General features: G+C 40.5%; 2 protein-coding genes across 2 annotated transcripts; both read left to right on the top strand.

The window, feature by feature from the left end:
• Window positions 1-10,285: 10,285 nt before the first annotated feature.
• Window positions 10,286-63,292, top strand: FRMPD2 (FERM and PDZ domain containing 2). Its single transcript, XM_050711973.1, has 40 exons — window positions 10,286-10,409; window positions 12,822-12,979; window positions 13,162-13,227; window positions 14,270-14,455; window positions 15,292-15,418; window positions 17,204-17,335; window positions 18,586-18,643; window positions 24,618-24,675; window positions 26,146-26,217; window positions 26,959-27,133; window positions 27,922-28,072; window positions 28,169-28,307; window positions 29,177-29,329; window positions 31,458-31,643; window positions 32,707-32,863; window positions 34,611-34,821; window positions 35,744-35,847; window positions 36,895-36,993; window positions 38,038-38,145; window positions 38,264-38,380; window positions 38,896-39,131; window positions 39,710-39,814; window positions 41,147-41,240; window positions 41,741-41,826; window positions 42,097-42,244; window positions 43,314-43,528; window positions 44,871-44,969; window positions 46,129-46,493; window positions 49,298-49,592; window positions 50,528-50,686; window positions 51,329-51,503; window positions 52,403-52,613; window positions 53,701-53,738; window positions 55,405-55,491; window positions 55,935-56,038; window positions 57,500-57,661; window positions 58,460-58,631; window positions 60,669-60,751; window positions 62,499-62,584; window positions 63,280-63,292. The coding sequence occupies exons 1-40, from the start codon at window positions 10,286-10,288 to the stop codon at window positions 63,290-63,292; spliced, it is 5,514 nt and encodes a 1,837-aa protein (XP_050567930.1).
• Window positions 63,293-64,321: 1,029 nt separating this feature from the next.
• On the top strand, window positions 64,322-73,043 carry PTPN20 (protein tyrosine phosphatase non-receptor type 20). Its single transcript, XM_035538443.1, has 7 exons — window positions 64,322-64,435; window positions 66,933-67,081; window positions 68,728-68,818; window positions 69,904-70,238; window positions 71,510-71,725; window positions 72,013-72,075; window positions 72,929-73,043. Exons 1-7 carry the CDS (start codon window positions 64,405-64,407, stop codon window positions 72,998-73,000), a joined length of 957 nt encoding a protein of 318 aa, XP_035394336.1. The 5' UTR covers window positions 64,322-64,404; the 3' UTR covers window positions 73,001-73,043.
• Window positions 73,044-144,179: the final 71,136 nt, after the last annotated feature.

Below are 144,179 nucleotides of genomic sequence, written 5' to 3' on the forward strand. Positions count from 1 at the left end.
AAATTTTGCTAAGGTATTTTTTCCACTTTCTTATGCCCAGTTCACAGTTCACAGTTGCCTTGCAGCACCCCACAAGCTCCCTTTGCTCTGCTCTGGACAGAGCTACACTTTGCCATAATTAACCATTTTTTTTTCAGATCGGTCAATATAAAACAAACAAACAAAAAGGCTTCTTTCAGTTTCTTTTTCCTTCTTTTTTTTTCTCTTTTTTTTTTTTTTTTCTGCCAGGCAAACCCATCAAAATCGTATCTACATTGTTGATTCGGTCTGAAGGATTTTGCTGCTCACAAAAGACACACTCACCCCCTTAGCTCATCGGTCTGTGCTTTGGTGTATTCCTTCTGTCTGGATTGGCAGGGGGCTGAAAGTGACATCAGTCTACAGGGCTTTAGATGTAAGGCTCCCGTGTGCGTCAGGTAATCCAATTGAGTTCTTACATGTCGATGGACCCAGAGATTTATACTGAGCCACTTCCTAAAAGCTGACTCTATTACCTGGTGGGTGAACTATCGGGGAGGAAAAAAAAGAAAAAAAAAAAAAGAAAGAAGAAAGAGTGTAAACAGCTTCAGCAGCCATGACGTTGCCTTCAACTTCAGACCAAGAGCTGCTAGGCTGGGCTTGCAAGCAAAAGAAGGAACCTTATTGCTTTCTGGCTTAGCCACCACTTGCCACGCCACACGGTGCTTAGTTACAAGGTATAAACAAAGCAGTAGAAGGAGAAGAAAGAAAGAGAGAGAGAGGAAGAGCAAAAGACAGAAAGAGAAAGAAAGAGCAAGACAGAAGCCAAGAAACAGAAGTCCCAAATATGATTACTGTGAAGTTTACAACTATGAAGATCTAAACCATCAGTATTGGACAAAAATACAGAAGATTTCAGACCATTCTGGATGCAGCATCTGTCCAACTTGTACAGGTAGGTTCTTACGTATTTCACTTCATTTCATTATCAATTTAATAAGTATTAAAGCATTCATCTTCTTCCTTTGTGGAGCAGTATCTAATATTTGCCCTGTTTTTTTCATTGTTGTTTTTTTAATGATAAAGTTTATTGCTTATTTCATTTCCCTCAAGCCATGAGCTAATTCCAATTAGGAGGATGCTTGCCTATATTAAAAGCAGTAGTACAGGGTTGGTCAGATTTTGCTCTAGCATACCCCTCCTGCCTTCTCCTGGGATTAGAGACATTGACCTGTGGCAGAATTTCATTCATAAAAGTACAGAGTTCCTCAGCCTGTTTTTTTATTTTCTATTGAATGTAAAGGAATAGAAGAGGCTAAATCATTACTGCTTTTCTGGCAGGGATGAGTCTTCTTTTGTATAACACAGCTTATGTTATTCTGGAAAAAAATCATTTTAATATGTTTTTTATTCGTGGATTTATACTGATTACTATTTTTAAAAAACAGCACTCAACCCTCTACCCCAGAAAGATATGTTTCTGGTGATTACAACCTAGGAGTAAAGAATCTCAGTTAGGAAACTGGTTTCCTCATTTCTTCTCTACTATTCTCTAATGTGTTTTTAGGCAAACACCTGTGTAACAGTTTGCAGCTTCTAAAATAGTAGCAACCTTATTTTATGGAAATTTTGGCACATACCTTGTAAAGATAACTGATTTAGAAATGTTTAGATCGAAATTCCAGAGGAGTAAAAATACTGTTTACATCTGAAATGTAGATAGAAAACCGCATCATCCACGGTGATGTGGTAAAAGAAGGCTCTGAGACTTTCTCTGGTGAGAGCGCCAGTCAGCAGTAACATCAAGATCAGAAGGTTTGGCTCTCTCTCTACTGCAAACAAACATTCAAATGTGACACTTTAAGGACCCCAAAACCAGCTTTAGATTACCTATCGAGAATTACATAATGCCTAAAAAAGGGCATAAGGCAATACACATAGAAATACTACTATGATGTTGAGTTCTGCTGTCCTGCTATTTCTGGCACTGCAGCAGTAGACAGCTTATCTTTGGAGCTTTAATAATTAGAGCATTACAATGTAGACAGAATTGGATTCAGTTCCAGGCCACCGGTGAATTATGCTTTCTTGTAAAATGAACTTTTTATGGAAGGTGCATGGAAAAAATAAATGGCAGCACTTCTCTATGACAGATATTCTGTGAGGTCCTTGGGGTTTGACGTCAGCCAGGGTGGAGGCGATAGATTGTATAAACTTAGCTAGAACAAACATTAGCACCACTTTCCTTTGAATGCAGGTATCCAGTGAGATGTTTCTATGCATTTCTATTGAAAGAATATCTATTTACATACTGACTGCAAACAGTATAACATTCTCTGAAATGTATAGTTAGGCTCCCTTTGAAATAAAGAAGAAATTGGAATTTGGGCCTGTAAGCCTGATTCAGTAGGATGGCAATTTTTTCTACATCTTCCTTTGGCATCAATAACATTGGGGTGGCACTATGTCTATGAGGAACAATGTCCATAGATCTTGTAACAAAGCCACATCTTTTTAACACCCTGGTCCATGAGAAGTTTGTGATTTCCTAGCAATGAAATCTGGCTCTTTTCAGAAATGAATTTTTATCCCCCTTGAGTGCTGAATACTTTCTAATAGTCTGGTTAATTTTCCTGTTGATTAAAATGCATGCTTCCAGAAAGGAATGGAAATAAACTAATTTTACATAAGAGGGTGAAAATATATCATATAATGAATGCTGTATCAATACAACTATAACTTCTGTGGCATAATATAACTAACAAAGTTGTGCTTTGGCAACAAGGCAACTCCCTTACTGACTTGTCAGTGTTTACAGATTTGACTCCGCCTATCTATTTGAACAGAAACTTTTAATATTAAGTGTTTATTCAAATTACAAACCCATAAATTTCAACCATGCATTTCAGAGAGTTGAATTTCATACTGAATGGAATTCATCTCTCTGGTATGAAGAACTCAGTATATTCTCTCCACAATAATAATTGAACAGTGAGTCAGAGGATAGAATTTGCATATGGAACATATGTGAATAAATCAGTTTATGATTGAAATTAATTTTAAACTCGATCTTTCAAAAATATACTCGTTTCAGTCTCTTCCAACTTTTCTTGTAGCTAAAATGTATTCATACTTTATGGACAAACAGCATACAGTAGGCTGTACTTAAGCAAAGTAATTAGCACTTATCCAGCTTTTGTCATGGTCATATTCCCATGTAAAACCTACGTTAACTTGTTGTGGATGATAGCATGAATCAAGAATTGATTTTAAATATATTGGAGGGTTACTGCAGTGGTCCTACCATGCACTCTGTACACAAGAAACTCAGTGTTTAAATTAGACGGTAAAAACATCGTAGTACACAGTAAGAGCATCTAGTCTCCCTAGACTCTTTTCTGTTTTGTTTCTCTAAAATATTCATGTATTTGTGATTAAGATATTACATTTATTTTCAATGCAGTTTTTCTGTATTTCCCCTGTGATTATCAGTAATAGTCATTAGTTTGGTGATAGCAAAAACATTCCCTTAATTCAATTTTAACTGTATTTTAATATATTTTCTGTTTGTTGATTTACATGGGTTTTCAATTTTAAATATTATAGATGAATAGTACCTATAAAAACAATATATTTAGTTGTCATTTCTTAGTAAATCATTTCTATACTATGTTTTTGATAAGCATATATTTGTCTCTCATAAGAGTGCTGTTCTTCAAGCACAAAACGTAGCCTGGAGTATTAAACCAGAGCTGTCATTGACGCAACAGATGGAGTCAGGCGTGATCAAAAGCTCACAGCACTTTTGACGTGGTCAGTGTAAGACAGCTACAGACTGAAGTGATCTTCTTTCCTCTGTAGCCAATTGCACATTACAGCATTATGGATTGTTATGTATCAGATGCAAAATAAAACCAGGTTAGGGTTCTCATTGGTAGACAGCTTGGTACCAGCTTTTAGTGTCTCTTCAGTACCTCCTAGTTACCTGGTCTTAGGTGTCCTGGAGGTTGACACCTCTCAAACTGCCTATATAGCACAGCAAATTACAGGATTTGGACTTTTTTTTTTTTTTTTTATTAAGAAGCAGAAACCTTGGTGCCATGAGGAACAAAAGACTGAGATCCTCATGAAAACCGTTCATTTAACAATACTTAAGTTTTGTACTCTTGAGTGGGGCAGAATTATTTTACTTATCCCAAACTTGTCTCCATGAGCCCTATGCAGACCCAGAACCAGTTTAATACATATGTGCTATGCAATTATCTTGTGCCACTATAAAAGGCAAGCCCTACTTTCCCATCTTGATCCAGAAATTATTCTGTACACCGAACATTTAATCTGTATGCACACTAGGATAATTTTCTCATTTCAAAAACATTTCTACACTCACATTTATAACTATATATTTAAGTGCATAAAGGACTGTGAAGAAAGATCAGCTAAGAATATTCCTATCTTATGAAATTCAGAGCGGTGATTCTGGCCTTGGTTCAGGTCCCTGCCACCGTGGCAGTGAAGTGACTTGGGGGAGGCAGAGGTAGCAGGATGGATGCTTGCTGCATCTGTTCCTTCTGCAGCTGTGGCTACAGAAGTGGTTCTGCCTTCATCATGCCACATCACCACACTGCTAGGCTCAGGACACAACATTCATGAATTCTGCAAACTTACTGTGGAACTATCACTGATGTTTTCAAAACTATAGCTCTACCCAAATGTTAACGTAGGGCCTATTTTTAATCCCCCTAATTCTGTATTCCAGGTTTGATTTATTGCACAGCAAGTCCTGAGATAGGCTGCAAGAACCTTCCTCTGGGTAGTTGGAACACCTGACATTTACAAAGCTTGCCCTTAGTCAAATATTATTTGTCTTTTAATTTGCTTCTAGTCTTCACTTAATTTTCAGTCCCTCTCGAAGTTTCTGAACTCTTCTGTCATAGAGATGTAAAGATAGGAATTTATCACTGGATTTATCTTAAACATAAGGCACTTCAAAAAGTGTTACCAGAAGGTATTAGTCTTTGAGGAATGGAACCCCAGAGGAAAATGAAGAGCCAGGATAGACGCACTGCTTTTATCTTGCTCAAAGTCCTCACCTGGGTGTGTCAGAGAATTTGTCGTATTTGCATAACAGAAATGGGAGAGATTCTTAAAAATCAAGCTGTTTATTTCAAGTAGCAAATATAGAAACAATTTAGTTTTGAGAAATATGGACTTCATAGGTACATTTAAAAGTGCTTATGCTTACCATTGTGCACAAAGAATACTGAACAGAACCTTAGGCTTGCTGATGCTGATAGGAGTTTGCCATAGAATTGAATGGATTGGGATTTCATCTTAGCGCAGTTGTGCCCAAGGTCTTTACAGCAAGCTCTGTGAAGCCTCTGACAATATCATCGAAGACAGTACTTCATGCTCCCCTTATTACCACCTGAGTTGCTTTAAGAGAGGTATGAGCCTCAACCCCACAGGGGTTGAATCAGTGTTCCAGAGCTGAGGTTTGGACATAAGACACACAATTGCCAAACCTTTTCAGCCTTTAAAAACAGTCTACTTGCCCTCTAAAACCCAAGGAAAATGTTACTTCAAGTTGCTGTCTTTCCTGGCATTTGATCAGCTTTGATTTGAGAGCAGACTGCACATTATATTGCAGAATAGCACCCGAGATCCTCTGGTTTAAGTCCTGGCTTCCAAAAAGTTTTTTTTCCCCAATTCTTGCTGCCACTGACACAAGTTTTGCCAGGGGCTATACTGAAGCAGGGTTGGGTCCTCTTGGTTTTGCTCATTTATTTACAGGACGTGTTTTTAGACAGTCAGGCAGGGACTGCTAGACATAGCAAAGGAATTGGTGTACAGCAGCTGAAAGGGACAGACGACTAAGAAAAACACTGTAGCTAGAAAAAGATGGCTAAAGACCAGCTAGTTATAGACTTGTGTGTAGTCTTCTTGGTGTGTTCTTCAATGCAGCACAAGAAGAAACAATTCCTGGCCTCTAAGGCTGCCCTTGAAAGTAGCCAATGAAGATTTAGATACTCCCAGACAGTGTAACGCTTAAACAAAGCAAAATCAGTACTAGCCAACTTAGTGTGTCTTCATGTGCAGTGGGTTTGCACCAGCTTACAAGGACCGTTGTGTGCAGACAACTTTTTCTGGATATAGTGGTACAAATAGAAGAGGTTAGGCTGCAAGCCCTCTCCCACTTGCCTGTCACTGCGAGTCTCCCCTCACATTCTCTCAGGGAGCTTAGGGGCTGAGGGTAGGAAACTCTCAGGCCAGTCAGAGGACTTCCTCATGGGGCCTCTCTCTGGCTCACTCACATCAGAATCAGTTAGTCGCCTCTAGGAGGTATCCTGTGATGGGCATTTATGTCCAAAACATAAAGAGGCAATAACCCTTTCTGACGCACAGCTCTTTACAAAATCTACATCTGTTCACACACTTAAGCAATTAAAAAGCTGATTAAGTTTCCACCCAGGTATTTTGCAATATACAGGACAGAGTAATGAAGCAGAACTGGATGTTCAGTCAGAAGAAAGGCAAGAACTCTACAAGAACATCTTCCAGGCAGTAAAAATTGAAATTCATTTCTGCCGTGGCAGAAAACTTTCCAGTCCACAGAATGCTTGGTTCCTACCCAAGCTTAATTACAGAGAATCACAGAATCACAGAATTGTAGGGGTTGGAAGGGACCTCAAGAGATCATCAGGTCCAACCCCCCTGCCAAAGCAGGTTCCCTAGAGGAGGTTGCCCAGGTAGGCGTCCAGACGGACTTACTCATGTTACCTTTTGCCTTTGTTTTGGTTTCATTTCCTGTTGTTCTTTAAGATGCCCAAATGGGGCAAATATGTTCTTGCTTCATGCCTTTGAAAGTATACCAGAAACAACCTGACCCAGTATTTTCAAAATCTAAACTCAATTCCTCCTTCCTCACCATCTTATTCACTGCTGTGTCCTGTGATCTCCCTTTTTCATCTGATTTTCCACTGGCATCCTGGTAATGGATTAAGACTTTCATTCTACAGAAACTCATTTCACAGCTGAAGCAACACCCCAGTAAAGTCCCTCTGATAGGCTGGAAAAGGGCTGTCCTTCAGTTAGGAATCCAGATGTGCCACTCCTCTTGACAATGTTTAATTCATGTAACTGTGTTTGATAAGGGAAAGTCAGTTTCCCTACACAAAATAATACTTTTAGCTCTTTTGTCATTTTTATACAGTCAATAAAGCAGCAACGGGAGAGATAAATGTTGACAAGAGCTAAGTTGCTCCTTACACTTTTACTAAATAAGATTGCCAAATCTAATAACTTCAAATTGCACATAAAGTGACCCTCACATATAAAATTACTCATGTGTGATTACTATTAAGTGTTAAATTGAGATGCAAAGCAGTACTTCATCATCTTTCATCATGTTTCATCATCAATTCTGTTTCTTTCATTGACCCTAGATTTCAGAGACTGCTTGGAGGAAAGCAGGACAAAAAAGACCATACCAAAACAGAATAAAACAATTCAAAAAGAAGTGAGATAAACAGCTGGGTGTTTGTGGCAAAATGATGGGTTAGCCTCACCTCAGTGTACCTTTCATATCTATGCAAGAGTAGATTAAAAATCTATTGACTTGAGAGGAAATCTATTGACTTGAGCCAATCCATGTAATGAATGACCGTGTTGTAAAATGGAGAATGGGAAGGGTATTTCAGGTTAATTTGCCTATTTGAATGGCACCAAAGATGCCATTACTTATCACAAATGCTTATCACTTTTAGCTTCTTTGAAGCTCAGAATTGTTTAGTTCTGGATCACAGCTTTTATTAAATTGAAGGACCATGAATATGTACAGTGCTACAATGATAATCATACCTTTATATCACTTTACTCTCATATCACATACATACTGTAGGCTGGCTATAAAAATAAATGAAATTTCTTTTTTTCCCCAACCATTCACACAGTCACATTTTCGTGAAACATCATGTCGTGCTGGTCATGAAAACCAAATATTAAAAATACAGCCCACAGTCACAGGGCATTCCAAGCCTGTTTAAAAATCAGTTGCCAATTTGCTTTTAAAATAACACACCGCTTAACTCTATATCATGCTAAAGCAATAATTTATTACACTTTAAAGAGATTCTTAGTTTCATGGCCATATAAGTTAATCATTATATTTGGAAGAAATTTGCACATCGTTGCTAGCAAAATTAATTTAATTCACACTGTGAATATCAGTGATCTGAGACACTTTTACTCTTAGAAAAAACATTCACTACAAAAATTAAGCAGCTCTGCTGTAACTGCTGATTTCACTTTGGCTCTATAAAGATGTAATATCTAGACTCCAGTTAATCACTTATTTGAGTAACTTATGCTAGTTAGAAATACCAGCACTGAAATCACTTGGTATAAGCACTTCCATCTAAAACAGTGCAGTGCTCCTTCCCCCAGTACGGTCTTGAATAAAACTGCACTAAGTATAGCCTGGTGGATTACCCATATGGAGAAGCCATACAGATTCTAGCTCTGGGGACATGAATTGATCGCTTAGTCCCAGTACCACAGGGTTGGGTGAAATGCTATCACAGTAATTTATCATTAAGAGATATGGTGACGGCTTAGATTAAGAAGATTTGTCTGTCTCTTCTAATTAAGGTTAGGTCCTTAAGAAGCTTTACTATCTCTTGAAGGCACAGAGACTAAAATTAGGACTCTGGTTCTGTTTAAAATGTCACTAGGTTGGTCCATAATCCCAGAGTGACTGCAGCAAGGGATCATTCTTCTAGTGTTGTGATTCCTTGCTTGGAAGCTAGTGAGCCAGGGCAAGACTCTACAAAGCAAAGCCTAAGCAGTCTATTAATCAGCAACAAGTTGGTCCTGCAGAACACTGTATTGCTCTTGCAGTGACTCCTTGGAGACTGCATAATAAATGGTAAGCTGACAAAAAGATCAGCAGTAAACTCTACTGAGGCAGGTAGCAAATGGTAGCAGTAAGTGGGCTGTGTACTGAGGGGGACGAAATGGTTGGGGGAAGATCTGTTTTCAGGCTGTGAGTGAAATCATTTCATGGTGGCACTTTCAAACCTATACATAACAGTAATATCCTAGGCTCTAGTGTCCTCACTTGGTGGCCTACAGACAATGTCAAAGCAATAGATGGACCGCTTCCAATTTTTTTCATTAGGCCCCTAAATGTACAGCACACAAAAAGCCTACACAACTCACTGTTACAGGATAGTAATAGCAAAAGTACAAATTAATTACAAAAACTTTCAGCAAATTTTAAGCATGGATAAGGCTTTCCTTCCAGATGTGTAGACCTAGAGCAGCTCTGCCTAGATTGGTACACTACAGAAACGTAAAACTGGTGACATGGGAAAATCAGACCCATTTATGCAGAACAAAACCTTCTTTTACAATATTTAGTAGGGTAAAACAGTCTGAGGAAAAGAAGCCTTAAGTCACATGGCAGTTTCTAGTTGCCCAGAATTAGAAAAATGTTCTTCCAATGGGTAAGACATTAAATTATGATTCACTGCAGGATGCCTTCCTCTAAATGATCTGATGCTGCATTGCAGCTGGCACAAAACAGGGAGAGTGCGTGGACCAACATTTTTCTGCAGCATTCCAGGTCTCAACAGGACAGTGTTCTGGGCGCCACTGGACTGCTATCAGCAGCATGCAGAGGGAATTACCTTTTAATTTGGTTCACTGAAACAAAGCCAGTTTTTATGTACACTGGTATGGATGAACTGAAAGTTCAAAGTCTTAAGTATCTGACCAAGAAAATCTCTCATCAATTAATTCAGTAAGAGCCTACAAGCTATTACTGATCAACCTGCTGAATAAAGAACAAAACACAATTGCTCTGTTGGACTGTGTTTATAAATCCTTTATATTATATTGCATCTCTTTTGCTTTGCCGTGCTTTTCCTCTCAGATTATCCCCGTTGTGTATTTATAGAGAAGAGCATCCAATTAAGCAGCAAAATCAATGCCCTTCTTTCCAGATAACCACTCACAAACTCTGAACAGCATGTATTTATAAAGGATCTCCTGAGTAAATACAATTTGCCCCATACAATGTTGTAAATGGTTTTAATTGAGTAAAAAGGCTGAAAAAGATGACAGGAGGTCACTTAGTTCAGTCTCCTTTATTCACTCTTACTTAAATTAAGACATGGATAAACTATTCCTGCCTTTTGGCAACAAAGAAGCAGGGTGGTTCACAAAGGATTTCTTATTATGAGAGAAGGGTACAGCTGTAATCAGTATGGCTTGCTGTGAGCAGTCTACTCCAGCACATCCAAATCTGCTTTCTACTGCAGCAGCCATGAGCAGTTCCTGTGTGACACTGGCCGAGGTCCTGTGGGCAAAAGGAAGCCCTTTGGAAGAAGAAGATATATGGGCACTCTTGTACCTTGCCACAGTGCAGCTTCTGGAAGACCTTCACAAAGGTGAGGTGAAAAAGTGTCTTACCATTAGAAATGCCTTCCAGACTATTTTGGGGTTTTGAGGATTGGTTTGTGGGGTTGGTTTTTTGGTTTTGTGTTTGGTTGGTTGGTTGGTTGGTTTGATTTGGCTTGTTTGCTTGTTTGAGACAAAAAGCACTAGCAGGAGTAATAGCATACTTCTAATAACAATGAGAAGCCTTTCAGTGCTGCTGGGTTTGCATGCAAACTTCTGTGCCAACATGCAGGCTTTCACACAGTTATTTTTTTTCCTAAATTACACAGCAATTAATTAATCTAAGTAGAACTATAGATGGTGGAACAGGACAGAGGTGCCCTTCCTAACGTCTGAATAACATACACACACAGAAAGGGCAGTGCCAGCTAGGATCACACCCTGCAAGTACTGAGAGAGAGAGAGGAGAACAGGCAAGTTCACATGGCTCCTCAGTCAGACTGTAAGAGACTTTTAGACAAGTGATGTGTAACTTCTGCTGTAGCTGGAGGGATGAACATTTATTAACAACCAAGTTTTAATGGACTGAACCACTCTAACAGGCTGACTGTATGATCAGTTCTCCATTATCTAGAGTAATCTAGCCAGACAATACAGGCACTAGGAACATGCAAAGGACTGCGGCACGGAGATACCTACCTGGATAAATTCAGCTCAGGTCCATCACTGCTTATTAACTCTGTGTCAAGACACTAAGCTGACCCTATGCTCTCCTGATCTCATTTCAAACAAAGTCTGCTGAATTGAGATAATCAGCATGTGTTCCCTGAGCTGCACTTGATAAATTTATGGTATTATGATCAGAAGATGAAAACAAGAAGTCGGGATGCAGAACCAAGCTGGTTTATAGGTCAGGTGTGAGGCCACTCAATCACGTCTTTAGAGCTCAAGTCCAGAAGTGATGCCAAGTTTGACTCACTCTGAAGCTGAATCACCAGTGCTCCAGTTTCTTGGAGGGCAGCAAAGGTGAACAGTCCCTGCACAGCGTCAGCCCAGTTAACTCAGGCAGAGCTCTGGCTCTGCTTCTCCTAAGTGCAGCTATACTGCAACTTCTGGAGTCAGCCTCTTCCGAGGGCTAGTACTGCCGCATCTGTGTGGCACTGTGCTTGGTATAATGAATCCTGATAGACCTGGTGTTGGCCAGTACCAACTTGCTATAGCAACATTTCAGTGTGTTTGGGCACTGTGGTTAGTCAGGTAAGCTGACTGGTGGGCTGGCCAACATTACAGAAGGCCAGGTAATCTTCATTAAGACTAAAGTACAAGCTGGCTGTTTCTAAAACAGACACATTTCCCAGCATGTGCTGGTTGCATTTGAATACAATACTACAGAAATGGAGAAGGAACAAAGAAAAAAAACTAGCTGATGATTTTAAGACCTTCCTAGCTTAACGTTTTTACCCTTTGTTCCTTTTTTTCACAGTGTAAAGATCACCATGCACAAGAATTAAGTTGCCATTTTAAATATGTAACTTTTTAATTGCAAAAATACCAAAACATTTACTGCATGTTTTCAAAATCTTCTCCTATGGAGATCTGAATAGTTCCTATTCTCACTGGCTAGACTGAAGAGACTGGACCAATATAGCTAACTTTAAAAAAATTATTCAGTTACCTATATTTCCAGGAACAGTCTATCTAAATATTGCCATAGTTAATGCAGCTTTTCCTCTTTCTAAGTAAACAGATTGATCTTAGACTTTTTATCATGCGTTTTTAATGAATAGTTTAACCAAATCACTTGGATTCAGTTAACATATCCATGCAAGTGCAGAGTGTTTGCAGAAGACTGCACATCATCCTGCTTCCTTCTGCTTCAGACCACCGGGACTGTGGTCTCTGCAGTGGTTATTTTAAGGAGAACTCAGCACTTTACAAGAAGGAACCAGTCCATTGCTGAGACACCTTCACATAGATTTTTTAGGGAGCAGCAAGGGACAGGGAGCTCAGAGCCAAGCCTGGTTACAGGGGTGGCAGGGCAGGGGCCGTCCCATCCCACAGCCCCCACGTAGGGTAGGCAGGGCAGGCCTGGCAGTGTCCCCTGAGAATGCAGACCAACACACAGCTCAGTGGTGACAAGGCAGGTCTATAAAATATGACAAGATCTTAACCAGAATCTGTGCATGGGATGTGATCCTGCCTTTCCTTAGGCTTCAGAAATCCATGAAAGTCAATACTGTTTTTATGTGTGAAATTCTGAGATGGAAATTAAGCCCTTAGCCATCACTAAAATCCAGATCACAAAATCAGCCAGGCATAAATGAACTTGACTCCACTGACTTCTCAGTATATCTCCAGGAAGCCTCAGTGACGGATTTTGCTATGGGGCTGAGGCCCCAGCGACATGACTTTCTGAGCTCACTGAATTCTGCAAGAACTCCACTGTCTTTAACGTTTTTCAGACCTTGCCATCTGTGTGCTTTGTCCATGGTCAGTACTACTGTCTGCTGAAGGAAATTTGTCCTTCCAAAACAATGCATCTCAGACAGAAGCTACCCCTTTCAGCGCACCAGAATTACTTCACAGGCAGAACAAAAACCAGCGCATCGGACTACCAAAGGTGAGGTATACTATAAAATAAATCTTGAGAGTACCTTTTAAAGAAAAGGCTGGGGCTTTAATGAAGCATACCAGGAATCTACTGTCAAAATCCATTTCTAATTACATTAAACAAATCAGGCTACAGTTAGAAAGACTTACATATAAAGACTTCAAAAAGGATTTCCTTTTCTGTTTTGACAGATGTTGGTGTATTCCCTAGGAATGACCCTCTACTGGTCAGCAGAGTATCAGGTTCCACCAAACCAGGCCAGTAACACAGACATTTTTGTTTTCTTGTATTCTGTCTCATCTTGGTAGGTTTACAGATCGAGAGGCATAACATGAAGTCTCAGTAAGAGGGGGCTTCTTGTTTTGGACCACTAAGAAGAACATGGCTAATTGGAATGCTTGTGTCAAGGTCTAGACCTCACCAAAAATACAGGTTCATCCAAATCAGGAATTCAGTTAGGCCTCTCATCTTTCCTTTCCTCTTTGAAAAGCAGAATTGTTCCTATTAAGATTAATTTTCCTTTTCTTTTAAGAGTAAAGATTAGTTATTCAAAGACCATAATAAGAAATTTCCTGACAAGACAGGCAGGGCTAGAAGAAAAGCATCATGTCTGCATGATTCTGGTGCTCTGCTTTTTCAAAGAATGGGATGATGGAATACAAGCTAAAGAACTTTGCCCTTATTTCTGGACAAATTCTACCTGTATCTCTGCTAATCAAAACTTTGAATCTCTTGCTGCCCATAATCCTTTCAAAGATTTGTAGCACACATTTTACTTAATTTCTATATCCATGCTTTGATTACATGCTTTTGACTTGGAAAAACGCTAGCTTTTAGTGGGTATACATGATATAAGCGAAAAGACTCTTTAAGTTAAATAACTCCTTAAAATTTAAGTATCTGGTCTCTATGGTAACAGCTTTGACTGGAATAACTCCTCAACTTTTTGAAGCTAATACTACCATATGTCTAGCTTGCATGAATCTTTAAGATGCACAGTCTAATTAGCAAAGCCATGGAGCAGACTTTGCTGCTGGCTGTCACCAAGAAGCACCTATGCAGACTGATGATCCTCCTTGTACATGCCTGTTCCCTTCAAGGCTACCCCATATCTCATTAGAGGCTCTATTTAGTCCAGAATCATAGCTCTATTAGTCCAGAATCATCCCAAAGTCTAAAGGAAGTCAGTGCCCATTTCTCACCCAGGGTGAAAGGCTTACAGAAGTTCCCAGTCCCAGTTTAGATGGGGCTTCAGACCCCTGTGCGATGTCATTTAACTGTGCCTCCGTGTCAAATCAGTCCCTCCAGCTCAGTGACCAACTACACAGTCTCTTGCTGACGCTATGTGAAGATCTGCCACATAAAAGACTTTCTCCTGAATCAATTCTGGAAGCGTGTGAGGCACATCAGAAGGAATCTTCTTCCTTACCAGTAAATGTCTACATAAAGAAAATGGTCCAGTTTGTGGTGGGAAGTGTCAGTGAGGTAGGTACTACTCTCATACCTAAACATCTCCTTTTCTATGTATGCTTGTATGAGTTAAAGAAGTGAGATTTGGCTGTAGGCTTCTATGCAGGAAATTGAGTGGGTCTGTGTACTAGCAAATGAGGCAATGAAACCATCCCTCACACCACTCTTACACTCCTGGGAAATGATACAAATCCACCTTTTGCACTTGCAGTATCTTCTTTCCTTAGGTTAATAAATGAAACAACAATAATCTCTACAGAGACTTCATGTCGGCCAAACGAATAGACTTAGCACAAGAGAAAAGATTTTCTCATTGCCACGGCGGCTTCAGACTTTCTTTGTGAAATTCTGAGGAATCACATTCACATCACATTGAGAATTTCATTCATCTTCCCTAGGTGGAGCTGTACATTTACAGTGCAATCCAGCCAGACCATCTGAAGCCTTTAATAAGTGAGCACCTGTGTCTTTTTCAAGATCTGAAGTATCAACAAACAATTTTTGTTGACAAGCTGAATGAAACTGAAAGGAAACAGCTTGCAAATATTTTTTTTTTCTGTTTTCAACCAGTATTCATTAACATTCTGAGGTGACCTTTCCCTTGTGCTCTCTGTTACTCTGTTCCCCACTGCAGCAGAGCGCGTCCCTTCCTAAACACAGCTAGCATGGAAGTGTGGGACCATCAAAAGTCAGTCCTGCTTTGCAAAGGCTGCCTGAGAAGATGAAGCTGCTTACATCACACAAATCAGCAGCCTCTGACAAGCAGAGGGCAAGGATCGCTTCAGTACGAGTACGAGGGGCCGAAGTCCACTTATCACCTGACATTGACTTGCCATGCCGTTGTCTTCTAGGTAGAACGAGTAGCCGCTGAAGACAGCACAGCCTCTCAGCTTAACAGAAGTCATGTCATAAGGAGAAGACTACATGAGAAAATCCCGGACGCTTCACCACTGTCCTCCCAGATGAATCTTCACCGAGGTAAAGTACAACTTCTAATCTGAACTGCACAATAAGGGCACGCACAGCCTTTTCTGAGTCTTCCCCACGCTAGGTGAACTGTTTAATTTCATGTTGTAATGATTATATGTTCTGTTGAAGAAGATATTTATTGCTTTACATATAAATGACTTCATAATGGAAAGACTCTGAGGCAAGTCAGCAAGATTTCTGCTCCTTATTTCCTCAAAGGACAATAGTCTGAAGGCTGTGAAACAAGGATAACAAATCAGCTTGCACATGTTTGACTCTTAAAGCAGTTTGCATAAGAACTGTGCATATAGAACAAAACTGCTTTTCGCACTGCTGTTATACTCTGTACACTCCAGTGGATTTTCAAAGGTAAAGAGTGGGGTTCTGTGAAGTGGCCATTGAAGACTATATATTCATCCTTCCCATTTGATTACTCAAGCAACGATTTGTTGTTTCTTTTTGACATTTAGTCCCATTTCTCTATTCAAAATATATTTTACAAATGTGCACATGGATTGCTGGAGTGATTTCAAGACACAAGGCCAAATCCTGCTTACTGTATAAATAAACCTGCATACACTGATTTCACATTTCATTTGATTAAAATCAAGGTTTTGTCAACCCTCAGAGTAATTCTCTAACTGTAACTAAATATGGACTTCAAGTCCAGATAAATTCTTCTTTTCTAGATCTCTAGATTGTGTTGTTCATTTCAACTCATTTTTCTGGGGTTTGGGTAAGGGATGGGTTGGCTTTTGGCTCAAGTTAGGTAGACTTTTTTTGGAGTCTCAGCATTAGGCATATGAACAATCCAATCCCTGTTCAGCAAATCAAATGTATGTTCCACTAACTTTAGCTAGAATTACACACTTGCTTAAATATTTTTGGAACTTTTCTATCACGTATTGGTCATAAAAAAAGGAGATTCTTCTGAAAACATACAAAGCACCCCTCAAATCATAGTGGCTCAGTCACTGATTCAGAAGCAGAGTTTATAGGTTCACACTTGCATAAGCAGCTGAAAACTCTACTGCTGCCAAAAGGGTTGGTCCCATCTTCAACTGCCTATTAACCTCAAATTCCTGCCATTCCCCTTCTACTGTGACTGTTTCAGTAATTGTGTATTTGCGGTGAGATCTGTTTGTTGGGTCACATGTCTTACATTTGCTTAAGGGTTTGAATGAATTGGTATATCAGTTGCATTGAGAATATGTGAGCCACACGTTTCAAGTCAGCATAACATCTTTACCCTTGCCTTGCCTTACCTTGCCTTGCCTTGCCTTGCCTTTCCCTAAAAATGACTATTTTCAGAGTAGTCATATGTACTTCCTCATTATGTAGGATTACCCCTTAATGGAATTTCTGCAGACAACTCTGGAAGTGAGTAGTGCCTGGGCACTGTCCATCTAGCCCACAGAAGAAGTAGCTTATAGCTGAAGGTTTTGGGCCTCCAAATATAAGGAAGGAGAACGTCTTTCCAGGCTATCTGCACTTTGCAACCTTTCAGTTAAGCATGCAGCATACAATTAATATATTAGATTTGTTTTATTTGGAATGGTCGAGGAGAACTATGAGAACTATTTTGGGACAGAATAAAATTATCGAAGGCCAGAGGTAGAAGAATGAAGTTACCAAGCTCCCTTCAGTCCTTAAGGAACCAAAGTCAGGATTAGAAGACAGACAGACATGAGCTATATGAAAGTTAGTCGAGCCAAATGTTATTTAAGCTATCACGCAGATACAATGATTTATAATTGAAGCCTGTGATCCATCATATTTTCTTTCTGTTTCTAGACAATGGATCCAGATTAATGAATTATAGCCAGTCAGCAGAAGATTACAGACAACTGTCTGTGGACTACAGTGACTCTAACAGTATTTCAGAAAGTACATCTTTGATACTATCTAACCGAGGACACAGGAAAGGTAAGATTTTCCTGAAAGATTATGGTTATAAATTATGTAATCTGCTTTTTTTGTTCCCTGAAATGTGAACTACCCGTGCACAGCCAGATGATAGGTACTCCCACGCACTCGTGGTTACGTGACTAGGGAGGTACGTTTGACCAAGCTGCAGAGAGAGATCCTGTTACGCTGGCTTCCTTTTTCCCTGTGCCCTACTGTAAGGCCTACCAGGCAGCACCATCGTGTATTTCTTCATGCCCCCTTTGCCAGATGAAGCTGTTCAGCAGATCACAGAGCCTGACAGCATGTTTCTGCCACATGGTGTCCTGAAATAGATGAGAAGCCATGCAGCTACCCCACATATACAGCAATGTCAAGATGGCAGCACCGAAATCAGCTGAATCTGTGAACAATACCTGACACTAATGGTGGGGATTAATGTTTCTTTGAGCACATTTAGAAACAAAGGGACTAATGCTGAAATCTAAAGAAGAAAGAAAGAAAGAAAGAAAGAAAGAAAGAGAAAGAAAGAAAGAGAAAGAAAGAAAGAAAGAAACCACTCCTTGTTTTGTTTTCATTTTGTCCTAAAGCCATTGTGTATTTCCTGCTCTGTGTGTTTTCATCGTGCTAAGTGCCAGGTTGCTACGCTGCACTTTTCCTGCCTTACTTTGCCTGGAGATATCAGGATTGGAAATTTAGCTCCATTTTCAATCCATTTGTGGCAGGAACAGCATGAATGAAGCTGCTAGGCAAAGGATCCATTCAGTGAAGACACTGTGGTAGACGTCAGTCAGGATCCTTCCCAAATGGCTTAAATCACAGTGTAGGGAGAAAGTCTAACACAAGGAAAGGTATTCAGCAGGAAGGGGAGGACTCCTGTGCATGTGTACCTTCATATTTAAATTGGAATCTGAGCTGGGGATGCCTAGACAGGATGTTTACACTGCCCAAAAGCAAAAAGCTCCTGTTGCCCAAATGTCCTCAACATCTCCTAAAAGCAAGCTTATCATGCCAGCTCCTCATTCTCAATCTCCTGCCCATTGCTGTTCTCCCATTCCATGTCCCATCTCCTTTTGACCTTTTTTCCCATCCTAGGGTCCCTTCTGAGCTTCCAGACCTGGAGCTGAAAGCTTGCTTCCTTAATTTGGAGTTTACTTCCTCCCTCTATGAGCCTCCATGAGAAACAAAGTCCTTTCTCCTGCTGTGGCAGGGATTCAGATGTGCTCTGTAAGCGCATGTGTTTCTTTTATCCCAGAAATTTCTTTCCTTAGGCAATAAACCTAACATCCACCACATCAGTTATCTGCAACAAGGTATGCACACCAAGTGGTTAGTTCACTGATGCCATAAGTAACAGATAACTGCTGAGTTTTGCTTGCTTTTTCTCACTAGGGAGCATTAATTTTGGTTTCTGATATCCAGCTGCTAGTTATCATGAAATCCGTAGGATCACATTACCCACTGTCTTTCAAATTTGACAGGTTTAAAATATACTAGGCAAAAAGGAAAGGCATAGAGTATGATCTCAAAGGACCAATTTCCTTAGGAAACATGGCAAAAAAAAAATGGGTGCATACTGCTTCATCAAAAGTCTGCCAAGAGATATTTCACAGAGAAAAAGAGAATATATCATGGGGAAAAAAAAAAAGAGAGAAAAACACACACACACACACACACAAAAGCAAACAAACAAACAAACAAACAGAAAGCACACCACATGTAGAGTAGCCTCTCACCCCTCAGTCCTAAGGATGAGTAAGGTGGGGGTACTCATACAGCTGTTGTTGATATTGTCTTCCTGTGGAAGGTGCCACTTTGTTGAAGCTCCAGCATTACAATCAATATTGCAGCAATAAAAACCTGTAAGATTCTGCAGCTGCTCCTTATGTAACTCATGTGTCAGCCACATACCAAGTGGCACATAGTAAAGGCAGACTTGGAAGACTGTTTTGAAAGTCCAGCTGTTGGTACTCAAGATGTTATAAGACAAAACTCTAAAAATACAGGAATAAAAACAGAATGTGAGAGCTTGTTTGCCACAGATGCTCTTGCATGAGATAATGTATAACAAAAATGCATTTTTCCCCTAAAAGAAACATTATCATACAGCAGAGCACCATTATCAAGAGAGATCACTATCTCTATCCAAATTGGACTTTAGAAGCTCACTTTATATATAACAAATTAATCATCTACAAGATCAGCTTCTTTGAGGGCCACATGTTAACCCTAAACAGCAGGAATGTGTTGGATTTGTGATCAAAGCATGGCAGTCTGGCCACTGAAACCAGCCAACTTGCCCCACTGCCATAACAGCTGAGACTGTTACTAAGAGGAATTTTATGCACTTGTCCAAATATATATATGCAAACGTGAAAACTACAGTGTGAGCAGAGAATTTTGTAGATCCTTCTCATGAAAAAGCATGTAGCTTCAGAACATAGGACTGTATCTTAGTTTTTGTAACTAGATCGAAGTATTTGGTTTATCTCACATCTCACATTATGTCACTATAATCTGCAGCCTGAAAAATCATGTTTATGCATATTTTAGCAATGTGATTGGATTTTGTCGGTTTTTACTTGAAATTGGTGGTTGGTACACTGGAATTTAATACCATGTTTTTGTGTTAGAATTCCAACTGAGTTTTCATGCTGCAGTTCATGAATATTTTATCTGGAAGAAAAGCTGACATCACAGCTCAACTTATCACCTCTATCATTCTGTGTATGTAATAGTTTGATAAGCAATTCTTTAAATCAGATCAATGAAATGATCCAAGTGGAGACGAATTTAACATTACCACTCTTCTTTGGAGGATTTAAAACAGCTTTGATTTTAGAAAAAATGTTCATAGAACTACCACTTGTATAACCATTTCTGGACCTACCTCTAAATTTCAGTTTTCATATATTTGGACATAGCAATGCTGATCCTTTCTCTAGCAGCAGAGCTGACTGAAGGTGAAATTTTTTTTGTCTCCAAACTGAAATTTTATTTGACTCCAAAACTATCCTATCCCCACCAGATATTTGTGATGTAAAAGCATTCACAATATACTTACTGTAGGAAATAACCAGTGGAATATTTACAAATAGTTTTAATTTTAGTGTTTTTATATCCTGCTCTGATTAAACCAGATAAGTTTCATGGCTTATTTCCCCTGATTTTATACCTGGAAACAGAAGAACAAGGAATAATAAGGATAATTTCTGAAGAGCAAAAACTGTTTCACAAGTTACCCACAAACACATGGAAATAACAGACACTCTATGTACTCAGCTGTTTTCCAAATGACATTCATATGGAGGGTTACAAAGAAGAAGTAATAACAACTACAGAACTGGAAATACTGCTGGTGTAGTATTCACTTAGCCTCATCAAACAGTCATTTATAATGCCCAAGCAAGGACACGAGGGGAAGTGGCCAGTCTGAATTTCCTCCTTGTTCTAATTGTCCCATGTGTGCTACTACAATTGCTTCAACTGTGAAATTTCCTTCATTCATTCCAGGGAGAGGTACGCAGACACACAGGTCATGGGACCCCACCCTTAGTGAATCAAGGACACAAAGCAGCTACAAGCTCTTCATAAACAGGTAATCAAAACTCCTATTCTGAAATGATAGAGGCTGTTTTATTACCAAGTGAAGCAGAGAGCTAGTGTGGCAACATCATTACTGGAAAATGCCTGGATTAGCATCTGAACCTGCTACGATAATAAATACTGTTTATGTAGAATTAAAGTGCACCTAGACTGAGTTGTCTCGGAGCAAAACTGTCCAAATGCTTTAGTGAAATGCAGCTTGGGCCCTGAATGATCCATACAAAACAAGCACACTGAAGTTTTCCACCTTCCCTCTTCACTGCTGTGTCCTGCCAGATGTTACTGGCCTCTCCGAACAGCTGTCACAGCTACTACACAGCTGCCCTACTGTGTTTCAGTCCAACTCAGCATGGAAAGGAGAAACCTGACACAATTTCCACAGATGAGCAGTGATAAGAAGGTATGAACAGTCACTGCTTTCACTAGCAAGGCATTTTGTGAAGTCCTATTTGCCCACATTCAGATTTGGGGTCGGGGTCTTGCCTTGCTCTCACATTGGCAGAGGCCTGATATGTTCTGGAGTGGTTATGATAGACCATGTATGTACATGACCCATAGTTTTCAGTAGAATATCTGCTTTTCCATCTCAGTTCTTGGATTTGCCTTACTTGTCTGAATCACCCCCAGCCCTGCACCAGCACTTTATTGAAGAGTTACAGGTAACCCAGGGACACAAGAAGTAAAGACCTCTGCTCTGTCTTGAGGATTAGCCTAATTTCAGCCTTGGAAATATAACAGTAGCCTTGTTATTGGCAAGCTTAACATAGCTTGCCTTAACACAGGCAAACTCAGCTGAGAACTGTACAACTGATTCTACCCTCTTTTCAAAGCCAGCTAAATACCACTGCTGTTAAACAAGAGTTTTCTAGACTAGGTGTTAGCATAGTGCAGCTGCAATCATGACTTGCCAAATGAAGAAGTGATGCAGGTACTGTTAGCCTCTAGGCATCACAAAGACCAGAATCCCATAGTTAAGCACCATGTAATCCCTACAGATGTCCCATTTAAATTGAGTTCTTGACCCAGTTAAGCAGGAGTTTCTTCTTTTAACCATGACACGAGTAATTCAGGCCCACAGGAAATGCTCCATCTAGATCAATTCCCAATTAAATGTATCCCAAATAAACAAATTGAACTTCCTGATAAACCAGCCACGATAATCTGATCTATGTGAAATAACCCACTATACCTCTAAACCTGCAGTAAGAAAGAACTGCAGCAGGTTGCAGGGTAGTAGCAGCTTTTGTGAAGAAAAAACTGTCTAGCTACACACACACATATATGTTTGTATACAGACGTCTATATATGCATCACACACCTGGCAATGGTATCAGTAACAGCAGGTTTATTTACTGAGTCTTTTTGGAGCAACTGTCATGCCTCTGACTACCAACCTGGGTGTCAGCTTGACATCCTTGAGATAAAATTGTGCTGCCAAGAAAATGTTCCCCTCCTCTGCTGAAAGATGAACTCTCTTCTCCAAATTTCCAGCTAGATGTTTCCCATAAAACTTCAGAGACTGTAAGCCCCACTTTTAGTTGTAAGGATCTGCAATTGAATTTCTACCAAGGTCACCACTCTAAGTACTAGGACAACAGTGGAGTTGAAGTAACTAGTTTGGAAACCACCAGCTTCCCACAAAGGAGGCCAGACTTAGTGATGGGTTTACTACCTGTAAAGCTTACTCATATCATCATGCTCAGTTCTGTAAGCAGCCCAATTGACATAATTCACATCTCTTAGTTCTAGAGTTAAGCTTGCAAGTGTATGCAGGGCTATGGCCTTTACACAAAGAAGCCTCAGCTGCCAAGTGTGGCACCCTGCAGGAAGAGTAACAGGAAGTGTTTGCCACAGCGAAAGAAGTCTTCTTAATATATCTCTTGGGTTTTGAGCTAATAGCATTTTTATACCCACAAAAATCACTTCAGGTCCTTTTTAGTCATATTTTGTAGTCAAATGTTGATCTTTCCAAGGCTGCATAGATCGAAACAATAATACCTACATATCTTTATAGGCTGAGGAATACAAACTACTACGGTCACTTTGTTAAAAAGCTTTTGAAACTCTCTGAACAGTTCTCTGAAGCAACTCCACAACATGCACAACAAAAGGATAAAATTCCCATTCTGGAAAAATTCTGAATAATGTAACAACAAATGTTATGGTTTTCTGAATCTTTTTTGTTTGTTTGTTTCAGAAAATAATAAATGAGAAATTGATTTCATCCTGTAGATTTCTCAGAAAGGCACGGGGCTAAATGCTTCTGCCTGCTGGCTTCATCAGACCTAAGCCAGCTAGATCTGGCTCGCCAAATGAAAAAAAAAAAAGAAAAAAAAAAAGAAAAAAAAGAAAAAAGGAATGTTACTGAATTAAAGCATAATTTTGATTTATTTATAAAGGGCATCAGTAATATTACCTCTGTTAATTTCTTTTTCTGTAAAGATAAAACCATGTGACAGCTTGTAACTGACATCGTCCTGGATTTCATATGATTCTGCCAGTCAATGTACCTTAAGCTCTTTCTCCTCAGTCTGTGTAGTTTTGTTGTATGCTGGATATCTTGCTTACTATGACATCTCCTTTGAAGGTCGGTCAGTGCTGTAGAAGAAATCCCTGGTGGAGCTCACAAGAACAGCAGGCACAATCTGCTGAGTTTAGGTTCCACCTTCTCCGTGTCTACAAAGGATTACACAGCAGCTGCTGCATCACAGAAATGTTTTTTCCAAAGGAAGGAAAAGGTGACTAATGAAAAATGTATACGCTGATCTGAAAATATAAATATCACTAAAGAGAAACCTCTCATCCAATTGTCATTTGCTAATGATTTGCATATTAACTACTGCGTCACCTCATTAGATGAGTCTCCTAAACTGAGAGTGCAAATTAGCATGATCCAGTTGTGGTAACTCAGAACTGAAGACAGTGAAAGGTCTTGTACGTAAAGACTAAGCACAAGCTTATAAATGAACCCTCTCTGACCTACATGTGTGATTTCTGCAAGCATTAAACACCATATGGAGTGTTTTCATCAACCACCTTGACAGGAGCTTCAGCACAGCAAAAAAAAGATTTTTAGAGAACTCAAAAGGACTCAGATGTGTTCTACAGGGTATGCCTGGAAAGAAAGCACAGGCTAACAGTGAGTGTGCCAAACATATAGTTCACCTAAGGGCCTGCTTCTGTTTGCTGTCTGGTTATAGGGCATTTTTGTGATTTTGTTCTCTGTTAAATGGGAAGAAAAATGCTTCTTTGGCTCTGGCTTGGGTAAGCTTACAGTTGATTCACTTTAGTTCCAGTCTGTGCCACAAAGTTTTATTGTCATACTCATCCATCCATTTATATTTTCTACCTTCTCTGACAAGAAAGCCTACTCCTTTTAGGCTAAGTGACTGCTCTCATAATGATGAGAAAAATTAAAAAACGAAGTAAAGGTCTTCATGAGTGCATGCATTCCTCTCCCCAACTCCCTCCCTCATAATCAGGCTGATGTAACCCAGAAGATATGTCTGAAAACAGCGTAGAGTAGAGTCATTCAAAAAAATGAAAGACATACACAATACAAACATAAGTATTGATGCAGAAGATACACAAGGAGCACTTAGAATGCAGGCTCTGGTCTGGAACAGGCTAAAATTAAGAAGTTATTGTAAAAGAGACATATGGTCTAAAGGACTTTTACATATTGGGTTTTTTTCAGGTTCATCTATGCTTTCAGATCCTTGAAGCAGAAAAAAATGACTAAATGTCTGCAAGTGGTAAAATGTGAATCCTTCCAACCACTCTCCATGATGTAGTTCTTTTACCCATTTAGATCTTTCTTTTTTTTTTTTTTAATAGAAAATTTATGGTTTGTTTCATAATACAAGTATTGTCTTGTCAAGAGACAATGCAGTTTTCTACCATAAATACAGAGAGACTGTCAGTAAGGAGTTAAAGTCACAACGGTCAGATGATATGGGGGAGTAAAGGTTTGCAGAGGGAAGGGCTATGGCCTTTGAGCCTTTTTATCATTCCCTGTTTTTATTACATAGAAAACATCTGATTTGTTGTACTCTGTTTGCAACTGTCAGAGCCTGGTGTTTAAATTATTACTGCTCAAAATAGTAAGCTCTTTGTATTGTGTCCTCCTGACATTTCTAGCTCATGCTTCTTTGAGAAGGTCTAGCTAAGATAGCCTTAAATCATTTTGTACTCACTGACATTTAGCAACTCTCGTACTTGACAAAATACCAGCAATTGGCCACAAAATCAGTGTTCATCATGTTGGTGAATTTGAAAATGTTTCCTCTCCTTAATGTCTACGCCTAATAATTGGCTGATGCCTTGAGGCTGATGCCTTGTAATCTGAAAAGGAAGCCAGTGTAGTTTAGCATTTAGACCCCAGGATGCTTCTCTGTTCACAGCTCTGTCACTGATTCACTGTGGTATACCCAGGTGGGAGAGCTGCACAATGTGCACATCAAACTATCCCTCGGCTGGGCAGCTATACATTACACAGCGTAGAACCAAAGCCAGCAAGTAACGGTGAAAGGCATACTAGGTCTTCTCCAAAATATCAGGGAAGCTGTGAAATATCAACACTTTTAAAAGCAAATCAGTGGTATTCCCTTAAATGGTTCTTAAAACTTGTCAAACTGTTTGTGCTCAAAGTTACAAAAAATTTAAGCTTGAAAAGGATCATTCTGTGCTTTTGTTGAAGTCACAATGCAAAAGCAAATGTCACAAAGCAAAAGAATGCAAGTTCTGCTAATAAGAAATATATTACGTGGAACAAAGCAGCTCTGCATTTTAGACTGGTTCCCCATGGCAGTTAGGCTTATGAAATCCCATTGGTGTGTATGTTTGTGCGTACATGTCTGTGACTGCCAGAGTAACTCTGGAATCAAATGTTTTTTTCAGCCACATTTGACACAGGAAACAAGAAGAAACTATGTTTCTGTGAATATCATGAAAATAGGTTCTTTGCAAAGGAAATGGATCTCGGTTAACCGCCTATACAGAAGAAAAGACTTCACCATGAGCTCACCCCTAATTAGACCCGAAAGAGTCCACACAGGACAGTCCCCAAAGAGAAGTCTTTAATTAGCATTTGCACCTTATTAGATACTGAAGTCAGTTAGCTACAGCACACAGATCAACAGAACTGGGTTCCATTGGTACCAGTGTTAGGGATCTTTGCTACATTAAGGAGACATTTACTAAATTTCTAAATTGCCTCCTTACAGTTTTCAGGTCCAGAATTTATTATTCTGTCTAGTGAACCACCAGTGACCTTACAGCTGCCTGGATCAATTGTGGTAAGCATGAACATTAAGAATTTAGAACTAATCTAGTCACCTTTGAGGTGGGGCTTTTTCTAAGTTGCATCTGAGTCCCAGCCCAGTACTGTTGTCATGTCCTCTCCCCAGACCAAGTTAGAGTTCCTGCAGACGTACTGGGACTTGGAAGGAGGCCATTTAATTCTCAGTGCAACACAGATATCTCTGTTGCTGAGACTGTTGCAAAATTAGCTGAATTAATCTTTCTCAGCTAAGAAGGCTAATTTTAGTGCAAGACTTTTGAGACTAAAAGTATACAGCAAATAAGGAATGTGACATCCAGTGCCAATATACTGGACTTCTCCAGTTTGCAGGCACACCCTTTATATTTCATTAAGATAAGGTAAAAGGCTGATAGCATACAGCAGTAAATACTAGGGTAAAAAAATATCTGGAATTACCCTCAAATCTAGAATAGCCCTGGTGACTGTAGAATCTGTGTATGCTCAGCTGTTTTGTGAGGATTCCCTCTTTGTTTTTTTCCCTTTTGTTGTTATTTTGATTTGGATTTGTTTGTTTGTTTGTTTGTTTGTTTGTTTGTTTTTAACTGGATATGTTTGGGATATTGTTTAATGTCAAAGAAGGCAGGGAGGATGCGTTGTGACCAATTCCATCAAATCGTGTAGTGACAGGAGACTAGTCAAAAAGTACAAAAGTGCAGTGGATCTTGTATTGCTTGTACTTGGCACTCATTCTTCACTCTTTGTTACATGTTCTTAGACTAAAAAAGGAAAATCCTATTTGTCCCAAAGGGATCTCAACGTGATTCTACTCAACGGGCAGTGCCTTGAGGTGCAATGTGACATCAAGTCCAAGGCAAGAGATGTTTTCAATACTGTGGTGGCATACGCAAACTTGGTGGAACATTTCTACTTTGGCTTGGCTTACCTGAAAGGTACTGAGACACAGCTAACTACGGTACCAGTTCCCTCCTGACAGTGCCTTTGTAGTCCCTTCATTAATGAATTGCAGCAAGATCCTTTAAGATCCTCAGACAAAAGCAGATCCAAAGCTTAAGTAAAAGTAAGGAATGTTGGTTTAAACTGTACTGCACTGATGTAAAGCATGTCTACCCCAGGACTGTGCATCAGCACAGCCATACAGATACTGGCCGGTATTCCCATGCTGAAAAGGCCCTGGCCCAGCTTTGCACTGGAACGATGCTGAGCCACGTTCCCCCAGCAGAATTCCAGGAAGCACTGTACTGCGTAAGGCTGACTGTCACTGCTCCTAGGTGTCCGTTGGGGTACAGGCTCAGATATTTCACGTATAAAATCCACATCTTCCTAGCCCACTTATGCTGGGAAACACTGCTGAGGTACTAGGAAGAAGAATACATTGTATGAAGGGTACAGGGATTACAATGGGGCGCAGAACCTGAATACCGAGCAAGATGCAAGTCCCATAAATTCTTGAACGATTCCAAAGATACCACACCAATCCAGCATCTAACAGTTGTAATCCTAAATTACATACTAAATGTTATCCTAACTTCTCTGACAAAGCAGCAATAAGGTAACCATGACACAGAGAAGTAGATCTCGACTGACATCCATGATCCTTTTTCTTTTTCTTTTTTAATCGCTAGTGATGCACTGAACAATCTGCACTGAGCAGAATTTTGGGCTACTGAAGCTATTTTGGGCTCCAGACTTACCACAGAACCCCAAATTCTCATTTCAGGTAAAGAGTTTTTCTTTTTGGATGACGATACCAAGCTCTACAAAGTGGCTCCAGAAGGCTGGAATGACCAACCCAAGAAGAAAACTTCCATCATTAACTTCACCCTCTTTTTGAGGATAAAATTCTTTGTCAACCACTTTAATATCATCCAGTAAGTGCATGGTTCTGCTGACTGCTGGTAAAACAGTAGCATTTAGGCTGAGTGTTCAAAGCTCATTCTGTGTTCCTATTCCCCTCTGTGTTCCAGGCACGGCTTGACAAGACATCAGTTTTACCTGCAGCTTCGTAAAGATATTTTGGAGGAGCGATTATACTGCAGTGATGAGACTGCCCTGAAGCTCGGTGCTTTGGCCTTACAGGCAGAGCTTGGCAATTATGCTTCTGAGGTGTGGATAAATAGTATAATATTTCTCAGAGGTTTCTGTCAACAGCTTTTACAGCTTTTGCTTGTCACGTACTTAAAAGATGAAATGTGAATAGCATGTAATTTCAGCTAAGCCCTTCAGTAATCACATTTCAGATTTAGTTTAAACAATTATAAAATTTGTCTGATTAAGCAACGGTAGTGAGCCAGATGAATTTGGCAGGAAACATGGCAGAATGATGAAAGACTCTTGGTTCTTCATAATTAGCAACATAGCCAAGAAACTCCAGAAAATCTGTAGAAAATTTCCAGCATGGGCACAGCTTGGATGTACAGAGGGGCTTAAAGAGATTAGAAAGCAAGGAAGAGAAAAATAAATAAACACTCCAGATTTCACAGAGATTTTGTGTGTAGGCTCAGATCCACAAGCTGCAAAGACAGGAAAGTTGCTGATCGAATATCTGAACTAGTTCTTGTAGTTTCAAAGCATACAGAAAATATCCATTTAAGTTCTCTGCCATATCTTCAATTATATAAATCGGTGTAGCTCTGTTAATTAACTCTGAGTGGTCTGATCCATCTGGTCTGATCCAGCTTTGCATTGGTTCTTGCTGATGCAGCTGTGGCTGTCAGCTCTAAGTGCACGACTGCAGCATGCCCATAGGCCCACCTCTGCACGGTGCAGTGTGTGCTTTGAGCACCTTGCTGAGCACAGGTGCAGGAGGCACAGCTGTCAGGATGTTATCTGCTGTTCCCTATCTCCTTATAGGAAATGGCAGCAGGATGACTTCAGTGTATGGGTCACTGAAAATGGAAATGCACCAAATAAGAAAAGTGAAGACAGAACAAAAGGCTCCTCTCTCTTTGTCTTTTCATTTTTTCCCCCCAAAGGTACACGGAAAGAGCTATTTTCGTGTTGAAGACTACATTCCAGCAAGCCGAATAGAGAAAATGACCCTGGCCTATGTACAGCGAGAGCTTGCTAAACTACACCGTATGAATCGCTCCCTATTTGAGGACGAAGCTGAACTAGAATTTTTGAAGGTAACTTGCCACACGCCAAACAGTATTTATCTGTTTAGTTTATGGTAGCAAATCCTTTTCTGTTTACCATTGTCTATCATTTCGTTCTTGTCTGATACTGAGGATTTGAGATGTGGTGAACAAATCTGAATATTCAAAACAAAACTCACATTTTCATTCTGACGTAGATACTGTCACCATAAATAAAGGCTTCTTTCATTGACAGTTTATAAAGGGTTAATGTACATTTCAGAATATTTTCAACATCCTAAGGGTTGATGCAAGTTTCCAGCATGTTATGACCATGTTGTCTGGGTTCTACGTGATTATAAATACACCTATTGACTGTATTACAGATGACTGTAAAGCATGGGAATAAGCACTTTCTTGACTTCTGGAACTACAGCAGATGTTCAGACATTTTCTAAACAAGCAGTGAATGGTTGTTTAAAAGTATCTATGAGCCCTGGAAGTGAGGAAGGAGTTAGATGAAGTATTTTCTCACATGACTATTTCTCTAGGGTGTTAGGATGATGTGGGATTTAATTTTTTTCTTAATGTCCCCTTCTCTCCAAACTTCTCTGCTTTCCATCAAATGAAAAATATCAGGAATTAGATAATGAATAAATAACAGCCATTTTGCTGCAGTGCCTTATGCTTTTATTTATAGCATCGTTTTAGTTCAGTTGCTGTTTAATTATGTTAGTTTATCATCTAATACTGTCAGCGGAATTGAAGAAATAGATTGAAGCTTAGCCTTAATGACAGTCCCATCATGTGTGGCAAATCCAATGAAGAAAAGCAGCTTTGTTAGTATCTGTTTCAATGAATAAGTCTGTAGAAGGAGCCAACACATCATACACATTGAGAAAGATAGCCCCCATGGCACGAACAAGCAAATTCCAAATATAAAAGGGATTAAAAATTAAAATAAAGATTCAGCTAGTGATTATGGACGTCCCAATTTTCAAGCCCTGAACATTTGTGCTCTGGATTCTTTCTGAAAAATAGATCTTTTTAAAGTGTTTTATTTTGGCTACTGAAAAATTCTATTCATGGTTGAATAGATACTTGGAAATTCTACATGAGCTTTGCAGAAAAAAGTGTATTACAATAAACTCACATTGATCTACACACTGCAAAAGAGGCCAGAAAGTCATCCTCATACGCTGTAGTTCTGCAAAGGGTCTCAGTCCCATTTTAACATTATGTGGCCAAGTGTAGGAGGTAGAAAGACAAGCAACAACATCTAGAAGTGCTGGGTGTGATTCCTCAGAGTGTCCTCTGCACACTGACCAGAAGCTGGCTCCTCAGTCCCTTGAAGCATAATCCTACTTAACTTTTCTGCCAGCCAGGAGCACCATGCAAGAAAGAAGCCATGCTGAAGGTCTGTTATAAAGTCTGTCATTGAAGGAAATTGTGGGGCAGTAAAATTCCCTCAGAAGTCACCACCATATCTGTATGAGTTACCTTAAGGTACAACTTAGCAAACCCTGTAACTTAAGATTCTTGGCAATGGAAGGTTATAACGTCTGGTTCCAAAATATGACAGCAATGAAGGAATGAACATATGTATTTGAGTGACTTTGCTGAAGGCTGGGAGCTGTGGTATCGCTGCAGTTAAGATTTCAAGTTGTTCATCACTGTTGCAGAAAGGAAACTGCACAAACCTGTAACAATGCCAGAGCAGCCCTGGCACCAAAGTATGAGCAGTTTTACTAAGATCAGCATATCTGCTGTACTTCATGGTTTCTGGGTTTGCTCAGGGAAACAAAGGCATAGTAAAGAGAATGGAAAGAATCTATGTTTAACAGCAGTTGAACAACATTCATCTTGCATGGATTTCTATTCAGGAGTCCGCAGAAGTGCTAAGTAGCTGTAATACTGAGCACCTCAACACCACTGTAATGTTTAGATTATTGTACAGGAAGCTAAATAATCTTCTTACCTTTTCAAATGAGGTGTGTGGTAAAGTGATGATTCTGTGATGCAGTAGGTATGAAAATTTGGTAAGGGTTTCCAAGGGTTTCTTAACTAAGTGAAAGAATATTCTGTAAAGGCACTCTAAACCATTTTCCCTCCCACCTACCTACCTTTTTTCCCCATGCCTCTTTTTGAAAAATGCATAAGTGCTTTTTTTTTTTTTTAGGTGACTCAGCAGCTTCCTGAATATGGAGTGCTATTCTATCGTGTGTCCCAAGAGAAGAAAGGAGCAGGAGGGGATATCATCCTGGGAATCTGTGCCAAAGGCATCATTGTATATGAGGTCAAAAATCACACAAGAATTGCCAGTTTAAGATTCCAGTGGCGTGAAACAGAAAGAATTTCAGCTCATGTGAGTTGCAACTGAGTGAGCCTCTTCTCCACTCTACTATTTTACTCCCCTTCTGCCTGTCACTCTGATAAACTTCTTGCATTCAGAGGCAGGATTAGACTCATTCTGTACAGACGTGCCCTTTTTGAAACCAGTTGAAATCAAAGCAGGATCTGGATGTGGATCTCAGGATAGCCAACTCTCAGTGAGGTTTTGTTCTGGCTTTTTTTGTTTTTGCCAAGACTGAAGTCAATTACTACAAAACTGAGTAAGCTGGTGTTGACTACTATAGGAATGACGTCAAACCTCTTTATAGCATATTCCTTATTCATTCCTCTATCATCTTTATTTCTCTCTCTCTTTTCTTTGATTTTCCTTTCTACATCAGGTCACAGGATCATGCCTTCCTCTTTCCACACCTCACTTTTGCATCCTCATTTCTTACAGAATCACAGAATCGTCTAGGTTGGAAGAGACCTCCAAGATCACCTAGTCCAACCTCTGACCTAAAAGTAGTATATTAGTATATTGTAAAAGTATATTACTATATTTTATTAGTATATTAGTATATTTAAAAATTAGTATCTTAGTATATTTATGTCTGTTAAACCAGTATTGGTGACAAGATTATGACCCCTTTCTAAATTGCGTTCTGCCACCAAAGGTGTATCAACGTATCACTATACACTGTAGGTGTCAATCTTCATCACACATCTCCCAGCCTGTTTGCTCTCCCAAAATGGCCTTTCTGATTCTTGAAGATTTTTTGATTTTCACATTCAAATGTTTTAAAGACTTTAACATCTGTAGGGCCAAATTTTGCCAAGCCTATCAACCTGCTCCCGATGCAGTCAACGTCCAAAGGCTTTTGACATTCAGCACAGGGCAGTTATGATCCAAATGATGAACACCTCACTCACAACTGTTGAATTTACAGTGGGCATTTACTGCAACCACAAGGGATGCAGCAAGGCATAAATACATCTAGACAAACCAACAAGATTATAAAAATGAACTTTCAGTGGCTCAGTATAATGACTGATGTGTTATATGAAGCAAGCTGTGCTCTTTTTTTTTCCTTTAGAGAAAAAAATTCATGATTGAAAGTAGCTTCAGTGGCAAGAAACACACATTCATTACTGATACAGCAAAGACATGTAAATATCTACTGGACCTCTGCTCAGCCCAACACAAATTCAATGCACAGATGAACTCTAGGCAACTTCATCAAACTTCATCAGGTGAGCAATAAATGTAATTTCATTGTACAAGCCACAGGACAAAGTTAAGTTTTATAAGGGAGAAAACAACTCAAAGAAAGGGAAAGGTGCTTTAGTTAAGCTGAGAATCAGAACCTCCACAGCAGCTTTGCTGTGCTTCAGTTTGTCATTTGCAGAGCTGAAAATAATATCTTCTACTTCACTGGAAGCTAGAGGTATGTCAGTCTCATTTAGTGAGCACTTGTGAGTGGAGAGGGGTACTCTGCTGAGAATAACTACATAGCTAAACTCAGTTTAAAGAAAAGCATGACTACACTTCCCTTCAGGAAACCACAAGACTTTTGTTTGTTTGTTTGCTTGCAGTAATACTTCTTAATGAAAATTACTATATAGTTCCAAATAGAACAAAATGATTGAGAGCTAAGGAAATTATAACCGAGGTCCCAGTTACAAGCTCCTCACATCCCTGAAACCATCCAGACTTACACGAGCTGTGTGACTCTGGTTCTGAGGTTGTGTGTGCTGCTGTCCCAGAAAAGCAGGGTCCGTGGAGGCAGTGACAGACAGCAGCTCAAAATGCCGCTTCTGCCACTGCAGGGAGTCTGCAGGAGATTATAAGGCTGCTTCTGCGTGAGGGAAGCTCTTCCTCCTGCCCTGCTCAGATGCATACGCCGCAGTCTCTTGGAGCCCTGCTAGCCATCATCCCCGCTCTGGAGTCACCATGGCAACGCTCAGGCCTTGCTAACGGCAAGGCAGCGGCAGCGAGGCCCTGACAGGGAGGCCCTGACAGTGAGGCCCTGACACCTCCACAAATGCCCCTGATCAAAGTCACTGAGGGATGAGGGAGCCTGGGTTTAATGCTGCAGAGTAGCATTGCAGAAAATTGCATTCAGGGTAGTATTTGTTAGGAAAAGGCATGGGAGGTCAGCTGGCACGTACAAGCAGAATGAAAGCCTGTATTTGTGCTAGCCTGCACCACACTGGGTTCTTGTTTTATTTTCAGACATGCCTCCAATTGCCTGCTATCCCTCTCTTCTTCAAGTCCCCTCCTAGGGGTACTCCTGCCCATCAATTGAGAACCTAAGTAAATCATCAGTGCCTTCTCCAGCATTATGTTGTTTCAGAGAAATAAAATCTTTTATTTCCCTGAAAATAGATTCATAAATTGCAGAGCCCAGACATCATTAAGAAGCAGATTTCACACAGAGGTGGAAAATTGGATACCATGCATTACCACAAAGATCATCTCCCACTCAACTTCACTTGTGTAAATCCCTCAGGGCAGAGAGGGATTGATTCTTGGCTCGTTTCTGATCTCAGGAGAGCAGTGTTAGTAGTGCTCCTCTCTTCTCAGACACACAATGGTGGGCCTGTGGAGGATGGAAAACTACAAGCCTGGTGATTCAGTCTCTGACAGACAGCTTTCTCCATACCCTGAACTTTTACAACATGCAATTTATAGAGATACTCAGGTTTAAATTATACAGGGCTGTACATTTTATCTGTCTTTGTGGAAGGTGAATTTGCAGTATGATTCACAGAAATGACATCTACATACAGTGTATACTACCTATGAAAGAAATTGATTGAAAACTCTTTTCACACACTCCTAGGCCTGGATATCCTCAAGGATACCAGAACAAATATATCTGTGATGTCAATCTTTTTTTCTGGCATGTTCAAAAGGTTAGACAGAAACAGCTTAAAAAGATGGGATAATGTCAGCGGACTTACCTTTCTCTCCTCCCCCATCTGCCTTCTTATTCAGAGGAAAGTAAATTTATGGAAATAGACAAATCAAACTCTGCATATGCAGCTCAGCATGAACACCTTGCCCTGATTCAGAGACTGTCTCGTTCAGAGAATGTGCTTTATGGGGCAAACCTGGAAAACCTTTCTGCTGGGATGATGAGCAAGTCTTGTGATAACCTCAGCGTGGAAACCAGGAACAGGACTAGAGACAAAAGCAATCTTGCCAGGTAGGTTTGCTTTTTCCTCTAAACCTGTGGAAGAACACTCAGTCATACACAACATCATTGCAAACCTCTACAGTAGCTGTAAGGCAGACTTTTATTTTGCAGTATTTATTGTGGTCACACCAGAGGTCCCCATCAGGACCAGGGCTCTTTTGTGTCAGCAATAGTGTAAACACAGGCAGGAAGCTAACAACCTCACAGATAAGACCTTGAAAAAGATTGGCATTTAAATTTGTACCAGGCTCAGGAATTAACCACTTACTGGGATATGGAGAAAGATAAAAATAAGGGAGAATGAAAGTAAAATCTTTAATATGTGTGTCTTCTCTCGAAGTTGCAGTAGGTGAACTGAATGCACAGTGGAAGTTGTTTTTGAGCAGGTCTCATCTAAAGAATTCCTCCATGACTAAAGGTGCAAATCACAGAGAAGAGCATAAGCGCATCTCCCTTTTCACTTACATTGGTACACCAGTGTAGGCAGTTACTACAGCTGCACACCATTTCAAGGCTTTTGATGAATTCTAGTGCCTTTTGGAATACTAAGAATTAGAACAGAGCCAGGAAGAACGGGAACTACCAGGAAAACTTTCAGACACGGTTTTGTCTGAATGAACAGCAGAGCTAATGAATCATGCTGAGGCTATGCTGTGTTTCCCTGCTGCCTGCACTCAGCTCAGAAAAAAACACAGGGGAAAATCATTTCTGATGTGAGTGGTCTAATGGCAGCTGTTATTTGGAAGCAAAAGCTGGCAAGGATAAACTACCTCTCCCCTACAGTGAAATGTGGCCCAGCAATCAGAATACTGGTTGAAAGGCTAAAGATGTGTATTCCCAACTTGGCTCTGACAGACTAACGACAGTGAAGAGTGCTAAATACCACTGTTGATTTGTTACTGTAACGCAGTATTCATTTTCTGCCATGCAGATCCACATCAGGGCTATCCCAGTCAGAAATGCACATCAATTTGAATGGAAAACAAAGGAGTTATGACTACCTCTCTATCCACTCAACTCAGAACACAATCAGTGGTGAGTATGATAATCATAAAGAGAGACAGTACTCTTACATATGTATGGTTTCAATAGCAGGAGACCGAAACATATTCTATTTATAGATTAAAGAATAACCTTTTGCACTTCTTGCCCTGCAAATTAACCCAGGACTTTGCATGGCAAGCTGTTTTCTTCCCTTTCACTCCTCCTTTCCATCAGGATGAGTGTTAAGGGACTTGATTATCAAATTATTCTGTCAGTGGTGCCAAATAAAATAAAATTAATTTCTTTTTTACTGAAATAGTTCAGTACACCCAGGACTTTCACATGGGGCAATGTGCCTATGCTTGGAGGTCATCATTTGGTTTGCAACTGAGATGTACTAAACAATAAATAGTGCACAAGACAAAATAGGCTCCAGGTCCTTCCTCTGTTCTTGTGTTTGCATGACAAAACTAACTGAAGAAAGAAGCACAAGGCACCTAATTTTCTTACAGAAGCCAGCTGTCTGTATCACATGCACAAAGGGAGCAGACGTATGGAACACAAAGTTATGATTTTTCGGCTAGTCCATTTATAAGTTAGAACTGTATTTTAAGCAATTCCACAATGTTAAGTACTGTTAACGCTACAGAAGCCATCATCACACTTCGTGCTGACTGAATTGCACCTACAGAGCCAAAAGGGCTCTGTTGAGCCCACAGGGCCTAAGGCTAGAGTTTCCAAAGGAATCCATAATACTTTTCATGTTCAAATCTCCCTCATGTTCAATGGGTGCTACATGCCTGATTTTTTAGTTATCTTAATCAAAATGCTGCAGATACATGCGTACTCGCCCAGAAAGGAGCATTATAGGAAGAGCTCACAGTTACTGTGCTTCCCTGTTCTACACGTATTCTGTTCTAAAGAATGCAAATTTTGAAACACTTGTTTGAGCTTCCTTCCTGACTTATATTGATTCAGATATAATGAAAACAAGGACAGAAACATATTTAATTTTTGAAGCCCCATTTTTGCATGCTACTTGAGTCGCCCATCTCCTTGCACTCATCTGCATTTATTCTAGCTGTTTTGTTTCTGCAGCACCTGGATCACCAGCCATCCAAAAAGAAGTTTTACTAAGCAGTCTAGAAAGAGAAATCATTTGTGTCAGCCTAAAACGTGACCCTAAGAATGGCTTTGGTAAGTAAGGAACATGAGTGTTATATTTGTTACTGGGACTGTCAGGTCCTGGTGCTAACACTGATGCTTGCTGACTCAAGCTGAGCAAGACTGTAAACTTCTTCACCTCACTTATTCTCCTTATAGAATAACACTGCCAGTCTTGGCAAAGGTGTTAACATTTCAGAGACTTAAAAGGACTAAGTGCATAAATTAAGGCCACAGTTTTTTCAGAGGATTAACTAGTGTCAGAGATCAAGGGGACCAAATGTTAAAAGTAGAATGAAAGGAACAGGAAGAGATGATATTCTGCAAACCCTTCACATATTGCCTGTGTGGGTGCAAAATGTGTGCACAAGCCTAACATGAATGTTTTCTGACTTCTGGATTCTTATTTGGATAACATTTTTGTTACATAATACACTATCACAGTGTATCCTCTTCTAGTGGATGAGTTCAGAGGACCATCAGGTCCCATAGCTGACCATTAATGCTATTTATTATCAGATTTCTAAATGGTGCAGGTTTGTGTGGCATGTTTGATTCCCAACCCAACTGTTCTACCAGTGAGAAGTCAGCCTGTTGCAGAATATTCTAAGCCAGGATAATGAAATTAAATTAATTGACAATAGATTTAATTTTCTTACATGCCTCTTATATATCCATTAGAAGTTTACATCGCCCTTCACAGGGGTCCTAGACCACATGATGTAAAACAATGTTCTAATTTATCTAATGAGCTTTTATACCATATTCCTCCTGTGGGTGTTAAATACTAAGGTCCACATAGTGACTTTTATAAGAAAGCAGTTGGAATCTTTTAAAGTCCCAAGCCAGAAAAATACTCTTATTGAGAAATGGTATTAAAATAACAGCCATTGGAGTCACCAGCATGCTTAAATTACAGTATGAGTTTAAAGCTCTCTCAAATCAGGATCTTGATGCACCATTGTCCAGAATTTGCAAAAAACTTATGCCATTGGAGTAAGAGCCTTTTGTGCTCCTAAGGTTCATCTTTTCTAATACTGCCAGTGTCTGCATTCTCATGCTATCTCATTTTTGCAGGTTTTGTAATTATTGGAGGAGAAAATGTAGGAAAATTAGACCTCGGTATCTTTATCGCTTCAATTATCCCTGGGGGACCTGCAGACAGAGCTGGAAATATCAAACCAGGTCACTGTCCTTAGTTTTTAATTAGAATCAAAATACTCTTATGGATTAAAGTTAACTACTTAACTTATTTCCCTATCCTGATGTGCATTGTCTTGTTTTTATCCTTATTTTTTTTAAGGGGGACGACTCATCTCTGTGAATAATATTAGTCTTGAAGGTGTTTCATTCAATACTGCAGTTAAAATTATACAGAATTCTCCTGATGAAGTGGAGCTGATCATCTCTCAACCCAAAGGTATAAAGGCAAACATCTTTGCTGGCTATGGAGTGCTAGCAATTAACTCAGGACACTGGTATTTATTAGGCTCTGGGATGTTGCAGCACCTTCTTGCCACTCAGTGCCAGTTATAATAACCATAGGTTAGCAGTGAAAATCATTCTAGCGGCTGTCATGAGATCTCTGTTCTATAGTCAGTATGAAAAAATCCAATCCATTATGGGTTTTATTCTTCACTGCTAAATACCAAGGGAATTTCAGCATTTCTTTCTATGACAGAATTAGTTCTACATCCCAACCTTGAATCAGAATCATTGTCATAGTTCTCTGCAGTGATGAAGCAAATACTTTTCTCCATACTTATAGTAGCAGTGCTCCATTTTGCAATGGCTAACTCATTTTACAGACCTGATTGCACAACCAGTTGATTTAGTAAGCTGTTTGTCCTCCTGTGGTGATATACAATAATACCAGCTTTCGAGTTTACTTACTGTTTGCATTCATCAGTGTTTGATTTTGGTATGGTTTTGCAGACATATATGAAGAAGGATTAAATGAAGAAAAGAGTCTATCAAGGGGAAACAGCACTAGTGGATCTGAGATCTCTTGTGTAGACAGTGGGAGAAAAAAGATTCAAGATTGTCATACAGCTCTCCCCAAAGAAAAGGACCCAAATATAGATGAACTTGAGAAGGCTCTTTCCTGGAGTTTAGCACCAAAATTGGGCCCCAGGATTCCAGTTCTTTCATCTGATAGCCTGGATGTGGAGGTAACTGAGATTGTGATGTTGTACAGTAGCACGATGCCCAGCATGTGTCTTAACAGCATGCCAGCTATAATAAGAATGGAAAGTAACTGATAAATCAAAGAATGAGGAAAGAAGGAAGAAAACCTTGAAAGATGTTGCTTGTTAAATTACATTGGAAATGTCAAAATGATACACGTCTAGAATGAGTGAAAAAATGGAGAAACTGTTCTACAAAATGTTATTAAAAGTCGTCCTCCTTTTTCCAGTGAACTACAAAATTTTGATTATTTTCTTGCAATCTCTTAAAGTTTTCAACCACCCACAGAGGAGTAACATTTTGTGTCTAATTTTCTTCTGTTAAGCAGCCTCCCTATCTACACTCAGTTTATGCACATTTAGATGGATTATTTTTTGAGTAACAGTGTATGCCTGAAATAATGTCAGGGATATAAATGCTACCACTCCAGGCTTACAGTGACAGCATGATCAAAACCTTTATATCTTCTGGAAACCCATTCTCTTTTTATTTTATTTATTTATTTATTTATTTATTTTCCTGAGATGCAGTAATCTCATTAGTGTTTATTTTTTTGAGACAGGAAGCTGATTCTTCACACTTACCACATCCAGCTGAAACCATCTCCAATGAAATCTATACCGTGGAGCTTGTTAAAGAAGATGGGACTTTTGGAATCAGTGTGACTGCAAGTGTTACTGTTAATCTTTCAGTGTGTCCTTCAAACTGTCACTTAACCAAGAAACATGTAGGGAAGTGTATTCATGTGCAGCAAAGGTAGAAGATAGGTCGATAAAGAAAAACTGGTAGCATGGCACATTTCAAACCTAAGTATCCAACTGAGTGACAGAGAAAGGATATAGTACTGGCTCGGATCATTCCCCTGTTCTTGCCCACAGAATCTGTGAAAGACATGTCCTGGCATAAAGCATGTGGTGGTACAAGTCCTCTTCATCCTTGTTCAATTTGCGAACGAGACCTACCTCTGAAAGCAGAGTTCCGTCAGGGAGGGATACAGCTAAAGCCTCTAGAAAATGCAGCGATGCCAAGCATTCCCCAGATCATGACTGGTTTTCCTCTGGGGCTCCTGGAACTTGAAGTCTGTGTCTATGCAAGCAGGTCACACAGGACCATGGTACAGGCTCAAGCAGTGCCCACTGCTTAATTGTTGACACATTCCCAATAGGGCTTTGGCCTGTGCAGGGGATAGGACCAGCCAAAAGCAGTCATCCAATGCTGCGGGGATGAAAATTGAGTTGCATGCACTCAAGACAAGCCATGCTTCTTACTCTAAAGGCCAGAGAAAGGACCCTGGTCAATTTTATTTCCAAATGTACAAAAATACAGTTCTCCATATATTCAGAAGAGCAGAGAAGGCAACAGGGAAAACTTTATGCTCCACATTTGAAAAACTTATTCTTTGTTCTGGCTATCAAGATTGAATTTACTCCTCCAGGCTGAGGTGTGTTGATAATCCTCACTGAAATGGAGCGGGAAGCAACAGCCATTTCATTGCTTGTAGTAGAAATGGAGAGCTGCTTCGTCATCTGAAATTAGCCAAAGGATGTAGCTGGACACAATATGATTCTTAGCTTAATATGGAATTCCTCTGGCTGCACAATGTCAGGTCCAAGCTTTATATATTGTCTGAAAGGCCAATAGCTGCTGAATATATATTGCAAAGTTTGGAAGCTGCGCTAGAGACTGACTGAAAGATGCAACCAGATCTTTACATTAGCACAGGAAAAAGAAATCTGAACATTTAATAAATGTTTTTATATAGCCATATAGAAACGCATTGCACTTTCCTGAGAAAATAAGGCACAATTACTGCCTAGAGAAGTACATTACAACTAAAGGGAACATCGGAGTAACATACTCTTTCTCTTTTCCTATATATTTTAAAGTGAAATTTCTGAAGCAGTTTCTTTGCAATGCATACATAAGTTGCTTAAGTTGCTTTGATTTTTATCAAGTGAAGAACATGTGAAGACTCAATCTGTGCATGTATGTTTTGCAGGGTGGAATTAACACTAGTGTACCTCTTGGTGGGATATATGTGAAGTCAATCATTCCCAGGGGACCGGCAGATAAGGACGGACAAATAAAGATAGGTAACAAGTCTGGCAATAAAAGTCTGGGCTGCAGAATTTGACATTTGTGTGGAATACTTGCTACATGATAATGAAACATGTTTGGGATTGAAGGTCATACAGCTACAAAACATATGCAGTCCCTCATTCCTCAGCTTTCCACTGTAGTTTATATGTCGATATTCCACTGAAAAAACAGGATTCTCATACCAACACAGCTTCCCTCTGTAGCTGCACACCAGGGCACTGACTCTCAGACACCTACTTTCTGTGTTGCTGTGATAAACAGATGCTATCACTGCATTAGTTTCCAGAATACCCTGGAAACTGGTGTGTTTTAAGCATTAGTTATAGAATACTATGAAACAAACAGTATTGCTTTCAAGCAAAGTAACATGATTTGAAACATGTAAGTATGAAGAAATAATGCAACATGGGTAGCCTCAAGTTTTATGTCCAATTTGTATCATCAAAGCAATCTGACATCCCTCCCCCCCTTATTTTATATTTTATTTCCTCAGGTGATCGTCTGCTGGAAGTAGATGGAATCAGCCTCTGTGGCCTCACGCACAAGCAGGCTGTGGAAAACCTTAAGAAATCTGGCCAGGTTTGTGTAACAGCAGAGCAAAATGAGTTGACCAGTCATACAACCTAGTCTAGTGGGAGGTGTCCCTGCCCACGGCAGAGGGTTTGGAATTAGGTGGGCTTTAAGGTCCCTTTCAACCCAAACCATTCTGCGATTCTATGATTCTGTAAACTGTACTTACTATGAAACACAGCAGCAAAGCGGGGCCAAAAGAAACTTTTTCTTTCCCTGCCCTGAGACTGTGGGTTCACTGCATACTGTGTAAATGGGAACTGTCCATCATTTTTTCAGATTGCCAAGCTGGTTCTAGAAAGGGGACACCACCCACCGGCAGAGCCATGCCTGAGTGCTAATGACAGAAAGGAAGACCAATGTGCAGTTGTTTCTGTAGCAACATCCTTCACAGACGGTACCAAGGACTACTGCTTTTTGACAGATGGTGAGAGAGAACAAAGGAACTCAGGGTGACTTTCTCTGGCTACTTATGATGCGCAAGAAAGGAACGAACAAAAATAATTCTATGAAATTTCTGTGGGTTGGGAGAAAAACTGCACACCAAGCAAAAAAATGTGTAGCATTAAAAACACTATCAAAAATGTTTCTGAAAAAAAAAATCTGATATGCTTAGAGCTACAGTTGCTACATATAGTTGAATTTATCCTAGGCATAGGTACTGTATCTCTCAGCCTTCATGAGGTGGGGCTGGCAGGGGGCATCCCCGTCTTTACTCACAGCACTCTTGGGCAGGAAGGAGCTGTGCCGATGTCACTAGTCTGCTACTCAAAGGCAGCTCGGCTGGCACTCCTGCTGACGCTGTGTCAGTGACGAAGCTAGGGTGAGCTGCTGCCCCACAGCCAGGACTGGAGACTGCCATCACTTCTTTTCTTGAAAGCAGAAGATTCAGAGATCATTTTCATCGAGTTTATCCAACAAATAGATTCCCCCTCTTGCTGTGAAGCTGTCCCATAACCACCAAGTCTGCACTGTACTCTCCCATGGGACAGTTGTTTCTCTACACTGTCCCAAGGAGAATGGGGTTCAACTGCAAGTATGGTATTTGGGAGATGGCTGGTCTCTTGATCTTGTCTCGAAAGGACAGTAGCTCTGATTCTAGATTATGCTGGTTTGTGCAGCACCTGAATTAACATCAGACAGCTACAGAATAGTAAGACCTACCCAACATTTACAGAAGAATGTCAGAAAAGGATAATATTTGAAACTTTTGGTCTTGGTACAAATGGCTTCTTCCTTTGTAGGCTTGTACCACATGGCATAAAGCCTGTGAACACACGGTAGAACAGTGACCAGTTTTTACCAGTCTGCCCATCTGAATTCTAGGGATCATGCAAATTAAAGGAACACTAAAATCATCTTCTGTCATTAGTATCAGTAGATCTATCTCTGCAGAACACAGGGAAAAGGTCTGTAGAGAACATAATAGATACCAGTTCCTTACGGGGTACATATGCCACTAAGCCTACTCTTTGTTCAATCCCTCCTTTGAACAGACAATATATTTGAAGTCAATTTGACAAAGAATTCTGGAGGCCTTGGCTTTAGTGTTCTGCAAATGGCAGGAGATGGTTGTGAACACCTCGGAGGAGCTATTGTCAGGATCAAAAGACTGTTTCCAGGGCAGCCAGCTGAAGAGAATGGAGAAATTGAAGTTGGAGACATCATTTTAGCTGTGAATGGGACACCTACTCAAGGACTCTTGTATCAGGTACCAGGCACTACTAGCATGTTACCCACTGGGCCTCCTGGCGGGTAACATACTAATAAAGACAATGGGATGAAACTGCATTTAAACTTAATTATCACCAGAGGGGGTCAGTACTTGCATATAATGACTTTGATTTATATGCAGGAGTCTTCTCTAGAATTCTTATGGAGAATTCCCTTCGTAACAGAATTGTTACAAATAACTTTCCACTCCTGACACCCAAAATGTATTGTTAGATGAACAACAGTTGTTAATTAGTTGGAATCTTTGTTGCTTCCATGCATAATTGAAACATTTTTCCCCATGGTCATTTGTGTTTCATAACATGCTAAATACCATGCCCCAGATTCTAATCTCCACCAGGTGAGGTAAGTCTAGGGCAAGTTTGTTGTTGTTGTTGTTTTAATTTTATTTTTTATTTTTTGGGGGGCCTGGAATGAGCAATTATATAGTGTTATGAAATTAAATAGTAATAAAGGACTACATGCAAATTTATTTTTTTCCCTTGTAATCTTTTCACCTTATGAAAATTCCTGATAGCGAGTGCTCTATATAAATATACATTGAATAGGCATGATTGGTTATGAACAGAAATTATGAGAATATCACACAATTTTCCTACTGATGTCATTTGTATTATGAAATGGCTAAGGCAGAAGACAAGGTGTGGTAAATCCTCAGGGAGGTTGTAATTGTACTTCATATTTTTCTTTTGGCTTGGAGAAGTCTGTCCTTTGTCAGTACCATCTTGCTCGCTGGTGTACAGTCTTTTTACTCAGTTTCTGCAGAGGAGCAGGACTCCCTCTCCCCTGCCCCCCCTCCCTTCCCCCCATTCTCCCCCGATGAAGTATTTCAAATCCCATTATAGTTGAAAGCCAGATGCTACTGGACAGATGTTATTCTGAGGAAGGGCTTTGGGAAAATCTTCCATTGGTTACTCAGTGTGGCAGTCTATGGAGCTATACTGATAAAATTGACAGATCTGTCACATGTGTCCCTGTCACACGCAGTTTGAATGCATTTGTCTGAAAATCCTGATTTTCTTCAAGAACAGGGGAAGGTTAATTTAAACCTATGTGTCTGTTGGTGGAACAACAATTTGTAAACAGAAGAGACTTGAATTTAGATACACATTCACATAAATAATATGGCCCACTTACACATGATAATCATAGAGTAGAAAAATAACTGGCCTCCAGACACTTCTGAGAGGCACAAATACTAGGAATTTGGCAGTCACAATAAAAATTATCCCCCATCCCAGTTGGTAAAAACACATGTACTATAGACTGGGAAAAAAACGTATTTCATAAGAAATCTAATATTCCTTCTTCCTGCTTAGGATGTCCTGCACTTGTTGAGAGGAGCTCCACCAGAAGTCACACTACTTCTCTGCAGACCACCAAAAGGTGTTCTTCCAGAAATAGAGCAGAGTGTCCTGGTAAGACAAAGACTCTGTCTGTGAACTTGCTTCTGTAAACCTGGAAAAACACTACTACATTTTCTATCTAGCCTCGAATAAAGCAACCTTCCCTTTTCTCCAAGGCACTCTTTTCCATTCCTTTCCCTTCCCCTATGCAACATACCCTCTACAGTTTATCTGCAACCAAAATAGAAATCTGACAGATCTGAAACATGTTTATCCCAGTGCAACAACTTTTGAGTTGCAGTACTGTCAATGAAGTGAAATATCACATACCCAAGGAGATCTTCTAGCTAGTGTTGCTTCTAAAAATGTTCTACTAGATGTTCAGCCAGAAACTGCAGATATTCCCAACTGCAGCTGTTATAATCTGTGGGTTTCAATTATATTACTCCCCAAAGTGGGAGGAAACTAAAGAGCTTTTCCTCTTAACAAACTTAACTAAGTGAAATCACATTTCCAACCAGTTATTCAGTTTCTTATTAATGGTTAGCAGAATCAGCAGAAAAAAAACCAACCAAACAAACAAAAAAAAAAAACAGTCGAGGCTGCAGTAGAGGGTAAGGCTAGTATTCATGCCTTTTGAATACAATTCATGGACAGATGCACAAGTACTCCTATCATGAGCATGCATTTGCATTATTCTTGCTCCATGCAGAATGGCCTCATGGTTACTGTAATGCTAGAAGGATTTGTAAGTGATGTCCATGGACAGACAGAAATGACTGTCAGAACTGTCTCAGAAAACAAACCTGCTCCTCTTACTCTCCTACAAGATGCTATTTAGTTGGTCTGACCAATTACTTTAGTCCCTTGCATACGAGTCAAATCTGGAAGCCACTTCTACATACTGAAGAGAATGCAGACTAAAGTTCAGGCATGATATGAAAAGAAATAAAGTGAGGTCTCCGCTAGCAAATGATTCATTGGGAAAAGGAACTTGTGTAGTAGCTCCCTGACTGGAATTCCTCAACAATGTAGAAGACAGGCATAAAGACAAAACAGTTATTTAGTGAATAAGTACCTCCCTCCATTTTTTACCCCCTTCCAGTCATCATCCGGTATTTCCACATTAAGATGCTTATCAATAATTCCTCTTTAAATTCTTCTTTGGTTCTTAAAGGAAAGACGATGGGAGAAAAAAAGAGTTATAATAACCTTTTTGTTATTTTGATAGACTCCAGCACCATCTCCAGTTAAGGAGTTTGTGGCAGAGATGCCTGGCAGTCCAGAGGTAGGAAATAGTTTGGACCGGTCTACCAGTGATGGAGGTAGCACCTCTCCAGACCTCGAAGATTGTTTGGATTCTCCAGTGGCAGCAGATTTCAGTGAGCCTCCAGAAGAAGACAGCTCAACTTACGAAGAGCAAGAAGCAGAATCTCAAGATAAGCCCATACAGAGACTTATGCCTCCTAGGGAAAGTTCTTATAAGGACCTTTGGAAATATCATCAAGAAGCTGCCAATTCTGAAGTGTTCCACTCCCTGGAGGAAGAAGTGAAGCAGAACTGCTACTCACCATGTGAACTTGGATGTGCTGAAAGGTAAGGAATACTGAAATCTCCTCTGCAGCCTTTCCTTTGGCTCTTAAGATTTCCGAAGTGAATTGCTTAGCATTAAATATGGGGGGCGCTCTACTTCTAGTCACTGCTGATTACTGAAAATTTTGTTTTACCATCTTATTCTGACAATCCTAATCTGCTGTCTGATTACTCTCAATTTACTAGAATTCTGCATAAATCCTCATTGCAAGACAGTTGAGTGCTGCACTACTGTAATCATTTATGCTGTTCAGCTAAAGCTGGCTGCATTTGGAAATGAGTAAAAAGACCCTTATTGACTTAAATAGGAACGAAAGACTTTCTTATTTATTGTATGATCTTTCAACTTCAATTTTCTCAGAGCTGACTTAAGTAGGCACCAAACATTTCTTACTGTGTAATCTTTTAATTTCAAATTTTTCCAGAGGAAACTAAACAAACAAACAAACAAAAAAACACTCAGAAGACAAACTGTGATCAAGGAGCAAAACATTATTTTCCAGTCTTCGGGAGCCAATAGAAGCCCTGACAAGTTATACAATAAAATACAGTCCAAACAGACTCAAGCCTCCTTTTACACTCTTTTGGATATACCCGACACTGGCACACGGCACACAGAAGATTATCCATTCCATTTTAAACATCTTTCCCAGTGCAAAATAACATAAATTAGCAGAACAGAAAAGATTGGTGGAAAGATAAGTTAAATGTCTATCAGAGACCTTTAACTTACAGATTTGTTAATTTTCTCTAGAAACTCATTTCCAGTTTTCAGGCAGTCACTCGAATCTTTTCATTACTTTTGACATTCATCAAGCACAGAACCAGGTAATCACAGATTCCAGTCACTGGGGAGCCACAAGTCTAGGTGACTGCAAGTCTGGTGGGACCATAACTGCAATTCATACTTTTAGCTCTTCTCTCACGAGAGAAGAAACTTCATTCACACTTATGAGTGAAGCTCCTGCTTGCATATATGCTTCTCTACTTCCAAGATTAAAACCAGCTGAAATGTGTCTGTAGCAAACATGCTTGCCAAGAGATACAGTATCATCAAAACTAAAGTTCTTGGGGGAAAATATCAATTGCAAGAAAAATCATGGATTCTTCCCAAGAAGGAAGTTCTGAAATAAATGTTTTTGTTTGGTATATTCTCAGTATCGTTTAGTTTCAGCTTGTGCATTTTCAAAAGACAGCTAGAGCAGCTTAAGAAGATATGCAACTGAAATAGTATTTTACATGTAATCTCAGTTTAAATGATCCTTCCAGCTAACTATTTATATGTACATATACATACATATATGTACATACATACAATAACATAAAAGGCATTAATGAAAGGATTCCCCTTTCTTTTCTTTAGATTAAAACATTTCATTGCTTAAAACATTTCATGCTAATGTAGAAGTCTTCTGATACAAATTCTAAGAAGTTTACTGCTCAGAATTACATATCGGAAATTCCTGTGACTCTTCTCATTGCCAACAAAAATAACCTTTGAAAAAATTACTTTGAAAAACTTCACCCCATAGTTTTCCCCTAGGCAGTCCATGTGGAGGGGTCCCCCAGACACCAAAGGCTAAGTCTAGCATGTCAGTGGACCTTGTATATGGGCCTGCAGGACCAAGTCTCATGTATTTCCCATGGTGACACAGAGAGGGGCTAGAAGCTGTGCTGTGACTAGGCCACTGCTGGCTCATTGCCTTTAGCCTGCGTAGCTCTGCCAAACACCTTTTGTACCCGTGAAGGTCAATCAGCACTTCACTGGCAGGCGTCAGTTTCTGTGACACTCTCACTGAGCAAGGTCCATTGGACTTAATCTTTTATTTCCTTTAACCTAAAGAAAGGACCAGACCACATTTGTTGTTACCCTTAAATATTTATTTTAATTATCCCTATCTTCTTTCACAGTATTGTAGCGCCTGTTTTTCAGCTATTATAGCACACAGACTGCCAGCTTCATTCTCAGCTTTGCTGTGCTACTGGAGATGCCCAACTCCTCATTTCCTCCCTATAGAGATATAAGTTAACAGGCTAGATTGCTTCCTTGACTAAGTGCATACAGCATGAGCCTGCAGCTCTTCCTTATTTCAGCCAATGTTTCAGAAATACCATTGGAGGTTATTAGCTATATCCATCCAAAAAGTGTCTTTCACTACTGCTTTATATTTTCCTTCTGACTATAGACAACTTTTGAAACAAGAACTTAACATTGAGGATATTCTGTCATTTCATGCAAGATGTGCACCATAAGAATAAACGTAAACTTCAAAAGAGAACTCAGGACTTCTATTTTTAGGAAGAGACAGGAATCATTTATGTTTCATTTTCATGATCTGGGCTTCAATTACCAAGGAAAGAACTGCAGCAGCCATGAATGTGGCTGACAGTTACTTTTCAAGAAGGAAAAATGCACATATGAAAATTGTAATAGCTTTGCAATGGGCACACCACTTACTAGATAAGTTAATTAAATTGTTTATGGCAGATGAAAGAATTAATGGTCTAGGAACTGTCCAACTATTCTTTTCAAGAAACAACAAAAGTACTAACTAATGCTTTAGAGAAGAAAGTGTGTAAGATTTTTCAGACTTTAAGGTATTTAATCTTTTAACTAGCTTCGTAAAATGACTGATTACTTTCTCTTTATATTAATACTAGGAGGACCCAGACAGCAATTTAATACTATAACAAATACGCCAGTTAAAATTAAAATAGGGTAGAGTATAAGCAGTAGACTTTTCAGTGGCCAAGTAATAAAGTATATGGAGGAAAATCCCAGCACTGCAATCTTTTTTATTTTCCAGCCCTGTATTTAATAAGGGTGATGATGACCTGTCGAACAGAATCTGTATGCCTGAAATTCTCTCTCTAACCCCTATTGATGAAGAGCATCTCGCCATCAGCTCAACATCTGTGACCTCACTTTCACGTGGAGGAAGCTCTGAGACACTCTCCGCAGCCTTGGCGACACCACAACCACGTGTTTGTGGCCCTTTCTCCTCATCCCTGCCTGCTAGAGAGACACATGGCAGTGACAATGAATGGGAAGACATGGAGGAACCAGAGGAAGAGAAGGACAAAAAGGAGGATTGCACTAGGGTACGTGATAGGCACTGGAGTATTAAGAGGCAGGCCATGGCTAGGGAAAGGACAGCTTTAACAATTTACCATTCTTAAAAACATTATTTTTAACACATTACCTATGCTATTTCTACATGGCTTTGCTCACTTTCCACCAATGTCCAAAATCTTCAAATAAAGCAGACCTCCCTGTATACCCAGCTCTTTACCATTTCCTTAAAGGCGATTTCCTTCCCCTTGCCATATTACTGTTTCTTTAACTTACCATCACTGTGCAGTATTATTCCCAGTATACAAAGGCCTAAGACCCCTCCTGTTCTCTTGTAACACCTAAAATTAATTGGAATCAGCTACTTCGCTGTTTTTTGTGTGTGTGTGTTTCAAACCCATGAGCAAAATCACGTTGTTACAATGCTAGTACTGCAATGTCCTGATAAGAAACTATGATCCCTGTACTAATTACTATTCAAAATACAGGGCTCAGTCCTGCCAAAAGCTGAACATCTTGCATTCCTGCTGACACTAATGAGCTCTGAATTGCTACTAATTTGAGAGCAGTGAGGACAAAATTTAGGTCCAGCCATTTCCTTCAGTGGGAAAGCAATAGCAGTAACAGCAGCCACCTCTGAAACCTACTATTGTAATGCTTGTCAGTTCAGAGGCCTCCATGCCTTTCTTTATACATTTTAAATGCCCAGAATCCAGTCCCGGATCGCCTTCTGTGCCTTATTGGGCCTTATCAATCAGTCACCATGAAGCTCCACTAGATAGATATAAAGAAGTAAAATTAATTCTGGAACACTGCAGTGACAGATCAGAGTAATCTTTATGTATGCTGCTTATTTATATCACCTGAGCATCTGATTCCTATTTGCATATAAAACATAAATGCAAGATGTTAATGAAGCAACTAAAAAGCCTGCATCAAACATATCTCCTGCTTGTTTTAATAGGAAATGGAGGTCTTTGTGACTTTGACAAGGTCGGAGAACAACGGTTATGGATTCTCAGTGGTTCTTAACAAAGTGGACAACTGTCTGTATGTTGATGAAATCTTGCATGAACCTGCCCTGTCTGATGGAAGGCTGAGAAGGGGAGACAGAATCATTATGGTACAGTAACCCTTTGAATTTAAACAGAGGAGAAAGTATTTGCAGATCAATGTCATTTAACTTCAGCATTTCTCATTTTGTAGGGTCTAGCTAATCACATATTTATGCATGCAAGTGCAAATGAATCATATAATAAATATAATTCTGCTGACTTCAGTAGGATAAACTTCAGACTGAATAGATTGTACGACCAGGCAAAAAACAACAATCATCTAGCAGTAATGCAATACAACTGAGACGCTAAATGACTTCCTAAGTGATATAAACTGCATTAATGTAGTAAGAAAGGTGGCATGCAAAGGATACAGGAATTATATCCTTTGTAGTGTTTGAACAAAATGTGTTTTAAGGTTCATCTTCAATTTGTTTCATTAGACTTGTCTTCCTTGCTTTTTGCTACAAGACCTCAAGTTTCAGAAAAAGAAGCTATTTTTACGAAAACTGTACATTCAGAAAAACAAAAGTTAAAAAAAATCTTACTGCAATTTTAACTGTTACATTCACAGGCATTAAGTGACACAGCAAAGCAACAATATGAGAGTGAACTCTAATTTAAGTTCATACGCAATATTTGGGGTGGAGGGAGAAGTATAATGATGGTCAGTGAGATCTTTGACATCACTATAATGGTTTGTCATTTAGGTGAATGGAATCAATGTCACATCTTTACCATGCAATGAAGCTCTGACTTTACTGCACAACTCTCCTCCTGATCTGCACCTTGTGGTTGGCCGTGCTGGCAGCGATCCGTGTCCTGCTCTTAGGCCAGATGACATTCCTGAAATTACTCTCACAAAAGGTGCCAACGGACAGCTAGGTGTGTAGTAAATACTACGAATGCTATTTTAGACAGGAATTACAGCAGTGGTATGATAATCATAAGCAATGGTGGTATTGGATCAATATGATCCTGGGTGACCTTGACACCTTTATGCTCTCCTCCATCAACATGACTGTGGGATGGAGAACTTTATTTTGGGCAGGGCCTTAAAGGGAAGATAAATATCTGTTATTAGACCAACTAAGCTGTTGGAAGAATTATCTTTGTGTTATCACCTTATCAGCTGAAGTTTCTGCCAGATCTGCAGTCACATATTTTTATGTTATTGATACACAGAGAAACACTAGAAGCTGTTTGTAGTAATGCAGTAATGATAAATATCTATTGCTGGGTAGACCCAGGAAATAGTATAGCTATATTTGCTCAGATACAGCATCCTGTTCCCAGTTCAGAAACTAGCTTGTTTGGAAATTGCTTGAATATCATTGCACAACACTGTTCTGTACCACATAGGTATCTCCTCAGTTGTCCTGTGTCTCCATTCCCTGTTTGAAAAAGAGGATTGATATCACACCCTCCATCACTCTAAAGATTGCAAGGCAGTTACACAGACTGGTAATGACGGAGTTACTGCTATGCCACACAGTCTTATTCAAATGGATATTCAACATCAGGTGAAATAAAGCACTATGGAATAGCTGAAGTGTACAGATGGACAATAGCATTTCATTTTTTTCAATGCTTTTTATTTTTTTGTTTAGCACCAAATTGCATTTCATCCTCCCTCTCTCACTGGGGCAAGACTGCTGTTTATAATGTTGGTGCTTTGTTCAGCCTATTTTTCAATACCACATCTATTCCTTCAGGCTTCACCTCACTGACAGTGAAATTGAAAACATGCTGTCACAAAAGATGTTTTGTCTGCATTGTTCTAGGCTTGAAGCTGACAGGAGGAGCTGGAAGCAAGTTACAAGGTATTTATGTGCTAGAGATAGTGCCTGGCTCCCCTGCCAGTGTGGAAGGCAGTCTGCAGCCACAAGATCAGATTCTGTACATCTGTGGGCTGTGGACTGAGGGCATCAGCCTGGATGATGCAGTGAGAGTGTGTGAAGCTGCCACCCAGAATGTCCAAATCAAAGCGACAAGGTAAATCTGAGCCGACATGCAAAATCTGAACGTACTCAATCTCGGTCCTAATGTTAAAGGAGGTTTCTAAATTTTATATCAACAAGTCAAACAATAAAACCAAGACAAACAACAGGAAGAATGCTGTAGCTCAGAGGTCTGAAGTTGTAACCTGATGCACAACATCAGTAAGATATCTTAACTCCTTCTAATTATAGTTAACATAGAATGATGTGAGCATAGGTAAACTCACACAACACGAATTGTAACTCTTCAGACTTGATCATTCAAACACCAGTGTGAATCCTTTAACTACCTCTGATGGGAAACTCTGAGTTATTTCCAACAGCCAAACATTTTAGAAAGGTATTAAAAATCCAGCGTTTAGTCTGCAGCATGTAAAAAAAAAAAAATCATCCCAGGGTTGATGAATAACCTGCAGTAAAGAATTTCCCTCAATGGGTCTTGACTGCGCTTTAGATGCTTTGCGTTCTGCAGTCTGACAGAGGCACAGGATACAGAAATAGCCTCTGAAGATCTTACAGTCAAATAGTCATTCACATACTTCGGGGTTACTAAGTTAGATAACTAGATTCAGCAATAGTGTCTGTCACAGCAATCTTAAAGTAGTTCAAACATTTATCAGGGTTTTATTAACTGGCACTGTGCTAGCAGGTAAAGAAACTCCAGCCACATTATATTTATTGCTGTATAAGCAGCTAGTAGGCAACACACACTGATCTTAAGAATCTGCAGTCTAAGGAAATAAACAGAAAAAGGGGAAAGGAAATTACAAGTGATCACTCCCACTTCAGAGGGGAACTGAAGCTGATTCAAAATATACCACAAAGCAGTTTTGTACTGGGACAGATGGTGTAACGTGTTCTTTCTTTTCTAAACCCATTTAATTAAAATGTTTTGTTGTTGTTAAAGGCTGTCTAATATTTCATATATTGATATAAATGCTCTTTAGGAAAACACCATTAAGAATAACAAATCATAGAACTGTAATTTAGACAACTTACTTTTTCAGAAATAGTTTTCATATGTGCTTTTACAAAGCATGCAGCTCTTAATGGCTCACATATTTCACTTTTTCTGCCTCCAGAAATGGCAAGCCAGTGGTTCCTATAGAGCAAGAAAATAGTAAGTAAGGCTAATATTTGGGGGGTTGAATTTAACATTTGCTTCTGATTTTGGAAATAAACATAAGGCATTGACTCATTGCATTAAACATTTATTAATAGATTGTAACTTGGCATTCAGCATTTTCATTAACGTATTAAGGGTCTGAAGAAAAACTGACAGCTCTTTACAGACAGAAATAAAACACAGAGTTCTCTGTAAAAAATATTCTTCTATTTTCATCCCTGTTTGCATAGTCAGTTTCTATTTTTTTAATTTGTTATTATTTAGTGGGAATTTTGTGTTCATATTTCAACATCTGTTTTGATGAAAACTATTCTCCATGTGGTTTTCCAGTGGTTTTGAGCTACTCTTTAATATGATGCCATGACTTAATTTTCTTAGACCAACTTTTTAAACCGGTATCTATAATAATAAATGCTCCTTTAATATAGGAGCATTCCTATCAGGGAACTATGTTTATTACCATAACTGACACACTACTTCAGTGACCATCTGCACTACAGAGGCTTGACCAGAACTGCTCTAGCAGTAGAAGGAATCTTAGCAAGCAGAGGCTGCAGCAGCACAGTCAGGGGGAGGGACACCTACCACGCCTATGTTGTGTCTGTTCCAAGGCAAGCTAGCTACAGATCTACTACTCTAAGACAACTATCCATGTGTATGTTTTTACAACATGAAGTAGCTAATTTTACTTCCTAAAGAACAAGCTTCTTTGAATTTACTGCAAGCGATGGGAAAAGCTAAGTGTACTCTCAGTTTCTGCAGTACAACTAAAGTAAGGTAAACACACATCGTGGTAGGGCCTTGGTTACACATCTGTGCTCAGTAAGTTTTGCAGGCTCCATGGGATTTCTCAAGACACTTTCAAAAATAAGTTACCAGCTATGATCCCTCTCTCATGAAGATAATATTTACCGTACAGTGGTACAGTTCTCTGCCTCTATTATAAAATAAGGTTCTTCCCTTTTGTAAAGGGCTTTAGGAATCTATAATAATTTGTTGTTTGGTGTTCCGTTTGCTATCATCTCTGATAGATTTAATCTATAAATCTGTAATAGTTTGCTAACAAGGAAGCAAGCCTTCATTTTATATATTCTCTTACAAAAATACATATTAAAATTTCAAATGAAACAGGGAACATTTTTTAAGAAACAAAACAACAACCAACAACAAAACGCATACTTTTCTATAATTTATACCTTCAGAGCACTTTGTGGAAGACAAGTAAGATTACCAATATATGGTGAAGTGAAACTCAAAGGGTGGGGGGTGGTGGCGGTGAGGGCAGGGTGGAAGTCAAGAAACGCACGCTGGCTTCTTGCATTGCCAGCTCTGTGGACACAAAGATGCCCTGCTTCTTCTTCTGCCTGATCACTGCCACAGGTCTGGAATGACTCATTCGGATCTCCAGTTTTTGTTACAATTTTAAATATAGCAATAAATGAGATGTAATATTCCTGCAGTTCATGAAAGAATTATTTACATCACTGCACAACTTGGCAGACTTAATCATGCAATAATAAGTGTCTCATGCTGCCTCATACAGCATCAATACTGGATATTGATGCTTTGTTTCACAATCTAAGCACAGAGTTTACATTCCCTTGGATATATGAAGCTGAGCGGGAGGTCTGTCTGAACAAACCTACATGTATGTTTTTAGGGCCACCTGCTGAGACAGAAAAAGCCAATATTTCTCTCTCAAATGAAAACCTGAGCTCTCAAGAACAGCAACTACCACATCAACACGGTAAGGAACTTGATTTTTCAGGGTTTGTAAAATTTCGAGTCCTCTCTTAAAAATAAATAAATAAATAAATAAATAAATTGGTAGATGGTATTGGAAGTACCTGGGAATGATTAATTCATAGTAAACACAACTGCATCCCTCAGAGTATCAGCAAATGTGTATACATTGCCTGTTGTCCAGCTGGTGTCTCTGACCCTGTAATGTGCAGCTTTTAAAGCTTGTTTTGGAAACTACTCTCTGGGAGGCCAAGGGTCTACAGGGATGACATGCAGAAGGCTCGCTTCAGGAGCATAACAGACCAAGCAACACGCATAAGCCCACAGGAATTTTTTTTATTTCACACATCGAATATGAAATGCTTTATTATGTCTCTAACTATTATGATTTTGAGTGCTATACTACAGAACATTTCACCAGTAAAAACTGTTGCTGGTTTTTCACAGAGGAACATCTGAAGGAAACAAACTGTGGTACTCAGCAAAGCACTCCCGACCCTCCAGAATGCAAGGCAAGTGACAATTTTATCAAGTGCAAGGTGGTCCATCAAGTAAAGTGAGCTATATTGAGATTTTTTTTCAATAGTGGTATTTAATGTATTTACTTCATCTCCGGTTTCTTTGAAAATGTGAACAGACTGCATTTGGAGAATGTACTGTGAAGTGGTGAATTGCCTCAGCATGCACCGACCAGCGTGCGCTCAGCACTGTCTGGGGTCAGACCCTTCTCTTGCTGTTTTTCCAGAGTATAACATCACTACTTTAACAGCTTGGCAATAAAAGCAAGACTCATACGATGTAGCCCCTCTATTAGGTCTTCATAATACTCTTACTAGCTTACAGGATTAATCCCTAACTTAGAAAGAAAGTACCACAGGAAAGAGAGATGCCACAGCATGGGATTCTGGGCAAAACAAGTGTAATTGTAATCGGGAAGTGTTTTCCACAGCAATGTCAAAACAATCCTTGAAACCTGAGATTAATGTTTCAGTCTGAAATTCTAAACTTGAAAAGAGAGTAAAATTACTCCAAACCTTTAGAGTATTATGCACTATTGACGAAAAACAGACTGGTTTGAATTTACAACTAGTAAGAGTAATGGTATTTCTGAAATGATAAATCCCTAAACTACACGGGAGCAGGAGGAGGATGAATTTCCATGCAAAGCATACAATACTTCAAAAGACTTACAAGTGCAAACATTGCTCAAGTTTGTGCAATGTGGAAAATAATATTACTTGGAATTGAAATTGCCCACTTTGGGACTGATATTTCATGGGACTAGATTTACTCTTTTTCTCTTGGCTGTGGTTTGCAAGAAAGGGCTGCCTCTTGTTAAAGTTAGACCTCCAACCTGGCAGAAAAATTAGAACAATTTTCTTACTTTTGATTAAGTCCTCATTATTACTGCTTCTTCCACACCATTTAATCCACGATAGTTTGTCTGTTCAACTCACTACAATAATTTCTGAGGTTGATATGTTCACCATTGGAACCAGTCATGATGCAAGTCATAAACATTTCTAGGTTGCTGCTCTTTCTGACATAATGCTTGACCCTAAAAAGGCAGCTGATTGTAAAAGTGAATGAAGTGCTAAAGCCAAACAGACAGGTATGTTGGGGCTGCAAGGTTAAGATTTTCATTATGGAACAATAAAGGAATGGAGTACATACTGAGTTACTGTCATGCTGGAGATAAAAGGGACTGGTCTGTCAATGAAGGCAACGTATTTGATATATTACAGAAGGATTACGTAAGTGCACACCACCTTGCTCTTGTACTCTCCAGCTATTATTAAAAATACTTGTGGAAATAAGTATGTACTATTTTCATTTTGCTACATACATGTAACTGCTATGTTAATCACTGGAAGTTCCTTCAAGGGAAGGAGGTATCCCCCAGTTTACATCAGCCAGTACGGACTGTAAAGCACAATAGAATTACTTCACATTAAAAATGCAAATAAAACAGAACCCTGAATAAACTCCAACTGTGTTCTTTTGTATTGTAGGATTTAGTTATTAAGATTGAATTGGAAAAAGCAGAAAATGGAAGCCTAGGATTTGCACTGGTAGGCGGCAGAAATGGCAGGGCTATCCTAATAAAAGCCATCAGCCCAGACAGCATTGCAGATCTGGATGGGAGGCTGCAAGTCGGTGACATCTTACTTAAGGTAAGACTTGTTCTTCATCATTTTGGCCTATTTTTTTTCTCAAGTTACTCTATAAAGAGCATCCTCTTCAGCATAAAAATTGCTCAGACTAGAAACCTGAAGTTGCCTGGCACAGCAAGAGGTGGAAGATGGTGTCGCTGGACTCCTGGGGGTCAGAAGGCTGCTCTGGGCCCCCCACCCTCACTGACCAGTTCAGCTGGTGTGGACCTGGGCCCCTCTACAGTGAGAAGGGGGCTGCTGGGCCCTGTGAGGACTGCACATGAAGAGGCCAGAAAACAGGAGTGAACTGACCAAGCGTGCCCATAACAGCTAGCCAGGAGACGGGAAGGAACCTGGCATCGCTGCCAGTATCAAGACAAGCAGAAAGCACTGGAATTAGGGCTTTTGAACTTGTTGTCCTAACAACCTCTTAGCAACCAAACTTCTTTTTTTTTTTTTTTTTTAACTCCAAATTCACTTTTCTTCCTTCTCCAAGAGGGAAGAAAGCTTTTTAAACTTTTTAAATTTTTTTTGCTTTTCTATTTTTCATTACCTTCCTTCTCCCTCTTCCATGTGAGGAGTAGGAGAAGTGATGCCCTCTCAGTGCCCTGAAAGAGAGGCAGACTACACTTCTGGAGTGTGCTGCTAGCAGTCATGCTATAAAGAAGCAGAGAGGGGAAGATCAAGCAAGTCACTAAAATAGGAGGGAGAGAGAAGACGTGAGATGCAGGGAAGATACATAAAGCGTGCACAATGATGGATTATATGTTAAAAAAGCTTTCTGTTACAGGAATCTTATTTTATCATTGTATTTTTTAGGTGAATGACACTTTAGTGTCTGGTCTACCACGCCAAACTGTTATAGATTTGCTGCGCAAGGCTCGAGGCACTGTTCAACTCACTGTTTGCCGAAGCATGGCTTCACGTGCGGCTTATGCAGGCAACCAGAGCAATAATGTACCTTCCCCTCCAAACACAAAAGCAGAGCCCAGTAAGTAGCTTCATCCACTCATTACATATTAACAGTGGGATTATGTGGTGCCTAGACTCAGTTTTCCCATTAGCTAAACAATTTAATATTATTAACTTTACAGTTACTTCTGATTCGTAGCTGTAGACACAGACAAGTTCTTTGCCCTGATTTGCAGCTCTGGCTAGGCTATCCAAGACACAGGACCACAGGGAAGGAATGCCCAAGACCCTCAGAGATATTTTAACTCAGCTTATGCTTTTAAGTCATGATGGTTCCTGGTGTCTGCTGATTTTAGCCAGCTTTATACAAGCCACAGAGAGAACAGGAGCCAATTAGTGACCCAGCTGCTAAAATCTATTTCCCACGAATTTCACATCCTAGCAGTCCTACCTCATCTCTCAGAAGCACAACAGCTTCTGTCTAGCAGGCAACTCCTCTTCCTTCTGTACTTGCTCACGTTCAAACTCAGAAACCTCTGCTCCCAGGCTGGTTGCTGTTAGTTTGAGCACCCGCACACCTGCATGCAGCAGTACTTAGGGAGCTGATTAACTCTGAGGGAAGAAACCTCTGTTGCAGGCTCTGCTCTGCTGAGTACAAGAATTAAAATACTAATTACAGCTGGGAGTGGAAGCACGGGTATACTATTACCAATAGATTACGGGTTTCTATTCCTGAACTTTCAATTTCTTTGAATATTGAAATGTTTCCTACAAGGTGGAGAAGCTTCAATAGGATGAATATAGAATTCCACCTTAAAATACCTTCTAGCCTGGTGGTTAGAAATTGAAGGCTTTGTTTCAAATCTTCCCATGTAAGAAGAAGATTGCTATCTGCTTTCTCCCAGGCAGACTAAGGAGAGATATACAGTAGATTCTGGATTTTGGACATGTTTCACAGCAAACATTTATGCATCTTGTCAACTTTACTGATGCAAACTTACCTCCACAGGTATTTTAGGCAACTCCGCTCTCAGGGAGCAGATGCCTGTATGGTTCAAGGATCTCGATTCTTGAATTTCAGTATCTGACTACAAGAATGAACCTAGTTCTCTTCAACTTCTAGCCTGTGCCATTAGCTCTGGACAGTCATTCACTTACTGGAAGCTTCTCTGTGTGACTCAAGAGCAAAGCTTTCCAAAAGAAGAGTTGTACTAACAAGGGTGGGAAGGGGTGCCAGGTGGATCATCAGGCAGAGCTGGGGAGAAGGAGCTGTGAGTCCTTAGCAGCTGAGGACTCTGGGACAGCCACAGTGGGACTGTCAAAAGAGGCACCTTGATGAATCTGAAGTAAATAAAGAGAGTGGATTATTTAAAGTTTCCTTTTTCTTTCCCAGCACTTCAGAATTCAACAATCAACCTGTATTATACAACTAGTGCTTTAAAGCATCTTTCCATAAGGATGAGAGAACTGTGCTTGACACAGGCCTGGAAGCATGATGTTCACTGTCCCATCTCAGTTCTAGTTTAATTTTGAGGGTAAATGATGCAAACGTAGGATGGACATGAAGGTATAAAAAGGATAATTAAAGCTCTAGCCCTATCAAGGGCTGTAGAAGCATTACCATTCATTTCACTAAGACTTAGCTTTTCTCTGGCTGTGCAACTTCAAGGAACTAGCCATGGGGATGCTTATTTGGGTCTCACATGACATTTGTAAATTACACAGTTGCTGTGAAGTTTAAACTCTTTTCCTGGACCAGTAAAACCCAACGGTACTATAGAAGCATTGGCAACATATCACATCTATGGCATATGTCCCTTAGCACTGCAAAGGAATGGAATAGGTTTGACTCCGTTACAGGGTTTTTGTAACTTCTACTGATACAGAGGTCTACTGCAGTGCATCTTCTGGCCATATGAATTATGCTGGCTCCTTCGGCAGCGATATATGGCATTTGTGCTGTTTTGCCCCTGGATATTTTTTGCCAGTTTCTGGCGCTGTATCTCAGTGCCTATTTCAAGACCAAAAGTACTCTGGTGTAGATGGCACTGAAGAAACTGATTTACATTTTCACACTTCACAGGCATTTTACTTTAATTTTGTTTTCTGTATTTAGATGACAACAGTTCTGAGAGAAGCCTAGGAGCACAGTCTGTTTTCACTTTCAAGGAAGAAGAATCCAGCCAGATGTGCAGCAAGGTAAAATCTGAATCCGGCTTTTAGAAGTTACCGGGCAACGTACTCATATGTTTGTTGACAAAATGGGTTTGGTGTGATGCAGGCAAGAACTACACCTCAGAGAGGTGGTGAAGGAAGGTTGCATAAGCAAGTCTCATTCTGATACTTCATAATATTGGAATAAATGATTTATTAATTTTACCTTTTTTCTGTATTTTAAAATAAATATAAATTGAAAGATTGTTATTCAACTGTATTTTGACTAATATTTGTAAGCCCAAGGCCCCAAACTTCTTCAAACATGGTCTTGCTTTTGAATCTTAGTAAGTCCTGCAAAACAATCTACTTCAAATTTTACAGCATCTATCACTTTTAAGTTTTACAACTGTAAAAACTCCCCTCAGGAAATATGATAAATATAGGTCTTTTTATTCTCCAGAGGAAAACAAACAAACAAACAAGCAAGCATCCAAATCTTGCCTCAACCAATATAATCAAAGTATATAGTTAAGTCTATCTAGCTCAGGACAGCACATGCCTAACTTTAAGCATATGCTAAACTTTTTTGCTGAGTTGGTTCCATTAGTTCCATTCTTCACTATTTCCAGCTTGTCTTTAGCTGTCTCCTATGAATAGAAATAATCTATGCTTTACTTTATAGAGCACAGCTGCCATCTACTCCAAAGATTTAGCTTAGAAAATGACAAGCTACTGGAAAAAATATACAAAAAAACCAGCAGCAGTAAAATACTTTTCCTTAGCAAAAAAGAAAACTGAAATCCATATTGTGTTCTCCAGTCTGGGTAGTCAGTAGATGCAGAAACTGGGTAAATGAATTCATGATTAAGTATGCAGCCATGAATTCCCATATTCTAATGGAGAAATACAAGCATAAAAGCAAAAGATTAAATAAATTAAAAAAAAAAAAGTGGCAGATACTGTTAAGATTCTGTGGGGTATTCAGTAGTCAATACTACGTAACATGCTAGGGTGGTTTCTGAGTGCATCTGGAATACTAATCAGGGAAAGAAGATGAAGAAGCACCACTGTGAATTAAAATTTAAATAATTCTGTCAAGTGTTACAGCTGAGAAGGAGCCACTTCCACATACTAAAGACAGATGTCCTGCATCATTATCTAAATGCAGGACCCAGTTGTCATTCTCTAGGACTGAAAAACAGCCACCAGTACTATTGCTTCTACTCCATCTGGAGGGCAATCAAGGGTCTGCCTTCTCAGTTGAGTGCTTCTTCTGTAGAGCAGCTGCACCCTGCTCCTAACAGCTGGCCTCGTTGTGTCTGAGATAAAAAGGGAAATTATTACCAGCCATTCTAACTCAAACACTGGTGCTTTCTACTGCCAAGAGCTGGGAGGTGAGGAGCAGAGTGTGACTCACAACTCCTGTGATCATGTTTTCTTTATGAGATCAGAGAGGATATAATTAACACAAACCTTTTCAAAGTTTAGCTGTGTATGCTAGGTTGTAGAGGTGTCTGAAGACAGCATTGTTATGAAGCTCAAAAATATAAAAAGCTGATGTGACTTTTTATTCTGAGTAGATACTTTAATGCTAAGTCAAAGTTGTATAGACTTTGTTTTTTCCTAAAAGTAGAAACTACTTTACTTTCCCTTTCCTTCTTGAGTAAAGGATACATTTTTGTCAGATCTGTGAAAAAATGTTGATGAAAGTCACTGACTACATTCTTGATGTTTCTGTGTATTGATTTATTTTTTTTTTTTATAGCTATTTCTGATTTTATATTTACAGGGTCCAGAAAGCACGCACGGTTTCCCTCTGCAAGGTCAATTGGATGGACAAGACTATCAGGATATCATCAGTAACACTTCAGACAGGTAAGTCTTTCAAACAGAGTAACATTACTAAAATAAAAATCATGGATAGCTTACTCTTCTATTTTCAAACCTGTCTGGATATGGTATACAAATATATTCATGTTCCAAATAATATAAATACAGTTCTATTGAAATGCAGCTCCATCTGCAGTAGGAGTGGCTAAACAGCTTCTACACAGCTACTAGGAGAAATGAAATGGAAGCTTCTAGGTGTAGCTGAAGCTCATGCAGATACGCCTTTGGTAGGAGGAGGTGAGCACGGGGAAGTGCTACTGTGTTGGTGTGGGCAGGGGTTTACTGAGTTTTCCCAGCAGGTCCTGCAGCCTGGTGTAGACCCTGTGCTAGTATGGCTGTAGTGATGCAGATATTGAACTTCAGACGTTTGAGAATCAAGAGAACTTGAGGGTATTACTCCTAAGAAAATATATCGATACATAGTACAAGAAGAGAAGAATTTTACTTCAGCTGTATAGTAGAATGGGAAATCAAAGAATAATGTAGCATTGATAAGACATGGACAACTTTGTTTACTGCAATGATACAGAACATATGAAACATGATTGTCTTTTCTATTTATATGGGCTGTAAATGATAAAAAGGAATGAACACTTACATTTAAAACCTGAAATTTCCTAAGAAGAGTAGTTGGCCAATCTTTAAGGGGCAACAATCTTCCCTAAATTACCTGCTTACAGAGAACAAGATTGAAAGAACCTTTGAGAGCATGTGCAAGTGAGAATATCCATGTGAACATAGGTTCAGTGCCACTTGCTTTTATCTCATCACTAATATAACATTATCTTGGATTATACCAGGTAATCAGGTGTGATTGCTATTGAATTACCTTGTTCTATGTGCAAGATGCTTAATGCATCTATGGCTAATACAAAGTTATACATAAGAATAACTTGTAGCTTTTCTGGTTGTCTTGCTTTCTACTAGCAAGACAAACTAGCTTTCTGCTCCCTGTTCTGTGTTTTGAATCTCTTTATTACCTGTACTTTCTGGTAGTCCTATTTTCTACTTGCGAAACCCTTATATAACTTGAACAGCCCTCAATGATTATTGATATTTGCAAAGCTGCTACTTAAGATGGAGAGTAAGGTAATAATTTAATAGTACCTTTTACTATTTCTTACACTATGTATTATGATCATACATGATCCTATCCTATACAAGATTATGGTAAGCTTAAGTCTATTCAAATAATTAAATATTAGGTCTTCAGAGTACTGGAGTTAGCTACTATGGGGATATTTGTTCCATTCTGCATACAGCATTGGTGTATTCTGAACAGTAGGCCTATTATCTACCTAAAAAAATATTTAAGTGCTCTAAAATTCTCTGAATACCTTAAATAAATAGGCCTACCTTGTTAATATTTCTTATGATCACCTAATAACTAAAAATCTGGGTCATACATGAAAAACTGTCTATAACTGTGAGAAACTTTACTTTCAAGGATGTTTTCTGGTAGTTTTTTATACAAGTTATTTGCTCATCTCTCAGAAAAAAAATAAAATACCATAGGCAGATAATAGTGCTCCAGGCAAAATACAGGAGTATTTATATTAGTTTAATACTCCTTGAACTTAGGCTCTTCAGAGTTCACAGTAATTCTTGAAAACAGTTGTTCAAGAAAGTTCAAATTCAACTGAAAATAGATTAAAAAGAAAACCTTTTGTACACAGCTTCTGCCACTTCATAAAACCATTCAACTAATGCTTTTTTACAGATCACAGAAATATGCAGGATGCGAAGGTTGCAGAAGACAGAGTCAGCAGTCTGAGTCAGACAGCTGGAACAATGAAGATGATGATATGCCCCACAGGATTTCCATCCTACCTAGAAGTAACCATGCAAAAACTTCTTGTATCACTCATGTAATAAGCCAGCTCCTCCATATATCCACAGTGGGATCAACACTAATCCCTTCTATATAAGCTAAGACTTTCCTCTTTGTTTCTCAAAAGCATGACCACTCAGGACACAACTTTAACCTCTGATACATATGGAGGCCATCAAACCTTTGTAACATCCACAAGAAAGCAGCCTACATAGGAGCTCTCCAACTTGTTTGGAGAACTGTGGGAGGGAAGAACATGAGGATGAGTATGACTAACTGAATGCAGGGAGGGCAGCCGTACTGGCCACCATCTACTTGCCACTACTTCAAGCACCTCTGCTTTGGAGCTCCAGTTCCCAAAGGATGGGCAACTTTATGCTTGTTTTTTCTTTTGTAATGTTATATATCATGTTCCTCCCCCAAAGGAAAATATCTCAGTACATTAATTATACTTGGTTAGGTGCGCAAAGTGAGGAAGTAAGAGGAAAAGAAAATTATTGAATTTATTTGAGCGACATCATGACATTTGTTCAAATCGTGCACTACTGGATAGTGCAAATAAGTGATGCATTGGCTGAAAAAAATGTGAACATTGAAGTTTAGTTCAAAATTTATGGGAATTTCCCAGTGCGTAACTGAAAACTTAAAATTCTTAGTTTGGCCTAAAATTAATACAATAAAAGCAGAGGGTTTATCTTGCAAGAGATACAGTAAACAAACTGAATAGGGTAGAAGGCCTCTTTCATATATGAAAGGCAATGTCAAAGAAGGTGTTGAGAACTAAGAACAAACTCCAGTAATATATAAAATGTGGTCGTTATCACCAGATATAATAGGTCCTTGACATCATTCTCGTCTTCTTTCCATTCCTTCTCTTCTACAACTCAAAGTTCACCTGTGAATTAATGTCTGGATCCGCAGCTGCATAAAGGTGTCCACAGTATTCTTAATCACTACTCACCGGATGTTCATGATTAGTTTATTTAAATCACCTTTTTGTTCAAAATACTAAGAAGGGCTTCTCTTAATTGCAAGAAAAGTTCAATGCTTAAAAACAGCATAGCAGCCAACATAACAGCAATGTGACTTGAGGCTTTGGTCATATGAAAGTAACTTAATTGGAATATGATTTAAGTCCTCTGAGGCACTTTATTCAGGAGTGGAAATTAGGAGTGGAAAGTAGGATCAAAAAGAGGTTTCATCTTATAGATGTAACAGCAATGAAATTACTGGTGTGTGAATCTGTAGTGAGTTAGGCTCAGACTCTAACTGCAAAACTATGGATGTTTAAAAGCTGGTGATTTCCTCCTGCCAGGACTGTAATGACCCAGAAGTCTAACTCTGATGAACAAATAGCAAAAGAAAGAGATGTGTATAGGAAATAGCTCTCTCTAGAGTGGGGGATTTGTCTTCACTGGCACTCTCAGCTAACTTGTTAACAGAAACACCCTTGCATCTGCGAAGGGCAGAGAACAGAAAGTGAACAAAGTGTCTTAGAAGCTCAGGCAAGGTGGATGCCAGTTGTAAACCAAGACACAAGGACAGCAAGCACAACACTTTTGCAATGAAGGTTAGTTAAAGGTAGAGATGATATCCTGCAAGAAAAAAAACAGAGAACACTGCTCTTTGTCTTCAGCCTATGGCAAACTGTGGAACACATCAGGTTTTCTTTGTAACAATTGGCATGCTTTCTTTGACAACACTCACTTAAGGCTGTAAAGACAAATTCCTTAATTCCTCTGCCTTGAACCGCTATTTTCTACAAAAGAAACTACTGTTTTTATTCTATGGAAGTAACAGAAGTTGCTGAAGAAGTACGCCTTCTTTTTCAATTGCTCTAGTAGAACAGGGATATTTCTGGAGACTTAAATGTTTATCCATCTTCTTAGTCTTAATCTGTCAAGTTTTACATTAGAACATATACTTCAGGATGAGCTAATTAGTAAAAATGAATCCTGGTTTTGGTGCATCAAAGATACTTCACATCTTGTTCTTGAAGGAGAGTGTGAAATAAGATGAAGAGAACAGAAGATACTTTCTTACTTCAGGGAGGAAAAATTATTTGTAGCAGAGGGGAATGGCAATACTAATTTTCAGGAAACTGCTGGAAACATGAAGATGATTTCCTGTGAAGATGTGGCCAGAGTCTCCTATATCGATATAAGCTAATGTTAAAGTTTACAATTCTGAAACAACAGTTTATTTTGAACAGACTGTGTTTAGAAACCATACAAAGCAAGAAGCTGCAATAGTTGGATCTACTTCCAAATTCCACAAAACATGTTGCTGGTTGTATCCATGGTACTGACTTACTCTTCTTTCTGCTGTGAAAATAAGTAAGCCAAAAAAAAAATATATATATATATATATTTTTTACATTTCACTTACACAGAATATGCCAAAATATACTCAAGTACTGCAGCCCTCTGGTTTTTAAAGCCAAGATTTATGCTATGAACAATAATCATTAAAAACTCCTTTGTTTTTTTTGTTGATATATAGGCAGAGCCTTCGTTTCTGAAGATGAACTGATTCACTTAATTAATTTTAAACCATCACTGACAGGAGTATGTCCAAGGACTGGCATTAGAGGTCTTATTCGAGGCCTTCAGTCACGGATTGAGAATCAAGAGGTGTTGAAAGAGTTCATGGTAAAGTGTAATTCATTTTTAAGACCTGAGTGTTTAGCAGAGCTAAGTGACTTTTAGCAGCCTTCAACATACTTTATGGGAGATGCATTTGTATATCTTCACTGACTCCACTTTCTCAGAGGATTATTTCAGTCAGGTGTCTGCTTTGCTTTTTGGGTGATGCTACATTATCTGGATCTCCCTCTTCCTACACAGTCAGGCTTACACTGTTTCCTGTCCAAAGATCCTGCCCACATGGAATGGAAAATAAATACATAAAAGTACAATAAGAATCACCTTAATGTTGACTAACTTCTTACTGCCCCTTCAGCTCTCCTGAACATCTGCCCAAGAACTATTCTACGGGCTGCATTAAAGCAAGAAATCCAAACACTTAGTCAATGAAAGGAAAATGTTTTACGCAGTGCTCCAGTGATCCACGGAATTCATTGCCACAAGATGCTATTGAGGTCAGGGACTTTGTGCAATTAAATTAGAAAGTAACATACATAATAATGAAAATACACAACTACATCTGATGGCAAATAAATTATGAAAAATGTAAAATTATGAAAGCATGTAAAATCTCTTGTTTTGGTATATATATAGAGTACTCAGTATTGGGGGTTATCAGCAAATTCCCAAAGAAAGATTGTTTCATAATTCTTCAACACAATGCCAAAATTTTCATTAAAGGATGCACTCATTACCAGTGAAATAGATTACAACTATTTTTCCATAGTATTTAGAGTATTATCAATTTCTCTCACTCGCCTTATGGCTGACTTTCTGGGTAAAAAATAGCACAGGTTCACATGTATAGTATTTGTTGACTTTTGCCAAGAGCTCGAGAACGTGTACTAATTTCCCTTCATTCCATTCTGGATGTAGGCATAGTATGCTATTAGCTGAGTCATGCATCTGCTCATAAAACATAAAGATCTAACACGAAAAGCACAGGTTACCAAAGTCAATGGATATTTTTTCTGAGTAAAAGCTGTAGTAACCGATGAAGATCTTAACTGTCAAATGTATTTCAGTCCATATACGCTGTATAGTGGCATAATGTGAGGGCTGAGCATTGTGCAATGCATAGCGAAAAGGTAAACAAAAAAAGAAGAGTGAAGGTAACTCAAAACTGTAAATGAAATTAACTTGCACCTTCTTACTTCCTGGCTACACTGCATTGTGTTCCCCTAAATTTGCTATGAAGTACTTAGGACCATATGATTTGCACTTAACATCATTGATGTTGTTCCCTGTATCCACTGCTTCTTCTGTGATTGAAAAGTACTCATTGACATTCATTATCTGTTAACAGTGCTATAGTTGGTTCTTCAGTCTGCATGTTATCGATTATGAATGCTGATGTTTGGCCAAGGCACTATTCCAAACATTTGTTTTACAGCACTATACAATAGGGATGTGTAATTATGGGGGCTGAAGACGTGGGTTGGAAATCTCCAGAAACTTTGTGCAGACTGAAGAAAACCCTAGGCAATTTGAATTTCTCGCATAGCAGTTTAGGGAACGGTATGCTGATTCTCTTCTTTAAGAAGTCTGCTTACCAGTCTTGGGTCACATACAACTGTAAAGTTTACTCACGCTGACTTTGTAGTCCTTCATAAAGGATATGAACATGGATTGACTATTTCTCTTTAATCTAGGATTTAGAACATGTGAAACCAACAGATGACTGCAGAACTGGCAAAGCACAAGAAAACAGGGATAAAAACAGATATCAAGATATTCTTCCATGTAAGTATGCACACTAAGCACATACGTTTGGTGAACAACACTGGAAAACAGAAAACAGCTATAATACTGGGATGTAGGAGGTAAATCCCACCACAACCTTTGCTACAGAGAGCTCCACTAATAATGAAGTGTGTTAAGATTTTTCTGAGAAACGAAGAGTTGACGTAAGGATATCTGCATTGCACAGGAAGTAATTTTCTGAAGTATCATCATCCACAAGGCAGGACTTGGTCTGGCAGGGGGGCAGCTGTCTTAGTGCTTCCTTTTCTCTTTCTCAGAGATAGTGATCTGCTACAGTTGTGTTGGCAAGTGTAGCTTGAACTATAGTAGCAGTTCTTTAAATCTACAGCTTTTGACACAGCAGAATGCTGAAAAGTACAATGGAAATCATGGAGTTATGTAGTTCTTGAAAAGATACAAGATTCTTTCGGAAATATTTGAAAGCTGAATAACCAAACAGATCTTTCAGCTGCTCAGCTCTGATCTAAGTCAGAAACAAGTTTCATCACTGATGTGAAGTAATTTTAGAAGGAAGATTTGAATCCAAGAGCTGAATGAGTGTTGTTAACAAGGATTTTCAAAACCCAATTTCCAATTTACTGCCAATTGGTTCCCTGAGAGGTATCATGACAGAAGAACACTTTCTGAACCCTTGATGTCATTGTAAACTGCAGGACCAGAACAACATATGCAAAATTTGTCACAGTTACTTCTCTATATTCAAGTACAGATTCTTAAAATTTTCTTGTTTTATAACCAGCAACAATGTTCCCATGCCATACACTCATAGCAGTGTTGAATACGTTATTTTGAATTACTGCCAATAATTCTACGGTAATTAGAAGGACTGTCAGACTGTTATGCAAGAACCTTAAGAGAAATAAAGCTGCAGTTAACCATACAATTTATCTCCAGGAATTACTATTAAGAATGATTAATATTAGTCCTGCTAGCCAAATGTGTTCTGAAAACCAGAGGCATACTTCAACGCTAGGGGCTGAGGTTCCCCATCTCCTAGATGCTAGGTATGGTACAGCTCCATTTCAGATCTACAGCTGAAATAGCAACTTTCTGTTTCTGTCCAGATGATAAGACACGAGTTCCTCTGGGAGAAAACAATGGCTACATTAATGCAAGTTATATTAGAATGAAAGTTGGAGAAGAGGAACATTTCTATATTATAACCCAAGGGCCTTTGCCTTCCACCATGGCGGATTTCTGGCAGATGGTTTGGGAGAGTGAGTCAGATGTGATTGCCATGATGATGAAAGAAGCGGAGCTAGGAAAAGTGAAATGCCATCGATACTGGCCTGAACCTCCACATGACTCCATAGACTTGGCTAACTTCCATCTCAGGCTAGACAGTTACCAGATTCTGGAATACTTCGTAGTTAGAATAATAGAAATGATCAACAAGCAGGTAAGTTGAGTCTAGTTAATACTTTCATATACAAAGAAATTGATTAGTTATCTCACATGATTAAATAGTGGTATTATTGTTTGTTTCTTCTGTAACGTCTGCTCAGTACAGTTTTAGGAATGTAAAAGTCTGAGTAACAGGAAGGAAATTAAGGTAAATGAAATACTGCTTCTTTGCTTATTGCACAAGCAATGGATCCAATATTAAAAACACTTGGGTGAGAGAGTCCAAGAGTTAGTCCTTTAATAACTACAGAGTTGCTGTGTTCAGTATTTTGCAGTATTGCTTACCGTTCTTATCAAATCAGATCAGTAAGGGCTGCCTGAGTGGGTTCATATTCTGTAACAGTGGATGGAAGGAATGATTTATAGAAGGTGGCTTTCATCCTAATATTTAAAAGGAATGATAACTTTTTTCATTTGTGAAAAGACATGAACACACATGAAACTAAAAAACGAACAACTCAGTTTTGAAGAACTAAAAAATACAGAACCCAATTGTAAGGACGTGGAAACTGGGACAAGTCCATCAGTCTCACCTCCATATGAAACAAAACATTGCAGAAATTTCTGTGGGACAGACTGATTAATGGAATCATTTATACAGTCTTACCTGTGCCAGACTAACTTAGTATCTATTTTCCTAACAAGACAGCTATTTATATTAAGAAAACACAATTCACCTTATGTCACTGAGTATAAAACATAGTAATTTGATATGGGTCTATCCAAAAGATGATAGGAAGATTGGCTGTTATATGTGATTGGGTTGCTATCTTGTTTCAATGAACATGTTATTTTTGCAACATTTGTCCTGGACCAGTATCAAATTAATACAGAATCATAGGTTTACTTCAGCAGAAATCCAGACATGCATTCGAATTCTTCTAATGGCAAAAATCTAGGTAGGCCTTTTGTATTCAGTTTAACATAGTCAATAGGAATCCACTGCCACGCGAACTGGGACTTTGGAAGGCTTCAGTCCTTACAGTTCCTGGATTCTTTTATACTGAAGATCTTCAGTTACCTAAAAAATCATATTTGCTGAAGAGTTACTGGCTGGACTCAGGTCTTTACAATGGAAGTCTTTACCAGTATAATACAATACTATATTTTTTTTTCATTTAACTTTTTTAACATAATAAACAATAGGGAACAAAAATTTTATTTGTATTTATTTACTTTAATTGTATTTATTTGCATTTTTATTGAATTTATATAGCTATATTACTAAGCTTCCAGTCAATAAGCATTTCTGGCTTTCTCTTCCAGACAGAAGAAAAGCGAATTATAAGGCATTTGCAGTTTACCACTTGGCCAGACCATAGTACTCCCAAACTGGCTGAGCAGCTTGTAAAATTTATTTGCTACATGAGAAAAGCTCACAGGACAGGACCTATTGTTGCTCACTGTAGTACTGGGATTGGAAGAAGTGGAGTTTTGCTGTGTGTTGAAATTCTGCTGAGCTATATAGAAAAAGATCTATGTGTAAGTATCAAACAGATCGTTGTTAAATATTACAGTAAATATAAATATTACTGATATAGATGTCAACAACATATGTAGGTATCTTACTACGTATGTTACTCCTGGTAGAAATTAATCCTAACAAAATGGAATAAATGCTGCTTCTGTTATTTCACAAAACAGAGATAATAACTAAAAATATACTACTTGTAGAAGAACTGAGCCCCAACTTTCCCAACAGAACATGTTCAAGTCTTTTTTCATAACTTGAACATCAATAAAATAAAAATTGTTTTCTCTTCTGATAGTTCAACATTAAGCACATAGTGAGAGATTTGAGAGAGCAGCGTTTTGGCATGATCCAAACTAAGGTAAGTTCTCAATATTCTAACTAGGCTGTGATCTCAAAAAGCTTCCATTTGTGGTACATATTCTCATGCTTTGATAAATCTCTAGGTCAAAGCTGAATTTTAGCCCTCTCATGAGGAAAATGACAGCTTTGCATACAAATGGTGTGTATATTTAAATATAGAAGATCTGTCCCTTACTGGCTAACTGAAATTAAGAAAAAATAAAAAAAAATAATAAAAAAAAGGAAAATAACCTCTACATGTAGCTTGCAGGCACTTGAAATTCACTTCAGAGCACCAATATAGTACAGATACATTTCTTCTTTGGGCAAAAAGAAAAGTGGAGATCACCAGTGAAATGGGTGAGACTCTACCCTGCAAAACTGCAGCCTTCAGTTGAATTCTTGCAATCGCTGAGCTCTCATTGTCCTTCTAGTGCTGAGCTAAACCTACCCCCGAAGTGTGTTCACACAGGAAAGGACAAAATATGGTTAACACAACTTAGAGCAAACAGAAAGTGGGAAGAAAAGTAAGACAAGACTAGGATAAATTCTTCTTGTAGGCAAGTATTAAAGCACATGCTTCAGGAAAATGACTGAGCACATGATTAAAATTAAGCAAGTAGATAACAGCCATTGACCTCAGTGAGATTTAAGCACATGCCTACAAGTACTGCAGTGAATCAAAAAGAACTCCTGAACTTTTACGAGTAATGGAACAAAAAGATTGAGGATGCTCTTAAATGCCTGAATTTCTGTATCCCTGTTACAAAGATGCTGGTGTTAAAAACAGCATGACAGCCAGTCCATCTTTTTTAGTCCAGAATTTTTGTTATATTTAATTGGATGTTTCACACTGGTGTCTCTGTATGCAGGATCAGTATCTATTCTGTTATGAATTTGTTCTGGAAGTCCTTCAGAAACTTCAAGCAATGGATTCCTATTGACTGCAACATGTCTCTTCCCTGTTGTTATCCCCCTTGGACTCCAGGGGCCACTCAGCAATTGCTTTAAAGGAACGTCAAGCCAGCACAGACAAGTGTTATACAACATGCTCTGTCAGATTGCTCTGATTTCTAAGAAATTTAAAAGCCTTGCTTAACATCCCCTTGGTAAGTCATTTAAATCTCGGTGTACAGTTTGGAGAAACAGCAAGCCACAAGTGCAACACTGCTGTTAAATTGTCATGGACACTTTGTGTGTTCTATTGAATAATATATTAATTATTAGGAAAATATTTTTGTACTGCGACAAGGGGGTAGCAGCCTTTGTAAGCAGCTTTACTATTCAGAGGCCAGCTAAAGAGATCTAAGACTCTGCTGGTGTTGCTGGAAGATTAGTTGTCCCTTACATACAGTTGTGTACTCTTGGCTTCTGGACAGCAAATCAGTATTTTTTGTAATCATGTTTTTGTGTGGAAGGACTCAATTCGGTTACCTGTGGTTGCTTGAACAATGTGGAACCATTTCCAGTCATCACTCCAGCACATGAATTTATACCACCATCACTGGACATCTTAAATCAAGAAACTGACAGAAAAATAGGATGCCTTTAACCCTTAGCTATTTGTCTTCAAAGCAACAAGAGAGTTCTAATAACTGGACGGGATATTAATATTTTCCAGCAATATGAGCAGCTGTAGGTAAGGTCAGTATTCTTCTATTCCAAATCCATGTAAAAAGGAATGCAATACAAAACCAAATGAAATGACTGTGTGTGTCTTGTGGCACACATACATTTCGTCTTCCATTGAACCTTTCCATTGATTGACTATCTTGTAATTCTCACCTAGGAACTGATCAAATCTATGGGAAGTCCCATTGGCTTCTTTAAATTAGAGTAAATAACTCTCTGTACAGATTATCACTCTTGTAAAAAGTGTTTTTGTTAGTGTGAGTTTGAATTTGAGCAGAAATCTACTGTTCATGTTTGTAAGATTGTAGCTGTTTTCTATGTGAGTACTTCTAATTCCTTTATCTAGAAGGTGGTGTATATGGAAGCAGAATTTTTAGATGTGCATTGGGAGAGTAATTTTAAAACACAGGAAATTATAACTGCACTTATTTAACTGAGTTGTACATATTTTAAAACTTCCTTGATTTCAGGAGGTATTAAGAAGCATTTGATTATAAAATTGCAGTAGAAACAAGACAATAAAATAGCTGTTTATTTTCATTATGGATGAGAGATTTATGTTCAGAAAGAATGAGGAATTAAACAAATTAAAAGTATGGCTTTTGGAAAAAGCCATTGTAACACAATTGTAATAAAGGCCCAGAGCCATGTTTTGCTTTCTGCCCTCATATAGTCTGTTGGAAGTGAGGAAAAGATATAAATGGTATTTACGATGTAAGCCAGACGCAAATTTCAAACATACTGATAGAGATCCAGAGTAACTTTAAATCAGTGGAATAAACCTGGACCTATATCCGTATACATATAAGCAGAATTTAATGTTTTGTCTTAAATTAACTGAATTTGAGCCTTCTAAGAAGCATTACTGTCCACACGTTCTGAATACACTATATTTATATTACATATAGAGGATTATTTGCACAATTTTGTCCAGCATCTTCAGCCAAATTTTTATTCATAATGTTATTACCTCCATTTGCTATTTGGCCTTTCATTTTGGTTTTGATTACTGTACATGTACTTCTATGCAAGATGACACTGCACACAAATGCACAATTCACGTTTTGTACCACAGCAACTTTAAAAAGCTTCTCAGTAAAAATGTTTCTGTAATTCTTGCAAAGTTGTCTTTTCTGTAGTACAGAATTCTGGATTTAGCAGACAATATTTATGGCACTATTTGTTACTCCACATTTGTGCATCATCTTTGCAGCTGTTTGGCAGAAGTGTTTCCTGTTTTACAGGGATATTAAAAAGATTTCTGAAAACACTAAATTGCATTTCAATTTCTTTTTATGAAAAAGACATTTCGATACTAACTGCTAAACAGTAGTTATGGGAATAATAATCCTTTAGTAATGAGGGCTTGTTCTTAAACTTCCTGTAAAGGCAGAATTTGTCATGATGGTACCTTTTGTACATAACCCTAAAGTGGGTACTACCAACTTCTGAGATATTCTGCCACATTCCATGTTCTTATCCTGTAGGAATATAATAATTCAGTGCCTTTAAACTGATACCATGGTAATGACTCCTCTAATGACATCCTCACTCGGTCTGAACTTAATTTCAGATGAGGCGTACAACTTTACACAGATCTAGTCCGCTAATGCTGCTAGCAGAGTGACTCAAAGCAGAACTGCCCTTTGCTTTGTAATCTGTTACATAACAAAGAAACTTTCATCCATAGAAAATCTCAGAGCCTCTCAGACCAACTTTGAGCAGAGCTAGATAGATGCAATTCACCACATGCTGTGTGACAGGCCCTCCATCTGTCACGGTCCTGGTGTGATCCCACAGAGAGTGCCTCTCAAGCCAGAGCCTGAAAACATTTTAAGGCAACTGCAGGCTTGCAAGGGGTGATTAGTTCTGCACATCTGAAGCTAAAGGCCAGTCACCTCAGTACTAGTACCACTCATGAGCTCAACTGACAGTCTAGACAGCAGATGAATTTTGAGGAGAGAAGGACTGAAACGACATTCACAAATTCTTCCTATATATAGACTATGTTTAGAGACATTTGGGAGAACTTGCTTTTTTTTTTTTCTTTTTTCAGACAGGTATCATATCTAGAGATGTTCATAACTAGAGAAATTCTTTATCTACGCTCAGTAACATTTATCACAGAATCACAGAATTGTTTGGGGTGGAAGGGACCTTAAAGACCCAAAGCCTTGTCCAACCTGGCCTTGAACACCTTCAGGGATGGGGCATCCACAGCTTCTCTGGGCAGCCCATGCCAGTGCCTCACCACCCTCATAGTAGAGGATTTCTTCTGAGATCAAGACTCAATGATACACATTCATATATAACAAAAGAAACCATTCCTTAACGATCAGAAACAATACTGCTCTGGCCCATTTCTGATTTGATATTATTTAGCATAGAAATTGATCTGACTGGAACTTGCATACATCCTAACAACTTTTCTCTAACTGTCTTTGGGGTTGGAGTTTATGTCCTTACTGAACAACATCTGTGATGGCAAAAGTGAAACGCAAATATCACCAGTACTGCAAAATAAGAACTAGGAAATACTGCCATCTATGGGCACACCACTATTGTGACAACATTAACTGCAATCAGTCGCTTGTGCCGTTGGAGCGGAGCTACTACTATATTACATAGTATATATTCTGCTGCTGGTCCTACAGGTCCTAAAATAATGATAATGAAATACTCAGCCTCAGGGAAGTGCAGATACGTGTCTACAATTCTGACAGGATCTGTGCAAATCTAGACCAAAGCCTAAATTATGAATAAACCTGCTCTTCACCTTAAAGCAGGGGTGCTTTCGGAATGAAGCACTTTCTTCATTTACTGAAAATTATGAGTAACGGGAAATACTACTGGGGTTCTATAAGAACTGTTTTTATGAAATGTTCTCAGCAGCTGAATCTAATTGGGTTGGGGTTTACCTAGTATGAGATAACCCCTGTAAACTTGTTTCTTTTGTTAAGTATATTGCAAACTGATCTGCAGAATGAGGACTGGAGGTAATATCATGTATCTCAGTGCAATGATCCTGGCCATTGTGCACTGAGGAATGTGATCTATGTACCAGTTAACCTGTGCTGTGCTGCATGTACAGCTTAATCTCAGGTCTGTGTTGTGCCGTGAATATTCCTTGGCTGTATGATAAACTTAGCCAGCTAATTGTAACAGAGAGCCTGGAGGCAGCCCCCATTTGCTATCAGTAATTATGCCACCTGCGTGTCCTTGCCTTTATCTAACAGTGCAGCAAGAAGTTCTCTTGTGAATGTCCTTTCTTTTTGGCAGTACAAATGGAGTTGTTTTCCTGTAAGAAAATCCTGTGATAGTTCAAATGACCGAAATGGGGTAACCCTTCCATAGACCAGGTCTGCACAGCATGCTGTGCCCTGATCAGCACATAGGTGCCTGTTCAATGCTGCAGAACTTGGGGTTCCCACCATCTGAACAGATGTAAGATTATTCTGACTATTCTCTCTCCTGTTATAGTGTTGGGTCTGGCATATAGCATTTTAAATGATCCTTTTCAGGGTCTGAGTGCTTTTCTTACTGGAATTATAATCGAACAGCACCTCCTGCTAAAAAACACTCAGTTACTTCTGAGTGGTGTTTCTGACAGTTGTTAGATCACAAAGCTGGGATCAACATAAAGATTGCCTGCATCAGCTTCAAGATTGCTTGCAAAGATGATTGACTATTATTGTAATACTACAAAGAATAGATGCCAGCTGAGATCTCTATACTGAAAAGAGACCTGGCTCTTGTGGCTTAAGCAGACTACAGCTGAGAGTCCACCATTAGACCAATCTTTAAATGTACAGTAGCACGTGTGATGGAAAGGGACAGCACTTTCAAAGGAATGTATAACAGTAAAGTATGATTTGCACATAATTTTGTACTGATGTAACTCTGTAGGTTTAGAAATAAGATTGTGAAATCTGATCAGTGTTCTGTAGTGCCATATAGGTATCATTGGCTTTACTTTGGTCACTTACATAATGCACACCAGTAATAATAGAACCTCATACTTTATTCAGGCTTCTTTGGACCCAAAAGCATAGAACGAATACCAGAGAATCACAGAACCACAAAACCACAGAATAGTTGAGGTAGAAGGATCTCTAGAGAGAGAGAGCATCCAGTCTAAACTTCCCAGCTCAAAGCAGTGTTATCTAGAGCTCAGGAAAGTAATCCAATTGGGTGTTGAGTATTTCCAAGGATGGAGACTCCATGACCTGTCTTGGCAACCTGTTCTGGTTTTTGACAACCCTTAGAGCAAAAAGGTTTTTCCTTATGTTTAAGTGGAATTGCTTGTATTTTAAGTAGCGCCCTTGCATCTTGTCCTGTCACTGGATACCACCACCAAGAGTCTGGTTTCATCTTTTTACTCCCACCCGTACCAAGAACTTGGTACATATTGATAAAGCCCCCCTGAGCCTTCTCTTCTCCAGGCTAACGTCAGCCACAGGTCTCTCAGCTTCTCCTTTTATGACAGATATTCCAATTTCTTAATCATCTCAGTGGCCTTAATAAGCCAATACTCAGAGAGGACTATGACTCAGAGAGGATGAGATTCCATACAACCACTGCATGTCTACTGAAATCACGAGTGCCATGTTTTGGTGCCTATCAGCAAGAGAGGGTTACTGTTTTAACATCTCTTATGCACTAATCAAGGCCTCAGAAGCTAAGATTGGAGTTTAAGAGGAGATGCAGAGACTGGAGTACCTCTTAGATATCAGTTTTCAGTTGTCAGTGACTGGCTCTACTTTCCAGCTCATCTTGACTCTTTGGTGTCTTTTCTTTGTAGCAGAGCTCTGTAGGTAGCTCCCTCCAGCAGGTAGTAGATGGCTGTTCAGAATTCATTGCCCCTTCTGCACAGCACCAGATACATATGCATGCCTGGGGGACAGTGAGCTTTTTGAGACCCTACTCTGAATTTTGCAGCTATTTAGCTTGCTCATTAAACCATTTAAAAACAAAAAACAAAACCCAGCTAAAATGCCCTAGAGCAGCACACCCCCAACCAGGCGGCTGTCACAATGGGGACTATACAGCAGCTGTCCAGCACCCCAGCTCATTACACAACCTAGCAATTAACCAAAGTTGCCTACGCTCCCTCCCCTCCCTGCATTTGTTCTCTTGAGAGATGACAATTCCTTCTCCTCCTTCCTGTTCAGCCCCCTTGGAAAGGGGCCCTTGTGACTGTAAGCTTTCCTTTCCCATCACACTGCTGCAAAAAAGCTCTTAACTATTGCCCTCACCACTTCCTTCATGGTTGAAGTAGATTTAGCCCAGGCAAAGCACCAGCTGCAATACCCCTTGGTCAATTCAGTGCACCTAGCAATAGTTCCCAAGGCAGAAATGACGTGCTGTGAGCTTGCTTAATGCCAGCATCCTTGGATGCGTGACAAAGACACTATGGAAAATAATGAACATTAGGGAAATGTAGCTATAGCAACACTAGTAGCCACAAAGCAAATCCCCACCATGAGTGCTGGGAAATTGCTGTTATTGTATACATAATGGTGCTGTTCACTAATTCACTAGCATTACACACAAAAGCATACCTATAGCAGGCAGAAACTTAGACTACACACTCTTGGAAATGTTGGGTGAAACAGCAGATCCAAAATTGATTATTTGCAATGAAATCCCAAACTTCACTCAGATGGCTCCAGGTTTTACTGTAAGTTTAGTGCCAGGTCATCAAAGGAACCATCTACAGATAACACTGTCACCATGATCAGGAGGTTGCCATTGCTTCAGAGGCAAGAACTGAACCTTGGTCTGTCACTAGACATTACTGCCCCCAGCTCGCTCACTTTCTCCACTGAAACCAGGCAAAACTTGTATTTGTGCACTCACCAGAAACATCGGCAATGCTTTCTGGCTTTTGCTGGTATCCTAAGCTGAAATAATTGAGTTACTCCTGAGGAATTCTGACTTTCAGAAGATAAAATAAAAAGCTTTTTTGTTAACTCGGAATAGCACTACACATATTCCTCCAGACCTTCTGGGTTCCTCTCTTTACCATGTTTATAATTCATGGTAAGACAAGTTCCTTAACAGTATCATGCCTCATTTTCATTGTCTAATGTTTTGCCATCTTAGAGGACGTACATGAATCATGGGTAATGCTTGCAAAATGTCAAGGAAGTATTCGGGGAAAAGCTGATACAAAGCACAAAATATTCTTCATGCTTGCACTCCTCAGTTACTGCACATTCCCCTTCATTACTCTATGTGAGTTAGGGTTTATGTAGCAAACATCTGTCTGTTATTAGGAAATTTGTGATACTTTATTAAAGAAAATAAGTATTCGACATGGCTATGAACTATTTCTGTTGCATGTACCTGTCCCCTGGAAAGAGTAGGATTCTGCCAATGTATCATTTGAACAGCAAGTGGGAACAAAGTGGTTATTTCGCAGCTAGAAATTCCGTTAGTATCACCTAACTTGAGCCACTTACCACAGACTGAGCATCATTCATTTCACTTGACAGCAATTTTAGATCTAAATTTTAGAACTAAAACTGTTCCTATAATCAAAATCCAGGCAAAGTCTGGGTTGCCAGCAGCAGTGGGATGACCACACCTCTCAGCTCAATACAAATGCTCAACGCCTTCACAGAAACATTGCTCTAGGCAACAGCAGCTCTCTCCAGAGCAGTCCATGCCAGCTCCTGCTGAGATTTTCATCTCATGGACACTTTGCCACCTACTCCTCCTCTCATCAATATTCACTTAGATCCCTGGCTAAAAGTGTGGGTGGCTGCTGTGTTATGTTCTTCTGCCAGATTTTGTCAGTATCTCAAAAGGCCAGGTTAAATTTTCTGAGGACTCCTCCTGGGGACTTACATAATACCAGTTTGAGCTCTATCAAAGCATCTGCTGAAACTAAATTACCTCCCTGGAGTACTGAGAAGGACACAGAATAAGCCTGGAGCACCACCACCACCAAGTAAGCGTGTTAAAAATATCCATTGAACAAAACTTTCCACCCTTCCCGTTTGTCAACAGTTCTTTCTTAGTTGTTTGGTTAACAGGGCAACATGTTCACACACCTGCCACCACCACTGTCCCATTACCATTTCTGATAGTGCACCTTGGCTTCTAGTTTGTTGTAAAGTCCTTGAGGGATCCAAAGTGCAGCTGTGCAATCTCCAGGTGGTCTAGATCACACTGATGAAAGGCCTGTTGCCTAGCTGCAGTGATTACAGCCTTGGGCAGGAAAGAGAAACTTTTAGCAAGGCTTCTGCTCTCCATAGCTTCTGTCTGAGGTCCTTAAGTGGACTTAACAGATTATCACTGTTTCTTAATAGTACCATGAACACCTCGATATCAGCAAAACTCCCATTTCCTCCAGTGTTGGTCAGAAAAACTAAAATAATGGGCTTACCCAATGCTAAACTCTAAAGACACTATATTGTTACATTAAAAGCTTAAGGCCTGTCCAAGTAGCTTTAAGCTCATGCTGTGTGCTCACTATGCCCATGCCTAACACCCGTTACCTAAACTAGCTCTCAGAAAAGGCCCCATCTGTGTGTAGGTGTGTGTTCGTGTGAACACAAAGCTAGGGCTAGCAGAATACTAGGAGAAAGGATGCTGACAATGATCTGTCAGAAGGGAAAATCACCCTGTGAGGATGTGCGTGATGGGCCCACTGGAGTGAATTAGGTCACCTAGCGCTGTCATAAACAATAGGGCCATAGCTCATACAATGGATGGCAAACAGCCTCCCTTAGGAGGTCTTCATACAATTGGCTCTGCTAACAAGGTTACCAGCAGTGATATTACATTTCATGGCATCACTGCAGAAATGAGCTGGCATGGAAAGGGAGGCAGAGATCTGAGCTGAAGGCAGGCAACCTAAAGCCTCAGAGTGAAAATCTTTCCCCCAAGTAGCTAAGAGGAGATCTGCTTTGGACTTCATGGATTTCACCATGAAAAACTGCTTTGTCCTCTAGCCTAACTCTTTTTTACTGAAGGATGAAATGGTAAATAGGCTCAGCAATAGGCTGTGATTGTTCAAACTTACCAGTGACTTTAAGGCCCCAGTTCAGGATTCTTTCAGCGGGCTTGAGTTTCAGGAAAAACTGTGTATGCACATGCTGGATTCTCAGTAGCATCTGGATCTGTAGCATAGCCTTCACAGTTTTTGCTTCTGAAAACTTTGACCATCATTTTACAAAATCCTAAAAAGGGATGAAGGAGAAAAGGAGATACTGATTAATAACAGTTCACACTTTTTTCCCTTTATCACAAAACTCATGAAACCCTTGGCAAATGCAGGCAATCCTTTGACTTTCAGTCTTTCAATAAATATACTGTTTTGACATCTAAAAAACACTGGAAGAAAATTTTGTCTTTGTTGGTTATTACTTGGTCCATCTTGTGAAACTGCAAGAATGCTGTACACAACTAGATCCAAAAAGTGCACTTGCGAAAAATAAGAGAGCAAAAGCAATATTTTTTATCTTTCTGAGGTTAGAAAGATCTGGAAAAAATGGGAAGATTTACTCACATGCATCTACATACAGATCCAAACTTTAGTCAACACATCTCCGCTTTCCTTATAAGACTTAACCTGAATTTAACATTGTCTTCACTACCCCTGCCATCACTCCCTTCAGGAGTTTCAAGCTCTTGGATATCTAAATTATACAGTGTTCTTTATGCATCATTACAACATTATGTTTTGATTTTGTACTCTTCTGATTCTGCACATAAAATCAACTGCAATTTCTCATGGCTGTGGCCTATCTGTTCTTTGTGGAAATATTTTTAAAGCTAGCTTATAAATTACTTGAGAGAGAGGGACACCGCACATTTCTTTTGAAAAATCAATTTTTGGTATTAATAAACTTTTTTGTACTAAAAACAATACTTTATCAAAACCTGTAAAAAATTTCTGCCCTTGATATTTTCACTGGAAAACTGAAAAACCAAAGTTTCAAAGTTTCATCTCCTTTAAGTTATATATATATATATATATATATATTTTTTTTTTTTTCCTCATAGCTTCAGTCCTGGGAGAATTCCCATCTTGCAAAAAAGCTCACAGCGTAGAGAGGGGTTGGTGGCAGATGGAAGCTAAAGGCCTGTAATCCTTCCAGTTCCCACCAGATGTCACCAGGCTCTCAAGGATCTCTGGAGCTGGGGCAGTAGAAGCCTCCTGCCTAAGTGCCAGGTTTTTTCTCTGTCAAAGAGAGCGGAGCAAAGCGGCTAACCTAAGGAGCTGAGGACAGAGCCGTTCTTTGTGTCAGTGGATGAAACACTGCCGAATCGATACAGAGCCAAAGCTGCTATGATCTCACTGCTGCCGGGTAGTTTAATCCAAATGGAGTCAATCTCCTTCCACCTCCTGCTAGGGAACGAACGCTACCTTTTCAGTTCTCCTCTCCTCTACCTGAAGCACCTGGCAGAGCAGGCAGGGGTACAATAACACGCACGGGAAGGAAGTTTGTGTCACTGCTTTACAGGCTAGAGACGATGTGGGCTGCCCAAAACTGCACAGGGAGTCATGAGCTAAGCTGAGCCCTGAAGCCAGCTTTCCATACCCATCGTGCGGAACTCCTGCCAGTAAGCATCCCGCTTTGCAAGGCACTGCTTCTCTTCTGGGCTCTACTGAGCACTCAGCACTGTGGTCTCTTGCACAGCATAAATGCCTGAGGTCTCACTACTCAAATATGTGTTCCCCAAGAATAAGCCAGCTTGCCAAGAGGCTCTCCTCAATGCATCCCAGTTGGCAGAATAGCACTCTTAAAACTCTGCCATCAGAGGAAATGTTCAGTCTCAAAGAGATTAGATGCGCAGACTAAATAGGATGAATAGAAGTTGACAAATATCCAAGATGTATGTTTGAGAATGAAGAGGCTGTACTGGAAATGAATGGATTTTAATGAGAGAAGGGAAGGAAATTCAGCATGAATTGCAGGCATCTATTGTCCTGAAAGGGCATTGTTCCCCATGGCCCCAGAACAGACACAAAAGCCACACATTCCACGAGGTATTGTTGGGACTGGCTTGACAATGGCAGCTTGGGCTTGTATGGTACCTTTCACGGAGGGCCTCAAATCATTTCACTCCTGAGAGGCTGGTAGCATTATTCCTGCCTTTTCACAGACACTGAAGTACACACTGAGACAAAATGACTTGGCCTCATGGTGAACAACTCCCAGAGCTGGGAAAGTGAATCCTGATCAGTATAAATGAACCCCTGGCCTAGTGCCTTGTTTCTGTAACCTCACTCCTGGGGAAGCAAGGCCGTTGGTTGCTATTGCGCCAGCACTCGCAAATGACACTGTAATGAGGAGCTCCTTGTCCATAAGTGCAGCAAAGCCTGTTTGTCCTGGGAATGGTGCGCACATCGCTGCGTGCAGCATACACAGCAGCCAAGGGCATGCAGAAGAACGAACACAGTTTGGCCTTACTCTTTGGTGCCCAGACAAGCTGACAGCAGTCACAACCGAGCAATAAATCTTATTTGCCAGTACTGTGACTCATCAGGTAACCCTGGCCTTGTCTCCTGTCCACTGCAGCTATCAGTGTCACATTCTCCTCCTGGCCCACCAACACCTGCATCCACGCTAGAATCAGAATCCCCTCACTGTTAAGGTGGGAGTTGCCTCCAAGAGGTGTGGGCATCTGTTTAAAGTAGTTCAGGACTGCAGTCTGAGCACACACAAACCACGCACTGCTCCATGATTATAGTGGTCCCAATTCTGCTTCCCAAGGAGAAGAGGGGAATTTTGATCCCAGCCTGGAGTTTCTCTCTACCATTTTTCCCTGCATCACCAACGTGATCTATACTGTCATCACAAGTTCCTTCTCTTCTCCTGGAAACTTCTTTCTGCCTTCATCTGGATCAATGACAGTATCAGAGCATTTCTACTGTTTCAGCTTCTGACAGAATAACCATAAACATTTCTCTTCCTGCCATAAACACCTTGCTTTGACACAAGTACATAGGAACACCTATCATTTAAAAGGCAAGGTAGACACTGTAACCCCTCTCTTTCTGGTACGCAGTCAAACCACCCTTTCCCCCTTCCATCAGCACGTCATACCCATCCACGACAAACCTTCTGTGCATGCACACGAATAAGAAGTGATGATGGGAACTGCTACCTTAGAAGCACAAATCTCTGCTGCTTACAGAACGCTGCTTCTCTCCTCTACAGACACGATCACAGCTGGCACACTGAATTTGCTCACTTGCCAGCCAGCCTTGCCCAGTTTGTGATGCAGAACATGCTGCTGAATCTCCACTGTTCCTTCCAGTACCCAAGTTACCTAGATTTAGTAATTCTGTTATCTAGCAGCTCTTTTGCACCTACCTGAGTTATAACCACATCCATGACTGCAATGGATATGTAAACTTGAAGGGCCATCTGAACATTTTGCCTATTAATCACCTTGTCATTAGTGGGAAATTTTCCACCTTCAGGGCTACCTACTTTATCTTTGGATGGAATTCAAGCTATAAAGTCAAAGGGTAGCAGGACTCTGATCCACTGAACACTTGCTTCTAATCTAAAAAGTCTGCATTTTAGTTCTGTTTTCTTAATCCACTTGTCTGCCTAGGATTGTCCTATTTCTCATTTGTTAATTACAGCTGGCCATTTTTTTTCCAATTAAAAAATAGAAGAAGGGGAAAGAATTAAAAAAAAATCAACAATGAATTTCAAAATGTATCTGAAAAGCCAAAACCTCTTTGGTTTCCCGAAATCTAGACAAAGCTGCAGAGGCCCCCAGGAAGAATTCTTGTTTTCAAGTAGTTCAATAAGCAATTTGAGCCGGGGATTATTTTAATTCTTCTCTAAAAAAGATCCCTTAGAGGGCAACTAATCTTGAATGGTTCTGCCACAGTAAAACATTAACAGAAAGAAATCTATTTCACACATCACTGCTATGTCATGCTCCCAGAAATAGGTGCACCTACCATGACTCAGGTTTAGTAACTTTGATCCTGCTGTCAAGAGGCAGCCCTGCCTGGCCCTACAACAAAGAAAAACAGCACAGAGCATCCTGAGAAAGCACAGGAAGATATCTGACTCCTTAATTGCATCAAAGGTTCTTGCTTGCTTGTGTGTTCTTTGACTAAGGAAGCTGATCATAGAAATCTCCCTACAGTGAAAGGCTGCGGTTTCCCCCAGTCATGCAGTCCCTACAGGGATGTTTGCATTCCAGCATGAGTTTAAAAAATTGCTAATGGAAAATACTTCCACACCCAGTGGCTAATTACTTTCTCCCTCAGAAGTAAAATCTTGTTTTTGTTATAAATGCACTACCTTTTAACTGTCAGTTTCAGGGGATGGCAGAAGGGGCTACAAGGGACAAAGGAGGTCCTATAAGACCTATAAGTACTGCTACTACAGCACTGCTCTTATTGTGTTTTTGCCTGTTAGACCCTGGTTTTAAGTAACTGATAACTAGTGTGTAAAACCTAACTTGGTTTCTTGTTGATTCATGTCAGAATATGACAATCTTTTTGGTGATAATTCCCTGAACTTCCGTTTTCTATAAGGCTCAGTGTTGCTAGCATCAAATGCTTGAAAATGAGAGGCCTTTCGTCAGAACTGTAACGTTCATTTAAAAATAAGTATTTATTTTCCAGCGAGGTGTTCAGTTGGCGATACAGATGTTTTAGACAGCATGTTCAGACTTCCTTCCTCAATCACCAGCATGGCTTACTTCATAAGCACATAACTCCAGGAGCTGGGTTTTTAAAGAGAAAAACAAGTGTTGTAGGACTTTCCTTTAAAGCACAAGAGTGATGCTGACAGTTCCTGTGTGTTTCCAAATGGAACTGCGCATAGGTCAAGGTTTGCAGCAATGTTTCTTGCTGGCAGACAAAAGTTCAGAGGAATCTGCTCTGTGCCGTGCCCTTCTCACCATCCCCAAAAAAGGAATAAATAGAAATATGAATGGTGATTGCATCTTTACATGGAAAAAAACAGTTTAGCAGGCAGGAAAGAATCCGTGGTGTCCTTCAGAAGGCTCCATAAATTGGATAATGAGGTGCTCTGTGGGGCACACATTCTCCAGTTCTGACATGGCAGTTGGGACCACAAAAACTGACCTGAACAAAACAGCCTGGAGAGTCAAATCCGCCCATTCAGATGCACAGTTTAAAGGTGAACAACGATACACATTTTAGGAAAACAACACTACTCTGTTCCTCATTCCCCCTCTGGACTTTGAGATGTTTAAAAGCCAGACTCCTATGGACCACTTCTCTGTCACGATTTTAGATCTGCTGCCTCTTCCAGCACAAAAGAAAGCATACTGAACTCCGTCAGGCCGCCCATCTTCCCTGAAAGAGGATCACTCCAACAGGGACATCTGGCAAACTCAAAGTAACTGCACAGTGCTGGGAGTGAGAAAGGCAATGCTGAGAAATTAAGTCATTTGGTTCCTAAGCACAGCTGGCCTCCTCCATGTCCCCGAGAGCTTGGGGGAGGGATCGAAGTGACTTGTTTCAAACTGCCCTTATTAACTAGACATTTCACTTAAATTGTACTTAGCACCTGCCTCCAATTACCTGGCTTCAAGGCCCATGCATGACAGAAGCTGGAGCTCTGATTAAATCCATGCTTGGTACCAGTGAGCCATTAAGCCAAATCAAGGCTTGCCGCTCCTTTGAAGGAGATCATTTGTCTTCATTAGAAGTGGCCATCCTTGATTGCCCTGACAGGAGCATCTCCCTGCAAGATAATAAAGCCTGTTATTGTTGAGAGGTAAAATAATGTATTGCAGGTCTCTGGAGAGTGATTTGTATTTATTAATGTTCTCACAAATTACTGTACCCTGATTAACATGTGACGGTGACAGGCAGCAGGGGTGTGCTGCTCACCACAGCCATCGTGCAGGCCACTGTCTCTCCTCAGGTAACGAGACAGCAACAAGGGAGCTGCCTCCTGCCCTTTATTCATGCCTTAGGTCTGTCAGGGCACGATGGACACGGACAGCCAGGTTGTGAAAACCTGACTAATCACATCTCTGACTAGGTCTGAATCTTCGATCCAGATATGGAAGACTAAATAAAAGCACCTTTTTTGCTAGTAGTAACACTCCATATTCTGACTGCTGTGAACCAGCATCATGTATTTCTCACCCAGAGATTTGAAGTGTTTTATACTACTTCAGAGATGGGGAAGCAGAAGAAGAGAAAAGTAAACTGACTTTCTCAGGATCACCTGGGAAGCCAGGAAAAAAAGCCAGGTGCAGAATTCAGGTCTTTTGAACCCACCATTTGGTACATTGAAAACTGTACAAATACCACTGCGCTTTCTTTTGTGACAATCAAAATCCAACTTGAATTATTGTAACTTGTTCCTCCACAATGCTATCATAAGCAAACCATCTCCAGAGGCCTGGTGAATGGATGAGGGACAGCATACAGGAAATTTAAAGTGGATAAATAATTGCAATACCTACTACAGTGGGTCAGTTTAGCCAACCTTGGGGTTCCAGTTCTAGATCTCATTTCATTCAGTTCCTGCAATCCAGAGGTTCTAGTCTGGGACAATAGCCAGTTCTGGCTAAAATAAGCTCCCTCTGTATCCTGGCCTTAAGGTAATTCTTAGCATGCCACTAGGCCAGTTCATTTTCTGAGGGAACACAGTATCAGACAAACAAATCACGGTGCCCTAGATCAGAAATCAGGAATGTCTCTGAATAGCTGCTCTCATCTATACTACCAAACTCCCCCTGGTTCAGCAGAACTCAAGCAGGGAGGTTTGATCCTGTCCATTGTAAATGAAAGAAGTTGAAAGAAGGCAGAAACTCAGAATAAACTCAAAAGGGATATTCCATTGAAGATTTAGCGTGTAGCAAGCTCCTGTTCTTTCCTCTAAATTTCCATGTCAGAGTTGTCTAGGATCATGTTAGCAGCTTTCCCTAAATCCAGAACCAAACTGAGCTGCTGATACAATGACAGAGGCTCACAAAAGCCATGAACAGATTTATGTTTTGAGTGCTCTAAAGCAGAGACAGGATTTTTCCAACCAGACAAGCTTCATAGCCAGCTAAGGAGGCAGTAGAAGGTAACCTTCGTCAGGCAAATGCAGCTATGTCCGTGGGATGAGAAGAGACCAGTATCCTCCAAATAAGCACAGCCAGTAACATTGAACAGCATGTGAGCATTCTGGCCATGCAATACACATTTCCAGTCTGGTCATAGTACCCATCCTGCCATGTGATAGGACTTTCTACTGGACCCATCGCATGCCTGTCCCTAAGATATTCTTTTGGTCTATAATAGAAGGAAGCTCTTGGCTGCCAGAACAATTTGTTTACTTTGTCTCAGCTCTGCCTCTACAGCTGAGAGATGCCTGAGAAAGACAGAAGTAGTGGCTGGCAGGCCAGATAAACTGCTCATTCAGACCGAAGCTCCACCATGTTCTACACTTTGGGTCTCTTTGATTTTGGCATGTCTTCTCACTTCTTCAAATACACACATAGTCATTTGTTTAGAATTGATTTGCTACTGACATTAGCCAGATGAAGAAGCAGTGACCTTCAAATTCTTCAAATGTCTCTTTAAAACTCTCTTCCACAAAGATCTCTACCAAACATTGGGCAATGTTTAGACAGCTGAAATGTCCTCACACTTGTTATAAGTACCCCACTGTGTCAGTTCACAGAGTCTGAATTTGCTACAGCCATCCCTTCTGAGCATCACTCCAACTCATTAAACCTAACAGCTCAGAAGCTTTTATTTCTGGTGCTCAAATTGCCTGTCACACTGGCCACAAAAATAGCCAGCACTCTAACTACTGTTTATCACACAGATCCGTATTGTTTAATGCTCACCTTGTACATCTTCCCATGTGTTCAACTTAACTCCTGCTTCACAACCGATACACTGATGCCTTATTGAACTACTTGCTGCATTTCCAGTGGAAAAGTTTCATTACTGTCTACTGACTACAGCAAAGTAACACCTAAAAACTATTTGGGGGGAAAATCTTTTTCTGCAATGACAACTTTAAAATTAATGAGTTTTGTCTTGATGATATCTATTAATTCATCTACCTGATGCACCACGTACATATGTTTGGGTGAACAGATATACAAAATAGTTTAAATGTGTTTACATATAAAGTATGTTTACTGTTCTGCAGTGACATTTTCTATAATTCTCTTTGTGAATTTTTGAAATGTAACCTTGGTACCACCTAGCAATCCAGGCCACTAAGCCCAGTTCCATCAAAAAACACATTCTTCCACTCTAAATATGAGCAGCAGAAGTGATATGGGAAGGCATAGCTGAACACATATGCTGAAAAGAATACAAAGTGCATTTTCATCACACATTTTACTCTGTCATCTGAGCTCTTTGACCCAAGAGAGTCAGACAGCTGACAGGTCAGCAAGACGAAAGAAAAGTTTGACTCACTCCCCTGTAGGCTGTCAGTGCCTACCGAAGAACAAGCCCTCTGCTCTCACGAGCTGCTTGACTTCCTCATAATTCCTCCTGTGCAAAGTAAAGCTTGTCATCTCTCTTAATATATGGCTGAGAACATCAGAACACCACTGATCAGAATCTGGGTGATCTGGCAGAGGCACGTTCCTCACGATGTAACAGCCCGGTGGCTTTGATCGCAGCTCTGCCAATGAAAATGGGGGAGTGGTGCGTATCCTGCGAGCCCCTCCACACCACTGAATTCTGGATTTCTCTCCTCTGACCTTGAAATCTTTAATTAGACCATTACATCAACCCTCTGTCATTTCCTCTCAGTCCAAGAATCCTTTGGTATCCTGCCCTGTTATTTGCAAGGCAAATATGAATAAGGGTCTTGATGATTAGATACATAGTGCAGAAAACAGATGTGAGGGGCTGCAAAGTGTATACATTATGAATAGTATTACAGTAACATCCTTAATCCCTTAATGAGAGCACTTTGTCAGGGGAAGGAAAAATAGACTGAGGGATTTTGCCACTGTATACAGAAGCCCAAAGAATGCTCTTAAACTAACAAACAGAACCAATGTCATGACACATTCTTACTTTTTTTTCTTCTTACTTCTTATCTTCACACTCCATGAAACTCGCACTGTTTTCAGAAATACCATTTTTATTTTCATGCAAGGGTCCTCTTTCATATATTAATACATTTTGTCTGTGACTTTAACAGCAACATATAGGGATGGCTGTAAATTGAAAGACCACTGAGAACAGCCAAATCCTACACACTTTGCTTGAGCATTTGGTGCAATACTTTTCATGATCTGCTCACAGAAGTTGCCTTGAGCTGGCCCAGTTCTGTGTTTGGAAAGCCCTCATGCTGCATAGATCTGCTTGGAAATGTTTGCACATGCCCAGGAACAAAGAACTTGCATCCCAAGGAGCTGATGGCTTGACACAACAGTACTTCCCAGAGCTCTGGAGGACGCCTGATCATCCTGCAACACATCTAGGCCCTTCCAGGGCACAGGCCTGATTCCTGCCCGTGATAAGAAGCAGCATACAAGAGGCTTGTCTTGTGGTATTACTGCAGTTCTGCCTCCAGTCCCAGATGGAAACCAGACATAGAACAAAATCATATTCCAACAGCTGACACACTCCAAAGGTTTGGGTTATATTTGGTACTGAAATGGTGGGAGGAAAGTTGGGAGAGAGGAGGAGTGCTGGCAAAGAATTTTTTCCCTGTTCCCAGCTAGACTTGGGTTATGAGAAAATGTTTGCTTTCTTTTTTTCCTTTCTTGTCTAAGTTGTACACTTAACAGAATTTAGCACCACTGCTGTCCATGGCTGTCTGCCCATATTCACTCTTCCCCTGGTATTACCTGGGGAATCAGCAGTTAAAGTCTTCTCTCCTCACAGGCAGCAGCAGCTGCCAGAGATGGATACAGATGCCTAGGAGAGCAGGATAAATCCCCTTCCTGATTTCACTTAAATAAATTCAGAGGGACTCTGGACTTACTCTAGATTGTTCCACAGTATGTCAGATCTGAATCTGGTTTACTTTCTATGACTGCACTGTGATGGGCTGAAAGGTTGAGTAAACAATGAAAAGTTGTGAGTAGCTGCAGAACACAGCATTCTTATGGGGATGGTGTTTTGGTAGGACTTGGGCTTCATGCTCAGAGGTGTGGACACGTGACACGCTGCTGGATAAAAATGCAAAAACGTTGGAGGAAAGAAATGGGTAGCTTTTTGTGTACCAAGCTAATATCACAAGTCAGCATACTGATGTATGCAATTGTTCAGAACAATTCAGGGGCTGAATAAAGTGCTTACAGTTCCTTGAGCTCTCATAGCAGAGTTATCATTAGCCCTCTCCACACAAGTGTACAAGGCCAGACATGGAAAAGACGAAGAGCTCTGTCTCCACAGCACGTTGCCCAGCATGACGGTTCTGGCACAAGAGGAAAACCAGCTACCCAGAAAAGAACGGTTGGTAAACTGTAACAACCTTTCAGTATAAAAGAGAAGAATCCACAGCCACCATTCCCCCTTTGAGTGACAATCTGCTGCCAGCCTTGGCCTCTACAGCTTTGTGCGGCACCACTCCTAAATCATATTGCAACCTGCCAGCCCTCATCTTATGTGGAAAGGGTTGGGTAAAAATTGGGAAAGCATCTAAGAAAGTACCTGTCTGTCTAGATCACAACCAAACCATCTTATCTGAACTTGTGAACACAGGACTGGTAGGGCCACCCAGACCATCACAGCCCATCCTCCACGGCTGTAAACAACGAAGGAACAACTGAGCTGGCGATATGGGCAGGCTCTTTTGCGAGATTTCCAGGACTTCCAGCATCTGGCTGGGCTGGAAAGCCCCAGCCTGTGCTGTGGAGCATTAGCACAGTACTTCCATTTCAGACTCCAGCTGGAACGAAGGGCGACAGAGACAGCCATGAAAAAGAAGCACTATTAACAAAAAAAGGACCCTTTGAATCAAGCTTTTCCAAGCTGCCAGGAAGAGCCACAGAATCGAGTTGAGAACTGAAAATCCTGGAGTCTGCATCCATTTGGGTGAAATGCTGGCAGGTACATTGCCATGTGATGGCATTATCAGGGAAAGGCACTAATATTTGTTATTTTTTCCTTCTTCATATGAAAAGGTTTCTAGAATTCTCTGCTATGTGCATTACTCTATCTGCTATCACAACCATTACTCACTTTCACTGAGCAAACTGCTTCCCATCAGGATTGGGACTTCATTTGTGATGGGTGCTGTGCAGTCCCTGCCTTCTAAAATTAAGATAAAGATATGAAACATTTTGAGGGATCTGATCCTATAGGTGTTTCCACTGGAGATATCCAATACCAAAACCCTGGTTCCAAACACCTTTTAAGTTTATAGTAAAATTATCTCCCTCTTTCCTCAATTTTAAGAACAACCAGAAAAAAAAAAAAAAGGAAAAAAAAAAGGAAAAAAAAAAGGAAAAAACACTAACATTTAAGTCACACTGAGCAGGTGACTTAGGTCAGTCTTGCATCACTCAGCATACCCCTTCTTGTTGCTACCAGAGAGATGCAAATTAGTATACTCAGAGATAGTTCAGGTCTTCTGTGTGAAGGCTTCAGTTTCTCCATTCTCTATTCTCCCAGACATACACGTCTTCAGAGGTGAGTATTATAAACCTCATATCCCAGAAGTTCAAGCCTGAGATTTCAATGATGCCTATATTCCATTAGCGTTTTAGTGAACTCCGGGAAATTGCCAGTCCTCAGCACTGTCCAGATGAGAAAAAGAAACAAAAAGCCAGCGCAGCCATTTGTACGATTTTACATATCATGAGAAATGAACCATTCCTAAAGGATTTCCTACATGTTTTATACAGTCAGTATACTCTAAGTAGTGCCTGGTCTTATATTTTGAAATGCAGGAGCCAGTGTTTTCTTTATATTATTTAACTCCAGATGAAGATCTGGCCTTTTTTTAATTTTCTTTCCTCACTATCCATTCACCATATGTATCTAAAATGTAATTGTAAAAGAGTCTCCTTTTATTCTAGTTAAAAGAGGATTTACAAATCTAAGAGTAGGAGGCCTTTCTTACCTGTGGTATTCAAAATTCTTCCCCCTTTGGTCTTCCTCCAGTTTGTTTCAAATAGCATGCGGGAATAAACAGGCCTTAGCCAGTCGGCCCCATTTCATGGCTTTGATCAGTTTGTAAATGAACTTCAAGACAGCTAATCAATCTCCAAGTGGGGAAGCTCAGCATCACCAGTGATGAATGCCTATATTTTGTGACAAGGTCTATTTCCATCTGTGCTGAGACTTCCTAACAGCACACATGTGGCAACTTGTGCACCGCTGCATAATGAATTGGATTGTAGAAATTGAAAAGCTCCTTCTATATACAGAGTGGGCACAATGCCAGACCTGGGATGAGGAAAGGTGCCAAGTTTCCAGAATCTTGTCAGAATTTACTGCTAATAAGACAGAAAATGTGCACACATATACATATATATGTGCGCAAGTATATAAAACATACTCTGCACTTTCTCACTTTTATTGATAGTGGCCAAACTCAGGACAGTTAATTCCTATCTAAATCTACTTTTCAGGGGGAGGACGGATGAAGTCTCTTCATTCTCTTCCACAGCCTTGTATTCCACAGAAGTGGGTCAATAGCACCTGCTTCCAAATCCTACAAAGCAGTCATGGCATTATACACATCATCTAAAACTTCATGGGACTCATCTGATCAAATTACAGCCGATAAAATTAATGGAAAACAGAGACTGCGGCATGATTAAGAGCAGATGTACATTTAATTCCAGTCACACTCACTCTTGCCTTTGTAGATAGATACATGGACAATTTCCTGTGTCAAAACCTAAACTCACTTCCTCTCCAAAGTGTTTGGGCATATCCCTTTACTAAGGCTACGCTATGATGGGGGAACAAGCTTAGAATGACCTTAATGCTCATCATGGGCCCAACTGTGTTTCACATTCAGAAGACAAGTTAGTCCCTACATTCTGCCCAGCAAAGCATCACCTTCTTCCCTCAGGGGCAACGGCCACAGGGCAGCCCAAGTTCAACATGCCACATGTCTACAGGCCCCTGAGGTCCTGGTAATGCATGTAAGGTGGTTAGGTCAAGGGGCTTCAGCACGCTTACTCAGCTGCATTTAGTCAGGCAGTCTAGCAGGACCCCATATGACATTGGGGATGTTCACACCATAAAATGCAGTTAACACCATGCAATATGGAGCTTCTAAATCGGAGGAGCTGGCCAAGCCGCTTTCCATCATTTATCGGCAGTCCTGGCTATCGGGGGAGGTCCCAGTTGACTGGCGGCTAGCCAATGTGACGCCCATCTATAAGAAGGGCCGGAGGGCAGACCCAGGGAACTATAGGCCTGTCAGTTTGACTTCAGTGCCAGGAAAGCTCATGGAGCAGATTATCTTGAGGGTCATCACGCGGCACTTGCAGGGCGAGCAGGCGATCAGGCCCAGTCAGCATGGGTTTATGAAAGGCAGGTCCTGCTTGACGAACCTGATCTCCTTCTATGACAAAGTGACGCGCTTGGTGGATGAGGGAAGGGCTGTGGATGTGGTTTACCTTGACCTCAGTAAGGCTTTTGACACCGTTCCCCACAACATTCTCCTCAAGAAACTGGCTGCTCGGGGCTTGGACTGGCATACGCTTCGCTGGGTTAGAAACTGGCTGGATAGCCGGGCCCAGAGAGTTGTGGTGAATGGAGTCAAATCTGGTTGGAGGCTGGTCACAAGTGGTGTCCCCCAGGGCTCGGTACTGGGGCCGGTCCTCTTTAATATCTTTATCGATGATCTGGATGAGGGCGTCCAGTGCACCCTCAGTAAGTTTGCAGATGACACCAAGCTAAGTGCGTGTGTCGATCTGCTCGAGGGCAGGAAGGCTCTGCAGGAGGATCTGGATAGGCTGGAGCGATGGGCTGAGGTCAACTGTATGAAGTTCAACAAGGCCAAGTGCCGGGTCCTGCACCTGGGGCGCAACAACCCCAAGCAGCGCTACAGGCTGGGAGATGAGTGGTTGGAAAGCTGCCTGGCCGAGAAGGACCTGGGAGTATTGGTTGATAGTCGGCTGAATATGAGCCAGCAGTGTGCTCAGGTGGCCAAGAAGGCCAACAGCATCCTGGCCTGTATAAGAAGCAGTGTGGCCAGCAGGTCTAGGGAGGTGATTGTCCCCCTGTACTCGGCTCTGGTGAGGCCGCACCTCGAGTACTGTGTTCAGTTTTGGGCCCCTCGCTACAGGAAGGACATGGACGTGCTCGAGCGAGTCCAGAGAAGGGCAACCAAGCTGGCGAGGGGTCTGGAGAACAAGTCTTACGAGGAGCAGCTGAGGGAGCTGGGCTTGTTCAGCCTGGAGAAGAGGAGGCTCAGGGGCGACCTTATCGCTCTCTACAGTTACCTTAAAGGAGGCTGTAGCGAGGTGGGGGTTGGTCTGTTCTCCCACGTGCCTGGTGACAGGACGAAAGGGTTATTAAGCATTGGAACGGGCTGCCCAGGGAGGTGGTGGAGTCGCCATCCCTGGAGGTCTTTAAAAGACGTTTAGATGTAGAGCTTAGTGATATGGTTTAGTGGAGTACTTAGTGTTAGGTCGGAGGTTGGACTCGATGATCTTGAGGTCTCTTCCAACCTAGAAATCTGTGTCTGTGTCTGTGTCTAAATGCCGCAGGGTAATACCTGCATTAACACAGGCTGATGTTGGGCTGTACTTTGGATATGATGGCTACCACTCAGCAAGACAGTTAGTTTGACTGAGTGCCACTTTTACATGGCTTTATTGCTTCCAGTTGCTGAAACTAGCTCATACATTGCTAGCTTGGGATATCAACACAGTACTGTGTGAACTAAATACACACCTAATATCCCTCCGAGTTTCACATCTGTGAAGCAAGAAAATTATTTGTCTATTTGGGATGTTAGATATTAATAAATGATGAACTTAATCTAGATTTCCATGCTGCAGCAGAACTCAGAACTTAAATGTTGTGTTCGGTTATGGAGATATCAGGTTAGGCTCTCAGAAAAGGAAACCACACCAAGCTCAGTGGAGCTCCACCTGATTTACCCCAGTGTGTGAAGGGCATTAGTTAAACTGCAGGCAGATCTGGCAGCGCTGCAAAGCAGTTACCTTGAAAATGAGACAGCTCTTTAATGGAAAACATTTTCTCAACTTAAAAACAGTGCACCTCACTGAATGTTTGTACCCACTAACAGTACAGTGATTCCCTCAAACTAAAAAGAACAAACATTTTCCTTTATTTCTGGCTGATAATGTCTCTTGAAGAACTACAGTAAAAAAAAAAAAGGTTCAAAACTACATGGCAAAACACTGAGAAGGTGATGACTGACCAAAGCTACACTTACAAACTGAAACAACCAGTGATTTCCAGTGACACATGGACACAGGGAAATCTCATAGCTGCAAAGCATCAACATAAGCAACCAAACCCCATTCTTTGTCAGTTCAGAAGGCAGCATCTAATTATACCGCACCAGTGAAATCCATGACATTGCTGGAAACAGGCTGAAGAGACAAAATGTTTCACGCCACTTTTTATGCACAGCAACCTTTGCTGTGAGGAAAAAGAAACAGAAAAAAAAGAGAGGAGAGAGGAGAGAGGAGAGAGGAGAGAGGAGGAGAGGAGGAGAGGAGGAGAGGAGGAGAGGAGGAGAGGAGGAGAGGAGGAGAGGAGGAGAGGAGGAGAGGAGGAGAGGAGGAGAGGAGGAGAGGAGGAGAGGAGAGAGGAGAAAAAAGAATGCTTCTAAGCAAGCTGCGAAGATGAGGAGGAGGAGGGAGAGAGGATGGGTGGGACCCCAGACGGAGTGTCTCTTCCCTCCAGAATCTGTTGCACATGTCAGCATTCGACAAGCCAGCAGCATTGTTCAGGGCAGACCTTATTAATTACTGTTCGGTAGGTGGCAGATGATAGCGCCCACAACTGCAATTGTCCTTGTGCCACCAACCATCCCATTGCTTCCACTTGCCAAAGCAGCAGCCTTTATATGAAAAAAGGATGCGCAAGGAATGAACAAATATCTGTGATGACCTACAGGGACTGCACTGGGAGTCTGCTTCTCTTTGGATTCTTCACCCTGGGATTTCTGCTGCCCTAAAAAGAGCACCCCGTTCTATCCCACTTTGTTCTTTGAGCTAAGGGATCTTGTATCAAGGATGACATACTTCACTAACTTGCTAGACAGGCATGATAAGCTTCCAGTTACATAAGCCTGTACTGCTCATATAGCAAATATTCCTCCATAATTTTGGAATCTAGAGAAGGAATCCAAAGTAAATGGTAACTCTAAATACCATTGTTGAGTGAAGGTTTCCAGTTTTTTGACCTGGGGTGTTTATTTATAGAAATGAAAATGTCAGCTCCACCATGCCCCCCCTAAAAGTAGATGGAAAAAGAAGTCATGTCAACCTATACTGATGAAAAGCACGCTCCAATACTTTGGGGAAAAAGCTCAGGAACAGTTTATACAAAGGAAAACATTAGTCTTGTGTTTTCTGGCCAAGTCAGTGGCAGCTTGGGTTATCTGCAGCAAACATGCCAGTTAGATGTGCCCAGAGAAATGTCAGGCTTTTCCAGCCTGCTAACTCATAAACATAATTCTGGTCAGTAATATTGATTTTTCACTTGTTTATGCCAGGCTTCTTTGCTTAGCCCTTCTGTCTTCCACACAGCAAATGGTTTCTGCCAGAGATGTGTTCTGATAGGATTCCAGGATGGAGTCTGGATGTGATACCTGCTTCAAGCTGGCGTTCCCTGCAGGAACGGAATCTAACTGGACCTCAGGAGCAAACTTCAGCACGACCTTATTCAGCACGCTGGAAGAAATGCTCAAGGACAACCTGGGCATTACAGCAAATGCTGCTAATTTTTCTCTGGTAATAGCTGTCTTTTTAGTTTCAGGAACAAAACTAACACAATGTACTAATGAGAGCTCTGCTGCTTGGGTTTTGTGAAGATAGGTGTTTTGGAAATAAAGCACAGAGTTGCATGATCGGGACTGCAGGGAGCTTCCAGTTTTTGAATTCTTAACCAGACTCTGGTTATTTATAGGTTCACCCATTACTTGCAGACCAGATGGGATGAGGAATGAATCTGCATTGCCTGAAAGCTCATACCCTGGGAACTATTTGTTGTATTCACCTTTTTTTATTGCTAAGTTGTTCTTCCAGTTCTCAGCATGTTTTTCTGCTGTGTTCCAGGAACAACAGAAAGTTCTCCCATTGCATACTCAACACATGAAAGTTTCCATGCTTGTAACCTAACCCTGTAAAGCCTAGAAAAAGTCAAGCTGGTGGCCAATGATTTCCTTGAAATTTACGGAGTGCTGCTTAGGTTCTGGTAAGCAGTTTCTTAACAACGACTTTCTCATTGACTGACCATGATGAACAACATCACATTCGAGTTAGTTCTTTGTCATAAGACCCACACATGCTACTGCTGACGCCTGCGTTTACTCTCTCCAACACACCGCCACATCCACAATCCTCTGTTGCTGAAACAGGACCGTGGAGCTATTTTTTTCCAGGCAACAGCATTTTATGCAATACGATTAGTCTCTCATAAGGGGGTGAGGGATGAGAGAAGAGTTTGCCAATACCAGCTGCCTCGTTACAGCACACACCCTGAATATAATTCAATTTACATCCTCCCTGGCTCCCTGCTTGCTTCACTTGAAATTTGATAAGAACAAACTTAAATGTCCAACTGGAACTGACTTCTCTTTCAGGTCCCTTTTGTTCTGGCATCATTTTCTTTTCCTTCAGAGGCGCAGACAGCCCCTTTAACATCCTGGGTGGGACTAACAGGGCTCCCCTGCTGTGGCTGTCTAGATAAATTTAAACACAGCTATGCAGCTCCTTAGTATTCATTAAGTTGTCCTGTACCTCTGTCTATATGAACTTGAACATTATACTGAGATCTACATCTAAAATAATTTAACAACACAGCAGTTTCACTGGTCCACATACAAAAGGAGGCCTGATCTATTTTAAGATATTTTTTCTTCTCTTCCTTTGTATGGAAAAGTGCTTTTGGAAATCTGCACACAGGTAAAAAGCAAAAAACGATTGAGCTGTTCAAGTGGACAAACTAGAAATAGTTTTGTCTTGAAAGCACAAGAAGACACATAACCCTTCTTTGGGTGATATTATGCCAAGGTCAGTATGTTGAAAAACAAAGCAGAGTAACTGGGCTGTTATGCAGACAGTCGATACCTCCTAATAAACACAACCTGTAAAACCTATGAGGATTGCAGATCCCACAATGAAACAGTAAAGGAGAAATTTTGTGTGATTTTCTTCTGGAAAGAGAATTACTGCTTATCTCAGAAACATACAAAGAAAAAGTGCCAAGACATTTTAAGAAGGAACGCAGAAATTATAATAGCATCAGAGCACTGTATGGAGCATACAGACACAATAAGTAGGGCTTTTTTCTCCCTTTACCTTATTAAAAACTATCTAAACAATGGCAAGGTAACTTTGATTTATTTATTTATTGGTATGGCAGATACCAAAGATCAAAGCCCCTTTTTTTTACATGTCATGCTAGTGCAGCATGAAAATTCAAAACTAAATCAGTGGAGGAAAAGAAGGGTTGTTCAGAAAGAAGAGGTGGTGGGCTCTTCTGGTAGTATGGAATTCAGGCAAAGATTCTGGACTATTTCTGTGGATGACCTATTTTCTAATACACGTAAACAGTTCAATATTAACAATCACCCCATCCCAGTGCTCTTACTTGCAAGTTATTCTTTGGTATTGAGTCTCCCATAGTGCTGAAGTGATGCATGCTTCCTGTCTTTTCTGAAGGCAAGAGAGTCCACTTGTGTTTAATGTTCATCACAGAAAGAGCAAATATGAAGCTTTTCAGTGCTGCTGAAGAATATAAAATTGTATCACTTGAGAAGCCCAAACCTAACCTTTCTCTTAGTCTTTTATTCTGTCATGCAGCCATGAAGAAAGGTGGCACCGACTAGACATTAGTTTGCCAATTGCAGAGTACTGACCAGTTCTATCCACGTATCATGGACACTTACAGCCCTGGTGAAATGCTTTCTTTAGTCTCCTAAATTATTTGAATCCATACACATACATTGTACTAAGGTAGCTTTTGAAGCCTTTTCTATCTTTAAAATTGAAAATGTAAAGCATGGACATGTAAGTCTGTTTGAGTTTCATGGTTATTTTTAACTCAACTTTCAAAAAACTGAATAATGTAAAAGGGAAGTTACTAGGAAACTGAAGAAAAATAACACGTAAAGCATGAAGCAGAGTTTGAAATACTGTTCTAACAGCATGATACAACTTTTACCCCACTGAAGTGGATATTGTTACAGTACTGTGACACAACTTGGCTCAGCTGTAGGATTCACAACTTCGGCACGCTCCAGCCTACGTGGTGGAATCTCCCGGCACAGCACCGCAGGGAAGCAGATGGATGCTGCCTGCCCAATGCACCGGCAGTGCCTCTCTTCCTTCCTTTAGGACATCAGGTTTCAGCCTTACTCTGTTCTTTGTGTTACTGTGCAACTTAACTGGTCCTGCTGAGTATCAGCAGTCGTCTGTCTGCTGACAGACATCTAGAAAACACATTTTTAGACACGTAGCTTGATTTGCATTCTGTACGGAGCCAAATCACCTAATTCAGGGCTGTAATTCTGCATTATGACTTGGCATCTAAATTACATATTGTAACACTGAGTCGTAGCTGCACCATGCTTGGGAATTTAACCCCCATCTCCAAATGTCTCAGTTCTCCGCTTGTAGAATGGGTATTTGTAGAGTATTACCTAGCAGTACAGTTACCTAACATCACATGAAGGAACAAAAGCATTGAGAAACTGGGAGATGGCTATGCTGGAAGGGAATAGAGCTGCTTAAATGCCTTCAAGAGGTGACAATTATATTGAAAAATGGCTGATGATTTACCAGCAGGGAAGTTATATGCAAGCAGAGCAGAAGGGAGAATATTTGTTTTTCCAGTGTCCCTGCTTTTCATTTCCCCACATCTCCTAGTACTTCCATTCACCGCTTTCAGTACAAAGTTCATTAACATCTGCCTAGAAATCTTTGTGGTTGCTGTTTTGCTGGTGTTCAAAAGCACTTTCCATTCTTGTCAAATGGTTTATGTAACTGAAGGCAGCCGTCCATTCAGGTGCTAGAGTACAACACACTTCTGCCATGCTTCTTTCTTCACGCTCCTTCCTCCCAGCTTTGTTTTGCAAGTGCTGATCTGTTTCACTTGCATTTGGGATTTCTTTCTTTATAGGTTATGGTTAACACATGTTTTTCTCCAACTGGGAACTGGACATGTCTTTGCTAATGTCACTCAGATGCTCACTTACACCTACATGAAGTTCTCTTGGATTTTTTCCAAAGCAGCATGGTTATCATCAGCTCATGTTGCCTTCTACAAAGGCCTGGGTAGGTCCCCTGTTGGTTAAAGTCAGCTCCACAGACATCACCGAACTGATACACACTCTGCTAGAGGAAATTGATAGCTGTTTTCCCATGCATTACATCCATTATTTTCCCCATAAACCACTATATGGTAGATCCAGTCTATATATGGGACAAAAACTGGAAAAGCATGGTTCTGTTTGTTTATACTAGAAAACGGAAGCATTAAGCTAAAGAAAAAAAAAATCAAAGTTACAGAGGAGAAGAAAATTAACCTGCCATCCTTTCACCCTTTTTCCTGAGAAGTGAGCTGGGGCTGTCAATGAAATTCAATGGCTTGTGACATAAATCTAAAGAGAGATTATTGTATGCATTGCATAGTCAGATGGCAGCGTTCACTGCTGCGGGGGGCATAGAGCTAAGCACTGCGACAGGGTTCTTAAGTGGCTAGATGTAACCGCAGTGATGTGGTCTGAAAAAGAGAGGATAATCAGATTTCATGCTTCAGGACATGAGCTGATTATTTTCTGAGCCCTGCAGGCTGCCACACCCTCTACAGCACCCAGCCTTCTGCTGGATGCTTTGCAAAGGCTTCAGCCTGATTCTCCAGAGGCCGTAATTGAACAGAAGACACTAATTCACAAAGGAGGAGGAGAATATACTGTGATCAGCCTTGGCATCCTCTTCCAAATCCTGAGGACAAAACAGCTCTGATGTTCTAAAGGTTGTTCATATTTTCTTCATGAACCAACGTTGCTGGAAAACAATATTTTTTTTTGGGGGGGGGGGGGGGGGGGGGATAAAAATGCATGCAAGTGTGGCTACCTTTTTTCTAATTTTATTTTTCTTCTTAATGTGAAATTTTGTTTTGAAATTCAATTTCTACGTATGAAGTGCAGGCATTTTTAAAGATCAAAGTGAAGCAATGTTGTTAAACTACTGAAACAGCATTTCAAGAAACCCAATCTTATTTTTTTCCATTTCCCATAGCAATTTTCTGGATTTCACATCTTCATCCCAGTAAGATGAGAAAATAATAGGAAATTCACAGTTTTCTTGTGGGATAGAAGAATTAATCTCCCTATTATTTCTGCACTTGTGAGAACTTGAGTACTGCTACTCCCTGTTACACTGATGAGAGAAAACAAAACAGGGCCAAGGCTTCAGCCTGTTTGTCAGATATCAGCAGATCAAACTGTCGTACAGGGAGATCAAAGCAGAACAACTGGAACACACTCTGCATCTGCAGAGGCAACATTGCTCCTGGATTTTAGTGAGATTCTTGTATAAAGTAAATATTTTTGCGAAAGAGATGAAAACATTTCTCAGTCAAATATAGTTTCAATCAGCTCTAGAAAGACAGCAGCATCCCTGCTAAGAGCCCTGACTCACAAACACACTGACATTTAAAATAAAAGCCAGACTTGGCCAACTTGCTTGTTTCTCAGGCATATGTACTGCATGGGCAGCTGAGCTGATAGGAATCAGCATCCTTACAAATTACAGCTTGGTATATCAAGGAAATTAACAGCGATTTTGGTTTTCCTTGGTATATCACACTAACTTAGGACAATACAGCAGATGTTTGAGGATCAGCTAAGCTACTCATATGGTGGTGCAAGGATTCTCCAATTGACAAGGAATCTGCAAGGGAGGGAAGTGAAGCAGACAGAAGCAGTCAATAATCTGTAGCCTAAATTTATGAGTCAGAACACCATGAGAAGGATCTAGTAGACCTGTGACAGAAAATCTGCTCCTCTGGGTACCAATAAAGTACCTAACAAAGCCAATTTCCTTCTTTTGACTCTAAAATATAAAGTCTTGTCCAATTTCCCCTCTCATTTTCTATGGAAAAAAACAACACAACAGAAACAAACCTCTGTAGGTCAGTGTGTGTAACTGCTAAGGAGATAAGAGTAGTAAGTGCTTTTTTAGAACTGGACTGTCATAAAGATGCTGCTGACATGCAATGCCAGAGCAAGGCTTACAGGCTTTTCCATGGCAAGCATTAGTACGTGCCAGAGAAACAAAAGGAGGTATTTTTAACATTTGGAATATCTCTCAGGTTCTGTTCGGAATCACTTTTAACTTCTGAAGCAGCAATCTCTTGCTAGGTTTCAGCCACGATCAAAACAGGCGAAATGGGGCATTGTGAGAGCAGTTTCCATTTCAAAGCACTTGATGGTTTTGCACCACGAATTTGACTCTGCCTAAGTAAATCTAGTAAAACGCCAGAGCATCTTGTAAAAGTTGTAGAGAAAAGAAGCCTGTCATTCAGTTTCACATTCCTCCTCCACTGCCCTCCAAGCCCCTAATTGTGTTCTGTCCCCAAAGTCTGCTACAAACAATGTCTCCACAGCCTCACAGCCTCTGCAGGAACAAGGAGCTCACGTCCAACCCTCATGGACTCCAGCGGAGGTTGGAGAGGGTCAAATCTGGGTCCAGCTGTCAGTACGTTCTATTTCACATAAATAACAGCGGTATTGACATTTAATCACTACTGAGGTGAACAGTTTGTTTCCCCTAAAGACTTCTTCTGGGTTAAGTCAGAATTTCCAAAATTTTTGATGTTTGGACAAGAGAAGTGGCAAATTGCATGATCCTTCTCATCTTTATGTGCCAGGAAAGGATCTTGGTGAGAGAAAGGAGAGGAGACATCTGTGGTAAACATGGTTTGGAACAAGCTTCCGCTAAGAGCCTCTGGCAACAGATGAGAGCCTTCCACCACAGTATCATTATTTCCAGTTAGCAAATTCAGATTTCATGACTGCTCTCAAGAGACCACTGTCCTGCTACCATGAATCACCAGCATCACTGAATGACCTTCTGCAAGTCCAACAGCAAGCCTGTTCCTTGCATTCAAGCAGAAAATAAGGCTTCATAAGCCAGTCTTCATGTCAAAACCACTAGCACAAGAAGTGCGAGCCTTGCCCACTTATTTGCCACAAGGCCTACAAAAGCAGAACTGTATTCCACCTCCCTCTCTACCATTAATTTTTCTCCCTTAAATATTATCTGTACTGCCTTAGGAGCCTATAGTTCTAGCTGAGGTCATTGTCACGTTGGAGTACATGGTCTGTAAATGCACACAGTACATCTTCACTGTAGACTTAACTCAGACTGTTATTGACAGTTGCACCACACCGGTTTGCGGAGGCACCAGCCTAAGCCAGCAGGCCCAACTGAGGCTACGAGAGTCCCTCCTTCACTGACTGGGGAAGCCCCAGAGGGGGTGCAGATACCTGCACTGTCAGCTAGCTGGAATTGGTATGGAAACACAGTGCTCTGGAGATCAGAGCAGAAGCCTGCTTCACATATTCACACAGCCTTTTCTCCTAGGAACCCCTCTTTTTTTTTTTTTTTTTTTCCCTCTCGGACTCCCTTATTCCCTTTCTTCCCAAGCAGAGTCCTTCTTTCTTGTCTCCTTTTCTTTCCTCCCACCTAAAAACTCTCCCCTCCTCCCCATCATCTGTCTTCTCTCCTAAACTTCTTCACCAACAGCCTTTTGCTTCTCTTCCCACTCCAGTCCTGCACTGACAGCTTGCATCTGTTCCTTCCAAGGCCTCATTAGCTGCCTGGATTGCAACTATCTTTTCTGTCCTCTTCCTCTTGCAACCTCCCATAACATTATAGATGTCTCAATCTGTCCCAGAAGCCTTGGTGAAATCTCTGTGCTCTTCCCCCTGTGTTCTGTCCCAGGCCCAGCGAGCCTGCTCGAGTGACAGTGAGCTGCTGCTGCGTCCTGCCTTTTCCTCCCTCAGAAATTATGTGCGGAAGGGGTCTCTAGCAAAGGTTTGCCAGGCTGGGAGAGGAACCAGCCACCCTCCTTATGTTCTTTCTCCTTCTAAGTTGTACATTTTAGAGGCCATTTCCTACAAAACTGATTTGGAACCACTCACAAACGTCCCTGGCAAGGCCCAGAGGTACACACTATACTTTTCACCGAGATGGACTCTCCTACCCCACAAACAATTGAAGGCACAGAATTTGATCTAAAGCTTTCCATCCCCTTGTTTCAAAGGCTCTGCTCCCTCAATGCTCTCCAACAGCCCCACAGACTGAGGTTCCCCTGGGTCAGCTGCCAGTCCTTATAGCTACAGGCCTCTTGTAGCCCTGCCATTGCAACTGATCTCGCCCATGGAAGAGTGGCAGGACAGGAGAGATCTGGCTTCTCTACTGCCTGGAGACCCAGTCAGAATGCATAAGACAAGGTCTATCCCGTAAGAGTACCTTGGGTATTCTTTAAAGAATGATCAGCTTTGTCAGGAAAACTAAAAGGAGTTTTTTGTGTTTGTTCTGCAACATGTACAAACTTTTTTCTTTTTTTTTTTTTTTTTTGAAGCGCATCAAAACATTTCAAAGCATTTATCTGCCACCATATGGCTACATGAATATTTGTATTCCAGCTCCCATTTTCTTTTTAATTTCAACAAATTATTTCAAAAAAGACCAGGCGAAGGAAAAACATGAAATGTTTCCTTTTCCGGATATTGAATATTTTGATTGAAACAATGACATTTCCAAATATAACTTTTTTTTTCAGAATTATCATAATCATTGTATTTCCTTTCAGCTGTTCATACTACTTCACAATGAAATTAAGTGTTAACTTTTCCAGCTAGTTTCTATAACAAGGCACTGTAACTAAAAGGAAGGCATAATCAACACAGAACACATTTTCTCTCTTTTGCTTTTAAATCCTTCTATAAATTTGACTGAGAAGATTCACATTATGGGCTTACAGCAATGTGAAAATTAATGTCTATTTTTACATTGCAGGGGATTAGCATGCTGATCAGGTATAGCATACAGTCCAGTCTTCATATTTTTCAGGGAATACTCACAAAAACCTGATCATACTAAAGCAACAGTAGGGTTAGGGTTTGGGTTTTTTAATGGACTAAGTCAATTCTTAAGTCATCAATGTTTTACTACTGAGGCACCAGACCGGGTTGTCATGGGCTAGCTTTTTCTCAAAATCACATTCACCAATGCTTCTGAGCAGTCCACAGCTATGAGGATTTATCCTCATACTATTCTTTTTTTTTTTTTCCAAGGGAATATTGAACCTACCATGGAGATGTGAAGCAATCCACTTATGGTCAGAAATTTGACTCTTTTCTCTGGAATCCAAGGCCAGACTCCACTTATAATTCCATCTGTTCTCTTCCAAACAGGTTTCAGCTTCCAAAATCCTGTATGCCACGTATTTTAGCGACTTATAAAAATAAAATTTAGAAGTCTCTTCAGTATATAGGTGAAAACATTTAACTGCTTTTTGCGAACTGTTGTGATCAATGCACCAAGGTATTGAGGTTCTCTTGTGTAAGAGGATGATCCCTGCATTACACCACCCCTGTCAACAGGTGAGATATGGGGTAAGAGGGAAGACAAAACGTCCTCCCCTTATCTGCTCACCATCTCACCTGGCCCTGATGGTGCCTCCTTTCCTTTTTTCAAGCAACTCATAAGTAAGCAGTTGGCAAAGGAGCTGGAGAAGCCGAGACTTCTGCTGTTGCTTCAGCAGAGGGAGCTGTTCTACCAGCAACTAAGGGAGGATAAGCCTGGCATTCTTACCTTGGTAGGCACGAAGGAGCATTTTCAGCATGAAGTGTATCAGTTATTCCCTTTGACATCATTTCTACTGTTCTAGACTATTTGGACTACTAGCACCCACGGGCTGTAATTAAGCACTGATTTTTGCTGACTATTAACACCTTAGTCTTCCACGAGTACAAATACATGCAATGAGTACGGAAAAATTTTTATCTCCTAGGTTTCTACCCTGCAAGCGAATCCTGCAATATCCAAGTGCCTGATGTTCTGGACACCAGCTGTCAGCTATCAATCCTAATGAAAGGTGCTCATCACCTCTAATGAACGGAGCAGCTACACAATGAGACCAGGTGCTGCAGGTGTTTGCCTCACCATGGTAAAGGCCTGTGCTTTGTGGACAGCTGCAAGAATGTAAATATGCTGCAAGCACACACATTTTATGGTTTTACAGGCAGGGAGGCTATGGAACAAGCTTGTGCACAGAAGCAGTTCGGAGATCACTGCTACCACAGATGCATACTTCTCCAGCTAATCACCCTTCAACTTCAGGGCTGCAGATTTGGCCAAATGAACTTTTTTTGCCCTTAAGACTGCGATCTACCCATACCCCTAGCAATGTGAGAAAGCAGATTGAGTACAACAAAGAAAGGGCTTGCAAGGTGCTCCTCTTTGCTGCATTGTACCTGATCTGCAAAAGCAACAAGATGAGTGAACTTCACTATACAGAAGAGAAGAAATGCCTCCAGTGTCAAAACTCTACATGGGATCCTTTTTCTTCTGTTTATCTGATGTATTTGTTTTATTTGGGTTCCTTATTTCTTCATCTGCAGAAGGAAACAAAATGGAAAAAAGTCTCTTGTGGAAACTGGGAAACAAAATCTCTTGCCATTCCTTTCAAAGAATGTTTTAAGATTTATCTCCAGCATTGGAGAGCGAGCTTGAAATCAGTGAGATTCCACAGTCCAGTTGTACCCTGGCCTTCCTAGAGGGGGATGCTGCATAGATGAGGAGCCCCTCTCTGCCCCTTACATGGAAAACACCAGAAGCTAAACTCTGAAGGACGGCTCTCAGCCTAAAGATTATGTAGGTACTCTGAGTATCTACAGACAGGGGTTTCTTTGGTAGATTAAGTACCAGAAAACCAAAGTGCCTTGCTCACCAGACATGGGGGAATTGGCCTTTATCCACCATCTCCATATATTGTATACATCAAATCAGAGGCCATACTGCAAGCAGTATGTTAAGAACAATAGCCCTGTCCTGGTCCATTCACATGTAGCACATCTGATGCTATTAAACTGTGATATCATCAACTGATAAAAATCAGCTCTTGGATAAAATGCAGTGGGTTCAAGCCAGGACAGAAGCAAAATAGAAAAAGCCTTGAGGAATAGTTAGAGAGACATTCCTCTTTGTTGAGGTATTGCAACTTCAGCATCCTCCCGGTCTCCTCTCCTGCCTCTGGGTGCCAAAACACTACCAATGGCCAGGAATATTTTTTATATATCACCAGCTGGCTGGTAGGATGTATCGCTCTTCCTGGAACCAGTCATAGCACAATAATCCAGGATTTTTTCTGCACTGCTGCAATACATCTACCTGTGACCAACTGCACATGGGCCACCCAGGAGCTCCAGCTGAATCAACAACGCATAGCAACTTGCCTCTTTCATGGCAAGGGAAAGACAGATGATAACATATTGCACTGGGGCTTCTTGCTATGTATTGGTACAACATGGACCCACTTAAAGGCCCTGACATTGATCTTAAAGGGCTCAAGAAGTAAGCTACTTACTGACAGCTGATGTTAATAGCCATCAGTGAAAACGGTCAGACTCTGCAGGGGGAGCAGAGCTGAACTCTATTTATCCAGTGTTTATCATGTGGTTTTCTGAGAGGTCAGGAGGGTCCAAAGACGTTATGCTCTGTTCTGTGAGGAACTGGAATTTGTGAAAATTTTAGATCAGGGATACTATTAAATATGAGAAAGAAGAGGCACATGAAGAGACTTTTGTTAGAGAGACCAAATTATTTGTCATTTTAGCCTAAATTCAGTAAGATAGTATGAAATAGGTATAGATGAAAAAAATCAAGAGATTTGAAACATTTTGGATTTGACTTTTAAAAAGATGTAGCAGTTTTCTTATTTTTCACTTTTGAAAGTGCTACGTTTCCAATTAACCTAAAGGACTGAATACTTCCAGACAAATTAAGACATTGCAAACAAACAAATATTATCTGCACTGCTTTACTGCATGGCCTCTGGGCATTGGATGTTCAGAATGCGGTTTGCTTCTCTCCCCACCCTTCCTGACCTGTTGCCTCAATCTGTGGCATTTCCCTCCCTTGATGGTGAACATGGTGCCAGAAATCCATCTGCTTCCTGCTTCTTGCCACCTACAGAAAAGGTAAACCACAGAAACCCCCACATGCACAAAATTAATACAAAATAAATCTGCTTGATCACATATTTTTCTAATAGCTTTTGGGCTTAGTTGCTTTGGGCAGAATTATGAAACTAAAAAGGGCAGACCCAAGCTGAAATGACTAATTGCTGGGTGGTACAGCCTGATTCCCATCTCAGGCTGGTGTAAATCTGGAGCAACTCCAGTGGAGTCCAAGAACCCGTTCCAGGGACACTACACATACGCAGCTGGCGAAGTACAATGGTGCACTTATGGCTTTGGGCAGCCTGACTCCTCCTCTCCTTTGAGCTAAAAGAAAACAGAAAAGCTGGGCAGGCTGCACACAGTTTCCTAGCAGTTACCTACATTATTAAGATGCTGTTCAAAGATAACAAATCACTAACCAGAGGTGTTCCAATTTGACAGTAAATCAGAGAACCCAAGAGATGAAGATGACACTACGTATTTCATCTAGTTTCCCCCACAAAACACTTGACAATGAAACCTTCCTGACCTTTTTCAAAGGAGTACTGGATAGCCAAGTAGCAATTCCTTTCTAATCCAAGTCGGCGCTCTCTCATTTGGCAGCTGATATCCTACTGATACTCAGAAGCCAGTAGTCCCAACCCTTACTCAGTTTCTAAGATATGTAAATATTTGGTATAATCACTCTTCCTCATATTAGGGAGAAATCCTACCTATAGATGCTTTACTCTCTCTCTTCACAATATTCTTTAAAGCCAGTTTCTCAGCATATTTTGTTAAATTACAATTATTTTGATAGTGTGCAGCCTGGAAGAGAGACTCAAGTTTCACAGAACATTTACGTGTATTACTTAAATCAATCTCTGTTCAGCAAGAATGTCAACATATGCTTAATTGTAAGTATTCACTCAAAACCTCTGCAGAGCACAAAAGGACTGCTGGAACGAGGCCTGCTTCCAGTACTGTTTATACAGTCCCCGCACTATAGACAGTTCTAGCATGGTTCCTGGTTATTCAGAGTGATTCATTTCACACCAGAGCTTTACTGTTAATCCTCCAGCCTTCCACAGGAGAAAAACATTAACTGTGCCATCTAGATTTAAGGCAACATTTAAAAACAAGCAGCAAGTCAGAGCATATCTTTGCAAAGTCTTCTGTAGCAGCTCTTCTGTTAGTCTTATTTGGATTTTCAGCTCTGACTGAGGCAAAAGGGCAGCACTCACTGGCTGTGCTTATCTGCCTGTCGGTATCTCGGCAAGAGCAGCAAGACTGACCCTTTGCAGTGCTGCACACACGTTGCAAACGCATCAAGTGAAACAAGTCACTCCTAGCCAGACACATACAGAGCATTTTGTGAAGCAGATGGTCTGATATCTAGTACCTGATGAAGAAAGGGCTCAGGGACTTACTGGTGTGTAAGCTTTACATGATGCACAGCTTGAAATGATTTTTTCTCCTAGCAAAGCCGTGCTTGCTTTATTTGCACAAGCAGCCCAACCAATTTGCAAGCATACTGTTCTCTTCAGTAAGGTGAGCTCAACATATATTTCAGTATGATTTTCTGGAGTGGGAAGTAAAAGCTTCATGCTAGCCTCTTGTGTAGTGCTCAGATTTTGCGTTAGCCTTTGTCACTTGTACATGAATATGATTGTATATACATAGTTTCATTCTTGCACAAAATTGCACCTATGGTGATATGAAAATTAAGTTCCATCGTTCCTAAGCAATAATTTACATGCACAATTCCCTTGAAGACCAGTGGGTTTTAGTAATCTAAGTATTCCATTATATAAGCCTGAATGTCTAATAAATTAAACTTAAAACAAAGCTCTTTAATCTGTCCTAGTAACTTTATCTGTATTTGAAATAGCACTTACTATCTGGTCTATAATTCTGTTTCTGTGCACAAATAAACCGTGTATTCTGTCAGGCAGTGTGCATCCTAGTTCTCCTTTATTAATCACAGTCCAACAGATAAGCAGGATAAAATGGCTGCAAAGGTTCCATCTTGGAAGCAGCTTTTAGCTGCATTAAGTCGTAGAAAAAAAAAAAAAAGAAAAAGTTGTTGACAGTATTTCATCTTTAATCAGTACTTAGAAGACACCATTACCCCAAGTCTTAAGTCACACATATTTCTGGTTGCTACCCGCTACACACCTTCTGTGTGTGGAATTTTAATGTAATCCTATGATTCTTACACAATTCTAAGGCTGCAGTACTGAAGAGGCAAAACTTTCTTCAGTAATCAAAGTTTGAAAGATTAAGCACACTCTCTTTCCATTTTTTTAAAAATCCATTGCAAATTTAAAAATCCAATTAAAATATCTTTAATCTCTCTGGAAAATTTAACGAGCAGGTTGTCCCTGCGACTCACTGCTGCAATTTCCACACTTAGCCCCTGCTCTTCCACATCCTCCCATACAATCTCAATAGCAACAACTTCCCGTTCACCCTCCAGCAATATATCACTACTGGGGGAGGGAACCTACGAGAAGGTATAACCTCTCCAAACATACCTTGAGCTCACTGACGAAGGCAACTGCTGAATCCCGTCCCTCCTGGAGACACTGAGCAAGAGTTTGCAGTCATTGCTGCCATCGTTTAGGAAAGGAATCGTTGTGTGCCCACATCCCATCTTCGTACCCCAGCACCAACTACATCCCTACAGTAATTTCTGCAAAAGCTGATCTTGAGACATTAGCCCTCCAGCCTTGAGAGATGATGCCATTTCAGGTTCAGTCTTGCATTTGGAAATGCTTGCAACTGAAATAAAGAAAGAAAGAACCTCAAACCTACATAGGAGTTCAGATTTGTCCCTTTAGTAAAAGCTGTAGCTATTCAAAACTTCTCCCCAGTTTTGAAGAGATCTGGACATCTCTAGCTACGGAGAGGTTTGAACAGCTACAGAAAAGGAGAGCTCAGTGGCACCAGGAGCTAGGAAGAGTGGATATCCTGAGATGTAGAAGAAAGCACATCCCCTGACACCAGGGTTAGTTTGGTTTTTCACATGCTCACAGCTGACAATGCTGTCAGAAGGCCAGGACATGGGGAAATGTCCTCAGCTGCTATGTGTGGTCCTTTAAAGATTTTTTTCATTTGCCAGGAAAGAGGCAGCAAACAGCGCACGGCAGTGAAGAAAACAGTAGTGACTTACTGCTTACATGCAGATTCCAACAAACACTAGTGAGGTGTGTGTGGTCCAAGAATATAAGGGACCAAACAAAAGGAAAGATACCCATCTTGGGATGCACTGACATAATTTTAAAGAATTTTGCTCACAATATATCTCCAAGGTAGGAGGTGAAGAGCATAACTTGGACTTCACAAAGCTGGATTGATTAAAGTTTAAAGTACTGGAAGGCAGAAGTAAGAATAAGCATGGGGATCCCTATTTGCTTAAGTGACTAGTTGTATATTACATATAACAAATGTACACATACGTCTACATACATATATAAATGTATGGGGGAAATAAAGAAGTGGCATTCACTTGCATTACACAGCAGATCAAACATCAGCAGGTAACATCGGAAAAGATGCTAAGGAGTGTCCCAACTTGACTTCTAACCTGGCTCTTGATGACTCTGTGCTCTCTCCAGACCTGTCACTCTGTCTGCAGTGGTTTGATTCCAGCAGCTAGGAAAACTGAGAAAGCCAGCCTCAGCACTCCCGGGACAGTGGGACTCGTCTGCAGAGAGCACTGTGCTACAGTGCAGAGCCCCAAGTGCCCCATCACTTCAACCATGGAGGATGGTGACTGCCCGGCCTCCCAGCTTGTGTTGTAAACTCCACACTCAACTCAAGTCATTGTGAGAGTGACCATCGCTACCGTGGTGCTTCGGGTTGCCCAAATTATGCTGGGGAGGGAGGAGGGCAGATGAAAGGCAAGAAGGGAAATTTATCCAGCTGATATAAACTAACTCTGAAATAAGAACTCAAAAGCAAGAATCTCATCCTCTTCTTGCTTCTTGGGTACAGTGATGATTTTTTCTTAAGTTTTTTGTCAAAATCTCAAAGTGCAGCATTGTTCCAACTTACATATCTCATAAACATCTAAATGGATTTTTTTTTCCAGCAAGAAGATTGACATTTTTCTTCTCCTCTCACTCAAAACTTGTTTTCAGGTAGAAGCAGCTCTTTGTTTGAAAGCTAATCTATGTCACAAAATTCAATTTTAAAACATCTTAGAAGACTCTAAAAACAAGTAAATAAATAAATAAATAATACAGATCTCCCCTCTTACCAGTAATGTTAGAAAAAAAAGTCAGCGGGGCAAAATATGCTTTGGTTTACAAAAAAAAACCCTAAATAAATAATTCACAGGCCCAAGCAAGTTATTTGATTTGAACAGTTCTCATTTCTTATTGCAAAGTGTCCTACAGTCCGGGTTTCAACCAGGCAAATGGGTTTCTCTAGTATGTGCTGCACAGTGCTAGCTGCTATCATGCATTAATGCTGGCATACCTGAACCTTAACAACTGTATTTTATAAGTGGATCTTTATATTAGATCTTTGTGAAACCACAGAATCTCTCTCCCTTCCAAAGCTCAATAAACAGCTTAGTCAAGGTTTTGACTATCTGTTTCATTTAATTACATATCCCTTGATTTATGGTTCAGGAAAGGCTGTAAATGAGGACATCACATTTGCAATCCAACCTCAAAATGTTTTCAAAATCAGAAACAAAAATCCTCACAAGAAGTCTTATGAAAACAATCCCCCGGGGAGCCAGATGCAGCGCAGCCCAGTTGGTTTCTGTGTTTACCGACCAGGAGAGATGAATGGCTGACTTTGATTTTTTCATAGGTGTGCAAATAAGGAGCATTAGACTTGCTTATCCTGAAGTGTTTACCTTCATCTGTCAGTGCTGGGAGCTGAACAGCAGGCCCTGTGCCCCAGGGGAGGCATATGCCAGGAGATGTAAGGCTGAGTTAATGTGGCTTGGCAGCACTACATGGCATCAGAAAGGCAGAAGGCAGACTGTCAATTAACAGGGGTGGTAGGCAGCAGAAGTCAAAAAACAGTTTCTAGATGCTTGGTCAACCCACCTCACTCAGATGTCAGAGTGTACAATAAACAGATTAAAAAAAAAAAGTGAGAGGGGAAAAAAAAAAAAAAAGAAAAAAGAAATCCACACCAAAATCTTGCTCCCAACACACCTGAATGTGGAATCCCCTCTACCCAGATCTGCAGCAAGCTATGCACTGTCATACTCCCCTGGTGTACAGCTGGCCGAGAAAAATGCCAGATAGGAATACTCTCAAGTAATTAAGCTCATGAATAGCAATTTCAAAGGAAGCTCTAGGATACGGGATAAACACAGAGTCCTGCAGGATATGCCATCTTGCATTATCCAAGTTGTATTTTGGTTCATAGATGAACAAATTGTAAAATTGTAGAGGGCCATTACACTTATCTATACGAATCTACCCAACGATTTCTGCATCAACATTGTAGCACATGGCTAAGCTGTCACCTATCTTCTAAAGTTAGCTTGGGTGTCTTTCCAAATATCTGCTGGTGGCAGAGAATCCACCACATTTCTGGCAAGTTATTCCACTGATGAATTATATTGTTATATAAACTGTTAAAATATTTTTTTACTAACAGATCAAAACAGAAATCTTTCCTTCTTGTGGATGTTTTCTTTTAACTTAGGTAAGATTAATATTTTGAGCTACATAAGCTTTTTGATCTAAGGCAGGTGTTCAAGATCTCCTATCATTAGTTTCAAACTGTAAAGGACTGGGAGACTCAATGTCCTTGAAGGAAACAGCACAAGCACTGGTCATACTTTGAGCTGGGCAATACATTTTTTTTTTCAGTTAGAAATGTTCTGTGGGGAGCTACTGATTCACCCTCATGCCATGGAGTGGCTGAGGTGAAACTTTAAGCAGCGAGTTCAGGTCCAGGATGCAACCTCTGACCAACCTGGGAAAGTAGCCATGAACACGGGGTTTCACTGTAAGGCTTTTTTTTTTCCCTTTTTTGGATAGGCTATTTTGGAACATTTCATTTGCATAGCAATGCATGACAAAAATAGAATTTGACATATCCTACCTATTTTTAACAAACTGGAATTCTTGTTTGTGATCAGCCCTGGATATTTCAGTGAAGGTTTCATTAGGATTATAAACGAAGGCAATGAACTTCCCTTCTCCTTCTTGCCATTCCTGAGACTATGTTCTGGCAGCAAGCAGAGCTTTAAAGAAGAAAGTTAAAAAAAAAGAAAAAAACTCCCTCAACTGCAAAGGTTTTCTCAAGAAAAATGGCCTTTTTTGTTTCTTTCTAAAATTCAAAGGCAATGTTTCTGTCTCAATCATTTGGAACTAAACCACTGGACCCACACATCCCCCAGAAAGAACAGAGAGCTGAATCTTATCATCTCCACACAGGCTCGCTCACCCTGTGGCTGAGAGGAAAACTTACACCCTTTCCATGGGGCTGATGAAATGGCTGAAGAGAGGCCAGGGAGCATGATGGCCGGCGTAGACCCGCGTGAAGTGCCAAGCAACTCCCTGCATTGAGCTGTCGGCAGAGGCACGCTTTGTACGCAGTAGCCAGGAGATGGAGGCACCCTGCTTCTCTTCTCACACGCTCTTTATTAAACAGGCTTTTGTTAGGCTTATAGTTAAGATTAATGCAGCTCAATGAGGTACCAGCTCACTGACTCTTCATTTGATGGGTACATTGCAAAACTGGACAAGTAATTAGAATATCTCCCCCGCACGACTTAATGTATTCCTGAAGTTCAAAGAACCGTTCAATTAAAAGCAGCTGTTGCTGATATTATAGTTATTTCCCACATTGAAATGCTTTTGATGCAGATGTACAGGGAAAATTAGGATTTAAGCCACTGGTTATCCTGAGGTAGGAAAAGCTGCATTTTACTGTTCCTTTAGTGCCAGTCCCTGTGGGGCAAAGCAGCCTCTTTATGGGACTTGGATTCAGACTGCCTCTCTGCATACAAAAGTCTGTGTCTGAAATCCAGTCCTCGTCTCTTTTTCCTCCTTCATAAAAGGACCAAGAACCTTCACCGGAGTGAGGCTGGCACTCTGTGCTGAGGCACACCTACCTCACCTCTTCCACTCGTCACAACAGAGACAGCCAGGAGATGGCAGCTGTCTGGCGTACCTGTCTAACATTACGGGCAATTCGGCTTCCAAAAGCCCTCTTTAATTTCAAAATAGCAGTGGTAACATGAGGGGCCTTTAAAAGTGCACTGCAGTTTCAAGTGAATGCCTCTGATTATAGACATAAGTCTGAGTTAGACATAAATTTAGACATAAGTGCAGGAGGGAAAAAAACATCACTTTCAGAAGTGCAAGATGTGAAGAAAATAAGCTCCAAACCTCTTGCTCTTAAAAGCCCTCTAGTTTTTTTGGTTGTCATGAAAAGACAATTTCCTGTTTTTTCAGGGGTTCATTTCTGATTTTTGAATTTGATAACACTAATTGTATTTTCCTAGCAAGGAATGAAGAACGCATTCAAGTACCTATCCCTCCTGCTTGCTGAACCTCTGCGTCCTTTAGACAGGCCATCCTCACCATCCCTGTCATTGTAGGCTCCCTCCTGCACCCGACTGTGCTGCTTGTAACTCTTTGCCTGAACCAGCTGCCTAATGAACTTGCAAGGAAACACCAGAATAGGTTGGCCCCCTGGAAATATGCTGGATTCCAGCATGCTATTCCAAAATTCCTAACTCAGTCCTTTTCCAAATATGCTTTTCAGCAGCCTGAGGACTCTATTTGGTTCAACAGCCTGCTAGGGTACATGTAGCACAGCCCACCAGATTTTACATACAACTGTAGCATCTCAAACTCAGTCTGTTTTATTGGTAGGTCAGGGCAAAGGGGAAAAAAAGAAAACACTTTAGAAATTTGATAGAATACTTTTCACCTCACCAAGTACTGCAACTTTGAAACAGCTTGTTCAAATAACTTCAAACTTGATCAAATTATTAGCTGCCTTCAGCCCACTCATGCCAAATTTGAAACTCAGCAAAGTAAGAATGAAAGTACTTTAGCAGAGATGCCAGTAAAAATTGGATTTATAGAGGAACGCAAATTTAATCCTCAGCTGAACTGTCCCTTGTTGGTCTACAATGGATATCTAGTGGTGTGAGTGTAAGATTGTGTGTTAGACCTACAGAATTGTGTTCAATTAATTCTGACTGATCACTATTCTGTACCACATAACAAATAAAAAATCAGATAATGCACCAATTCCCACTGTTACTTTGTGAAGACACAACAAGAGATTTTCTCTGCTTCCAAGAGCTTGCAGTAGAAATACACAAGATCCATTGAGGGAAGCAGTATTGACTTCATTTTACATCTAGGCACAGAAAGTGAATTATTCGTTCTCACTGATGGAATGGAATTAAACTCGGATCTACCGAATCCTATGACTGAGCTTTATCTGCTTTCTAGTCCACTTGCATCCTTTCCCTTACATTTATCAGTATTTCTAAAACAATTTTAGATGTCTTGTTGAAAAAATTAGCAAGATAGAATGCATTCTTATTTATGCTACAGGGGCATTTATGACATGAGTAAAAAAGGGTACATACAGATAATTAAGAAATTATAAGCATTTCTCACATTGCCCACTGATTTACCTTTTTTTAGAAGTCAGTGAGCCTATTTTTTGTGGGTATTGCAGGCCTTTCATGAGCTGAAACTTTATTAAAGTTTCCAGAGGGATGAATCCACTCCCTTTTTGACCCTAGACATATCTGTATCCTAACAACTACACAAAACAATAGTGAAGTGTGACTAAACGTGAATGGCAATGTGCTGCTGACAAGCTCTGACCATTAACATTTTTCTTTCTGTTTAACTCAGCAGGCGAAAGGCAGCTAACAGAAGCCGTCTGCTGTTAGGAGCACTCACAAGCGTTTCATTGTGAGCATGCAAAAGAAAATGAGAGCAATTCTCTCCGAGAAAGCTACTTTCTAGGTTTTATTATTTCTTTACAGATTAATTGTGTATAAATGCAAACAGCGTATTTAGAAACAGGACACTTTCTTCTGTTGGGATCTTTGAAGCCTGCAACCCAAGCAGGTGAAATAATTGAGACGTACAAGGCCAACATCTGCTGTGCAATTGTACTAATATGATTAGTTTTGCCATGGTGTTACTAAAAGAAGAATATAGTCCTTTTATAGCTTAATTGATCACATTTAGATGTTAGGTGAAGCCTGAATGCAATGGGAAACCTTCTGCCGGGGTCAAGAGGGACTCCCCCTCACACTAGTGTACAGCCTCATTATTAACCACCAACCTGAAGCCCCTTTGACTGCAGCAGGGTGTGGGCAGGCACAGAACTCAGCTCTCCTCCTTTCCGGGCAAAAGTACTAGCTACTCCGCTGTTACAGAAAAGGTACGTCCAATCTCGCCTGCAGTCGTGTTTTGAAGGAAAACAATGAGCCTGGCTCAGTTCTGGGGAAAAATCATTGTAGGTGCCCATGTTCAGGAGGTGATTCGTGGCACTGAACCCTGAACGAATGGAAGAACCTGCGTGTTGTCCGGGATATGAATCCCTATTTCACATGGGGCTCTGCTTAGCATTTCCGACTGGTTACTCTGCATGGCTTCCTGCTCACAGCACTGGGTGCTTTGATTCCTGTTCTGTGACACCTGCCTTAGCTCCCATGTTGTGCCTGGAGATTTGGAAATTAACAGTGAATTCTGGATACCACAGAGGGGACCTGGCACTTAGAATTTGGGGATTACAGCACCCTGCTTTTGAGCATGCAAAACTGGGAATTCTTTTTGTGCCTTGATCCCCCATGACCGATGCAACCAGTGGTTGTTTGGTACTCCCCTCTGTAGTGTTACAGAATCAGTCCACAAAAACTGTTCCAGACAAGTTAATCACCTAACAAAGAGGCATTCCTAAAAACACCGTTACACATTTCTCTGTCTACAGATATGACAGGAGTCAGATCAGATGAAACCTTTGGCTGCTGTGAATCAATATTATCATTGGAATCAATACATATGTGCTGATTTACAACTGATGAAGATCTAGACAGTAAGATCAATTAAAACAATATTTTAGGAGAGAAACAAAGGCTATACAGCAATGTTCACCTATAAGAGAGCCTCTCCTCATAAATATCATGCTGTAGTTCTTTGGATTGTTACTGGAGGGTTCCACGGCACTTAAATATAAAGGGCCAATTTTGAAGTACAAAAATTTAAGTAAAGAAAAGCAAAGCCCATGCTCAGTGAATTATGGAGAGTCCGTGAAGCCAGTAAGTGTGAGAATCCAATCCCCGCTCACAGAAAGAGCCCTACTGTATGTTCCTACAAATATTGATGTTTGAAATCCAAAGCACATGTGATGCATTAGTGTGAAACAGGGATTACATACATGCTGCTCTCTGCCCTGCAGTTCAGGAAAAGTCCTTATGTAATGAAGAACTGAAAGACTTATGAGGGAATCCAAAGGGCTGTTATCGTGTAAAAATACCAGTGCTCTCCAAAGTCAACTCACAGTTGCTCAAATGTATGCCGGTATGTGTTTTGTTTTCCAATAAGCCTGAGAGAGAAGGAGCCCCATTCATGTCAGACCCTGTTAATCTCATACCTACAGCTCGGCCTGTGTGAATGAAACAGTGACTTGGGAAAGCCACTGCTTTTCTTTCCAGTCAATTCTCAAACATATAAAACCTACCGCAGGAGATCCAAACACACTCAAACAATAACAGGCAATTTTGCCAATTACAGAAACTACTTGTAGGCAATAAGAAGGGAACTTTTCATCCAACTATGGGCTCTGATTTGGGGTGTTTAAAAATAAAGAATGATTTCTTGATGCTTCCTTCATCTGCTTTTCTTAACAGCCATCTGAATCCTCGAAGTTTTAACCACACACAACACAAATGCCTGGAGCAATTCTTGATATAAGAAGTTAAGAACAAAAAGCCAACCAAACTTAAGAACAAAAAAGAAAGCAAAGGGCAGCAACAGAGCATCAAGTTTGTGTTGTCCCAACATGTTACTCATGAAAATACTATTTAGTGGGCATAGAAAGAATAGGACCAAACTCGAAGTTTTTCATAGGCCAAATTCAGTGTTCTTTTGAAACAATTAAGCAAAGCTCCCATTAACTTAATGGTAACTCAACAGCAGCTGTAATTGTTCAAGAAATGCTCAATAGTAGCTAAAAAGAAGCCTTTATATGCCCTTCAGATATAGCAAATGCTCACATCTGATACTCTGGGATGTTTTGATTTACCAATCACGTCTTATCTCACATGCAAAATTTCAATGCTAAATAAAACTATTGCTATATAAATAAGTCCTTTGCTTTCAAAAATTTCTCAGAAGCTGCTTGTAAATCCTTGGCTTTGTTTGAGATCTCTGTTAAGACATGATTGGTATTGTCATTTGCAAAGTTTAACACATTGCATAACTATGCATTGGTATGGCAGGATGTTTTAATCCATTCTTGTTTCTGTAGCCAAGCTAGCAGGACCATCTATGTTTCCAGATCACCTAAGCCTCAGTGATACAGTATTGGTATGGAAAAGTAGTAGGTGACTTGGGATAACAGGCCCTCTGACAAAGTGAGGGAATTATGCAGGTTTATATCTTCCTTCATTTATTAGCGTCTAAGTCCTCATAAGACAAAGTCCCATAATATGTGCAAATATGACTAAGTCATGGAAGTCTAGACCAGCATCTACATTTTCTCTTGGGCTACATTTTCTGGCCTCTGAGAAGGCTCTTCTCTTCCATTCATCACTGCTGACTGTACAATCTGGGCAGTAATCAGCTCACGCATTCTCAGACTGATATGTTCTGCCACTAGACAGCCTGAAACGCATAAAATGATCACTCACCATGCTTCTACCCTTGATTAACGAAGCTGAATCTTATAATTCTAGCAATAAAGATGTACAAATATCCAAGAGCTTCCAGATCACATTGAGAAATCACACAGTAGGGTGCCAGATTCCAGAAACCCCAGGCCTATATCTTTCCCTGCAAAGGTATGAATGAAGGTTAAGATTTATCCAGACCTTCATTTATACTTTATGGATGATCCCCAGAGCTGGAAATTTGGAGAGTGTGAGCAAGAGTTCTTTATGTTCCATTAAAATATGTAGGGTTTGGTGTGCTATCGTTGAAGACTCAGAGTAGAAACTGTTTTGAGTCTGTCTGCATTTCTAAATGGCTTTTGTGAAGGTCAGTATGTTATTTGTAACTTACCAGGTGTGTTCGTGCTCTACTAGGTCACAGTGGCCCTGTAACAGCTTGCTGGCACTACAACAGAGGTCTGCTCCCATAGACGGGGAAGTTTCAAAGGAAATGGGGAGTTGGGGTGCAATTAAATTTGCCACCCAGCTCCAAGTAAGTTTTTAATGGAATTTGAATAACTAAATCTCCTAGCCCATTGTGGAAATATCCTTCCAACAAAGTAGGCTTAGAGACATGATTTGGGTTCTGTCCAAGTGCTTAATGTTTGGGGACTGAAAGCCAACGTTCGCATGGACTGGGAGGAGTACCTCAGTGTTACACTGACTACCAAACTTTTGAGCTGCCTGAGCTTGCTCATATGCTTGAAAAAGGTCCAAGAAATTTGTGGCTAAACCTCAGCAAAAAGATAAGCAGCACAACAGCAAGATGGAAAGAATGAATACACGTTTCTGTAAAAGGTTTTTCTCACTACCAACCCGTTGTATGAGTCAGTAACCTTTGCAAGTGCATTGACAGGCAGGCATCCTGCAAGTGCAGCAGATGTTCAATCACACCTTTTTAGGAGAAGAATCCATGTTACTGTTACCAAGGAGTAAAATAAGCATACAATGTCTGAAGACATCAACACCCACAAATGTAAAAACTTTAAATCCCAGTTTCATCCTACTTCCCCAGGGGCCACCAACTTCCTCAAGAACAATCCTGGTAACAGATTTTACATTTGATTGGATTTTCAAAGAAAGTCATTTTAAATGCATACAAATTTTGCAAAAGTAGAGGGCAGAAAACTGTAGGATGGCATGATCCATTCGGTAAATTCTCCAGCTGGAATAAGATGCACACTCTGGAAATTTTCCACTAAGAATTTTTCTTAATTTAGATCAAAACTTACTATGCTTCCAATTACTGGTATTTAAGACTATCAGGTACTTATAGAGAAGAACTCTTTGAAACATTAGCTTGTTTCAAACAAAAAAATACTGAAACATTTCACAATGGTAGAAAAAAACATGTTATATACAATATAAGTTCTGGCCTTGACATAGGAATGTCCAGATAAGATTCTATAGCTTCATAACTCAAGAGGTTACAGTTGTCTGAAAGCCTTGTTCTTGGGACTTCACTGAAATTGCATAGAACGTCAGGTCTTACTTAAAGTACCATATGCCAAAATGAAGGAGTGTAGGAAAGGAATGATCAGAGCAGAGAGTAACCAGCTTTGCTTTAACAGCAAAAGGCAATTGTAAATCGAAGAGAACTCTCTACTACAGTTGGCTTAATCTACAGAGCACAAGAATTTTCTATTCCTCGTAATTTGCCCTGGATGTTCACACTGATCTATTTCTGAAAACTCAGTAAACTTTTGGTCTGCATGACATCTGTGTCAATGAGCTTTTCAGATCAATCATCATCTATGCAACTTTTACTGTGTTGCCTTTTGGTCCCTGCTTTCAAAAAAGGGTCCAATATATTTTCACTATGTTCTTTCCTAGCCTTTTGCCAGGTCTTTTCTTACTCATTGCTTCTACAAGTCTGAGGTGGGCCAAACCAGACCTAGTCTGCCTATGGTAGCTGTGCCTGAGTTCACAGAACATTGTTGTCTGGTTTGTTTGGTCTGAATTGTCCACCAGAACAAAAATTAATCACGTTAGTCTGTGTCCAATATCTGAATTCATTTAGTTAGTGAACTAAGTTGGTGGGTTCACTCCAGACCAGAGCTAGAATGAGAACTAAAACATAAGTCATGTGGACAACTGGGAGAAAGTCTTGCCCCAAGCCAGCATGGCATTATAGACATAGCCTCAGTCTTTGTAAGTACAGAAGAGACTCCTGCTGTATAAGAATAAATATTTTCAAACAGAAATATCTGACATCTTTAAATAGAGCATGATCCACTGTGGACAAGAGGTGAGCAAAAAAGCAAGACATGCTTTCTGAATAATCTTTTTTCACATTCTTTACTAGTCTAGTAGAAGACAAAAGTCCAAAAAACACCTCAGAGGCTGGGAAAAACAGTGCCAAGGGGAAGTACTTAGAAAGTGCAATAAGCAAGGTAAGGAACAAGAGGGTAGCAGCACATAGACCAGACACCAAGGTGAGGCACAGTATGCTTGGTGAGCCAGAGCACTCAGGCAGAGTGGGACAGTTCTGTTGGACTCCGGACGTTTCTCAGGTGTGGAAGTGTTATTTGTCCATTCAAAGAATGGGTGTTTCTGACTTGGAATTTGGAAATACTTAGCTTACGAGATATGCCATGTTCTGTCCTCTATCCAACCCTCTTCAAAGTTCCAGCAGTCCCCTTCTTCCCCTCAGCACCATGATGCCCTCTGCATCACTTGTGGCATTCTCTGTGGACGGGCACCGCTTCAGCGTCCAAACTGACTCTGACCTGCAACCTTCAGTGCTAGGTGGCTGTTCTCCAGCCTACAACAAGGGGATATTCAGCAACTGCCCGATTACCAATTTATTAATAGAAGGCAGGGGTGTTTACTATGGCAGCTGTAATATGGACAGGCTCACTGCCTGTCCCATGCTCACCCTAATGTAACAGGAATTGCTCCAGCCTTATTGCTGCTACTGCCACCAGTTACTCTAGCTGGGTGGCCCTAAAACTTCCAGGAACTTGGTGCCTGTAGCTAGAAAAAGCCCAGGTTTCCTAGCTACAGTACTAAAGGCTTTTTCTTGCAGTCTAGCTGGCAGGAGTACTTCCTACTCTGGCTGCTGCAAGACAGGCTGAACATCCTTCTGCCCCTTACAGGACGTGGAGACAATTGCAATGCTCTGGGCAGCTCACCAGTCCAAGTGTTTTAAAGCCAGGGCCTGAGCGGGAGCTGACAGCGGTAGAAGGAAGTAGAGGTTCATGTGATTATTAGAGCCCACCTTTTCTGAATCTACAGACGTCTAAGAAAACTGTCATCTGTACTTTAAGCTCACAGGAGATAAGCAGAGGAAGGAGTGGTTTGTACCACATGTGCTGCAAAGCCTTAGAAAAGAATGAAAACAAATTGTGGTGCTGACTTTGACTATGAAAACCAGCAAAGCCTCAACCACGCCGACATTTTGTCGAAAAATATTGAATCAATTAGTGACCATAACTTTTTCACATAGCTTCCAAACAGCAAAACATATTTTGGCGTAACTAAAAATCCGCTCTTTATTGAATCCTTATAGGGCAAGTTTCAGAGCAGAAGGAATTCTCAGCAGCAGAGTCACCGGGCCGGACCTCTGCAGCAGGGGCTCACTCACAGAAGCAGGGGAAGCTTTGATATCAGATGGGAGGCAGAATACAGAACTGTGGCCCCACAGTTTAGGCCTCATCATAAGGCCAGCTCGAGTTGCTAAATGGGTGGCAGTAGGACTTCATGTGTGTAACAAGGGTGAGTGCCTCCCTTTTGCACAGTAGGTGTATCACTGAGGATTTTGTCCCCCAGCCCTCCCCAAGGTAACTTTGCAGGAAGTTGCTGTCATCTGGCTTCAGTCTTCCTTTGTCAGTCAAAAACCAGAAGTGATTCACGGGGCACCCAGATTCTCCCAGATGATCTCCAGCAGACATTCTTCCCTCTCGGGATAGCACTCAACGGCCTGTGCAGCATTAATCTGCTCTCTGAGGACTTTTTAGGTTTGTCAGTTTTGGGCTATCACGGTATTAAATATAAAATAGCAAAAGTCAGCCTTTTCTTTCACCCTATTATCCCTCCAGAAGCCAGCTTCTTTTCCGATTCCATTCCTCAGCTGTCTCCTCTAAAAAAAACAGCTATTGATCTTCCTGAAGTCCCACTCAGGACAACTTCACTCATTCAAAGCTTTGTTCTCATTTCGATTAGTGGCCTCCTTATCTTTAACTTTTGCTTTGCAAGGCCTGCAAAAATCCCAGCTAAGGAAATAATTTCTCTCTAAATTAACCCCATAATTCTGGATATAAAAAGGGCAGATACAGACAGAAAAAAAAACAACACCCACACTGAGCACAGCTGGAACACGAGAGAACTAATTTGCTCTTCTAAAGTATTTTGAAGCATTCAAAACAAAGACCACGTTTTTAAAATGATTTTTCACCCTAAGCTGTACAAGGTGACCAAAAATCATCTTATACACATTAGGCATAGCAATTGCTTAATTTTTTTAGGATACTTACCAGTCTTTGCCATAATTAGCTGTTAGAACTGAAATTTCACATGCTAAATGTCTGCCAGAGAATCGTTGTTATTTCATTTTCCATGCTGTGGTAAAAAAGTTTAGCTGTTTCCAACAATTAAATTAGGTGGGCAATCTCATTTTGTGCACATTAAATATATTCTCATATATTCTCTCTTTTTTTTTCAGAGAGTTCTGTTGAAAAAGAGAGTTGCAATTTAAATGAGTTATTCTCTTGGCAGAAATGAGCTTCTGTCTTCCCCACTAAAAACAATTCAAAGTTGGCCAAACAGTAAGTCATTGGGCAAAAAGAAGTACATTTGCTTATATTCATTAGTGTCATAGAGCTTGGCAATTAAACTCTGCAGTGAGTATATTTCAAATTTTAGGGGGGTTATCAGGACTTTTCCCACGATTGATTTTTCAGTCTTCTGGCTACAGCATCAAATCTGAGATAATAGGAAATGTTCCTCTTTCATCTGCAGGTGTCACAGAACAGAAAGCAGCCTGGCATAAATGTAAGGAGAAGACACTGCATGGAACTAGAAAAGCCCCAGGAGAAAAGGACATATTGACAAGGTGATCAGGTGCAAGAAGGAGACTGGGCAAAAAGCAGTGGAGGGAATGACAATGACGATGCAGAGATCAGAGGGCAGGAGCCGGATAGTAAGTCAGAGAAGATCTCACATCTTGGAGGGATAAACAAAAAACAAGTACCTGTAACTAAAGATTTCCACTATTTGTTATTCCTTTGATTTCAGCAAGCATTCTTAAACTGTGCTGGCTATTTGACATCTTGAAGCTTTGGGGACTACTGGTTTCTTCATTTTTTCATTGTAACTGTTGTTTAATAAAATGTCAGACATTCAGAGAAAGGCTGCATGCAGTACCTATGGCCTGCACAGCCAACTCTCAGTAGAAAGCTGAGGCCCAAATTAGACGTCCGCATGCCAACCTCTCTGGTACTTTGCTGTACACGTCTGTGCCTGCTTTCATGAAGAGTATCAGCATTTCCCTGAACAAACTGGAATAATACACACAAAAGTAAGGAATTCTGGTAAACAATGTCCAGCTGGCTTCCACGGTGCTGGCATCTAAATTTTGAATAAGAGCAATGGTAATTTAGGTCAGTTAAAAGATTTTGCTAGTTCCTCTGCTCTTTGTCCAGCTAAGTGCAAAAGGGATGCAAATCACATAAGAGGCTCACAGAATCCAAGAACCAAGAGATTCAAAGAGATCATTTCTAATTGTTCTACTGATGTCTAAAATAACTAAGAAGCAGAAGCAGTTGCACACTTGGGTGTGACAGCTCTGGGCAGCAGTACACTTCCAAGTGTTACTACAGAGCAGGCTGTATCACAGCTGGTATTGACTCACTCCCCTAGGAAACCCTTAACAGTGCAATGCCAACCAAAAATGAAAGGTGTAGAAAAGTGAATGGGATGAACCACTTTCTGTAGACCACTCCATTTCCTACTGGTAGCCATGCCAGCAATGACAGTTTGGATGCTGTTAATTTACAACAGAAATAACAGAGTAAAAAAGAAAAAAGGAAAAGAAAGAATGCACTGTGTAACCAATTTCATAATTCTACGTGGTATACCTTCTAGTGGAAGGTGTCCCTGCCCATGGCAGGGGGGTTGGAATTAGATGGGCTTTAAGGTCCCTTCCAACCCAAGCCATTCTGTGATTCTATGATTCATTCAATGATAATTCCTTAACTTTTGATTCCTCACTCAATCTGCCTGACATTGCCCTTCGCCTACCTGAAACTCTCAGATCATTTCTCAAACTAAACTTTTATCTTCTTGGACATTTTCAGAATTACGGTGTTCTACAGAGGTGTTAGCAGCTGAAAAGATTTCATCACAGCTAGCAAAATCTCCCTGTAGAATCCCACTGAATCCCACTGAATGTGGGATTCAAAAGCTAGACAAGTGTTTAATGACCCCATGGGATATTCAGGATATCAGGATGAAGAAAATCTTGATCTCAAAATTATCTGCATGAGCTGATACTGCACTGGAGTCAAAATTGTCTTCATCTATCTTTATTTTGTGACATCTACACTTTTCATTTTTATAGAAGTATTTATGCATGCCTCTAACTAAAGATCATCTTTTCAGTTGCAGGAAACACCAGTTTAAATACAGGAAAACATTTGGTAAAAAAATTGTGACTGTCAGTATTAGATCAATATGCAAATCCTATTGCCTGCTGTTCAAACATAGTCCCTTAATGTTTTCCTTAACTCTATGCTCATCCTTCACCTTCTGTTCCACGAAGCAATAGGCTTCCAGGTCTATTAATTTTACAACACCTTTATGTTCAAATCTTGACTTAACCACTTGCTGTGTCAGTCTCCCAGCACACATACTGCCCCGTGCTCTCATACAGTAGGCTCAAACCCTGGCTATGTAGATACCCGATTTGCTTTCTAGAAGCTTGTTACTTGGACAAGATTCTGACAAACCAGAATGTCAGCCCAGGTTTTTTGGCAGTGCGCCTTCGCTTTCTGTTTCCGTAAGAGGCCTTTACTTTCCCAAGCTTCTTGTCCCACTGGTAGTTTTATAAAAAAGCTCAGCAGGTCCCTGGAAGTTCACAAAGCCTTCTTCATTCACAAACAAGCTGCTTGCGAGCCCCTGAACAGAATGGCTCCATCCGTGACGTCTGATTGACCTTCAAGAACTGCACACATGACAGAAAAAATAATAATAATAAAAAAGGGGGCAGAAAGTTTAAGGAAATAGACAAATGAAGAACAAGGGGCCCATCGGTGTGTTAGTAATGTGGTCAATGCGAGAATTAAAGATATAAATATCATGATGGGTTATATTTGCATTGCCACAGTCTGGTTAAAAGAAAGAACCCCAGAGCTAGGAACCGACGCCTCTTGCATCCCTAATGGCTTCTATATAAAAATTGTCATTTTCTTTGTATGATTAAAATAAAGAGCATCGGCAAAATAAACTCTCCCTTCCTACATGTTTCTTTTAGTGAATCCACTGCTGATAGAAGATGCCAATTTAACAAGACTGCAGACAGAGCCCTTCTGTCTGCAGAATAGGTACAAGACAAGCAGTGGCAGGGAGAGGGTCTCTGCCACACACACAGCTCCGAGACCAAGGAGACCACCCCAAGAAGGAAAGGAGCATTCGGGCCTTGGCCTCCCTGCCGACAGCAGCAGCCGGAGAGCCAATCGGTGCCATTTCTCAGAGCAACTTGCAGACAGTCTGGAGTCGGATCCCTTGGAACCAAGCGGAAGCTGACAGGTCATTTAGCACCATTTTCCTCTGGGTACCGCTGACAACTGCTCTTGAGAGTGCAAGGCACGTCATTAGCCATCTCTGCTGTGTGGGTCATGCAAGCTACTGCCACCTCCAGTCAGTCTAGTAGGCGCCATTCCTGCCCTCTCTTTGTTCACCTACCCCACCAATCACTGCTCCATCCTACTTCAAATTAGGGTGATCTTTCAAAACAGCCCCAACCCTATTTTGTCTTCCTCAGCAAGCTCACTTGCTCTCTGTGTCCTTCCTACTGGTATCTTGGAACCTGCTCTTCCTTCCCAGCAGGCACTTTGCTCATTTTCCAGTGCTGCTGGTCACTCCGGAGCAATTGCAACAGGGCAGCAAGGACTTTCTTGGCTTTGAGCTGTCAGATGCTGACCAACACACTCATTCTTTCAGTGAATCCCATGCCCACACATTTCAAACTCTGCATTTTGAATTGCTGAACTTTTAACTCCTTCCCCACCGCCCCTCACTGACTCCTGCCCCTCTCTGGCAGCACTTCCCACTGCCATGACCTGCGCAGTGCCAGGCTCTGACAGCTGCAGCTGTTGGAGGAGCATGGTCAGGCAGGGGGGAAGTAGCTCCCTCCCAAGCACCTGCTTTGTGATATCGGGGACAGGAGAAGGTATTGTGTTACCCCTTTTCTCCCACTTGATCTAATGATTCATGACAGTGACAGAAAGGATGCTATGGACTTGCATTTTATGTCAAATTTCAACACTCTGAGAGCCATGATGGCTTACAAGACTGGCAATGGAACAGAACTCAGTCCTGACTAAGGGTGACCACAAGCTAGGAACAGGTCCTGGCCGCAGATGGCGTTATCTTGGATGAACTTCTGCACCAGATACTGAGTTTCCAACTGTCTGAAAAAGCATCATCGTTTTAGGTAACATATCTGATAGTTCTCCATCAAGATGACTGTCAGTGAATTAGTCACGGAAACCAAATTAGTCTGTGTTACTCTAGAAGCAATCACTCCAGTTTAACACTAAGTCATGCTGGAAAGGCTCTGTAGAGAAAACGATGGCATTTCCTATACTGCAAGTGCTTTGTGGGTAAACAAGGACTTTCATCTTTAGGAATGTAAATCCAGAATGCCTCAGCTGTGTCCTAATAACTCGAAAACTATCTTACAGCCACTGAAGGATATATGCAAAGTCAGGTAGCATGTCCAATGAAAGCAGGCAGTGGCAACGCCACAATGACTTGGATCACGGACCTCTTTTTTAATGCTCCTTTTCCAGCCTGGTCTCTATCACTGTATGCACCATATATTTCCCCAGAAGCCATTCATGTAAACAAGCTATCGTTTGTTGCTATTGAGACTGATTTTTAAGCCAGTATGTGGCTTGTCTAAGATGGTTAACATGTGCCCTGGCATGTTCTTCAGTACAAGAAATGTACCCAAGTGTGTCATTTGGCACTAACGTCAACTAGCATGGAACAGTCCTCATCAGTGCTATTAGCTTCACTTACCCTGCAACGGGGTGGCCATATCCTAACTGCTTACTGCAAACTGCTAACTCCTTAACCATGCCCAGGAATCATGTAGGAGATTTCCAGGTAATGGAAGAGGAACTGTGCCAGGAACTTTTGGAGCAATCTAACAATACAGAGAATGAGTTCCAGTGCTGAGGAACACTTCCCGACCCAGCTTACTTTTCTAGTAGACGAAGCCTGTGAGAACCCTTTTTATTGCTAGCTTTGCTGGGCTGAGTCACAGTTAGCAAAAATGGTAATGTATGAAAGTTTTCCCACTGTAGACATAGATCCTAGGTATTTGAACATGTTTTTTCTACTGTTACAGAAAGCTCTGGAAAGTATTGCTTCCTCCTCTGATTCTCAAGAATGTAATAATTTTCAGGCTACAGTCATGAAACAACCAGCTTTTTATCCCCATCCTTGTTGTGTCTTCAGTTCAGGACTTACCAGACTCATGCAGATTCTTATACGTTGTCCTGGTTAAACCAAAACATAGGGTTATATAAATTCTGTTTACAGATCCTGTATCATTAAAAATGAAACAAGCACCTCTCAAATGATAATTACAGCATGTGATTTTTAAGTGGTCATGTTTTTCCCTGAATCTATATGAACACTGATGAAGTTTCTGAATGCAAGTTGAAGGCAGCAGTTTAGAAAAGGAAGCATGAAAACAAACTATTTATGAGGGAAGAAAAATCCCATTTTGAGATCACTTTTGATATTTCACAAACTTTGTGAAATATTTGCACTGGAACAGTGCAATATTCAAAGGTGTACAGCAAATGGAAACTCTAAGACAGCTGCATAAACAAAGAGTATTGCTGGAAGCTAGAAAATGGGGAAAGAATAAACTTGTAGAAGACAGCAACAATGGACCAGCAATAACGGAGCATCAGTATCTGTAGATATCAAGCAAGGCCCTCACAGAATAAGACAGTTCCTCCTGCAATTGTTTTAATTTTTTAATCTTTAATCTCCATACCACAGTACACTGCAATGGCCAGTTTGCTCCCCTCTGTTGTTGCAAATCACATTTTTATCTTCAGAGCTGGTAAAGCCCAGAATTCATGAAGACCTCTGCCAGGGGGAGCACTCCGTATTTGTTCTGTAAACCCAGCTGCAGCAAGTGTTGCTTTGACAACCAAGGGGGGAGCTCACAGAAATCCCTCTGCTAAGCTGCTGGCCTCTCCAGTGTCAACAAAAAAAAACACCTGGACATCACCTCCGTGGTTTACAGAAGGTGTCCTGATACTAGCTATCCCCAGAAAGCTCAGCACCATGTGATACCCCAAGCAAAATCCCTGCCATCATGAATACCTACCAAAACTAAAACTTTTTTCCATTATATTTTTCCTTTTCTTAGCATCCAATCATACCAAACTTCAATTAGTCTGGTAACCAGTCACTGCAGGCATATTTGGTGTGATTCTCATGTCTTCTAATAAGCCAGTAGAAATAACAATGTCTTGTTATTGATGTACACGAAACTGAAGTGATTTTCACTAATATGCCTACCATGTCACCCAGCAGAAAGGGAAATGAAGCCTGCTTTAATTGCCTGACTCCCCAGAGGCGGTGACATGGTCCCATCCGGACATAAACTGGAATCCCCAAGAATTCAGCTTCTCTTCTCCATCAATATGTGACTACATTGAGCTCCTTGACACACAGTCATCAGCTTGGATATCAGAAGGTAAAAAGTCTTGGAAACAGACCTCTAAGCTCTTGTGTGTGTGCGTGAAATGCCCGAGGATATCACACATGGAGCCTGAGAAGCCCTTTAAATTCCGGAGCATCTTGACTGCACATAGAACAAGCTGTTAGGTGAACAGCTACTCACAGCAGAACATCAGCATCTTAACAAGTCTTTCCACTTATCGCTTCACACACTCATTTTCTGCTAATTGCAGTTGTCCCTACAGATTTTTTATCGTCCCTACAATTCAGTCCCTACAATTTCCAGAGCTAGCTATAAAACCAAGTATAAACTTGGCTGAGGACTGCTTTGTAGCTTCTTAGGATATTTTACCAAAACAGGAAGGGTATGGAAGTGGCTCAGCACAATGCAGGTGACAATATAATGAGCAGTGTTTCAGGGATCACCCTTGCAGGCAGCGTACCAACTTTCTTTAACTACTGCCCCACTCCAAGACTTGTTGTTCTTTCCATCCTCCTAGGAAACCATCAGACGTTTTACAGAGTCGTCATTCTGTCGAGCATCTTTCAGTTGCAGTGATCTATCACCTGCTGCCTCAGAGCCACCGAGTTTTATTGTTTTATTTCAAGACTGGCATATTAAGAAATGCTATGTAGTTCCACATGTAATGAAATAGGGCAAAGATTGAGCTTGAATTTTGTAACAGGCATTTTTACCCTCTCAGCTCGTGGTAATGCACTAAAACTGTTCCCCAAGGCACTGGAAAAAAAGATTCTATCTTCTTCAGGAATGTGAGCAAACTGAAACGTTTGAGACCTCAGCAAGCCCGGACAAAATTAACCAGCACTCTGACCTGGTCACAGCTTTCCATTTGCATATGTGTGGACAAGGACATGTACTTTAATATGCTTAAGTCAGAATACAGAGAGAACTGGTGAAGTATGCAACTATCTTGATGAGAATTTGAAGACCCTCACTAAGGCTAGTACCTGCCAGCGTTTATAAACATTCAAAATGACTGTATTTGGTAAGAACTTCTGTTTTACTGATTGCTAAGGCTATTGGTTTGTTTTTAAATATTTTTGTTTTGTTTTCTAATAACCAGACATGTTTCATGTCTTTTCTGAGGTTCAGATCTTCTTTAAAGCCCAGGCCTTGGCCTTTACCTGTTGGAATTACCCCAGCTGCCTAAGAACAAAGACCAGACACACCTCTGATTTCCCCAGACATTCAGCACTAAGAACCTTACAATTTTCAGCAGCTTCGATGTAGCTTGCATAGCGCTCTGATGTTTTCTAGCAGGGGTTATGCACACATCTGCTCTAATGCTAACTTCCTATCTTCCTTCTCTATCCCCTTCCTCCCTCTCCTGGACAATCAGAAAAAATACAAAGGTCACGAACCTAACTGCAAGCATCTCTTCCTGCTTCTTGTGTGGTTTTCACCCTGACCTTGATACTCTTTTCTGTCTCCCTAGTGGTACCTCATGCTCAGGCCACCCCCTCATGCTTTCTTAAGAACAGGAACAGCAGAAAGGGGGAAAGAAGTTCGGACAATTAGAAACATTCCCTGAGATTTCCTGCCTCTAATGCCTAATGCAAAGGGGCTGCTGTTTCTCAGAGAGTAGAACAAGAGCAAATTAATGAGCTTAGCAAATTGAGGACAAATTGAATAAAATGGGACCAAATTCATCCCTGATGTCTTGTCTTTGAAGGCAACAGAGGGATAAATTTATCTTGATATTTTTAACTGCTTCTTGAGGACACGTGTGAGGACTGGGGAGAGGGGGTGGTTTTTTGGCTGGTCGATACTGTTTTGTCATTTGGTTCTTGTCACCTATAATACTTCATTAATGCTCTATAACTAGCAATTGCTCTCAGATTCCTGTAGCCAATGTAATAGAACAACGTGATTACAGGTCAGAGTTACCCTCACTAGGGACTGAGCCAGAAAATGTCACTTTAGCTCCCTGTGCCTTTGAGCTTGATGGTTGCTGGCCTAGATCACCCACTTTCAGCAAGCTCTTCAAGATTGATGCCCTCTTCACTACACTTCAGTACTTACAAGATTTTTCTACTCACTCACTATCTCCAAGTGAATGACTGCTACAATAAAATATTTTTATGGCTGGTTTACCACAGAACTATAAGGAGGACACTTCTGAAGTATTCAGGTGCAATGAAGTGCTGTGCGATACATTCAGTGCTAAGAGGTGTTGGCAATGCTGTCACCTAACAGGCTTACTTGGCCTTAGGAAAGAAACTCTTTTGCCTTGGAATTGTTACAGGGCTTAAACATGCAAATAATTAGCAAGTCAACAATAGTTTCCAGTGAATAAAATGCTAATTTTCATTAACCACATCTGAACAGTAAATTCACTATTACGCAAGTCACATGTAAATGAAAAGCCTTAAATCAGGTGTGGAACATACTTGCAGACAAACACTTTTTAGCAATAAATTCAAATGAAGCAGCGATTGCCCTGTTGTGGCCTAGGTGGAGCATTTGCAAGTGGTGTACAAAGAACTGGCTATTCACATGGTTCTGGCACTCCTTCCTAGCTTCCTGCTGCTAAATTACATTAAGAGACTCTAAACATACTTTCTTAATATCCCTGCCCCCTGCAGGGAATTGTTGTGGTTGCCACAAGAACATTACTGGATCATGATGGGGCAGGAAAAGGGCTTGGTACTATCGTGAACAAGCTATCCGTGTAAGCATCTCTGGGGTCCTAATTCAGCCTGCTGTCTCTACTCAGTGAAATATGTAGCCTCTCTGTTTAACTTACATACAGGGTTAGGTAAGATGGACTGCAATGAACATGAGCACAACTTTAATTTTCCCAGTGAGGTCAGCGCAGTGGAGAAGGTTACCACAGGTTGCACAACTGGAATTATAGACAGCAAGCTCTGCAAAGCATGGACTGAATTTTTATTTTTATTTTCCTAAAATAACTCCAAGGATTAAGGTCAGAGTTTTACCTGCGGCTGACAGCACTACCATAATAAAGCATCACATCTGCATAGTAATAATGACATCTTAAGAGACGCAAACAGAAAGCCATGCTATTGGAACAGTTTGATCACTACACTACTCTGATGCCAGGCAGTGAACTGCCATCAAGTTCAAATTAAGTCATTTTCCTGTTCCTGGGTCCCAACTTACCCTCAGCGCATTTTTTAGAGTCACCATTCTTAAAATTTGTTTTCTAATTCATGGCAGTACATGCAGCAGAATTACCTCAGAGTGCTACTCAGTGAATTAACTCAGAGAAAAATGTGGCTATATCCCTGTTTCTGAGTTTGCTTATGATACGTTTACCTGTGACATGCTCACTGTTCAAAGAATACCCTTTAATAACTGAGTAAAAAATATCCAAACCTCTGTTCAAGTTAGGTTTTCTGACTAAGTGTGCTTGCCAAATTGTTAGATTTTATTCTTAAAATATAAACCAGCAACCTTTAATTCCAAAATCCATATCACATGCAAGACATTCCACTTAGTGATGTCTGCAGTAATTCCCAAATCTGTGATTCAGCTACAGCAGTTGTGAGAAGTGGCCCACCCTCATGTAACTACCCTGGGGTGGGATCAGGTTCCTCTTTGTATCTGTGCACAGATTCTCCTTCCCACTGAATCTCAAATCAGATGTGAACAAGGCAAAGCAATTAAATTTGTTTTGCTTATGGTCAGAACTGATCCTTGCAGCTTTCTTTCCCTTTCAGGGCTCTTCTAGTTACCAACTTGGGTAAAACTGACTGAGCCTTGCACATATTTCCCTGTATTCTGGGACTCACGCTGTCAGACTTGAGCATGGTTTTCCTGTTCGGGGTGTCTTATTGATTTTTCCTATGTCCCTTACCAAATACTAACTTGCCTGACAAAGCTGAGGAACAGGAAGGAGGACAAAAGTCCAGGTTACTTTGCTCCAAGAGGGGTGAGGACTGACACTTCCATGACGGGCTTATTGCTTGGACGGCAGTGTTGCTCCAGGGAGCACCTGGAGTGAACTGAACAATGCCTGGAAAATACTTGCACAGTTTAGGTGCTGCATGTGAACTGGGCAATTCTAGGGCTGTACAATTTAAGGTTTGTTATTTTAAAAGAGAAATTTCAGCTTGAGATCTGTTCTTTAGCTCAGCAGATTCTCCTGAAACAGAGAGGCTGCACTGTGGGCCTTGAAACCATCAACACTTAAGCTAAGGATGAGGGGAACCTAGAAATGAACAGCTAGCAAGAAAACATGACAGCTTCTGTAAGGTACTAGTAGGAAGACCTGACTACACGATTCCTTCTCCCACTGTTCCAGTCCCCTGAAAGGAGCACTTTCAAGCCACGTGAGGCTGCATGGTTTTGCTCCATACTTATGTACAGGGCTATCTAGCATTAGCGACTCCACCAGTTTCTTACACCAGACATTTCCTCATCTCTTCTAGGCAAGACAGGCAAGCACAGCAGCTTTGTCAGATCTCAGAAAAGAAAAGCAAGGTTCTAAAGCTTGCTTCTTCAAAATCAGAGTAAATTATCAGAGTAAATCCTTCAGTTTCCTCAAGACTGCAGACAGTAAACCTGGCGTATGACTGGCTCTCATCATCTCCACGAATGGTTCAGATTAGATGGTGAACTACAGATTCCCAAACTGAAGGAACTGAGATATGCTTATGTAATATTCTGTCATGACCTTCATGTTTATTTTTTAAATGTGACCCTACAAAGATGTTCAAGACAGAACTATGTGTCTGGTCTGTTAGTTGTGTATGTTCAGGTATTTCATTCACTTGCTTAATAACTTGTAAAGCCCAGTTTTGAAAAAGTATTCTGACATCTCAGTAGTAGCTAGATACCTGATACCTTTAAAAATGTAAGTTCACATCTTTGTTTTATATGTCTGCCTTGTAGGTAAGCCTCTCTTCCCCAGTGCCTGGACTACTGTTCTGGGTTTCTAGTCAACAGTGACCTCACTGAAGCAGTCAAGTTCAACAGCACCATCTAGAACCAGATCAGAACTTCTTGATTCCACTGAAGAGATTGGAGCTCCCCTTCCCCATAATTCCTTACAATTTGGAACTCTCTGAGCAGTCATGAGAATCTCCTGGCACTCTAATACCATGACCATGGAATTTTTATTTTTATCTGATGCAGGCAACAGACACTTTCCTTTCACAGATGCATCATGAGAAAAATTAAAAAGTTACTTCAGGCTGGCTCAGAGATCAAGGGAAAACCTCTCATATTGCTGCTGCTGGATTCTGTAAAGGCTGCAAAACAGCCAGTGCCTCCAGCACATTGTCACAGTTCCTCAAGTCCCTTCTCAGCTCCGATGATGCCTGGTTCTAGGCTTGCAAAGTAGTTTAAGGGAACTCAAATCTGTCTTTCTGTAAAATACATCTACTAATATTTACTTACATCACAGATAAGCATGGCATATGGAACAACGCTTAACCTACTAACATTTGGAGAATTATTTGAGGTCTTTGATTTCTAAGTAGATCTGTTGATTCATACACTACACAGAGCACGGACTTGATCTAATGCTCACTCAAGTTAGTTACTGTGATCGACATCAGATGCGTAGATGAAAATGGCTCAGGCCATAAATGTCATGCACCATTGGTTTCCCATAGGATCTCTGCTAAATGACGCTTAATCTTTGTAGTGTTGTTCTGCAAATGGTTGAATTTCACTCTGAATCTCACTTTAGAATTAATAAAGTCACTTATCTCTTGCAAGTACGATATGAGGAAAGAACGGGGGAAGTGAGGACGAGGTCCCTGGTAGTGGCTGACACAGACAAAAAAAAAAAAGTACCCTTGCCCAGCCAGAAGCATCATTTTGCTTACCATACACACCCACAGAGCTGAAAAACAATCTGAGTCTCCACAGCACATTCCAGCTTTGCTGCTTTTGCAGTAGGAACTTTCTTTTTCCACTCCAGTTTCTGCTTGCCTATATAACATAGGCATTGTGCCCTGCAAATAGAGAACAAAACAAACTTTGAGGTTCCTTTAAACTAACACAACCATTTCATCCTTCTAGCACATGCCTGTGCATAGATTCCCATTCTGCAACTGATATTTATTGATCTAGATTCATATGATCCAAGAAAAGCTTGACTGCATTGCCTTGTGGTAAAATTATAAGGGGAAAAATTGGAATGTGAGGGAGAAGGGAGGAGGAAAGCCAAGCTTTTATAACTCTTTGTAAACCTGGTTTATGTGAGCTTGGCCAACCCAGGGTCTAAATGATCTGTTACGCTTAAGAAGTGGATGTGAAAGGCAGCACTGTTGCTGAGCTGCTGGTGCCCCACAGAATCAAAACATTTCTGCTGAGCTACAATTCAAACAGTCATACTCCAACTAATTATGGGAAGCAGTCCCTGTGAGGAAGTATGCTTTCCTTCTCAAAGCACTTTACCTTCAGCAAGTAAACAGTCCTAAGTGTAATATTAAAAGCACTAAAGTTTATATGCATTTTTATTTTGTGCTAATAGAGCAATTAAAAATGCACACCATCTCAAATTTGCATTTTCATTCTACAGAGGTTTCAACACTTTCCTGCAGATTCAGGGCCGATCTGCAAATCACTACCTGTCAGGAGAATACAGACCTCTCCTGCCCCTTTGTGCTTTCATTAACATAAAGATCAACTATTATGGGTTCTCTGTTGTGACCAGTTTCTGCTTAAATTATTAGGTTGCACATTCCCTGATGCTGTGCCTTGCTCTGCCACAAGACTCCAAGGCACCACCTACCAGCTGCACACAGCCAGTACTTCTCCCTCCTGCCTGTCACCTGCTCCTTTGCCTGCCATTAACACATCTGCAGTATTTTACTCATCCTTACAGACTACATAAACAAACTAAGTAAAATAAGATTCCCTAAAACATGAAACCACATCTAGATTCAGATCTGCTTTTAAAATCTCCATCTCCTTCCTCCTCCATTCCCACAGAACCCAAGTCCCTGTACACCTGGCAGATAATAAAGCCATGCTGCTAGAAACGTGTAGACTTTCTGACAGTGCTGAAGCAACCATGGGAGATTAAAGGGACTTGTGCTGACAATCAGGTAAGGTGTCCAAAGAAGCATTCATGACTGTAAGAAACCTGTATGGTGGTGGTGGACAGAAAGGGGGAACATTTTTTCATTTCTAGTGAGTCCATACAAAGAATTGCCAAGCATCGTGTGAATCAGACCCGTTTTCCAAAAGATACATCCACACAAAGCAAGAAGATTTCTCAAGGTCTTCAGCTCCTATTCATCATCCTTTATATTCATTCATATTCTTGCTAAAACTCAACAGGGTCTTTTATCTTATGTATATACCTACAGAGGTGCCTGGCCCCTGAAAATCTGACATCATTTCTGGATGTATAAGCTTTACAGTTCTGAGATGAATTCTTTCAATAGTGTGTTCAAAGGCTGATAACAAATTTTAAATGACATAGGGCTCTCACTGATATTTTCTGCGGGGAATTTATCCATCACAGAAAAGAACATCTGGATGTCTGCTGAAAAAAAAAAGGTTAACAAGAATTAATTCAAGATTTTTTTTCTCTAAACTTTATGTAGGTTAGAATCTGACAAGAAATGGTCTGAGGCTCAAAGCTAAGGTGATGCTCTCCCCACAGGACCATCTCCTCTGTTCAAAGAAGTAATGTAAGATACAGTAGAAGAAGATGACATGCGGTGAGAACGGTTAACAACTGGAGCAAACTTCTGAGGCCACGAGTGGATTTTTCATGTCTCAGGGTCTTCACCTGAGCACTTGCAGATATGCAGACTGGAAGACAGGTTTTAGTAAAGCAAAAAGGTTCTTGGGATTAATGCTTAAATAACCAGATGAGATTCTCTAGCCTGCTACACCGACAGTCAGGCTTGATCTAAGGGTCCCTCCTGGCCTTAAAATCTGTAGATCTAGAATTACACACCACTATAAAACTTATGTAAGGGAGGAGAGAATAGAGGCCAAAGAATTACAAAGAGTATTTATAAGCCTGCTACAGTCATCACTAATGTAAATATAATTGGCAAAGTATTTACATCAGAGGCCAGTTGTAACACATACGTTTATTGAAGGCTTGCACGTTTCATTATAAGTGAATTACTGAACATATCTAAGCCATTTATAGTGAACTGTGGCAAACCCTAAAATAAAGTAAACACATGTGCGCAGGTTATTGATGTGGTATGGCTGTTCTGATATTTAAAGGCATTATAAACGATTTGCAAGGCATTTAATAAAAATGACCTACATGTATATAACACCTTTTATCCCGAGGTATCCCAAAAATTCTGTGCAAACCGTACAGCCTGCCACTGCACTCCTCCAGTCTGACACCAGCGTGACTCTTCCAAAGCCAGCTGGGTTACAGTGCCATCCTGCTTGGGTAAAGTGGGACCCATCCAGTCTTGCACAGGAAAACAGTGACCTGAAGGGCAAGCAGCAGCTGTTCCCGAAGGTTCACAGGGTCTCAGTACTTAAGCAGCCATTGGATCATCTGACCTTCCGTATTACTCAGGACACCAAATTTCACCTGCATGTGTCTGAAATGAACTGAAATGGCTTTACTTAGACTAAAAGTATCCTTGTTGAGCAGTGTTGCAGTGGTCAATAACACTGTATCAATTCAACTGTATCAATACAATCACATTCTGTTGTATACTTCATCAGGTATCACTCAACTTTTACCTAGTTTTGTTGGGTATAATACCAAGTCACTGTGCTTATGGAAACAAGTCTTCTGAAGAATCAAACACTGTTGATAATTCCATTAGTGTCACTCATTTGCCCAGCTTTTGTGAGCGGGCCCTTTGGCACGAAGTAAAGGGAAAACGGTGCATGTTAAAAGTGATCCCATGCATGCCACTCATATGTCTGCAGCTACAGCTTCCTGACAAAAGCTGGTTTGCAGCTAAACAGCCCGTAAGAGGCAGAGGATCTGGCATCTTTCTTTACATGTCTAAGCATAAATACCCTCAGCTGCAACTCTCAAAACTCGCATCATAAGCTTTCCATTGGTAATCCCTCTCATGCATTATTCTTGGTAATACGAATACCAAAACTAATCTCATCAATTCCATGTACATATGCAAGATTAATTCTCTATGACTGGTTGATATTTCCATTTTGGGCCCTTTTTACCTTCTAAAAAGGTCACATTGGCCCTCTTTCTTTCAGCATTGCACTGACAGCACTTGCTGGGTTATGGTTATTTAGAACAACATCTAACTGCTCTGAATTTCCACAACAGTGTCTCATGGCATACAGAAATACCTGACCTTCATAGCTTGCAGTCCTAAAACTCAGTTTCCTGGAAGAGCACTTGCCTAGATGATTTGATCTCTTTGTGACAGAAACTTGCCTTCTTCTTCATTTATCATTACATTATTCTTCATTAAAAAACAACTATCATTTGAGACTATTTTATTATGAAGTTTGTTGAAGGAAATACGAAATGATATTGGAACAAAAAGTAGTCTGTGGGGACCCCTCCTAGAATGTCTTAAAAAAATAGATGAGATTTGGTTGTGATGCACCTTTTAATTCCGAGCACTAACAGTTTGTGCAATAGGACCCTTCAGCCCTGGTCTCCAGCTGCATCTTGCAGAATAAAGGTAGGTGAGCAGGGAGGGAACTCCCACAGCTCCATTAGGTGCTCCCATTTGCTGCTTGGAGGATGAGGACTGGATGGGGGCAGCCGGAGGGACACTGTAACAACACCTACCCCAGAATGCAGGCAAAGCTATTAGTACTAAAGCTATTAGTACTAAATTGAAAGCCTTGGAGGAAGCCAAGTATGCTGTCTTAGAATACTCCTCATATCAAACATCAACAACCTTATTAGCAAGGGATAATAGGTTGACTTAACAAGGCATGCTTTCCAGGAAGCCATACTACTGGCAAGGATTCCATTTCTCAGTTCTTTGCTGGTGCAGTTCCAAATTAACCATGCCATTATGTTAAGTACAACTGACATTAGGCTACACGCTTTTGTAATTTTCTAGCTTTCCTCTTAATCACTTTTAAACAGTGGAACTACACTGGCAATCCTCCAGTCCTGTGGAATTCCTCAGTTTTCCAAGATTTATTAAATACCCGTCCAACACCACTGTACAGCCTGGATACATTCTCATTCAGCACCAGCAAAGATACAGCTCTTTCAGAGAGGCAAAAAAAAGGAATAATTCTTTTGCACAAAGCTACAACATCTTAAGCCACAGTGGAACTGAACCAAAAAAAATGCTCTAAGAGAGCTCCTGAGAAAGGCATCATGGCATCTTCAATTGACACTAAAAGATCAGGAGGTTGTTTTCAGGCTTTTCTGAAAACATTACCAGTAGCAGCCCAAAGCCCATAAAGCTCTGGCCTCTGAAACATCAGTATTTTTTCCTAGCATGAGACAGACTTTTCTAACAAGACTTCCAACCAAGTACTAAAATGAAACCTTCCAATCCTATATTGATTCTGATTTATACAGTGGCTCAGCAAACCACTGTGAGGTAACTGAAGGTTTGGAGCACGACAGCATGCGAAAAGAAAGATGGTCCAGAATGAAGGTATGGGGGGCGGGGGATGGTACCAAACCTATATAATTACACCAATGGCACATATGCATCTCCTGAGCTTTGGCATGCTGCTTAACACCATACTTCATTGGTGTCTTCTGAACCCATGTTTGCTGGGCACTCATAGGAGAATTCCCCCTGCATTCAGTGGCCTTTAAGTCAGGCCCCAACAGCAGGTATTGCACAACAAAAAAATGTATCCCTTTCTCACTAAATGATGTTTTTTATAGAAACAAAACACCATTTGGAAAACAAACATTTAAACTCTCCAGAACGTAGATCTGCCTAATTATTGCTATTGTTATTGTCACATATTGTGCTATTTCTACCTTTAATTTTCAATTTTTACCTTATTCTCTCAATTTTACACTACCCATAGATTTATTATGTAGCTTCATACGGTTTTACAGCTGCCTCACGCAGACTATGAAATCTCAAACACTTGTTTAGACTATGAGCTTGTTTATTCTGGACTATGATGACCAAATACACTCTCTGAAGCTAATGTGATTAGCTCGGCCAAGCAGATTAGGAAAGAAGAATGTCAAGAATTCCCCTTCCAGATGTAGCCTGCACTGCTCACAACTTTCTCCAGTGGGAGCACGGTTCCCAAGCTCTACCTAGCTTCACGTAGGTGGAGAAACTTCCAAGATATAAAATTAAGGAAGCAGAAGGAGAGGTGGGAGAAGGCACAGATTGCCGTAGACTTGTTCACACTTTAATGTTTACTGACACAATGAAACCTAAAGAGGCAGCCACATCGTTTAATGTGTTAGACTTGCAGACCTTTGACTCTTTTATGGTTAATTAGCCTTTAGCTTAAGAAAGCCC

This window comes from Cygnus atratus, chromosome 7 (genome assembly GCF_013377495.2).
Source record: "Cygnus atratus isolate AKBS03 ecotype Queensland, Australia chromosome 7, CAtr_DNAZoo_HiC_assembly, whole genome shotgun sequence".
In the NCBI taxonomy this organism is placed as follows: domain Eukaryota; kingdom Metazoa; phylum Chordata; class Aves; order Anseriformes; family Anatidae; genus Cygnus; species Cygnus atratus.

Bases quoted from the DNA above. Each gene is read 5' to 3' on its own strand.
- FRMPD2 (XM_050711973.1), top strand. From the start codon at position 10,286: ATGAGCAGTTCCTGTGTGACACTGGCCGAGGTCCTGTGGGCAAAAGGA. The intron at 26,218-26,958 runs GTAAGCATGAAC...ACATGTTCTTAG, and splicing joins AGCTGCCTGGATCAATTGTG to ACTAAAAAAGGAAAATCCTA. The intron at 41,827-42,096 runs GTTTGTGTAACA...TCATTTTTTCAG, and splicing joins ACCTTAAGAAATCTGGCCAG to ATTGCCAAGCTGGTTCTAGA.
- PTPN20 (XM_035538443.1), top strand. From the start codon at position 64,405: ATGCCCCACAGGATTTCCATCCTACCTAGAA. The intron at 71,726-72,012 runs GTAAGTATCAAA...CTCTTCTGATAG, and splicing joins ATATAGAAAAAGATCTATGT to TTCAACATTAAGCACATAGT. The intron at 72,076-72,928 runs GTAAGTTCTCAA...CTCTGTATGCAG, and splicing joins TTGGCATGATCCAAACTAAG to GATCAGTATCTATTCTGTTA.